Below are 144179 nucleotides of genomic sequence, written 5' to 3' on the forward strand. Positions count from 1 at the left end.
CCTCGTACGCCTCCTGGACTCCGTTTTCGTGCAGACTACTCCTTCTGGTCTGAACAAAATCAATATATATTCTCCCGTAAGGTCTGACCCTTGTATCACGCAGATTTCCTCTGTTTTCGTTTCGAGCCTGTTTCTGTTGCAGATCTAGATCGCTATGACGTCCCCAAAAGCTTCAATGGACAAGATCTTTGAGAAGGTCATCAATCCCTACCTCTCGGGAGTGCTGCAACACCCTCAATCTATCGAGATACGTGAGGGGATGTTGCACATCCGTGATGTTGAGGGCCCCAAGAAGACCGGAAGCGTGGCGACGAGGCTCGAAGCAATGGAGCAACAAGTCTTCAAGTGCCAAGGGATGGTGGAGCGTGGACTCAATGCCAACCACATGATGATCACAGAGTTCACCAGCAAGCACAGGATTGATGCCAATGACATTGGGAAGCACCTCTCCAGGCTCTATGACAGGATTAGTCAACTCCAGGCCCACATCTATGACCTGTAGAACCAAAACTGTGAGTATGAGTATAAATTTAAATCAATACGGTTGGCTACAGATTTGAGGATTCCAAAGACTCATTCATCTTTCCATGATGGAGCACCTATGCCTTGGAAGACGAAGGATCAAGCCCAAGTTGCAACAACTCCACCACCATCACCACCAAAGGAAGACAACTAAGCATGGGTATGGGCAATCCCCTTGGCTTGTGCCAAGCTTGGGGGAGTTGCCCCGGTATCGTATCACCATCACATCTTTTGCCTTTACATTTGTTTTAGTTTGTTCCTTTTCAGTTTTCTCTTTCTCTAGTAGAATAAAAGTCTTAGTGTTTTAGTCTTGAGTATTGCTTTGTGTCACCCCCGATGTATTCGAGCTCGTGAGCCATATAATAAAGAGTGTCTTAGTTGAAGGGCTTTGCCTCTTTCCATGATCAAAAGGGTGAGAAAAGAACAAAAGCATGAAAGATCATGTAATGATATTATGGGAAGTGATGGCTTCACATATAAAAAGAATGATGATTGAAACTTGTTGAGGGTAGACAAACGTAGACCTTGGTCATTGTTGCAATTAATAGGAAGTGATAAAGAAGGAGAGGTTCACATATAAATATATCATCTTTGACACCATCAATGATTGTGAATACTCACTAAACTATTGCATGCCTAGAAGTAGATGTTGGACAAGGAAGACAACATAATGAATTGTGTTTGCTTGGTTCCGAACAATGTTATATGACTAGAGATCCCTTAGCATGTGACGACTGCTTCCACCTCATATTAGCCAAAATTCCCGCACTAAGTAGAGATACTACTTGTGCATCCATAAACCTACAACCCAGTTTTGCCATGAGAGTCCACCATACCTACCTATGGATTGAATAAGATCCCTCAAGTAAGTTGTCATCGGTGCAAGCAATAAAAATTGATCTCTAATATGTATGACCTATTAGTGTGTGGAAAATAAGCTTTGTACAAACATGTGACGAAGAAGACATAAAAGCGACAGACTGCATAATAAAGTTCTTTATCACAGGAGGAAATATAAAGTGATGTTCCTCCGCACTAAGAGGACACGCATCCAAACCTCAAAAGCACATGACAACCTCTGCTTCCCTCTACGAAGGGCCTATCTTGTACCTTTACCTTTTACCCTTGAAAGAGTCATGGTGATCTTCACCAATTCCTTATCTCGCCTTTATCTTGGCTAACGTCATCTGCTTGGGAAAGATCTATATTCATATGTCAACTTGGAAGTAAGTATTCATGAATTATTATTGTTGACATTACCCTTGAGGTAAGCAGTTGGGAGGCGAAACTATAAGCCCCTATCTTCCTCTGTGTCCAGCTGAAACTTTGATCTCATGAGTACCACGTGAGTTGTAGCAATTGTAGAGAACGAAAGGACGATTGAGTATGTGGATTTGCTTTACAAGCTCTTGTTTGACTCTTTCTGATGTTGTGATAAATTGCAATTGCTTCAATGACTAAAGGCTATCGGTTGTTACTTCTCGGTAAGGTTCTTGATCCATGCTTTACTTTGTGAAGGAATTATCACTTTAGCATGAGAGATTATATGTTGGTATTGTTGTTTTGATCATAATCATGATGCTTGCATGTTCGTATCTTGTTTTGTCGACACCTCTCTCCCTAAACATGTGGACATATTTATTGAGCTAGGCTTTCGCTTGAGGACAAGCGAGGTCTACGCTTGGGGGAGTTGATACGTCCATTTTGCATCATGTTTTCATGTTGATATTTATTGCTTCTTGGGCTATTATTTCACTTCACGGTACAATACTTATGCCTTTTCTCTCTTATTTTGCAAGGTTTACATGAAGAGGGAGAATGCCGGCAGCTAGAATTCTGGCCTGAAGTGGAGCAAGTTTGAGATACCTATTGTGCGCAACTCCAAACGCCGTAAAAATCAACGAGGATTTTTTCGGGAATTGTAAAAAATACTGGGCCGAAGAAGTGCCAGAGGAGCGCAACCAGGGGGCACAAGCCTGGTAGGTGCGGCCACCCCCCTCGTCGCGCCTAGGGGGCTTGTGGGCTCCCTGCTGGCCCACTGACCCCCCTCTTCTGCTATATGAAGGGTTTCGTCCGGAAAAAAATCAAGAGGACGCTTTTTCGTGGATTCACCGCCGCCACGAGGCGGAACTTGAGCAGAACCAATCTAGAGCTCCGGCAGGACGATCCTGCCAGGGAACTTCCCTCCCGGAGGGGGAAATCCTCGCCATCGTCATCACCAACACTCCTCTCATCGGAGGGGACTCGTCACCATCAACATCTTCATCAACACCATCTCATCTCCAAACCCTAGTTCATCACTTGTAACCAATCTCCGTCTCGCAACTCCGATTGGTACTTGTAAAGTTGCTAGTACTGTTAATTACTCCTTGTAGTTGATGCTAGTTGGATTACTTGGTGGAAGAGTTTATGTTCAGATCCTTGATGCTACTCATTACCTCTCTGGTCATGAATATGATTATGCTTTGTGAGTAGTTACTTTTGTTCATGAGGACATTGGATAAGTCATGCTAATAGTAGTCATGTGAATTTGGTATTCGTTCGATATTTTGATGTGTTGTATGTTGTTTTTCCTCTAGTGGTGTTATGTGAACATCGACTACATAACACTTCACAATTATTTGGGCCTAGAGGAAGGCATTGGGAAGTAGTAAGTAGATGATGGGTTGCTAGAGTGACAGAAGCTTAAACCCTAGTTTATGCGTTGCTTCGTAAGGGGCTGATTTGGATCCACTAGTTTAATGCTATGGTTAAACTTTGTCTTAATTCTTCTTTCGTAGTTGCGGATGCTTGCGAGAGGGGTTAATCATAAGTGGGATGCTTGTCCAAGTAAGGGCAGTACCCAAGCACCGGTCCACCCACATATGAAACTATCAAAGTAACGAACGCGAATCATATGAACACGATTAAAACTAGCATGACAGAAATTCCCGTGTGTCCTCGAGAGCGTTTTTCTTCCTATAAGACTTTGTCCAGGCTTGTCCCTTGCTACAAAAGGGATTGGGCCACTTTGCTGCACCGTTGCTACTTTTGTTGCTTGTTGCTTGATATGAATCATCTCACCACACAATCACTTGTTACCGATAATTTCAGTGCTTGCAGATTTTACCTTGCTGAAAACCACTTGTCAGATCCTTCTGCTCCTCGTTGGGTTCGACACTCTTACTTACCGAAAGGACTGCAATTGATCCCCTATACTTGTGGGTCATCAGCACGGTGGAAAAATATTTTTTCAGGTCCTGCAATGCCGCTTCATCCTCCCGGGTCCACTGCATGGGCCCTGCCTTCTTGAAGATTTTGAAAATGGGCAAGGCACGCTCAGTGGACTTGGAGATGAATTTGCTCAAAGCGGCAACGCAGCCGGCTAGGCGTCGTATATCCTTGACGCGTTTCGGTGCCTCGATCTGTTTGATGGCCTTGACCTTGTCGAGATTAGCTTCGGTTCCCCGCTGGGATATGAAGAACCCGAGAAGCTTGCCAGATGGGACACCGAAGACGCACTTTTCAGGGTTGAGATTCAGGTTGATTTTGTGTAGGTTGGCGAACATTTCCTCCAGATCTTGTATGAGCGTTGCCCTATCATTGGTTTTGACCACTATGTCATCCATATAGGCTTCCAAGTTTCTATGGAGCTGGGGCTCAAAACAGATCTGGATCACCCTCGCGAACGTGGATCCGACGTTCTTCAACCCGAAAGGCATTCGCACGAAGCAGTATGTGCCGCACGGGGTAATGAACACGATCTTCTCTTCATCTTCCTCGGCCATGAAAATCTGGTGATATCCCTAGTAGGCGTCGAGGAAGGACAACAAATCACAGCTAGCAGTGGAGTCCACAATCTGGTCGATGCGCGGCAAGGGGAAAGGGTCCTTTGGGCAAGCTTTATTGACATCGGTGAAGTCGATACATCGCCGCCACTTCCCATTCGCCTTGCACACCACGACTAGATTGACCAACTATGTAGGATGGATGTCTCCCCTAACTAGGCATGCTGCTTCTAGCATCTTGATCTCCTCGGCAATGAACTCTTGCCGCTCCAGAGCTTGTTTTCTGACCTTTTGCTTGACCGTACACGCGTGAGGGCAGATAACTAGGTGGTGCTCAATCACCTTCCTCGGAACGCCGGGGATATCTGATGGTTGCCAGGCAAACACATCGAGATTCGCCCGCAGGAAGGCGACGAGCGCGTTTTCCTATTTGTTGTCCAGGGTGGAACTTACGGCGAAAGTCCCTTTTGTACCATCCTCCTTGGTGGGCACCTTCTTGGTCTCAGGCGGGGCAGCCTTTGACTTCTTGTCCTTGCCGGCGGAGCTCTCTCGCACTTGGGCTCCGGCAGCGCAGTACTCTGAGGAGGTGTGTTTGCCGAGGCCGGCTTGACAGGCCTCCTTGCCGGTTTTCCCCTTCCTGCTGCCCAGGGCCGAGGCGGCAGGAGTGGGCGCCTTGTCGGCGAACGCCGCGATGGCTTCCCGGTAGAGGCAGTTGGTGCAAACAAACGCGTCCTTCTTGTCGGCGTTGACGTTGATGGCGCCGATGGGACCGGGCATCTTCAATGTATTGTAGGCGTAGTGTGATGCCGCCATGAACTTGGCCAATCGGGGCGCCCGAGGATCCCATTGTAGGCGAATGGGTTGTCAGCGACGTCGAAGACGACCTTCTCAGTCCTGTAGTTCTGGTCGCTGTCGAAGGTTACCGGCAGCGTGTTCTTTCCCTTTGGTTGGATCTTCCCAGGGTTGATCCCCTGAAACGCTCCCGTTTCCTCGAGATACTCGTCTGGGATTTGCAGCCTCCGGATGACGTCAGGGGAGATGAGATTCAGGCCGGACCCGCCATCCACCAACATCTTCGTCACCTTGAGGTTGCAGATTGTTGGCGAAACCAACAATGGCAAGCACACGACCGCAGTAACTCGGTCAGGGTGATCCTCACAGTCGAAGATGATGGGTGTGCTCGACCATTTCACGGGCTTATAGACCCCGACGGAGGGCTGGGCCGCGCTCACTTCTCTCGCCCACTTTTTCAGTTGACGGTGGGAGGAGTGTAGCGACGTGCCTCCGTCAAGGCACATCATATCAATGGCCCTCTGAAACTCATGGTCGCTGGAGTCGTCCTCTGGGGCGCCTTCATCCTCATCTTCCTCCTTGTCTCGCCGTCGTGCATGCGCCTCCCATTTGTTTCGAGCCTTGCCGGGGTATCCTCCGCGGCCACCCTTCTTCCCGCCGGACCCCTCTGCACCGTCCTAGGCCTTCTCCTTGTCACGCCGCTCGTACTCAGCCTTTTGCTTTTCGGCGAGTTCCTCGACTTGGCGGCACTCCTGGAGGTCGTGGCCCTTGGTGCGGTGGACCTTGTAGTACTGTTTACCAGAGTCGTCTGGCTTGTCAGCGGCCGCCAAGGCGTGGCAGGAGTCACACCTGGCAGCACCTTTACCGGGGGTCTCCGCCTTAGCCTTCTTTGCAGCGTCGACATCGCCGAAACTCTCGACGGCAAACACGGCTTTGCTCTTCCTCTTCTTGTTGCACTTCTTCCCCTTCCTTGACACAGGGTCAGCGTCATCGTCTTCGGAGTCGGCTTCTGCACTGGCGCCTTCGACAGGAAGCCTCCTCCCTTCCTCTGCCCACGCGCATTTGTCAGCCAGAGCGTAGAGCTCGGCGATGTTGCGGACCTTGTTCATCGCCAGTTCCTCCTGCATCTTCCTGTTGCGCATGTTCTGGTGGAACGCGCTGATGACGGTGGCTGGGTGGACATCTGGGATGTTGTGCTGAATGCGACTAAATTTCTGGATGTACTTGCACAGAGTTTCTCCCTCCTTCTAGGGGATGATGTGCAAGTCGCTCTCCTAGCGAGGGGCTCGGTGGCCGCCAGTAAAGGCACCGACGAAATCTTGGCACAGGTCCTTCCAAGAAGATATGAAGTTCTTGGGCAGATGCATCAACCACGACCTCATGTTGGGCTTAAGCACCAACGGGAAGTAGTTGGCGAGTATCTTGTTGTCCCAGCCCCCGACAACCTGCACCGTGATGGTGTAGATGCCGAGGAACTCGGACGGGTGTGTCTTGCCGTCGTACTTCTTGGGGATCTCTGACTTGAAAGTACGGGAGCTGGGCCACTGGACTCGTCGGAGCTCGGGGGTGAAGGCCGGGCAACCCACTTCATAAGGCAGGGCGCTGGGGTACCCCGAGGACGGCGCGTCTGCGACAGTCTCAGCTCGCTTGTCTGACTGGCGGCACGTTTCCCGCCGCCGCTCGATGAGAGTCCTAGCATCTTCCTTGCGTCTCTCTCGCAGGACGTGACGCTGGTCGCGGTGGGTGCGCAAGTCGGAGGATCCAGTGGAGTCGTCGGAGACGACGACTTGTTGCCTCCGCCTCGGCGGGGAATGCACCATGGCGGCAGCATCCCCGCCTTCCTCCGCGCGGTCGTGGGCAGGCCTGTTGGAGGGTCGTTTCGATGTCTCCGGCTGCTTTGGGCTGTCTCCGTTGGCGAAGGCGATGAGGCTCTGAATGGTGGCCCTCCATTCCTTCAGCGCTTCCGCCCGCGAGGGGGGAGGCGACACGTGGGTGGAACGCGAGGGGCTCTTGCTCCTCGCAGTGCCATAAAGGGCTCCTCCATGGCCACGCGAGCGCGCGCCGCCCTTCCCTGCCGCGATGCGCATCTGTCTCCCGTGAGTGTCCTGGGTTTGAGGACCAGGGGTTCGCCGTCGCGTTGGCGAAGGATCGCCATCCCAGGGCCATCCATCATAGGTGGCCTGGGAAGGCCGCGGCGTAGGCGTCGTCGCGGGCCCTCCAGTGTCCTTAGAGGTAGGTGCGCTGCGTGTTGGCCGCGCAACTCCGTCCTTGGGCGTTCCGGCGCGTGTGCGGTGGCCGGAACCGCGGACGATCTCGCTCACCCGCGTCTGATTTCCAGAATGTTGTGGGAGTTCCGGGGCTCCACCTTCCTCTCCCGCTCCCGTGCCCCCTCCTGCCTGCGCCGTGGCAGGTGCACTCGGTGCGGGTGTCTCGGCCGTCCTCGCGCTCCTCCTCTTGGGAGCCATGGCGGTGGTGCCGATGAAGAAACCCGGCTGCTGACCACTAGATCAGGTCGACGCGACCCTCTACTCCCCTACCTGGCGCGCCAAAGATGTCGGTGAAAGGATCGACACCTATGGGGGCCTCAACGGTCCCCTATTGTTGGTTCGGCGGGGAGAGGGGTCGCGGCAAGAGCATAACCAATAGTCATGGCCCGACAAGGTCGTTTTTACCCAGGTTCGGGGCACGTTGTGCGTAAAACCCTAATCCTGCATGTGTTTAGTTATTTGTTTTAGTTTACTATAGATTTGTCCCTCTTACGGCCTTTCGATTGGTCAAAAAGCCAAAGGTCCTTTCTACTGAGCCTCGGGCCTCCTTTTATAGGTGAAGGGGTCACCACAATGACTCAGAGGGTGAACGGTGGGTTCATGAGTGGAACAACGACGACCGCCCGCCACAGTGTTACTGCGGTGCATTAAATGCTTTGACAGGTTTCCTGACCTTGTCAGGGGGAGTTGTACACGTACCCACACGTGGCAACTTCGGGGCGTTGCGCTGGCGTGTGGGCGGACATGTGGTCCATGCATAGGCGATGGCGTGTTCGTCGGTGGAGGCGATCACACGACGCGAAGGCGCCCTGGGCCCGCGTCTCTCTTCGGGACTTCTTTCCCTCCCTGACATGGTTACCTTGTTGGGGGCTCTTCTTGTTCCTCTCGGCAGGGAGGTGATGGCCTGCCGAGGCCTTGTCAATCTTCCCGGCAAGGATGGCTTGCCGGGGCTCAGTCCTTCTTCCTTGCTGGGAGGGTCTCGCCTTGGCAGTGTCTATCTTCCCGGCGGGGAGCTCCAGCCGGGGTCTCTTCTTCATTCCCAACAAGCGGGCGCTTGCCGGGGGCTTGTAGTGTGCACTTGGTGGGCTTCCGAGCCTTGCTTCCGCCCTATGCTCTAGCGACGTGCCTTGCTACTGTGGAGGGGGTTGCCGGCATCCGCTCACTAGTCCGGGGCACTTGAGACCCCGGTCTTTAGTGCACCGACAATATTGGATGCACATCCACCACCAAGTCCTTGCTCCCAGTCATATGATTTGTTGCTCCACTATTGAGCAACCATGACACTCCACCGGAAGCAAACTTTTGCAAGAGATCAATTAGGAGTGGGCATAAAAACCAAGAACCGAAGACCGAAGCCGAAATAACCTAGAATCGAAGCTTTAATTGTTTGTTCGGTTAGCAAATGGCAAAACCCAAAATTAGTTCGGTGAATTCGGTCACTGGAGTCCGCTGACCGAATCTCCCGAATGAACCGAAGTATTTTACTACTCTATATAATATTAAGTAAAGCCCATCCAGCTAGGTCGATTAGCCCATCAAACAAGTAGTGCACGTCAACTTTTCTTAGCCTTTTCTTTTCATCACAACCACAAACATATGTAGGCTTTGTTAAAAGAAAAAAAAAGAAACATGTCTTACACCTTCTCGTGGATATACTCGAGGCATCATGGATAGCGACGTCTCCTTGCTCTTTCACGCGACATGTTGTCACCCATCAGCTTTTTTAGTTGCACACTGCCCCGTGAAAGAATGCGCTCGCTGCCTGCTGCCTATCTAAACCTATCTTGCACAGTTGCACTTCTCTGCAATCAAGTCTGGCGAGTGGCGGACCCTTCAAAAAAAAAGTTTGGCGAGCGGTGGTGATTCTACACTGATGTGTATCGGTCCTACTCAGTCAACCCGAGCACCGAACCGAATATCCGGTGCACCGAATCCTCGGTTATCTGTTTTTGAGTTAACCGATCGGGTAGCATATTCTCAAAACCGAAATTAAAAATAACCCAAAGTACCGAACCGAACTCTTCCGGGTAACCGAATGCCTAGGCCTAAGATCAATGCTTGGATTTAGGTACCCATTTTTGAATGGGTCCTTTGATGTTAGAAACAAGGGTCTTAGGAACCCAAATAGCCCACTCAATGTACTCATAATAGGAACCAACAAATTTGGCATAAACATGCCCATCACTAGCACGACATAAACCATAAGAGGGGTTAAAATCACCGACAGTGTCGGTGGAGGTGGTTTTGCCGTTCTTGGCATTGTCACCGCTTCCTTGTTCTTCATCTTCTTATGAGTACTCTCACCCTCTTTGACAAAGATGTCCTTGAGAGGGGAAGATAGCTTGATCTTGTTTTTCTTTTTCTTCTTAGACTTGTGTGCAAACCCAAGTCCTTTTTTCCTGCAACTTCCTTTTGATTACTCAAAAGGTCATTTAGATTCTTCTCGCCTTGGATGCACGTCACGAGGCCCTTTCAAGTTGTTCGTTCAACTTGGAATTCTCCTCCACAAGATGCACATGCTCACAACAAGGGTTAGTCGCACAAGCATTATCAATTAAAACAAAAGGAGGACAAGTAGAAATCTCCTTGGTTAGTTTTACTTGGAGTTGATCATGAGACTCCTTAAGAGAGAAATGAGCACTCTTCAAGACCTTGTGGGCCTTGTCAAGTATGTCAAATTCTTCCTTGAGTCTATCATGGCCAACCCCAAGTGCAACTTTCTCAGATTTAAGCACACTGGTAAGAACACTAGCATGATCAAGATATTTTTTGTAATTTAGCATGATCAATGTTGTGTGACTCCTCAAGAGCCAAACAAAGACCACACTCTTCTTCTAGAGCAATGGATAGTTCTGTTATCTCATCGGCGTAATCACAACCATGTTCTTGCAACTTGGAGATAGTATCCTCATGAGTCTCAATGAGATCATTGGCTTCACCAAGTTGTTCCAAAAGAGCAACAAAGTGCCTTTTGGTTTCACCTTTGATCTTACACAAGAATTTATCAAACTCATTTTCATCAAGCTGCACTACCTCACTATTATGAACACAGTCTAACAAAGAAGGAGAGGTAGTGAGAGTGGTCTTGATGCTGGGGGTTACCTTATTGATACCTTTGGCGATGAGGCACTTGGTAATACGATTCTCGTTGGTGGCGCCGAAGAGAGATACCTTGGGGAAGGAAGTGGCAATGGCCACGGTAGCCATTGCCATCCCCTCACGGCCTGTATCGCCTTCATCATCATCGGAGGTGTACTCTTCATGGGCCACCAAGCCCTTGGATGAGTCTTCTTGGTGAAGGTGTTCTTGCTAGGGAAAGACTTGGATCTGTCCTTGCGAATGAGCTTGCCCCCGTTGTCTTCCCTCTTCTCATAAGGACAATCTGCCACAAAGTGACTCACATTGCCGCAGTTGTAGCATGTCTGTACTTGTTGCTTGTTCTTGGACCCACTTGAGTTATCCTTGGAGAAGTTGGGCCTTGAGTTTCTCTTGTTTCCCCAAAACTGCCTTGAAGCAAGAGCCATATGCTCGTGATAAGCGTATTTTGTGTCTTCGGGGCAACCATCTTCTTACTCTTCTTCTTCATCAACACTAGCCTTGGTTCTTAAGGCAAGGTTGGGTGATGATTTCTTTGACCGGACGCGAGCAAAAGCATTGTCGGCGGTCTATCCATAGCAATGAACTCATCCAACACTTTGCATGAGGTCCAGGAGTGGAAATCTGGTTTTTGCTGAATGATGGAAGACATGGCTTTGTTGAAAGGCATGATGGCCTTGAGAAACTTGCGCTTGATCCAAGTGTCATCCATATATTTGCTCCCATGGTCTTGGAGAGCAACAGCGAGGGCAGTCACCCTTCAATAGAGATCACGGGGGTCATCATCTTCTAGCATCACAAACTCATCGGCCTGATCAAGGACCACTTCAAAGTTAGACCGTTGAATGATTGAGCTCCCCTTGTACAACACCATGATGTGCTCCCAACAATCCTTTGCACGAGTGAAGGGGCGCAGGTGAGGAAGATCTTCTGGAGGAACTGCGAATTGAAGGATGAATAACGCGAAATGATTGTATTGGTTGTCCGCCTCTTCTCTTGGAGTAAGGCTCCTTGGATCATGAGGGTAATAGCCTTCTTCGATGATTCTCCAAAGATTTGTTGAGCTGTGATTCAAATGAGACTTGATGGAAAAAAACCAATTAGCGAAATCACCTTTAACAAGTTTAGGATGAGGACCTAGGTTATTAATATGTGGTGTAGGGACCAGTCCTCCATAGACCAGGGGAGGAGGAACCGAGGCAAAAGCCCCCGTCCCATTCTTGTCATGAGAGGAGGAAGTTCGAGTACCTTTAGCCGTTTCCTTGTCAGAATTGGCCTCCGACTCCAATGAGGTGGGTTTAACCATAAGCAACGGGTCAGAAGAATTCTTCATCCCCTCAAGTAATTCTTTAAGCATGGATTTGACTTCGGTCATCATGGACATCTCGAGTGAAGCCATGGCCTCATTCAAGTCGTCCCGTGTGACCGAAACCAACTCCACGGCCTTGGACCCTTTGGGCCGAACCTCAGCATCGTCAACCATACTCTTTGGGTGGTGAAACCCTTAATAAAGAGATCTGGCTATGATACCAATTGAAAGGATCGATATGGTTGACTAGAGGGGAGAGGGGTGAATAGGAAACTACCATTTTTTAGCTTGTCTTAACAAATTAGCGTTAGCACCAAAAGGTTCTCTATGTGAACAACTAGGTGAGCAACCTATATGATGCTAACCACAAGAATAACAAGTGCAAGCAAGGAATACACCACAACAATAATAAGCATAAAGTAAAGGTAAGAGATAACCGCAAGTGGAACCGGTGGAGACGATGATGTGTTACTGAAGTTCCTTCCCTTTGACAGGAAGTGCGTCTCCGTTGGAGCGGTGTGGAGGCACATTGCTCCCCAAGAAGCCACTAGGGCCACTGTATTCTCCTCACACCCTCACACAATGTGAGATGCCGCGATTCCACTATTGGTACCCTTGAAGGCGGTGACCGGACCTTTACAAACAAGGTTGTGGCTATCTCCACACAAAGCTTGGAGGCTCCCAACAAGACCACGAAGCTTCACCATAATGAGCGTGGCTCCGAGGTGACCTCAACCGTCTAGGGTGCTCAATCAGCCAAGAGTAACAAGATCCGCAAGGGATTAGTCGGCGGAATCAAATATCTCTTGGTGGAAGTGTAGATCAAGGCCCTCTCAAGCAATCCCTAGGAAATCAACAAGTTTGATTGGCTAGGGAGAGAGACTGGGCAAGAATAAGCTTTTGGAGCAACAATGGAGTTTGGGGAGGTGAGAGGTGAGCTTCTCGGGGAAGAAGACACCTATATATATATATAGTGTGTGTGGGGATACAATCCAACCGTTACCCGCCCACCAACTGCACTAGACAAGTGGTACTACCGCTCCTAAGAGCGGTACTGCCGCCCGACAGCTCACCAACCATGGTAGTAAGTAAATACTACCGTGCCTACCACTGTGGGAAAAAAGGATGCGCACAAAGTCCGACGGAGCGGTAGTAAAAAACTACTACCGCCCCGAGGGCGGTCGTACCGCTCATGGAGCGGTAGTAAAAAATTACTACCACCCTTAGAGCGGTACTACCGCTATGCCAGTGGTACTACCGCTTGTCCTTTTGCACATGCATGAAAAACAAGGTTGGAGCTCCGTTGTAGCAAGGGAAAGGTGGTGCACTAGAAATGTGTACGTGATGATTTCACCAAAACCTTTTCGACGCGGACCCCTTCTTAATAGTACGACTGTCCTACGACTCAAATCCACCAAAGAGAAACGTAGAAAGCAACCATCTTCCAAAGACTCCGAGGGGCATCGAATCGTCTTCTGTCTAGTCATGAATTATTTGAAATGCTCAATGTACACGATTAATCCGCACATGCATTGTCATCAATCACTAAAACCTCTTAGGAAGAAATATCCCCAACAGTTGCAAACAGTTATTAAGAAAACACTGTGCGCGATGGCCTAAGACAACACACACAATTTCTCGGGCGAAAACGTGTTGGATCAATGAACAATCACACACGACTTCCTCTTGAAAACTATTTGCGTTAGGCCTCCTTGCACAGACGTTTTCCATATAAAAAGTGTGTGTGATGGACAACCTATGCCACATAGTTTCTTCTACGCATCGTGCGCGCTGCATTCAAGAACGCAAACGATTTTTTTAATATCGTCTACAATGGAAACGTTATCACAAACGATTTGATGGGGAAATTTGTGTGTGATGTACGTGCGAACGGAAACATTTGTGTGAGATTCATCGTGCGGGATGTACATACGGAAAAAGTTTTTTCTTAGATTGACTGTGTGGGATGTACATACAAACGGAAGCGATTGGGTCTGTATAATTGTATGCGATGGCTAGCCCGATCACACACGAACTCATTTTGCGCAGCGTGTGTGACCGGAGGACCTATCCCCGACGGTTTCTGGGTCGTGTGGGAAGGACCCCGCTATTGCCCAGACTCACTAAGCGACGGTTTGAAATGCCGTCATGGAAAGGGGTTAAGAACCATTTGTATAGCACGTCGCTACACGAGTGAAGGGAGGGTCCTCGCCGTGTTGCGCGCGACTCAGAGTCGCGAGAACCAGAGTGGTGGCGGCGACAGCGAGCAGTCGTGGGTGAGGAGAGAGATGAGTCGCGCGAGAGGAGTGGGGTGGGCGCGAGCGGGGGAGAATCGACGGCTAATTCTCTACACACCGCGTCTGCGTTTTATATGCCCGAGCGTGAAATGACGGGAATGCCCTCGACGGGGCACACTGACGACTACAACTATTCATTCCTACAGTGTGAGGGTTTGATCCGACGATCGATGTCCTCTGATTGCTCGATCCGACAATTCTGATCGTATCAACCAAACGAAATGGATGGACGGATCTTCCAAATCGCTGAAAGAGTGCGGTGTCGCGTGTGAATCTTGTTTTAGGATGATTTTACAAACGAGTTGTAGAGATTATATCTCGCCATGGGCAGCCCGTCCCGGACGGCCTGACTAAACCCGACCCAAGAATCCCGGACCAGACCGAGTCTAAACATGCCATCAGGCCGGGCTCGGGCTTGGAATTTTAGCCCAACGGTCGGGCGGGCCGCACACAGGCTTGAAGAATACTGATTTCACGTTGCGATCAGGCCGGGCCGGTCAAGCCGAGTCGAGCTTTTTCGGGCTTAGGCTAGATTTGGGCCCAATATTTAGGCCTGACAGTTGGGCCTGGCCGGGCTCGGGCCTGAGCTTTCAACATCGGGTTTTTCGGCCCGGCCCATCCCGACCCGAAGTATGCCAAGGTATATTAGAGATACTCTTAGGGAAAAGATTACATCCCACCGGCTGATCCGCGCGATCCATCCGCGGTCCGTTCATCCGTTGGATCTTAATCTGATCACGAACCGTTTTCTGAATCTGGATCATTGTTTCAGGAAACGATCATGAAGCTGAGCTCCTCACTTTTCCACCCCGCGCCTTCGCCTTGGCCCCGGCGACCTCGCCCGCCGTCTGCCTGTTACCGCTCAGCTTCGCCGGAGTTGCCGCCGTTGCCATGGCCTTCCCCGCCCCGCTCCCCGCCCTGTCGGCGAGCTCCCGCGACCAGGGGGGCCAGCCGCCTCGCCTCACGCGACCAGGGGGGCCAGCCGCCTCGCCTCACGCGACCAGGGGCCAACCTCCCATCGCCCCACGTCACCGGAGTGCTGCCGCGTCCCAACCCGCTCGCGGCTCCGTCGCAGCCCCTCTCGGCCACGCCGGCGAGCTCCCGCAACCAGGGGGCCAACCGTCTCGCCGTCCGTCGCCCCGCACCGCCGTAGCGCCGCCGCATCCCAGCGCGATGCAAAAGTTTCCTGAAACATGATCTTTGTTGCAGAAAATTCTTCCACAACACACCTACGTTTGCCTAAAGGCGAAGATTTTTTTTTCTGAAACAAGCAATTGTTTCTGAAACTCGACCGTTGCTTAAGTAATTAATGGTCTAAAATTTATTTTTTTGCAACAAACCGATTGTTTCTGCAACTCGAGCGATGGTTTGACGAATTAAGTGCACGACGGGTACGCGCGAACGGTTGTGTAGGTGACGGATGTTCGGTAATATCCATCGGTGGAATGCGTAGCAGCTCCTACACTCTTATCCGTAGAAATCTGCATATCCACTACTGTCGAGCTTGCCACCAACTGCAGCAATGTCTTCGACCACCCCCCCTCCGCCGGCGTCACAGAACCCAGAGGCGCCTCCGGGAGTCGTCCGCCTGCTGCGGAGGCGTCCACCGAGGTCGACTGGACCGCCGCCGTGGGCCAAGCGGCGGCCCTCCGTCTCCGTCGACTACGACCGCGGCCGCCGCACAGTCCGGGTCGAGGTGGACGGCTTAGGTGGCGATGCGCTCCCCGCGCGGCACCGCCTCCGTGTGGAGGGGAGCCGGTGGCAGCGGGACTGGAAGGTGTCACAGGTGGCCGCGCGCGTGCTCGCTCTCCCGCGGGCCGACCCCCATGCCGTCGACGCCGTGCTCAACTGCTGGGCCGGACGCTTCGCTCGCCGAAACTTCCCTCTCCTTATTCGTGTAAGACACCTCTGCAATTTATGTGTTCGACACAATGAGCCTCTCTGGTTCCCACATACCGGCTTTCTATGTGTTCGATGAAGAACTACTGGGCATCCATTTGGGTTTATCATAGGAGTAAAAAAAACAGATGAAAGATTGTTCTGCGACTATTGCAGTCTTGTCTTGCAGCTGTTGGCCATTAGAGTGTCTCGAAAATGTCTAGATGGGAGTGCATGAAGCTGATCGAACTCATTTTCTGTTATGGAAAAAAAATTCTAGTCATCTAGGTGTTTTATAACACCTATGATTACGTGCTTGATTCAAGCATTCAGACCTGGTATTATTTCTAGTCATCTTGCACGTATTAACTAGTTCTAGTAAACCGTGGGAGCATTATTGATTTTAAGGATTCTTGCTTGATCCTTGTAATCATTAGGTTTCTCATGGCATTATTTTTGTTTAATGCTTTTGCCAGTAATTCCAAAATTCGAATTACTTGCTTTATGTACCATCTTACCATCTTTCTGCTTCAATATATACATTGCTATTTACTAGAGAATGTGCTTCTGTACTCCTTATGAGCTTGTACAAGTCACAAGTCAAGACTTCTCATTTTGTTAAAAAACCTCCCACCTTTGTAAATCCACTGACATAAAGTGCTTGCATGGTCTACATCACTTGTAGGAAATGGCTTTTTCTGGGTCCTTGGAACATGCTGTATATGTGTTCTGCTGGATGAAAAACCAGGAGAACTACTGTGCTCGTAATGACATTTATGGTATGATGATACAATTACATGCCAGACACAACCAGGTTGATCAAGCACGTGGCCTGTTCTTTGAGATGCAAGAATGGCGGTATGAAAAATATTAACTTCAGGCATAAGATTTTATTTAACTACCCTCAGTTTTCACCAAAAAGTCAATAAGCCACAATAGTCCTCATGCTATCTGTGTTCATGAGCCTGCATACAGGCTATACAACATATTTGGCCTTGGTTGCCTCTGTTATGGATGCAACTTGATTGTATTGCAAGGCCATGGGGCATATATAGCCTAATGAAGACTCCTAGAGCAATACCAATACTCCTAGACCAATACTAATACTCCTTAACACCCCTCTCAGCGACAAAGCATGTGCAATAGCTTTGCGTTTGAAGAAGGGTAACAATAGAAAAAAATGATAATCCAAAATCCGCATCTTGAGAGTGTCTGGTAGAGGCTAGGGTTCTACCAGGTCTCGGGCGTAGGTTGTAGGGGTGGAAGTGCGGCCGGCGCGGCTGGGGACGCAGGCGCCGTCGCTGCGAGAGAGAGAGAGAGAGGCGGCTAGGGTAGGGCGGCTAGGGTTAGGGTTCCGGCTCCTCTGGGAGCCGGGCAATAGAATTGTCTTATTGCTTAATTCCGAAATAACTGTTTACATCTGTTTATATAATCTCAATAACTTGGACTCTAAGATAACTAAGATAACTTGGACTCTAATATAACTTGGACTCTAAGATAGCTAAGATAACTTGGGCTAAGCCCGTAACTAACCCTGCCCATTGGGCCTCCTCCGTTGGTACGTCGTACCGGTCATAACATCTCTCCCCGCCTTCTCAAACAGCTCGTCCTCGAGCTGAACATCTGGAAACTGCTGGCGGAAATCGTCGAGCTTCTCCCAAGTCGCTTCCTCCTCTGGCAGGCCGGCCCACTGTACCAAGACATGCCGGACGCCGCGGCGCTGCTGCGCTTGCAGCACCTTCGCCACCTGCGCGGGAGCTGGAAGGAGGCGGCCATCCGAAGTAGGAGGAATGGCCGGCGTCGCTACAGGAGGGTCCCCGCGGTAGGCCTTCAGTAAGCCGACATGGAAGACGTCGTGGAGGCGAGAACTAGCCGGCAGCTCCAAGCGGTATGCGAGTGTGCCGACACGCTCCAGCACACGAAAGGGACCGGCGTAGCGAGGTCCCAATTTGCGCTTGGATCGCGGATCCAGAGACTGCGTGGTCCTGTGGAGGAGGCGCAGCCACACCCAATCGCCCACCGCGAACTCCGCCTCGCGATGATGAGCATCGTAGTACTTCCGGGCCAGCTGCTGTGCTTGGAAAAGACGGTGGCGTGCCTCAGCCAGAATGTCGTCGCGGCTGCGGAGTAAGTCGCCCGCCGTCTCGGACTGAGCCGTCCCAGGCTCGTAAGGGAGCATTGCCGGAGGTTGGCGCCCATAGACCACCTCGAAAGGCGTGGTGCGCAGGGCAGAGTGATAGGAGGTGTTGTAGCAGTACTCCGCCCACGCCAACCAGTCCACCCAAGCTCGTGGACGATCACCAGTAACACAACGCAGGTACATGGCGATCACCTTGTTGACCACCTCGGATTAGCCGTCCGTCTGAGGGTGGAACGCCGTGCTCATGCGTAGCTTCACGCCCGCCAGTTGAAAGAGATCCCGCCAGACATGTCCCGTGAACACGGGATCACGATCGCTGACGATGGACGAAGGAAAACCGTGGAGGCGCACGATGCCGACGAAGAAGGCCTGCGCCACAGAGGCGGCTGTATATGGATGACCCAGGGCGATGAAGTGCGCGTACTTAGAGAAGCGGTCAACCACCGTGAGGATGACGGACTTGCCGCCCACCTTGGGAAGGCCCTCGATGAAGTCCATGGAAATATCCGCCCACACCTGGGAGGGTACGTCCAGCGGCTGCAGTAGACCCGCGGGTCGTAGTGTCTCCGTCTTGTTCCGCTGGCACGGTCACGCACGACCGCACCCAGTCACGGACCAGCGCGCCATCACCGGGGATGTAAAAATCAGCACGGAGACGATGGAGAGTCTTCTGCACGCCCTCGTGCCCTGCAGAGTGCGCCAAGGTCAGGACCTGGTGGCGCAGGTCGCCATTGTCGGGCACGAAGATGCGGGGGCCATGGAGGAGCAGCCCCTTGTCCAGGCGCCAGGGTGCTGCCAGCTCGCCGGTGTCAAGGCGCTGGCGCAGGCCCTGCGCGTCCGCGGCCGTTGAAGTTGCTCGGCGAATGTCGTCGATGAAGGCGAAAGATGGCCTGGAGCGGATGCACATGATAGTGCCAGTCGTGGCGACGTCGTCCGCGACATCCTCAGTGTCGTGGTGGGACAAGGCGTCGGCGACCGTGTTGAGACGGCCGGGGCGGTACTCGACGGTGAAGTTGAAGCCGAAGAGCTTGCTGATCCACTGGTGCTGCGGGACGGTGGAGAGGCGCTGGTCTAGCAAGAACTTGAGGCTGTAGTGGTCCGTGCGCACACGGAACGACCGACCCCAAAGATAAGGCCGCCAGTGGCGCATCGCCTGAACCAGCCCAATAAGCTCGCGCTCGTAGGCCGCGAGCCTGTGATGGCGAGCGGCGAAGGGGCGGCTGAAGAAGGCGAGCGGTCCCTCGCCCTGGTGGAGGACGGCGTCGAAGCCGATGCCAGAGGCGTCGCAGTCCACCACGAACGACATATCGAAGTCCGGCATCTGGAGGACGGGTCCCGTCGTGAGCGCCCGCTGGAGAGCCTCGAATGCCGTAGTCGCCTCCTCGTCCCAGGAGAAGGCGTCGCGTCAGTGGCGCGGCGATGAGGCTGAAGTCCCGGATGTACTTCCGGTAGTAGCCGGCGAGGCCCAAGAAGCCGTGGAGCGCCCGCGGTGACCGCGGGGTCGGCCACGCGGCGACGGCGGCGACCTTGTCTTCGTCCATCGCTACCCCGTCCGCCGAGATGACGTGCCCCAGGTACGCGACGGAGGTCGTGCCGAACGAGCACTTCGAGCGCTTGAGGTGAAGACGATGCGCTCGAAGCTCGTTGAAGATGATGGCCACGTGCTGTAGGTGCTCCGCCCAAGATGCACTGTAGATAAGAATGTCATCAAAGAAAACAAGCACAAAGCGGCGCAAGTATGGGCTGAGCACGTCGTTCATCAGGGCCTGGAAGGTCGCCGGCGCGTTGGAGAGGCCGAACGGCATCACCAGGAACTCGAAGTGGCCATGGTGCGTGCGGAACGCCGTCTTCTCGATGTCGTCAGGGTGCATGCGCACCTGATGGTAGCCCGAGCGCAGGTCGAGCTTGGTGAAGAAGCGCGCTCCGTGTAGCTCGTCCAAGAGCTCATCCACGACGGGGATGGGGAACTTGTCCTTGGACGTCAAGGCGTTGAGGGCGCGGTAGTCGATGCAGAAGCGCCATGTGCCATCGGCCTTGCGCACAAGGAGCACCGGGGCGGAGAACGGCGATGTCGAAATCCGGATGATGCCCTGTGCGAGCATGACCGCCACCTGACGCTCGAGCTCGTCTTTCTGCAGCTGAGGGTACCGGTACGGGCGCACGGCGACGGGCGCCGTGTCCGGCAGCAGGTGGATGCGGTGGTCATAGGGCCGCGCGGGAGGGAGACCCTGTGGCTCGTCGAAGATGTCGCTATGCTGCTGTAGGAGGTCGGCCTGGAGGGGACGCGCCTCGTCCAGTGCGGCCGCCATCAACTGGAGCTGCAGAGTCGCGGCGCCGGAGCCGCCGATGTCCGTCCACTGAACGCGACGGCCGCCCTCGCGCCAGAAGATGAGGGACAACACATCGAGGTCCCAAAGGATGGGGCCGAGAGTGGACAGGAAGTCGATGCCGAGGATGAAGTCATAGCAGCCCAGGTCGATGCCGACGCAGTCGATGGAGAACGGCTCGTCGCCGATGAGGACGGGAACCTGCCGCGCCGCGTCCTGGCAAGCAAGGCGGTCCCCGTTGGCGACGGTGACGCTGAACTTCTCCGAGCCCGCCGGTTGGAGTGCGAGGCGGCGCATGGCGTCCCCGGACAGGAAGTTGTGAGTCGAGCCCGTGTCCATGAGCGCGGTGAGACGCTCCCCGTTGATTGTCACCGGAAGCAGCATCGTCTTTGCCGTCTTGATGCCAGCCATGGCATGAAGGGAGACGACGTAGGCGGTCGCATCGACCGGCCCGTAGGTTGTGACGCCGGCCTCGGAGAGTGGTGGTGTCGAGCTCCGCGGTGAGGGCCTCCACTTCCGCGTCGTCGACGGTCTCCAAGTAGAACAGACGGGCGCACGTATGACCCGGCGCATACGGTTCGACGCAGTTGAAGCACATGCCCTTGCGGCGCCGCTCGAGCTGCTCGGCCGACGTCAAGCGCCGGAAGGTGCGTGTCGGCGCGGGAGCAGCAGCAGTAGTGGCCGGCAGGGTGGGGCGTGTCGGGGGTGGCGGCCGCCGGGGCGTGGCGGGGGACGCGTGCCGCGGCCCGGGAACTCCTGCTGCAGGGCGTTGGCGCGCTGCTCGTATGCGCGCGCGTAGTACATGGCCGTCTGCAGGTCCTGGGGGTCGCGCATCTCGACGTCGATGCGGATGTGGTCGGGAACGCCGCCGACGAAGAGCTCGGCGCGTTGGCGAGCCGTGACGTCAGGTGCATGGCAGGCCAACGTCTGGAAGCGGTCGGCGAAGTCCTGCACCGAGGTGGTGAAGGGGAGGCGACCGAGCTCGGCCAGGCGGCTCCCACGTATGGGGGGCCCGAACCGAAGGAGACACAGGTGTCGAGCTCCGCGGTGAGGGCCTCCACTTCCGCGTCGTCGACGGTCTCCAAGTAGAACAGACGGGCGCACGTATGACCCGGCGCATACGGTTCGACGCAGTTGAAGCACATGCCCTTGCGGCGCCGCTCGAGCTGCTCGGCCGACGTCAAGCGCCGGAAGGTGCGTGTCGGCGCGGGGAGCAGCAGCAGTAGTGGCCGGCAGGGTGGGGCGTGTCGGGGTGGCGGCCGCTGGGGCGTGGCGGGGGACGCGTGCCGCGGCCCGGGAACTCCTGCTGCAGGGCGTTGGCGCGCTGCTCGTATGCGCGCGCGTAGTACATGGCCGTCTGCAGGTCCTGGGGGTCGCGCATCTCGACGTCGATGCGGATGTGGTCGGGAACGCCGCCGACGAAGAGCTCGGCGCGTTGGCGAGCCGTGACGTCAGGTGCATGGCAGGCCAACGTCTGGAAGCGGTCGGCGAAGTCCTGCACCGAGGTGGTGAAGGGGAGGCGACCGAGCTCGGCCAGGCGGCTCCCACGTATGGGGGGCCCGAACCGAAGGAGACACAGGTCGCGAAAACGCTCCCATGGAGGCATCCCGCCCTCGTCCTGCTCGAGGGCGTAGGACCACGTCTGTGCGGTGCCACGGAGGTGGTAGGAGGCGATCCATGTGCGGTCGGACGCCATGGTCCGTTGCCCCTTGAAAAACGGATCGCACTGATTGAGCCAGTTCAGGGGGTCGACGGTGCCGTCGTAGGTGGAGAACTCCAGCTTGGTGAAGCGGGGCGGCTGCTGCACGTGTGGCGAGGCCGCGTAGGCGCCCTCGTGGCGACCCTGCGCGGCGGAAGGAGGGTGCTGCGGCACCACGGAGCTCCCGGCGTACGGGTCCGTATACCCGTCGAACTCCCCGAAGGTGGTGGCGGGCGGCTGCAACACCGTCGGCTGGAGTGGCGCCGTCGTGTAGGTCGGCGTGTCGAGCCACGTCGGCAGCGGGGACGGCGACGACGGCCACCTGACTTGGTTGATCGGCAGGCCCTGGGGCGCGACGGTGGCCAGGGGCGGTGGCGCGAAGGGTGCCGCCGGCGGGGGCGGTGGTGGCGGGGTTGCATACGGAGCTTGGAGGAAGGTCCGGAGGTTGGAGACTGCCAGGGTGAGGTCGCGGATCGCCGAGGACATCTCCGCCGGGGAGAGGACGGGACAACTTTGGCCGCCAGGGCCGTAGTACCGGAGGCGGCCGGACCTGAGGTGGCCGGCGGCGGCGATTGGTGCGGCGGCGGCGGCTGCTGCGAGGTGGCGGCGGCGGCGGTGGTGGGACGGTCCGACAAACTCATCGAACCCAAGCTATCTGATACCAAATTGGTAGAGGCTAGGGTTCTACCAGGTCTCGGGCGTAGGTTGTAGGGGTGGAAGTGCGGCCGGCGCGGCTGGGGACGCAGGCGCCAGCGGTTGGGCGCCTTCGCTGCGAGAGAGAGAGAGGCGGCTAGGGTAGGGCGGCTAGGGTTAGGGTTCCGGCTCCTCTGGGAGCCGGGTAATAGAATTGTCTTATTGCTTAATTCCGAAATAACTGTTTACATCTGTTTATATAATCTCAATAACTTGGACTCTAAGATAACTAAGATAACTTGGACTCTAATATAACTTGGACTCTAAGATAGCTAAGATAACTTGGGCTAAGCTCGTAACTAACCCTGCCCATTGGGCCTCCTCCGTTGGTACGTCGTACCGGTCATAACAGTGTCGTTGTAGCTGGAGAGTCTTGAAAGCTTGTCTACTCAAGCCAAAGGGGATAAGAGAAGTTGCCGCATCAGCGGAAGACACCACATCAGCAAAAGATACAAAATAAGTATCAAAAGAACATGGGCCGTTGAAAGAAGATGACACATCAAGAGAATGAAGCGTTGCACACAAAATTGAAGTCCAAGAAAACCGGCGGGCAAGAGAATGGGCTTAGATCGACAACGCAAAAAGAGGCCATAAAAATCATATAGAAAACAAAAAGGACCGAAAAAGCCACAAAAGTTGTATATAAAGGACTAGGACCAGAAAAAGAGGCTGGCATATGAAGGTTTAGTGGACTCAAATGACATGAGAAACAAAAAATATCAACGGATTTGGTGGACGCAACGGAAAATATGGAGAACTAGAAGCTAGGAAGCACATACACCAAACTTATGTCACGTGCTAGGATTTGGACCGGTCCTAAGACCATGATTGTGACATGGTTGGGGTACAGCTCTTACGAGTAAAGGTTGGCCAGCCATGGTGCCAGGGATGAGACGGAGAGAAGGTTGGGGATAAGGATTAGATCTTTACTAGTTTATTCTTCTCTATTTCATAATCCTTATGGGGTATGTGGTGTGCCTTTTATAGGGAAGACTCAACTTGATGCCTAAGAATAGAACCTCTACTTTCCTAACAAACCATATGTTATGTTAATCTTCCTAACTAAACCAATCTCTTTCCTAACTAAATAATTATCTCTAATGGGCTAAGGTATGATATCCACGCCTTTGACAACATAGATGCAAGAGCTATCGTGTATGCAGGAGAGTTTGTGGAGGAGGCCTTGTAGGTTGTTAAGCTTCATGCACTAGCCAACAATCAAAAGTCCGAACGAATAGAAAGGGCTACGGAATCCATATATACACTTCAGCACCCCTGTCACGTGTGATGCGGGAACTCAACACGTGAATAGACTCAGAAGTATGGCTCAAGAGTTCTATACGTGGACACCGAGGGGGGCAACAACAATTTTTGAATAAATTGCTAAAGCCAGGACTTGAACTCAAAGACCTTAGGCTCTGATACCATGTTAAGCTTCACGCACTAGCCAATGCAACCAAAGGTCCGAACTAATAGGAAGGGCTAGGCAATCCCAAGAATTGCGAGTCAACGAGTCGACGAGTAGCCGAGGCTGAGACTCATAGACTAATCGTGGCTAGAGTAGACTATTGCTGGACCTGTTGACATGGTACTGTAGTACTCAACTTGCAGTACTCAACTACTAATACCTAGTATGTAGTATAGAACCTCTATACCTTAATATAAGACGTTTTTGCAGTTCAAATTGAACCGAAAAAATGTCCTATATTACATTAAAGAGGTGTATATATTACAATACAATATGCTATAAAATATTGGTTGATCCAGAGGAGGATCACAACAACAGAGGGGTGGATCCAGGGAAGGTGCAAAACCAGCGAAGGGAGAGCACCGTAGTGCTCTTGGCCACTGCTGGCGGCGGTGGTGGGTGCCAGCGGCATCGACGGTTCAATGGATGGTGGCGGCGGCTTAGTCCCAAGTGAGGCAGCTCGTTGTGGAGCGAGCCTGGAAAGCTAGGGTTGTAATTTTTTCCCTCTGGGCTGAGCGCTGCTCACCTATCCCTCCCAAATTGCGTCGTTCGACTCGAACGCCAAGATTAGTCTGGACTAGCCGATGACTAGTCGCTCCACCACTTGACTCAACGAGCTAGTCAACATGAAGAAGCTATAATATAGGCAAGCCTCTAGGGTGGCCCAATCTTCACGAATTGGAGGTGGATTTGGGGAAGAACACGAAGAACACATGGGAAAACACAAAGGGAATCACACAAATCAACACACATAGATGCAAATAAAGATACACATAGATATATCCATCATCCAAATCATTCAAGGAGTGAGATGGACCAAGATAGTTCTTCCCCAGGTCCTAGAACAAGGAGGGCTCGATGATTCTATGATGGGAATCCTTCTTCACAAGTGGAAGTCTTGATAATCCCTAGGGATTCTTCTCCAATGAAGGCCTTGTGCTCCAATGTAGTATCTCTCTACTTTCTACTTTGCTGACCCTAGAAATGAGGAGGGGGAGGTCTATTTATAGTATAAGCCACCAAATGGTAGGTAGAGAGATACATGGGTCAAAGCCTGCACATGCACACTTTTGGTTGGTTACTTCAGTGAAATAGAAAGTACATCTCTAATTCCTGGCTAACACGAATCATTCAAAAACTACTACTTATTGGGTTGGGCAATCGACACGTGAAATCGATGTCGGACTACATTTCCTTCAATTTATTTTTTTAGGTTTACTTCGGCGGAGCATTCAATCCAGGTGTGGTACCGGATGTCCGGTACACATTGGATGTACGCTGGATTTCTGGTGTACGCCAGATGTCCAGTCGGTGCTAGGGCACCGGATGTCCGTCCGCTGGAGCATGTATTGCCCTCGGCTGCTCCTGATCGTTCCTCTTTATCATCTTTATCAGGCATCGGATGTTCGGTAGTGGGACTGAATGTTCGGTGGCTGTAGCCTCGCTGCAGGTCCACTTGGTGCTCTTCTTCCGTCTTCGATTCAACGCTTCCTTCAAGGATGGTGTAGTCGTTCTTTACGCCTGTAGTCCTCCTCTTCATCCATGAAGCTCCTCTCAAACCTATACGTGCACAATGGAGGCTCAAGTAGTAATGTAGTATACCTACCTTGAAGGGATCAATTGAACAAGTGTAAAGGAGATGATTCACCTTTATATGTATGAAGTAGATGTCATACGGTCATTTGACAAAGTGACTCTTGACATGGTGATGTCTGTAAGATGCTCTGTATCAAGCTAGTCGACAACCAGATTGAGACTACTAGACTAGTCGCACGACTTGACTAGTCGTTAAGACTCATAATCATTAGGCAATCCACATAACACAGGTGAGATACCGGCGAGCAGCAACATGGAATAACAACCAGGAGATGAACATTCAACACCGAAGGAAGGTGCGTGTGGGAGATGGAGTTGACGAAACGACGGAATCACTGGAGAGAATCGACATTGTGAGCTTTTTTTGTTTTTTAGAAGAGCTGAAGCTAAGGAGCACATAAGGTTGCAACATCAAGCAGCTAGCGCACCAGCTAGAGCAGGGAAGAGCCACATGCTGAGCAGACAACCAGTAGCGTGCAAACGACTGCAAGGAAGAGTCAACACGCGAAGCGGCAAGCAGCCATGCAAGCAATGCGCAAGTAGTCAAGGGAGAGCTGCGTGCGAGGCAATAGAGAAGCATGCCTGCATATTGTCCTCCGCCGGAGAGGTGCGTCACTACAAGGGAGGGAGAGGTGCTAGGTGCTGGGAAAATGGTGGCCAGGGCCTGCCGGTGGACGGTGGAGGTCGCTGGAATTCAGGCTGGGGGGTAGCGATGAAGCCGGTTTGAGGCGAAGCAGCCGAGGTGTGGCGACAACATAGAGCCGTTCTCCTGGGGTGGTGGGGTGGCAACTGTTAGGAATATGCAACTTGTATTCCCATGAGGCCATAGGCCGATATATATATACATGTACATGTCTGGACTATATGCAGAAAATCCCTTATACAATGGGGTAAATACAAAGGGGTACATGGCTATATTATATATACTCTAGCACCCCCCCTCAAACTCATGGTGGATGAACAACACTGAGTTTGGAGAGATAGAAGCCATGTTGCACTCTAGTCTGGGCCTTCGTCAGGAAATCCGCCAACTGTAACTCGGAAGACACATACTGAAGAGCAATAACCTGATCCTGCACACCAGCACGCACATAAAAAGCATCAACACCAATGTGCTTGGTGAGCTCATGCTTCACAGCATCGTGCGCAATGCTGATAGCACCTGTACTGTCAGATAAGAGCATAGTAGGTGTAGTGACAGAAACACCAAAATCCTGAAGTAACCACCGTAACCAAGTCACCTTTGCCGTCAAAAGAGACATCGCTCGCAACTCAGCCTCTGCACTCGAACGTGAAACTGCGGTCTGTTTCTTCGTCTTCCAGGCGATGAGAGAACCACCAAGAAAAACACAGAAAGCAGAAAGTGAACGGCGATTTGAAGGATCACTAGGCTACGTAGCATCCGAATAGGCCTGAAGCTGTAAAGAGCTGGAGCGAGGAAAGAATAGACGGTGAGAGATCGTGCCCTGAAGATATCGGAGAACACGAAGGAGATGACTATAGTGAACCGAGGTGGGAGCGGAGACGAACTGACTCAGGATATGAACCGGATAAGAGATATCCGGACGAGTGACAGCTAGATAGACAAGACTGCCAACAAGATGACGACAACGCGTCGGGTCAAGCAGGGGGTCACCATCAGTATCACGAAGGTGTACATTGAGCTCCATGGGAGTCTCAACAATGCGCTCGTCAGTAAGAGCAGCCCGAGCAAGAAGATCCTGGATATACTTTTCCTGGGATATAAAAAAGCCATCAGAGGTAGAAGAGACTTCAATCCCAAGAAAGTAACGAAGAGGTCCAAGATCAGACATAAAAAACTGCTCACTAAGACGGACCTTTACAAACGCAATATACTCAGGGTCATCACCAGTGATGATCATGTCATCAACATAGAGAAGAAGAGTCCGACCACGAGGAGAAAGGTGGACAAATAATGCTGGATCATGAGCACTGGCGGAAAAACCAGCAACAGTTACCACAGAGGCAAAACGCTCAAACCAGGCGCGGGGGGCTTGCTTAAGGCCATAGAGAGAGCGACGAAGACGACATACCATGCCATCAGGAACAGAATACCCAGGTGGTGGCTGCATGTACACCTCCTCATGCAGCTCACCATTAAGAAAGGCATTTTTAATATCAAGCTGAGATACAGACCAGTGGCGTGCAGAGGCCACGACAAGAAGTGTACGAATAGTGTTCATATGGGCCACAGGAGCAAAAGTCTCGTCGTAATCACGATCATGCTCGTGCTGAAAGCCACGAGCCATAAGACGAGCTTTGTAACGCTCAAGAGAACCATCGGAGCGAGTCTTAACCTTGTAGACCCACTTACAAGTGATGGGACGAACACCGAGGGGAAGGGAAACAAGATCCCATGTACCAGTGCGTTCAAGAGCAGCAATCTCCTCTGCCATCGCAAACTGCCATTCAGGATGAACAACAACTTGACGATAGGAAGTCGGCTCAAAGAACAGCAGCACCAGCGGTGGGAAATCCAAGGCGATTAACAGGCGAACGAGAACGCAAGCCATAGGGAGGCTGAGACGAGGATAACGACACATCTGCAGAGGCATCCACATGAAGTGAACGACGAGTGTAACACTGAGGAAAAGATGGAACAATGCAAGGAGGGATCGCCAAGGTAGAATCGGGGGGTGAAGACGAGGAAGTCACCGGAGATGAAGGTGCAGAATCCGATGACATGCTAGGGGAGGAGACCGTGGGAGGTGGTGGTGGCAAATCGGCAAGAGGTGGGGAAGCAGAGGAAGCGGAACGACTAGGCAAAGGCTCGATGGGGGTGGGAGGTGTATCAGGAAAAGTGAGAAAAGAGATATCCTCCACTGGAAAGGTCGAGGAAGATGGGCGTGGGTAGAAGGGACGAGACTCATCAAAAGTCACATCCCGAGAGATACGCATCCGACGACCGATAGGATCCCAACAACGATAGCCCTTATGCTCAACATTGTAGCCTAAGAAGACACACTCAACAGATTGAGCGGTCAGTTTGGTGCGTTCGCGAGGGGCAAGAAGAACATAGCAAACACAACCAAACAAGCGAAGCATCGAATAATCGGGAGAATGATCAAAAAGACGCTCGAAAGGAACACCACCCTGTAGAGCAGCGGAAGGTTGTAGATTGATGAGATAGGTGGAGGTGGAGACGACCTCAGCCCAAAAATGAGGCGGGAGAGAGGCAACAATCATCAATGCACGAGCCGTCTCAGGAAGATGACGATGCTTTCGCTCAGCCACGCCATTCTGAGCGTGAGCACCAGGACAAGAGAACTGAGAAAGAGTCCCTTGCTCAGCAAGAACACCACACAACATCTTAGAAATATATTCGCCAGCAGAGTCAGCACGAAACACACGAATGGGCGAAGAGAGTTGAGTGTGAACCATGGCAGCAAAACGCTTATAAATAGACAACACCTCACTACGAGAAGTCATGAAATAAAGCCATGTGTAACGAGAGAAATCATCTATGAAAATAGTATAATATTTATTGTTAGGAATAAGCAACTTGTATTCCCATGAAGCCATAGGCCGGTATATATACATGTACAGGTGGTGGACTATATGCAGGAAACACCTTATATATTGGGATAAATACAAAGGGGTACATGGCTATAATATATATACTCTAACACCCCCCCTCAAACTCATGGTGGATGAACAACACTGAGTTTGGAGAGAGATAGAAGCCATGCTGCGCTCTAGTCTGGGCCTTCGTCAGAAAATCCGCCAACTGTAACTCGGAAGGCACATACTGAAGAGCAATAACCTAATCCTGCACACCAGCGCGCACATAGAAAGCATCAACAACAATATGCTTGGTGAGCTCATGATTCACAGGATCGCGCGCAATGCTAATAGCACCTGTACTGTCAGATAAGAGCAGAGTCGGTGTAGTGACAGAAACACCAAAATCCTGAAGTAACCACCGTAACCAAGTCACCTCTGCCGTCAAAAGAGCCATCGCTCGCAACTCAGCCTCTGCACTCGAACGGGAAACTGCAAGCTGTTTCTTCATCTTCCAGGCAATGAGAGAACCACCAAGAAAAACACAGTAAGCAGAGAGTGAACGGCGATCGGAAGGATCACTAGCCCAATTATCATCCGAATAGGCCTGAAGCTGTAAAGAACTGGAGCGATGAAAGAATAGACGGTGAGAGATCGTGCCCCGAAGATATCGGAGAACATGAAGGAGATGACTATAGTGAATCGAGGTGGGAGCAGAGACGAACTAACTCAGAATATGAACCGGATAAGAGATATCCGGACGAGTGACAGCTAGATAGACAAGACTGCCAACAAGATGACGATAACGCGTCGGGTCAGGCAGGGGATCACCATCAGTATGACAGAGGTGAATATTGAGCTCCATGGGAGTCTCAAAAGTGCGCTCGTCAGTAAGAGCAGCACGAGCAAGAAGATCCTGGATATACTTTTCCTGGGATATAAAAAAGCCATAAGAGGTAGAAGACACTTCAATCCCAAGAAAGTAACGAAGAGGTCCAAGATCAGACATAAGAAACTGCTCGCTAAGACGACCTTTACAAAGGCAATATACTCGGGGTCATCCCCAGTAATGATCATGTCATCAACATAGAGAAGAAGAGTCCGACCACGAGGAGAAAGGTGAATAAAAAATGCTGGATCATGAGCACTTGCTGAAAAACCAGCGGCAGTCACCACAGAGGCAAAACGCTCAAACCAGGCACGGGGGGCTTGCTTAAGGCCATAGAGAGAGCGACGAAGACGGCATACCATGCCATCAGGAACGGAATACCCAGGTGGTGGCTACATGTACACCTCCTCACGCAGCTCACCATTAAGAAAGGCATTCTTAACATCAAGCTGAGATATAGACCAGTGGCGGGCAGAGGCCACGACAAGAAGTGTACGAAGAGTGGTCATATGGGCCACAGGAGCAAAAGTCTCGTCGTAATCACGACCATGCTCCTGCTGAAAACCACGAGCCACAAGATGAGCTTTATAACGCTCAAGAGAACCATCGGAGCGAGTCTTAACCTTGTAGACCCACTTATAAGTGATGGAACGGACTCCGGGAGGAAGGGAAACAAGATCCCACGTACCAGTGCGTTCAAGAGCAGCAATCTCCTCTGCCATCGCAAACTGCCATTCAGGATGAACAACAGCCTGACGATAAGAAGTGTGTTAGACCTTTCAGCCTGAGCATTGATAGTTGTGGATGACACTAGGAGAGTTGGGACAATTTTCGTTGGTTTATTTCTCACACAATGCCATGCCAACCTGAGGGGTTGGGGATACATATTTATAGGCTGCTAGCCAGCCAAGCATATGCTAAGATGCTAGTCTAAGATGCTACTAAGATGCTAGTCTAAGATGCTATCCTAACTGTCAGTCCTTGATGGTCAAGGATTCTATCCTAACAGCCACAAGGACCATGTGCTGCAGCCCCACAAAGACCATAGTACATAGACTTATCCATCAAAGTGGGCTCAAGAACAACAGCACCAGTGGTGGGAAATCCAAAGCGATCAACAGGCGGACGAGGACGAGAATGCAAGACATAGGTAGGCTGAGACGAGGATGACGACACATCCATAGAGGCATCCACAGGACGTGAACGACGAGTGTAACACTGAGGAAAAGATGGAACAATGCAAGGAGGACTCGCCAATGTAGAATCGGATGGCGGCGACGAAGAAGTCACTGGAGATGAAGGTGCGGAATCTGGTGACATGCTAGGCGAGGAGACTGTGGAAGATGGTGGCGGCAAATCGACAAGAGGTGGAGAAGCAGAGGGAGCGGAACGAATAGGCAAAGGCTTGATGGGGATGATAGGTGTGTCAGGAAAAGTGGGAAAAGAGATATCCTCCACTGAAAAAATCGAGGAAGATGGGCGTGGGTAGAAGGGACGAGACTCATGAGATACGCATCCGGCGACCGATAGGATCCCAACAACGATAGCCCTTATGCTCATCACTATAGCCTAAGAAAACACACTCAACAGACTGAGCGGTCAGTTTGGTGCATTCGCGAGGAGCAAGAACATAGCAAACACAACCAAACAAGCGAAGCATCGAATAATCGGAATAACGATAAAAAAGACGCTCGAAAGGAACACCACCCTGTAGAGCAGCGGAAGGCTGTAGATTGATGAGATAGGTGGAGGTGGAAACAGCCTCAGCCCAAAAATGAGGCGGGAGAGAGGCAGCTATCATCAATGCACGAGCCGTCTCAAGAAGATGACGATGCTTTCGCTCAGCCATGCCATTCTGAGCATGAGCACCAGGACAAGAGAATTGAGAGAGAGTCCCTTGCTCAGCAAGAACACCACGCAACATCTTAGAGATATACTCGCCAGTGGAGTCAGCACGAAACACACGAATGGGTGAAGAGAACTGAGTATGAACCCTGGCAGCAAAACGCTTATAAATAGACAACACCTCACTACGTGAAGTCATGAAATAAAGCCATGTGTAACGAGAGAAGTCATGTATGAAAATAATATAGTATTTATGACCCCCTTTCGAAGCGAAGGGAGCCGGACCCCATACATCAGAATGGACTAAATCAAAAGGATGCTTAGAGACTGACTCACTATGTGAATATGGTAACTGAATCTGCTTGCCAAGACGACAATCCTGACACTCTAAAGAGACATCTCCTGAGACAGACCCCAGAAGACCTCGACGAACTAAAGACGACAAACGAGAACCACACAGATGACCAAGTCGATGATGCCACTGCTGGAAGGAACCAGTAGCGGATGCGACTGAAGCAGAGGAACTGACGATAGTGATGGCAGCGGAAGGAACATGAAGCCAGTCCAACTCCCAAAGACCCTGAGAATCATGGCGGCGAGGGCCAGCCCCAACCAGAGTGTGCGTGCGATGGTCCTGGACAGAACAAGAGTCAACGTCAAGGATGACGCGACAACCAGAATCAGTAAGTTGACCAGCAGAAAACAGACTCATGGTAAGTCAAGGAACATGAGCAACATCACGAACAGAATAAGGAGTGGTAAGATTGCCTCTACTAACAACAGAAAGAGGAGTAGCATCGGCAGTGAGGACATGAACAGGAGAATCAAGCGATCGAAGAGAGGACAGAGTGGAAGAATGAGAAGACATATGAAAGGAAGCTTCAGAGTCCAGTACCTATGGGGATGTACTTGACTGTGTAGAGGGTGGTTGCTCAGTGCGGGAAGCATCAGTCACAGAACCAACAGTACCCGTCGAGGAAGAACCTGAAGCCGCGAGCAGACGCTTAAGTCTCAGAATATCCTGCTCAGTCAAAGCGATGGCTGAAGCTGTCGAGGTAGATGACGAAGTCTCTGAAGATGATGATCGGGCCTGGCGCAGATGTTTCCTCTTTGTGTAGCACTGGGACTCAATATGACCATCATTGTTGCAGTAGCCGCAATGTGGACGGTGGCGACCTGAGCCTCCAGAAGGAGTGGGCAAGAGCGGCGGAGCACTCGTGCGAGAAGGGGTTGGTGCAGTAGGTGGCCTAGAAGGAGCCCGAGCAGCGAGCACAGAAGGAACCTCCAGCAAACCAGCAACACGTAAGCGAGTCTTCTCAGCACGAATCTCAGAAAGCGCCTCCATGAGAGAAATGCGGCCACGAGTAAACAACTGAGCACGCCGGGGCTCAAACTCCTTACGGAGCCGAGACAGGAACTCGTAGACGCGATGAAACTCCAAATTGGCCTGGACAGCCTGGCTCCAGGGGCAAGTACAACAACCAGCACCGCGGAGGCAATCAAGCTGGCGCTAGATAGCAGAATTCTGTGCATAGAAGTCATCAACAGAAGAGTCACCCTGCTGAAGAGCATGCTCCTGACAGACAACAGAGAGGTATAAGGCATCACCAGAGGGCTCATAGCGCTGACGAAGACGGGTCCACATCTCAAAAACAGTAGGATGGCCCAGATACTCAGAAGCAAACTGAGGCACAACACTAGCAGTGAGAACAGCTGCAGCACGAGCATCATCATCAAGCCACTGAGTGTAAACAGACAGAGCACCATGATACACCTGAAGAGCCTCCTCATAAGTCAAAACCTTCTCATCATAAGCACGAATAGCGGCCTCATCAGCAACCTTAGCTGCATCCTTCGCAGCCTGATTAGCATCCGCAGGAAGAGCCGGAGGGATCAGCGGAGTGGGAGCCACAGGAGGAACTGGACGTGGCAGACAACAGACCTCGCCAGAAAGAACACCCCAGAGACGGATGCCACGCATGTGAATGCGCATGAAACCAATGAACTCGGTGTAGTTAGTACCATCGAAGATCACCGGACAGCGAGGGACAGCAACATAGTTCGATGCAGTAGACATTTTCTTTACAGGAACGAACTGACGGGAGTACAAAGCAGATCGAGACCTGAGCAGCAGGGCCGGCGGCGAGATCCAACGGAATAAGGCTGGATCCGGTGGGATCCGGCGAGATCCAGCGTCTGGAGGCGGCGGCGGCTGGGGATGGCGGCGGCTGGAACCAGCAGGACGAGCCGCCCCTGCTTCGATCAAGAAGAGATCAAGCGGGAAGAGAGCGGCGGCGGAAGACTGCGGCTGTGGAAGACGGGATCGATCTCCAGGGCCACGGGAGTCTGGGACGAGGCAGGAGAGACGGGATCGATCTCCAGGGCCACGGGAGTCTGGGACGAGGCAGGCGCTGGCACGAGGAGCCGGCTGCCTGACGGGATCGAGGCAGGCGCTGGCCGCCTGACGGGATCGAGGCAGGAACCAACCAGAGAGGAGAGCGGCGGCGTGGAGCGGATCAACAACACAAGTTGCGGCGTGCAAAAGTTAACTTAGCTCTAATACCAAGTTAGGAATAAGCAACTTGTATTCCCATGAGGCCATAGGCCGGTATATATACTGTACAGGTGGTGGACTATATACAGGAAACCCCTTATATATTGGGATAAATACAAAAGGATACATGGCTATAATATATATACTCTAACATTTATGACCCCCTTTCGAAGCGAAGGGAGCCGGACCCCATACATCAGAATGGACTAAATCAAAAGGACGCTTAGACACTGACTCACTATGCGAATATGGTAACTGAATCTGCTTGCCAAGACGACAACCTTGACATTCTAAAGAGACATCTCCTGAGACAGACCCTAGAAGACCTCGACGAACTAAAGACGACAAACGAGAACCACAAAGATGACCAAGGCGATGATGCCACTGCTGGAAGGAACCAGTAGCGGAGGCAACCGAAGCGGAGGAACTGGCGATAGTGGTGGCAGCGGAAGGAACATGAAGCCAGTCTAACTCCCAAAGACCCTGAGAATCACGGCGGCGAGGGCCAGCCCCAACTAGAGTGTGCGTGCGACGGTCCTGGACAGAACAAGAATCAACGTCAAGGATGACGTGGCAACCAGAATCAACAAGTTGACCAGCAGAAAACAGATTCATGGTAAGTCGAGGAAGATGAGCAACATCAGGGACAAAATAAGGAGTGGTAAGATTGCCTCTAATAACAACAGAAAGGGGAGTACCATCAGCAGTGAGGACATGAACAAGAGAATCAAGCGATCGAAGAGAGGACAGAGTGGAAGAATGAGAAGACATATGAAAAGAAGCTCTAGAGTTCAGAACCCATGGGGATGTACCTGACTGTGTAGTAGGTGGTTGCTCAGTGCGAGAAGCATCAGTCACAGAACCAGCAGTACCCGTTGAGGAAGAACCTGAAGCGACGAGCAGACGCTTAAGCCTCAGAATATCTTGCTCAGTCAAAGCGGTGGCTGAAGATGTCGAGGTAGTAGACGAAGTCCCTGAAGATGATGATCGCGCCTTACGCAGGTGTTTCCTCTTCTGGAAGCACTGGGACTCGACATGGCCATCCAGGTTGCAGTAGCCGATATGTGGACGGGGGCGGCCCGAGCCGCCAGGAGGAGTAGGCAAGAGCGGTGGAGCACTCGCGCGAGAAGGGGTCGATGCAGCATGTGACATAGTGGGAGCTCGAGCAGCTAGCACAGAGGGAACCTCCAGCAAACCAGTGCCACGTAATCGAGTCTCCTCAGCACGAATCTCAGAAAGCGCCTCCATGAGAGAAATACGGCCGCGAGCAAACAACTGAGCACGCCGGGGCTCAAACTCCTTATGGAGCCGAGACAGGAACTCGTAGACGCGATGAAACTCCAAATTGGCCTGAACAACCTGGTAACAGGGGCAAGTACGACAACCAACACTGCGGAGAGAATCAAGCTGGCGCCAGATAGCAGAATTCTGTGCATAGAAGTCATCAACAGTAGAGTCACCCTGCTGAAGAGCATGCTCCTGACGGACTATAGAGAGGTATAAGGCATCACCAGAGGGCTCATAGCGCTGACGAAGACGGGTCCACATCTCAAAGACAGTAGGAAGGCCCAGAAACTCAGAGGCAAACTGAGGCAAAACACTAGCAATGAGAACAACTGCAGCACGAGCATCATTATCAAGCCACTGGGTGTAAACAGACAGAGCACCATGATACGTCCGGTGAGCCTCCTCATAAGCCAAAAACTGCTCATCATAAGCACGATCAACGGCCTCATCAGCAAGCTTAGCCGCATCCTTGGCGGCCTGATTAGCATCCGCAGGAAGAACCGGTGGCATCGGCGGAGTAGGGGCCAAAGGAGGAACCGGACGTGGCGGATAACAGACCTCGCCAGAAAGAACACCCCATAGATGGATGCCACGCATATGAATGCGCATGAAGCCAACGAACTCGGTGTAGTTAGAGCCATCAAAAATCGCTGGGCAACGAGGAACAACAACATAGCCCGATGCAGCAAACATTTTTTTTACAGCTCAAAGGAACGAATCGAACCACACGGGAATCAACAACAGATCAGATCAAGACCACACCAGCAGTAGAAGAACGGAATCACTAGTAGCGGCGGCGGCAAAATCCGGCTGGAGGCGACGGGATCCGGCGGCTGGGAGGACGGGCGGATCGGGGGCAGCTTCGAGACGAGGAGCTGGTGGCGACGCAACGGCTGGAGGCGACGGGATCCGTCGGCTGGGAGGACGGGCAGATCGGGGGCGGCTGGAGTCGACGATATCCGACGTCTGGGAGGACGGGCCGATCGGTGGCGGCTTCGAGACGAGGAGCTGGTGGCGACATGACTGGATCCAGCGGGGGCGGTTGCTCTCCTTATAACGAGAGCCCAAGATCGAGCGCCCCTGACCTCGAGTTCCAGCGGGACTCGGGCACGGGATCGAGCAGATCTTGGGAAGAAGATGCAGCGGAGAAGATTGGATCGGGAAGAGCACGAGTTGCGCGTGCAAAAAAGAACCTAAGCTCTAATACCATGTTAGAAATATGCAACTTGTATTCCCATGAGGCCATAGGCCGATATATATATATACATGTACAGGTGTGGACTATATGCAGAAAACCCCTTATACAATAGGATAAATACAAAGGGGTACATGGCTATATTATATATACTCTAACAGCAACCTCCTGTAACGACAATGATTGATCTGGACGGGGTGGCTTCTGTCGATCTGGATGATCGAGCGTGGGCATATCGATACGGAGATCGATCTCGCCAGCATTGGCGACGACCGGTGCATGATATCGATTGGAAGAGGAGACCGAAAAAGTCGATGAAGAGCGTGAGTTGTGGCACGCGAAAAAATCCCTAAACCCGGGCTCATGATACCATGGCCTAATAAGGACTCCTAGACCAATATTACTCCTTAATAGCTTCGTTGGCTGCTTGCCGAAATTATGAAAAACTTGTCTGTTTTATGAAGTGTATCCACTTAATTTTCTGCTAAAAGCCATATTTTATATTGTTACACATCGCCTTTCTTACCACATATTACTAATGCCTTTACTGGATTGCCAACTTGGCAGTTTGAAAAGCTGTACTATTATTATATGCACCAATATGATTTATCTCCAGTAAAATGTAGGTTAGAGCTGCCTTATAATGGTCTGTGTTGCACCAATGAGATAGAAGTGGGGGCCTCTTCTACATCATCAGTTTTTTTAACAAACTACATCATCAGTTCAGTCTATGATTTTTTTACATAACCAATATTTATAGGTGCAAGCCAGATGCTGATATATACAACTCTTTGATCAATGCTCATGCTCGGGCTGGTCTATGGCGCTGGGCCATCAACATTATGGATGATATGCTTCGTGCTGCTGTCAGTATTGTTCGTTTAGAATAATCATTGTGTTCTAACTGCTTTATTTTCTTGAATATGACTGGTTATATGTGATTTACGTGTTCTAGTTGTTTAGGGTTGTACATTCCAAAGTATGCTATTTAGTTTATTCTCCTTAAAGAAAGTGATAGAGGTATGAGCCAGGGTGGCACTAGCACTGTAGAAGTGTAGATGGATACTGAGTTATGGTATAGAATTCCCTCTAGTCTCCAACAAAGCCATAATTAGTTATCTAAGCGCTCTTATATTTCTTCACGGAGGGAGTACCGCATTAGTTTTGGTTTACAGTCTTATATCTTACAGTATAGACACACTAGCAGAGCAAGTAGGGATCCTACAGTGGGAACAATCATGGGATGGCCGCTCCGCTCCGCGCCCCTAGCCTAGTCGAGCATCCCCGCCGCCGTCCTGCCCGCCGGCTGCCCCCGCCTCCCCTGCGCCATGGCCCCCTCCGACGACGGCCGCGGCGCGCACCGCCACCACCGCGAGGATCGCTGGAAGGATTCAGACAGCTCCTCCTCCGGCATGTGCTCCTACCGCGACGTCGCCCGCACCCCTCCTCCGCCGCCGGCGCGCCAGCTGCAGGCGGCTCCCGCCCCGCCCCTGCGCGCACCCGCATCGACCCGCCTGGGCCCCCGCTCGGAGGTCCACCGTGTGGAGGATGCGGCGACGCCCGCAGCGGACGCTGGCGGTGCCTGGGAGTTGCCGAAGAGCAGGAAACGCCGCAACGTCCGCCGCGCGGGCGCTCCCACGCCGCGGCTCCGCCGCAGCCTCATGCCGGAAGAGTCGGCAGGCCTCTGCTTCCGCTGCCTCGACCCGGGCCACGCCGTCCGCAACTGCACTAACAGGTTGAGGTGCCGGCGCTGCCTTCTCCTCGGCCACGAGTCCAGGAACTGCACGCCTGCGCGTCGGGCCCGTGACCATGCTCTGCTGACGACGTCCGCTCCGCCCCAGCGCCGCGTAACTCCGACGCCCCCCCTTGCCGCAACGCCCGCCGTCGGCCCCTCGGGTCTGGCGCGAGTTCTCATCCCTCGCTCCGTCGAGATCGAGGAGGCTGAGGCGGTGCTGCAGCGCGGGATGGTGGCCACCATCACTGGCTCCAGGCCACCCGTCGCTGCCGACGAGGTCGCAGACGCGCTCTTCAACAACCTCGAGCTGCACCCCGGCGATTTCTCGGTCCACCTCCACCACCCCGAGGATTTCCTCATCATCTACGCCTCGCAGGCAATCAAGGACAGGATCTACGGCGATCACCACATCGAAGGCCCCTCCTTCTCGCTGTCTCTCCGCCCCTGGAGCAAGCTCGCCCACGGCGGCTGCGATAGCCTGGAGCACCGCATCGAGCTCGAGCTCCGCGGCGTCCCGGCGCAGGCTTGGAATCTGAGCACGGTCGAGCGCCTCCTCGGAGACTCATGTTGGGTGGAGCGCCTCCATCCGGAGACACGGTCCAGAGCCGACCTCGCCACCTTCAGGCTCTCAGGGCGCGCCCGTGACCCGACGTCCATCTGTCGCCATGCCGTCCTCGAGATCGTCGAGTGCATCCCGTCGCGCGCCCCCTCCCAGGCGCCTAATGTGCGCACCCTGACGTACCAGGTTTCCATCAGGGTGGTGCGCGAGGAGCTGGTCCGGCCTGCGCCACCACTGGAGATCCACGCTGATGGCCCTGGGGGCTCTGGTGGAGCTCCTCCTCCTGGGCGCAACGATGGTCGCGGCCCAAGCCGTCGCCGTGCCCGCAAGCGCCGCCGCCCCAACGAGCTGGCCGCGCAGACGACGCGACGCTCGACTCCCTGACCTGGTCCGCCGCTGGAGGCTCGCGCCGTTCCGACGGTGTCGCCGTGGATGCCAACTAGCGCTTCGCCGATCACCGCTTCCGTACGGCGCCGCCGCCACCGCCGGTGGAGACCGCTGCCAGCGCGAAGGGGATGTCGCCGTGGCCTGGTCAGGCCGGGGCCCATCGCCATCGTCACCGTCCTAAAAAGGGAAAGGGCGTCTGGCAAAGGAAGGACCGACAGCTTGACGATGCATGGGCCGGGCCCTCCACGGTCCAAGATGCGACCGGGTCGCTTTTGACAGAGACAACTGGCGCCTCCCGATTGCCCACCCGCCCTTCCTCGCCAGGCACGAGGCCTGCCACTCACCAGCCGCGATTGTCGCCTTTCGCGCACGAGCAGGATCCGTCCTGCTCCTCGCCAGGCACGCCCGACGCGTTGACCCCATCGGCCCCAGATCCGAGGCGGGACGATCGCGAGGCGGCCCCAGATTCGCCACACAACGAGATGGTCCCCGATTCGCAGCCCCTGCCGCCTGCGGTGCCCAAGGAGGATGCCCTGTCGGGGCAAAGCGCAACCTCGGCGGCGTCACCTGCTGCCAGCCCGCGCTTGGACCGATCTGCGGTCATGCCAGCCCGATCTTTCGGCTCGGAGCCAGATTCAAATCCCGCTCCCCTTAGGCTGGACCCATCGCAGCTGACACTCGAGACGCCCTCCCCCCTCGGGTTGGGCCTTGGCGGCCTCTCGGCTGGGCTGGGCCCCGACGCCACCATTGAGCCCCGCTCTGAGCTGAGGCCGGCCAGCCCCTACACCGCGGAAACACCCTGCCCCACTGCATGCCACTTCGCCTCGCCGCCCATTACGCTGCGGAGATTGCGCCCGAGAACTTAAACGCGTCCAACCTCCTGGACGCTGGGGGATTTCCTCGCGGCTGCCACTGGCCAGCTTAAAGCTGCCCTGCCGGCCCCTGGGAAGCGCCCTCGTCGCCCCGCCTTATGTTTCTCGCCACGCCGTGGCCGCTCTGCTACTTCGAAGGTTGCGGCCTCGGTGCCACCCACCGCGGAACGGCGGGCTCGTGTGCAGGTCCTGCGCACCCTGGGAATCATCGGCGCCAACCAGACGATCACTGCTGATGCGATGAAGGCCTGTGACGGGGTGTTTGCGACGGAAATCTCGGTTGACGTGCTCGCTGCCATCGCCAAACTGGTTGATCGCGAGCTGCCCGCGAGCACTACCTCGGCTCCTTGCACGCCTGTGCCTGCTGGCTGCCTCGCGGAGGTTTAGCCCGCTGTTGTAATCCGATCGTTGTACTAGTTGCTTTATGGCTTACAACCTCAAGTTTGTGATCTGGAATGTGCGCGGACTGAACACGCGGGCACGACGCCTGGCGATTCGCTCGCTCATTGCTACGGCCGACGCGTCGGTAGTATGCCTGCAGGAAACGAAGATGGAACTTATCGACCCCTCAATAGTCTTGGAGGCCCTGGGCCTCGACTTTGACGACTTCCTGTTCCTGCCCGCGGAGGGCACGCGCGGGGGCATCCTCCTAGCGTGGAAGAGCAGGGTCGTGACTATTTCCGACCCATTGTTCACCACCAATGCCCTCACCGCTAGGGTAGCCACATCCGAGGGCACTCCGTGGTGGATCTCCATAGTATATGGCCCCCAGGATGACGACGGCAAGATCGCGTTCCTCCAGGAGATCCGGGACGTGCGTCGCGACTGCACGGGCCCGTGGATGATCTACGGTGATTTTAAACTGATCCTGCGCGACGAGGACAAAAATAACGAAAACTTGAACCGAAGGATGATGGGCCGCTTCCGGCGCTGCCGTTAACGACCTCGCCCTGAGGGAGGTGTATCTCAACGGCCGTCGGTACACGTGGTCTAACGCGCAATCCCCGCCCACGCTGGTTCGCCTGGACCGGGTCCTCTGCTCGTCGGACTGGGAGGACGTCGTCGGCGAGTGCCACCTGCATTGCCTCGCTTCCGTGGTGTCCGACCACAACCCCCTGCTGCTGGATTGCTCCCCCACGCCCCAGCCCACCGTTGCTTCCGCTTCAAGGAGTTTTAGCTGCTCCTTGACGGGTTCCAGGAGACAGTCGCGCAGGCTTGGGCGTCAGTGGATGATGCCGACCCTTTCCGCCGCCTCCTGCTACGCCTGCAGGCCACCGCCAGGAGACTCACCAGCTGGAGCGTGAAATCGGTTGGCAGCGTCAAGCACAAGCTCGCTCTCTGCAGGGTGCTCATCCTCAGCTTTGATAAAGCTCAGGAGGATCGGACGCTATCGCCGCACGAGGCTTGGTTGCACAGGAGCCTGAAGCTCGCCTTCTTGGGTTTCGCCTCGCTTGAGCGCACCATCGCCCGACAGCGGGCGCGCATCGCCTTGCTTAAGGATGGGGACGCCAACACCGCATTCTTCCACCGGCAATGCTCCTACCGACGGCAAAACAACACGATCTTCAGCCTGTACACGGAGGACCAAATCCTCACCGAGCAGAGCGAGATGGCGGAGGCTGCATTCGGGCACTTCGACGACCTCATTGGCACGGCCCCCGATCGTGAGTGCACGCTCAACCTGGAGCACCTGATCGACCCCGACGAGGACCTCCAGGACCTCGACGCTCCGTTCACGGAGGAGGAGATCTGGGGCATGATCAAGCGCATGCCGGTGCGCAAGGCGCCATGACCGGATGGCTTCACCGCGGAGTTTCTCCGTGCCTGCTGGGGCACCATTAAGCACGACGTCATCGCTGTATTCCACCAGCTGTATCAGCTGAGGGGCAGAGGATTCCACCGCCTCAACCAGGCCATGGTTTCTCTCCTCCCCAAGCGCTCGGATGCTCAAGCGTTTGGCGACTTCCGACCCGTCAGCCTCATCCACCTAGTCGCCAAGGTGTTTGCCAAGACGCTCTCCCTGCGCCTAGTACCGAAGCTGGACAAATTCGTGCTCGTCCGGCAATCGATTCGCCTCCTGCACCAGCTGCGCGCGCCCCGGATCTTGCTCCAACTCGACCTCGCGCGCGCTTTCGACACCATCTCATGGCCTTTCCTGTTCGAGGTGCTCCGTCAATATGGCTTCGGGAGCAGATTCCTGGATTGGCTGGCCATCTTGCTGTCGTCCGCTTGCTCGCGGGTGCTGATCAACGGCGAGCCGGGCCCCCACATTTGGCAGGGCGACCCTTTGTCGCCCCAACTGTTCGTCCTCGCCGTGGACATGCTAGGACGCCTCTTTCGGCGGGCCGCGTCCCTGGGCATCCTGGAGCACCTGCACCCACGCCGCCCCATCCCGGTCATCTCGCTCTACGCGGACGACGTGGTACTGTTTTGCCACCCCTCCCCGAGCAACCTCGCCGCGATCAAGGCGATCCTGGAGTTTTTTGGGCGAGCCACGGGCCTCCATGTCAACTACGGCAAGAGCTTAGCCACCATGCTCAACTGTGCTACGGGTGACACTGCGCTGATCTCGGAGCTCCTTGGGTGCAAGATCACGGACTTGCCGCTCACGTACCTTGGGATCCCCCTCAACATTCGACGGCCCACGAGCGCCCAGCTGCAGCCCCTGGTCGACACGGTTGGCGGCATGCTCCCCAACTGGAAGTCCAGACTCATGAACAAAGCGGGCCGTCTAGCTCTTGTCAGGTCCGTGCTCTGCACCATCCCCATCCACCAAATCCTCGTCTTCGCCCCTCCGAAGAAGACGATCAGGCTCATTGGGAAAATTGAGAGAGGATTCCTATGGGAAGGTCGCGCCGCCGCGAACGGCGGCAGCTGCCACGTCAACTGGCGTCGTATCTGCCAGCCCCTTCCCCTTGGCGGCCTTGGCGTCCAGGACATGGAGCGTGCTGGGCTCGCCCTACGGCTGAGGTGGCTCTGGTTCAGCCGCACTGACGAGGGTCGTGCTTGGCACGGCCTTGACCTCCAGTTCTCCAAGGAGGAGCACCCCCTGTTCTTCGCCTCCACCTCGCTCGCCGTGAAAGATGGCAGAACGGGCAAGTTTTGGGAGGACCGCTGGATCAATGGCCGCTCCGTCTGTGAGATTGCACTGCAACTTTATGCTTGCATCCCCCAAGTGCCGGCGCAAGCAGCGCACCATTGCGGAGGGCCTCCTGAACTATGCATGGACTCGAGACATTCACGGAGACATGGGCATCCACGAAATCGGTCAATACCTGCTGCTGTGGCGCGAAACAGAAGGCGCTGCCCTCAACGACCAGCCAGACCAGCTTATCTGGAGGTGGACCTCGAGCGGCTCTTACTCTGCGCGCAGCGCCTACCTGGCAACCTTCCACGGCTCCGCTAGCTGCGACTCATGGCAACTGACATGGAGGAGTTGGGCTCCGCCGCGCATGAAATTCTTCCTCTGGCTCGTTAGTCTGGACAGGTGCTGGACAGCGGATAGATTGCGCCGCCGCGGCCTGCAACACCACCCGCGCTGCGTCTTGTGTGACCAGGAGCCTGAGACGATGCGCCACCTGCCCCTTCTCGCGACAGGTTTGGCATGAGACGCTCTCCTGGCTTCGGCTGACATGCCGGCCGCCAGGCCAGGAGGCCACGCTGAACGACTGGTGGACGCACGCCAAGCTGGAGACGCCAAAGCCCATGCGCAAGGGGCTGGCCACGATCACTCACCTGACGGCGTGGATGCTCTGGAAGCATCGCAACTCTTGTGTGTTTGACGGCGAGCAGCCTTCCATTGCCCTGCTAACGACTAGGATCAGAGGGGAGGCAGCCCTTTGGGCTAGGGCTGGGGCAGCTGGCCTTGGGGTGGTCATGCCGCTAACCTGGGATGTTCACTAGTTCCTGTTTTTCTTATTTTTCCCCGGTGAGCCTCCTTCTCGGAGGCATGTAATGCTAAACTATCTCCCTTTTCAATGAAATGAAACGCAGAGTCTTTGCGTTTTCTTGAAAAAATATATCTTACAGTATCCATAGTTGACCCTTGACCTACTAGATTAAAACCATCATATCACTATTAATCCACATATATCCTTGGTATTGGCTGTGAATTGTATTGCTATTTAGTTTGGTAATGATGGGTGTTATCTCTATTTTATGTTAGCTACTACCTTGCCAATGCAGTGTTGCCTCATATTCCTTGAATTTCATTACTGGCCGGCTAATATCCCACTTAGAAAACACTTGTATTTTTTCCAGAATTATGGATGTTATGCTTAACTTTCTTCCTGTCCGAGGAAGTAGTAATGTTCCCACCAATCCTTGCCTCTTAGCAATAGGTGTGAACATATCTGCAGTAGTCCCACTAGCAAATAATAAAGAGCTATTACTGAAAGGGGGTCAACATCTCTAAAATCACCATGAATGTACTACCAGGAATAAATTGCAAATCTTGATTTTCTATATAATGCAGTCTCTAGTTTGCTCCGGCAACCACCTTGGCAAAATAACATTTCTGTAAATATTATCAACGCTCAGATACGTGTAACGTTGTTGGTGTCATACTTGTGTTATTAGTTTACTTTCTGTGTTTATCCTGCAGATACCTCCTAGCCGAGCTACATATAATAATGTCGTAAATGCATGTGGTGCTGCTGGTAACTGGAAAAAGGCTTTAGAACTTTGTAAGAAGATGATAAGAAATGGTGTAGGGCCAGACTTGGTTACGCACAATATTGTATTATCTGCTTTCAAGAATGGCTTTCAGTATACGAAAGCCACAGGTTACTTTGAAATGATGAAAGGAGCAAATATTGCCCCTGATACTTTCACTTTAAATATTGTCATCCATTGCCTTGTAAAAGTCGGACAGCACGGAGATGCTGTTGATTTGTTAAACTCGATGAGGGAGAAAAGAGTACAGTGTTCTCCAGATGTTGTTACGTACACTAGCATAATACATTCTTATTATGTTTGTGGGCAAGTGGAAAATTGCAAGGCAGTCTTTGATATGATGGTTGCTGAAGGAGTTAAACCTAATATTGTATCATATAATGCACTTTTGGGTGCTTATGCCTCACATGGGATGCACACTGAGGCCTTCGGAATTTTCAAGTTACTGAAACAAAATGGTCTGCGACCTGATGTAGTTTCCTATACCACTTTACTGAATGCCTATGGTAGGTCAGCACAGCCTGAAAAAGCTAGGGAGGTTTTTAACGAGATGAGGAAGAACTCATGCAAGCCAAACAAAGTCAGTTATAATGCACTAATTGATGCTTATGGATCTGCCGGAATGTTCAAGGAGGCCATTAGCTTACTGCATGAAATGGAGAAGGATGGCATTCCACCAGACGTTGTTTCAATAAGTACTCTGTTGGCTGCCTGTGGCCGCTGCAGGCAAACAACAAAAATTGACACAGTTCTTGAAGCAGCAAAATTTCGAGGGATTGAACTTAATATAGTTGCGTACAACTCGGGCATCGGAAGCTATTTAAGTTTTGGAGATTATGAGAAAGCTTTGAAGTTGTACGCAACAATGATGGCAAGCAATGTGAATCCAGATGCTGTAACTTACAATATACTCATCAGCGGATTGTGTAAATTGGGAAAATATGCAGAATCTCTGAAATTTTTTGAAGACATGGTGGACCTGCGAATTCCTTTAACCAAGGAGGTTTACTCGTCCTTGATTTGTTCATATGTCAAACAGGCAAGTGTGGATTTCATTGTCTGTCTAGTTTTCTCTGGAAAGTTGATATGCTAAAGATGGTTCCCACTCAGGACAAACTAGCTGAAGCGGAATCTACTTTTATTAATATGAAAGCATCTGGCTGCTTCCCTGATGTTCTGACATATACTGCTATGATTCAAGCCTATACTGATCATGGTAAGATCCTCTTAAAAGTCTTAGGTTGAGATAACATTTTTCTAACTGATCATGTATTTCTTATGGATCATAAGGGAGTTGGACGAGTGTGTGGGACCTATTCAAAGAGATGGAAGGAAATGCTATACTGCCAGATGCCATTATATGCTCATCCCTCATGGAAGCATTGAACAAAGGAAATCAATATGGAAGGGTCCTTCAGTTGATGAAATTCATGCACGATCAATGCATTCAATTGAACCAAAAAGCTTATTTTGAAATAATAGCTTCATGCAGCATGTATGTCCATCCACTTTGTTAAGTTGAACAAGCATGAATTGGTAATTAGGCTATTATGACCTGAACAAGGTTACTACGGTAACACCGGTGGTCGTTACACCCACGTCTCATATAGTACTTTACCATTTTAAGTATGTTCATATACTCATATCTTAGATTTTGCGAAGCGACCTGTATGGAAAAAATTGCATGTGAGTCCATAGTTTTTAGTATATTTTGAAAATACTTTCATATTTATATATGTACATATAAACAATATACTAAAATAATAGCAGTACATACTACCTAAAAAGTAGTATATATACTACCGAAATATTCTTATATACTACTCCCTCCATTCATAAATATAAGATGTTTTAACTTTTTTCTGAATCAGATGTATATAAACACATTTTAGTATGTTTCTTCACTCATTTCAGTCCATATGTAGTTCATATTAAAATATCCAAAACATCTTATATTTGTGAACGAAGGAAGTACATACTACTCCTACATACTGTCCAGTTTGACAGATACTACATACTGTAGAAGTGCATGCTCTAGCCAATGCAACCAAAAGACCGATCTGATGGAAGAGACTGGGCAACACATTATACGTCAACACTCCCCCTCACGTGTGGCTCCCTCAGGCCTAAACGTGGACCGAAAGTGGGCTGCAATTTAATTGCAGCCAGCCGGGTCTTGAACTCGAGACCTCTTGACTTTGATACCATGTAGAAGTGCATGCTCTAGCCAATGCAACCAAAAGACCGATCTGATGGAAGAGACTAGACAACACATTATACGTCAACACATACAACATAAAAAATACTTGAGTGAAACTACCACCGGTTTTATGTAAAATATGTAAATATCTGGGGCACCTAGGTGCATGGGCAGCTTGTTCGGGTCCAACCTGTTAATGCATTTGGTTGCAAGTGGCGTGCATCACTCTTGATTTGTTTCCGAATTTGTATGCACGCAAGACTATCTATGTATGAGATAGCATCAAACATGAAACATCTGAAATTGGTTCCTAATTAAATAACACTGTTAGTTATGTTGGATTTCGAACCATTCTTGTCTATTTGAATCCGAGATACCCACATGTACGTGTTACCAATTTAGGACAACACAAAATAACATTTTTTGGTATATACATACCCCAGATACCCACTTGTACGTGTTATTAGACCGCGATACCAACTGGTGGGTATGATACCTAACGAAAATATTTACGTGGTGGTGTTATACCTAATCAAAATATATACACTCGAGGTATTATACCTAATGAAAATATACACATCCTGAGGTACCCACGTGTACATGTTTATAACTCAGTTGAATGTGCAGACCCTCCTATTACAAATAGTTCCTTCTCTATTCGTAATGGCTATCATGTACCTTCCATCTATGAAACATGGAAAGAAATACGAGACAATTATTCACGAAGAATTGATTTCTGATTTTCTCTCCTATTATGTCTGTCGACATGGAACGTTGCCATGCATGGTTTTTTTATTTGCTGCTAAAGAAGCATTTGAACAAGTGATGGCGACACTAATGACTTTCCAGTTAAAATAGGATTGTACCAATGGTCAACTTTGAGCCCTTATCTTTTTTGCTTTGGTGATGGATGAGGTCAAAAGGGATATACAAGGAGATATCCCATGGTGTATGCTCTTTGTGGATGATGTGGTGCTAGTCGACGATAGTCGAGCGAGGGTTAATAGAAAGTTAGAGATTTGGAGATGAACTTTAGAATATAATTTTTTTAGGCCTGGTAGATCTAAAACTGAGTACACGGGGTGCGGTTTCAATACTACTACGCATGAGGAAGAGAAAGTTAGCCATGATGGGCAAGTGGTACCTCATAAGGACACCTTTCGATATTTGGGGTCAATGTTGTAGAAGGATGGTGATATTGATGAAGATGTGCGCCATCGAATCAAAGCTGGATGGATGAAGTGGCTCCAAGCTTCCGGCATTCCAAGTGATAAGAGAGTGCCACAAAAGCTAAAGGCAGGTTCTATAGGACGGCGATTTGATTTTCGATGTTGTATGGCGTTGAATGCTGGCCAACTAAAGGGTGACATGTAGCAGAGATGCGCATATTGAGATGGATATATGACCACACAAGAAAGGATCGGGTCTGGAATGATGACATACGTATAGAGTTGGGGTGGCACCGATGGAAGAGAAACTTGTTCAACATCGTCTGAGATGGTTTGGGCATATACAAGCAAGCCCTCTGAAGCGCTAGTACGTAGCAAATGATTAAGGTGTGCTGATAATGTCAAGAGAGGTTGTGGTAGACCAAACTTGACATGGAAGGAGTCCGTAAAGAGAGATCCGAAGGACTAGGATATCAAGAAAGATTTAGCCATGGATAGGGGTGCATCGAAGTTAGCTATCCACGTGCCAGAACCATGAGTTGGTTTTGGTTTCTTATGGATTTCAAGTCTAGCCTACCCCAACTTGTTTCAGACTGGAAGGCTTTGTTGTTGTTGTTGTTGTAAAGAAGTGTTGACATACATGATGTGCAGGGCCATATGCCCATGAGTATGGTATCCAAATAGCGATCATGTCATTATTATTTTGAAATTAGCAGTTTGCAATGGAATAGTCAGTTAACAAACATACCCATTACAACAATGTGCATCTAAATTCAATCAAGTGGTGGAAAGGCAAGGAACCTTGGTATATATATAAGGGTTTATATCATTTATGCTACTAGTTGTGTCCCACTACTCACTTTTGCCATTGAAAGTTATAACTGCTCAAAAATGCCATCATTCTTTGACATGCTTGCTCAAAATGCCATCGCTCCGTTGGATGTTTGCTCAAAAGTGCCATTAGACAACCTTATTGTCAGGTCAAACTGGTTGACCATGTTACATGACCAAATTACCCCTAGACCCACATGTCTGATCTCTATATCTGACAATGATAAGTGTGGGCCCCACTTGTCAGGAGTAAGCAACTGAATAATTTTAAATGAAAATAAAAACGTTGTTGCGGATCAATTGAGACCCACACTTTCTTGTAGTGAAATAGGGGGAGAGCTGACATGTTAGTAATGTGTATTTTGTTTATTATAACATGGTAAACGGGGTTTGATCTAACAGTAATGGTGTCTGGTGACATTTTTGAGCATGCGCTTAATGGAGCGATGTCATTTTTGAGCAGTTGCAATTTCTAATGGCAAAACTGAGTAGTGCGACGCAACTGGTGGCATAAATGATAAATACCCTATATTTAATGTCTATCATATAGGAGTGTGTATATGCATAGTATGTAGTATAAAGGAATATTTGGGTGGTATATATATACTACTCCCTTTGTCCCAAAATAAGTATCTCAAGTTTGGTATAACTTTGTACTAAAGTTAGTACAAAGCTGAGACACTTATTTTTGGGATGGAGGGAGCACTCTCGCTCCTCATACACCATATAGGTAAACCGATTAAAGCTCTTAATTATTTTGACATACTTCGCTAATAACTACTAGATACCTAAGTGAATTTTATGATTTTTTTTGCATAGTCCATATATTTTACGTAGTTTACATATAACGCCTTTTTTGTACGTAAAACTGTTATATTGCAAAAATTAGGGACCTAAGTGGTAATTTTTTGGACTACTTGTATTGGGGTATCTTACAGTGGTTACCAAGGTATATTTAGAATGATAAAGATCTATAATAGATGCATATATGAGGTGCATTGAATGTGGGAGTACATACTCCCGGGAGTACATAATATTAGTTATATCTTATATTACTAGACTTTTAGATTACCATCTCTATTTATCAAATTATCGGTCGAGTCACTTGCAACTAGCTCTGCTGTCTTCTGAGGCAACCATGCCAAATATGCACACCATGGTTAATAAATAGAAACATAATAAAGTTGAATATTCATTGGGATAGCGGCATAGAGCTTTCTTGTGGTTGAGATGCCATCTGGTTTGTGTTTGTTCAGTTCTTATAATAGCTGCATAGAACCACCCTTGATGTATTGAATAGGTCAATGTTCATTTGTGTCGTTTGGTTACTTATCATCGACATTTTGTTTCCCCATAACAGGCTACGGGACTGGAAAACTGCAAGTGAAATAATTGAACATTTGGATTCCTCTCTGCCATCCATTTCTGTTGGGAAGCTAAACTATCTTCTAAATTTTCTTGGAAAATGTGGGAAGACAGAGAGTATGATGAAGGTACAATTGGTCTCTGTAACATAGCTTTCATAGCAGAACCTATTTTTGTTATTTCCAACTTGTATGCAATTGATGTAGACTTCAGCATTATCTGTTTTCGTTACTGGACCATCAATCTGTTTTGTTGTTCTGTATATGAAGCGGAAGTTCTACCAACCAGTTCACCCGAAAAGCCTAAGCTTAGAGCGATAGTCAGACATTATACTCAAACACCCCCCCTCGTGTATGAACTGGGTTTGGAGATATGACGTGCACATAGGAAGCAGAGGCAGATCACAATTATTTATTGCATGAACTGGGTTTTGAACCCAAAATCTCTTGGATTCAAATTGTATGTGCTTGACCATTTTATCCATCAGCTCAAGCTTAGAGAGGGTTAGATATGATACCTTAACATGTTTGTCATTGCTAGTTATGCTATAGACACTTAGCAATATTTTTTCCAAAATGCACCATCACTTAATGTTTTTATCCTTACCATGATCAATTTAGACAGAAGGCTCCTCATTTAAAAAGAATGGACTGCTTGTGCATAGTGGCTTGCTGGATCCATATATCTATTTTTCCCCTTGAAGTCTATTGTGTTTGGTTTGAGCCCAAGACAACGTTGTAAAAAATTTGGCGAGCCAATATTTTGGCTAAGGTTTGTTTTCACCAATGTTCACAAGAACAATGAACTAGAGGGCATGCCAAATTTTTGGCAACCATTGAGGAAAAGAGCCAAAATTGTTTTCATGACCAAAAGTTAGTATGGTTGATTTTGGTCATTAACCAAACATACCCTAAATTGTTTTCTTGAATTTCGAGGCCCAAGTGCGAATATACATAGATTAGTTACATACCCCCCCCCCCCCCCCCCCCCCCCCCTTTTTCCAAATTATTTGAAGTTCTAGTTTTGTCCTAAAGCAAACTTCTCTATATTATTATTTGACCACGTCTATAGAAAAATATAAAGACTCGGCTTGGGTTGAAGATTACAGACTTATTAGTTTCATTCATAGCTTTTCTAAGATCTTGGCTAGGGTACTAGCAAACAGATTGGCGCTGCATATGTATATTTCTGATATTCTCGGCCTGAAGAAGCTGGTTTTATGGTTAAGAATGCTAGCTTCTTGACCAGTTTCAAAACCATCAAACCACCGTCTTTTCTTTCATGAAAATATCTTGATATTCGAGTGTCGGTGCACTAAAGACTGGGGTCTCTAGTGTCCAGACTTGTGCACGGGCGCGAAGAGCCCCTGACGGTAGGGCGCGGCGGAATCCAGACAAGAAGCAACCCCCAAGGCATTCAAGGCCCCGGCAAGCCTGCCTTGTCGGGAAGACAACCAAGGCCACGTCCGTCTGATGGACGTGATGAACGCACCTAGCGCAAGCCCCCGGCGAGCCTCCCTCGCCGGGAAGACAGCCGAAGCCCCCAGCAAGCTTCCTTGCCGGGACGAAGCACCAGCTTGCCGGGATGACGTGGCAAGGCACTAGAGGGCGACCGCCCTTGCCACAGTGCCACCGCCCCCCGAGTTCCAGCGCATTCCGCATGCGCCAGCGGGGCATCCAGGTGTTGAAACACCTAGACACATGTCTTCACCAGCACTTAGCTGACATGGACAAGACGTGCATTTAATGCACCTGACAGCGGTAGATAGATAAGCGCCGCTGTAGGTTCACTGTAACATCTCGTGAATCTACCATCGAGCACTGTAGGTGACCCCTTTGCCTATAAAAGGAGGCCCTTAGCTCATTCACAAGGGGTTAGACTCTCTGGAGATTGGGCAAGAAGACGGTTATCATCACTGTAACGAACAACGAAAGAACGCTGAATACGATTAGACGAACATGACGTAGGGTTTTACGCGTAAGCGGCCCGAACCTGGGTAAAAAGGCTTGCCGGGTGTTGATCGTTAGGTCTGCTCTTGACATTGCTTTTCCCCTCCCTACGATCACAAGGGTATCACGTTGATCCCCATAGGTGTCGACCTAGCATCGCCGACATCGAGGAACCCATGTAATCTCATATCTAAACACTGGACTTGTGAGGAAATAGTTTCAATACAGGTGCTTAGATTATTGGATGTGTTTTCCAGTTTATGTTTTACCTTCAGTCCTTGTAAAGATGGGCCTAAGATATTTAATTTTCTCTAATGCAGCTGTTTTACAAGATGGTGAGTTCATGCTCTACTGTAGGCCTTTCTACTTATAAGGTTCTGCTGAGAAATCTCTTAGCAGTTGGAAAATGGAGAAAGTATGTTGAGGTAAAGATGGGTATTCACTAGTATCTGTATCACTTATGATTTGTTAGCCCGAATTATTTGCTGTGTAGCTTAGCCAGACTGAGAGGAGCAGAGTAGCAGAGGAAGAGTAGCTCGATAAAATGCAGTGCAAACTAGCACGCACACTAGTGAAGCGCACTTGCTCTATTGGACACACACCGATACAAGTAGCTCATGGTGGTACTAGTACTTAAGCTATAGAAGCTAGATGGTTTTGCGCTGGATGGATTGATTTACAACGGGAGGAGTTCTCCTTATATAGCACTTACAAACTGACTTGAGCTAGGATATTTACTAGCTGTGAGGTAAGCTGTCAGGATCAAGCTACTTACTTGAGCTAAAAACGCACCGGCAACCAATTTCAGAGGCGGAGAATAGGTAGAATAGGGTTTCTATTGCCTGGATCTTGAAGAAAATGGATAAAGCACGCCACAGGCGGCTAGGGTTTGTACCCACACAATTCTTACATGCCTCTATGGGCTGGTGTGAGGGGCATTTATAAGCCAGCTCACTCAAAAAGCAGAGAAAGGAAAGGAAAGAAGATAGTGCGCTTGTCTGAAAGTGAACAGCGATGCGGGAGTAGCTCCGAGCCGTCGGATGCTCGATCAGCGGTGTAGCTGGCTTCACTTATCGAACCGTTATCTTTTCATCTCAGCCGTTCACTGGTAGATCCACCTCCCCTGATACAACCGGCACGCAGGAACAGGGGATGGATCCTGACAATTCCCCCCTGTTAAGCTGCAGCTTGACCCCGAGCTGCAAATGCAGGGAAAACCTTCTGGATAAATGATGCATCCTCCCAAGTGGCTTCCTCCACTGGCATGTTAACCCATTTGATTAACCATCTAACCACAGGAACACTGATGTCACCCTGGACCCTTGGAACCAGCTTCCTTTCCAACAGAGTTTCAGGCTCTATCTTGATCAGACCATCAGGACCAACTAGGGGCAGATCCTTGAAGGCACTACTGCTGGTCCCACATGCTTCTTTAACTGGCTCACATGAAATGTGGGATGTAGTTTACAACCCTCAGGCAACAACAACTTGTATGCATGGAACCCAACCTTCTGCAAAATTCTGAAGGGTCCATAAAACTTGGAATGCAGTTTTAAATTCCTATGGATGCTCAGAGATGTGTGCCTATAAGGCTGTAGTTTCAAATAAACCATGTCACCAATCTCAAATTCCCTTTCTTTCCTCTTCTTGTCAGCAAACCATTTCATTCTTGCTTGGGCCTTGATCAAATTTTGTTTGATTACTTCCAAAGCTAGCTCTCTATTTTGCAGTAAATTCTCTGAATCAACAGATATAGTGTCAGGTAAGGCAGACTCAGCTACCATAGGAGGAGGAAATCCATACAAGGCCTGAAATGGTGTCATTTGCAGTGAAGTGTGGAAACTTGTATTATACCACCACTCAGCTAATGCTAGCCACAGGTTGTGTCATTTACTGGCTGTTGAAAACACATGCACCTCAAATAGTTTTCCAGACACTGATTTGCTCTTTCAGTCTGCCCATCAGATTGTGGATGATAGCTGGTACTCATGTGCAATTTGATTTTCAGAGACTTGAATAGTTGCTGCCACAGGTTGCTAGTGAATATCCTGTCCCTATCAGTAACAATCACCACTGGCATGCCATGTAGTTTGAACACTGTTTCAGAAAAAGCTCTAGCCACAGATTCTACTGAAATAGGATGCTTCATTGCTATGAAATGGGCATATTTTGTAAACCTGTCCACCACAACCAAAATGAGATCCTTGTTTTCAGACAGGGGTAGTCCCTCCACAAAGTCCATGCTCACATGTGCCCAGGCAAAATCAGGTACAGGTAGGGGCTCTAACAACCCTGGATAAGGGCAATGCTCTGCTTTATTAATCTGGCACACAGGGCATGCTTTCACAAATGCAGTAACATCTTGCTTCAACCCAGGCTAGTGGAACACCAACTTTACTCTCTGATAAGTAGCTCTTTCTCTAGAGTGACCCCCTAATTCTGAGCTGTGGAATGTTTTCAACAGCTCCTGCCTTAAAGTAGTTGTACTCCCCACTACTACTCTATTTTTGAACCTGAGGATACCATTCTTATAAGAGTATGCATTAGCAGGGCTCTTATCCACAGAACTCTGAGCAATCCACTCTTCAACCCTCTCATCTTGACTGTAGCTCTTAGCCACTTCCAGTATCCAGGTAGGAGTAGTGCTACTAGCAACCAACATGGAAGCTAAGTATTTAACTCTGTATAAGGCATCAGCTGCCTTGTTCTCCTTGCCCTTCTTATACTCAATGGTGAAGTTGTATCCGAGTAACTTGAGCAATAGCTTATGTTGAATCCCTTCAGTCAGTTTCTGTTCCTGAATATATTTGAGGCTCTCCTGATCTGTTCTGATGTTCAGGAAGAGCCAGAGGGATCGGCGGAGTGGGAGCCACAGGAGGAACCGGACGTGGCGGACATCAGACCTCGCCAGAAAGAACACCCCATAGGCGGATGCCACGCATGTGAATGCGCATGAAGCCAATGAACTCGGTGTAGTTAGTGCCATCAAAGATCACCAGACAACGAGGAACAGCAACGTAGCCGGATGCAACAGGCATTTTTTTTTTGGAACTCAGTCAGCAAACCGCGTCCGCGTCTGACAGCAGGATTGGAGCGGACTCGATCTGGCGAGATGGGGCGTCAGATTTGGTTGCAGCGGACTCGATCTGGCTGTAGCGGACTCGATCCCTCTGCAAGACTGGCTGTAGCGGACTCAATCCCTCTGCCATATGCGAGCTGGAGCGACTACTCGTGGTAGACAGCCTCGAGCTGGAGCGACGCCGGCGACCTCGAAGCGGAACCGGGCGAAGCGGGACGGGAGACCAAAGCTGGCGGCGCACAGCAGCGGGAAGGGACGGCGGCGTCCAGATCGATCCCCTGCTTTGCTCTCCTCCTTCGTTCCTTCAGGGTCGAGGCAGGTGGAGTCGGCCTCCAGATCGAGGCAACGGCGAGGGCGAGGTATCCAGCAGCCAGTCGGATCGGGAGAGGAACGAGAGCTAGCGGCCAGGGAGAAACCGGATAGGGAGCGAGATCCAGCGGCGTTGGACAGGCGGCGGCGGGTGGGGCAGGCTGGACACGCGGCTGCAGCACGAGCACGACGCGGGAGGAAGCATCGGCGAGAGGGGCTGCAGCGAGAGCGTCGGGTTCGAGGAAAAAGCACGAGTTGCGCGTGCGAAAAAAGAACCTAGGGCTCTAATACCATGTTAGGAAAGCAACTTATGTTTATTGAAGGCCCAAGGGGCATATATATATTGCACAAGACTTGAGGTGCAAGGAAAGTAAACATAGACTAATAAGGACTCCTAGACTAATACTAATAGACTAATAAGGACTCCTAGACTAATACTAATACTTCCTAACAGTTGTCACTGTATAACCCATCGTAAGACAGGGGTGACACCCACAACCTCTCCCTCAACCCTGTCGGAGGGGCTTGATGTCGATGATCCTCATCCTATTGTGCAACTCCTGAAACCGGACGCGGCCAAGAGCCTTTGTCAGGATGCCCGCCTTCTGCTCACCAGTCCAGATGAACTCCATGACCACTGTTCCCTTCTCGACGCAGTCACGTATGAAGTGGTAGCGGAGATCGATGTGTTTGCTACGGCTGTGGAGCATTGGGTTCTTGCAGAGGGAAATCGCCGACTTGTTGACGACGAAGAAGAGCGCCGGGGCGGTGTCTTGGTTCAACGTCTTGTCGAGAAGGGGAGCCAGCCATATTCCTTGACATGCCGCTGTAGCTGCCGCGATGTACTCCGCCTCCTACGAAGAAGTGGTGACAACCTTTTATCTCACTGATTGCCAGCTGATGGGACTGCTGCCGTGGAAGAACAACACGTCAGAGGTGGTCTTCCTGGAGTCCTTGTCACCAACGTGTTCGAAGTCGCTGTAGCCGACCAGGTTATCGCCGTCGCCACGATGATATACACAACCATGTGTGGTCGTGCTCGCGATGTACAGGAGCAGGTGCTTGACCACTGCGAGACGATCGCTAGCGCGAGCCAACATGAACCTGCTCAGGAACCCGACGATGAACGAGATGTCCGACCGGATATGCACGAGATACCTCAGGCTGCGGATGATGCTCCGATAGAAAGTAGCGTCCATCGGCTTCTCTTTGCTCTCCTTGCTGAGCTTGCACCGTGATTCCATCGGTAGTGCACGACGTGGCAGTCCGCCATGCCTGTTCGCTCAAGCATCTTGGTGGCATAGCCGCCCGAGTGAAAGTCGTGTGACAACGATCCTGGTTCACCTCTAGCCGAGGTAGTACCGGAGCGGCCCGAGGTAGTTCATGCTAAAGACCACTTCATTTTCTCCTTGAAGCAGAGCACCTCACAGTATGCTCGGCACCAGCGATGACAAGGTCGTCGATGTAGATGCCGACGATGAGCAGTGTGTCCCCTGTTCCACGAGCGTACACGCCGTGAAGCCGAGTGAGGCCAAGCTTGCGTGCAGCTTGGCGTTCCACGCCCTCGGTGCTTGCTGAAGACCGTACAGGGCCTTGTGTAGCTTGTACACGCCCTGCTCGCATCCTTTGGCGATGAAGCCAGGTGGCTGGGACACGTAGACCTTCGCCTGGAGGTCGCCATTGAGGAATGCTGACTTGACGTCCATGTGGCGAACTTCCTAGCCTCGATGTGTCGCCAGGGCAAGGATCAGTCACATGGACTCGAGCCTTGCCACGGGTGCGAAGACTTCCTCGAAGTCCACCCTTGCGTGTTGTACATACCCTTTTGCGACGAGTGGGGCTTGTGCTTGACGATGCGCGTCCTTCTTTACCTTGAACACTCACTTGAGCCCAATAGCTCGATGTGCGTAGCATGCAACTTGATGAGTGTCCAGGTAGCGTTGTCGTCGATCGATGACAGCTCGTCCAGCATCGCGCGACGCCAACAATGCTCACGCTCTGCTTCAACGAACGTGGTTGTGATACGGGGTTGCCCAATCTTCACGGAGGATCTGCTTGATGAACGAATCAACGTCACTTGAAGGCTATGAAGGAAATCCTCGATCCTAGCTAACAACGCCGTCGGCTAAAGGATAACTAGTGCAACCCGACGAGACCGAAGCAAGCTACTACATAAGCAACAACCAGCAACATGTATTCGTCCAACCATACTTTTAGTTTCCAATCCACGCAACCACGCACGAAGTTGCAAGCACGAACTGGTCACCGCCTCAACGACTACTGTTCTAAAATCACAAAGTGAGTTTAACCCCTCACAAGGCAAGATTACAAGAGCTGAGGAAGTTGTTAAGCTTCATGCACTAGCCAACGCAACCAAAAGTCCGAACTGATGGAAAGGGTTAGTGCAATCCACATATACTGTAACACCCCCTCTCATGTGTGACAGGGAAGACAAGTCAACACGTGCAACCGGAAGAGAGCGACGGCGCGCGAAACTCACGTATGACTCAAGAGACCTCTACATGGACACAAAGGGGGGCTACCAACAATTTTTAATAAATTGCGAAAACCAGGACTTGAACTCAAGACCTTAGCTCTGATACCATGTTAAGCTTCATGCACTAGCAAACGCAACCAAAAGTCCGAACTGATAAAAAGGGCTAGTGCAATCTTACTGTAACAGAAGTGAACTCTCAAACAAGATTAAAAGAGTTGTGGCTGAATTGGATGATGGGGTAATCATTCCAATTAGGAAGTTAAGCTCGTTGCTTTTTATTTTACCAGAACTGGAGCCAGGCTTTATCCATTTATTCACTAGACCCAGAAAATCGTAGTTCTGGATTCCATTCAAAAGTCCAAAAGAGGGGCTCAAAGCCATGCTAACCAGCTGGGCAAGGGAGCAAACACATGGAGCCTCGCGCAACAATTAATCTCTGGACAACTTACATTGGAACTCTCATATCCTTTGACTCAGGACTCCAAGTGATGCAGCGTTTGATTTTCCAGAAAGTAGATTTAATATGCTGTCCATTTTTTACTCCCACACATGCTGGTTACTCTATATTTCTGTGGCATGGTGTAGCAAATTCTGGGACGAATTCTGGAACTGCGCATGCAACAATAGATTATTGGGATGGCTTGCTATTCTTCTCTGAGATGGAACTAGTTCGCCTTGTTACCAAAACATGAAACTTGTTCTCTTCAAACTTGTTGTATGGGCTTCAGAACTTGATGCTTCATGAGCTGAACTTGTTTCTTCCTATGCTAAAAGTTGTTGGTTGCCCTCAACATTGTACCTGAGTAAAATCAGCACACGAGATTTAGGCAGTATAAAGTGTTCATGCACAATTGAATAATGATCAGCTAGGATCGCATTCACCTCTTGTTCTATTTGTTTGGCATGGCTCCTTGTCATGGGAGCCAAATGGGTCTCTTTTTTGTAAAAGCTTCATTTGATAGCATAGATTTATGATGAGAAGATAATAAACAAGGTGAACCTGGGATGTCCTCATCATCTCCCCACCCCCACCCCCCCTTAAAAAGGACTCGTCCTCAACTCTTGACCCTCTTGATCAAAGCATGGAGACAATTTAACAACGTTGAATGTCGGACTCACAACATAGTCTTTGGGAAGCTCAATCTTGTTGTTAGAGTTGTGTCGAATATTCTTGTACAAGGTAGGTTACAGTTGGACTCTGAGTAGTATTGTGTTTAGACAGGATATGGAGTCGTGTCCTGATAGGACACTTGTATCCTAGGCCTCTCATATATAGCGGGGGTAGACACACGATGTAACCTATGCCAACATAATAGCACAAGTACGCGGGGAGCCGGCGGCGTGTGCCGGCACCCGGTCGGCCGGGGTGAGGTATTGTGACGGTGTCACGGGGAGGAGCGCCCGTAGTCAGGCCCCGGGGATGTAGCCATATCGGTGAACCTCGTTAACAAATCTCGGTGTCGTGCTCGTGTGATTGCTTGGTCCTCGGATGATCGACGGAGTGCCTCGGATTTATTCTAACACTTGTAAGCATTGTCATTGATCTTGGTCAAAACTTTGAATGGTCCATCTCCACGAAGCATTAGCTTGGATTTGCGCTTCTTTGGAAACTGATCTTTGCACAAATGTATCCAAACCAGATCTCCAGGCGCAAAAAGTCACCTTGCGGTTTTTGTTTGTCTTAGCTGCATAGTACTTGGACTTCTTTTCTATCTCTTCTCTCGTCTTCTCATGAATCTTCTTTGTTAGGAAGTATTAGTATTAGTCTAGGAGTCCTTATTAGTCTATGTTTACTTTCCTTTCACCTCAAGTCTTGTGTAATATATATATGCCCCTTGGGCCTTCAATAAACATAAGTTGCTTTCCTAACACGGTATTAGAGCTTAGGTTAATTTTTTAGCACGCGCAACTCGTGCAGATCCAATTTCGCGATGCCGCCATCGTCCTCTGGCCGTCTCGCGCTGCCCTCCCCGATCGATCTCCAACCGGGCCTCCCCGATCGATCTCCAACTGGGCCTCCCCGCTCGATCTCCTCCCGTCCTGGGAGCGCCGGCTCGCGTCCCCGCTCTTCCGTGGCGCACGCGGCTGCCCCTCGCCGGATGTCGGGGATCTTCGTCCCCTCGGTCGGGTTCCGCGAGTTCGACGGGCCAGACGACGCCGTGCCGTCCTCGACGCTCGCCTTCGCCCCGGCCTCGGAGGAGGCCGCCGCACGCCTCCGCCTCGGTGCTCCTCATCCCAGGCCATCCGCCGCTGCCGTCTGCGTCAGATCGCACCATGAGACCAGCCGTCAGCCGCCGCCTCATCCCGCTGGATCCGTTTTGGCCTCCAGCCGCCGCCAGTTCCTCGGATCCAGATCAAGGCGCCACCCTGCAGCGGATCGATTCCCAGGGTGCTGCTCTCGTTCCCTGCCGGCTGGACGGTTGCCTTCCGCCAAGACGCGCAAGACGTGCCTCCTGCCTTCAGCCAACAGGGGCATAACACACGACTGCCGGCCTGCTTGCTGGGACGTGGTTCTAGCCATCCGGTCAAAGTTGTGTTGACTAGATTGATTCAGCAAAAGAAAAAAAAAATGTGCTATATGGTGCCAGTGTGCTGCTACGTGTTGTTGGCGTGCTACTACCTACTGCTCGCATGTGTAGCCTATGCCTAGCACGTGGCTGCTGCCCTCCACCCAAGTGTGTGCTTGCTGCTGTCGTTGCTACGTCCTCATGTGCCGGGTGCTCCAGTTTGGTTGTTTCCTCCTTTGTCCGGTGTTGCATGCTCATGCACCTTGTCTGGTGTTGCATGCTCTTCTCGCTAGTTGTTTTCTAGTTTTCTATTTTTTCCGCTGCGTCCACCAAATTCGTTGATATTTTGTGTTTTCTCATGCCATGGAGTCCACCATATATTTGTCCGTCGGCCTTTCTCCGGTCCTGATCCTTTCTATGCAACTTTTGTGGCCTACTTGTCCTTGTTGTTTTCTATAGGATTTTCTGGACTTCTTTTGCATTGTTGATCTACGTCCATCGTGCCTTATCCGCCGAGCTTCTTTCGCCGACGGGACAACCCATCTTCTCTTGATACTTATCTTGTATCTTCAAGTGATGCGGTGTTTACCTCTGATGTGCCATCTTTTCGTTCTCTCCTTCGGCGACTCGACAAGTTTTGAAGACTCTTCATGCTACGACGACACTCTCAAGACGCGGATTTGGATTATCATTGTTTTTTAGTATTACACTTCTTCAAATGCAATGCTATTGCATACCCTTTGCCTTTAAGGGGGGGGGGGGGGGTGTTAGGAAGTATTAGTATTAGTCTAGGAGTCCTTATTAGTCTATGTTTACTTTCCTTGCACCTCAAGTCTTGTGTAATATATATATGCCCCTTGAGCCTTCAATAAACATAAGTTGCTTTCCTAACATTCTTCACATATGGAGCATGCTTAGAAGCCTCCATGTTACATCTCTCTTGCAATGCAAGTGGCAGCAAGTCGATTGGTGCAAGTGGTTTGAATCTATATACCACCTCAAATGGGCACATGCTTGTGGTAGAGTGAACTGCTCTATTGTAAGCAAACTCCACGTGCGGCAAACATTCTTCCCACTCTTTCAAATTCTTCTTGATCATTGTCCGCAACAAGGATGAGATTCTGCGGGTCACCACCTCTGTTTGTCCATCAATTTGTGGATTGTTGTTGAAAACAATAACTTGGTTCCCAACTTTGCCCACAATGTTTTCCAAAAGTATCTCATGAACTTCACATCACGATCTGAAACAATGGTCCTCGGCATTCCATGCAAGCGAACAACTTCCCTGAAAAACAAATCAGCAACATGTGAAGCATCGTCGTTCTTGTGGCACGGAATGAAATGTGGCATTTTTGAGAATCTATCAACCACAACAAAAACTGAATCCCCCCCCTCTTAGTCCTATGTAGTTCTAAAACAAAATCCATGCTAATATCCTCCCAAGGAGCATTTAGAATAGGTAGGGGAGTATACGAGCATAAATTTCTCTACTTCCTTCCTCATATCTGGCCAACAAAAATGATCAGTCAACAACTCATATGTCTTCTCACGACCAAAGTGTCCCATTAATCCACCTGCATGTGATTCCTACAACAAGGGCCTAACCGAGGAATCTGGTAGACATAGCTTGTTAGCCCTAAAAAGGAACCCATCATGCACATGGTATTTATCCCAACCTTTCTCATCTTCACATTTTGCATATGGTTTTGAAAATATATGACCAGTGCAGTAAAATTCTTTTAAGCTCTCAAGTCTTGGTACCTTCACTTTTAATTGTGTCAAAAGAACATGCCTACGGGACAAAGCATCAACAACCATGTTTTCCTTTCTTGTACAGTACTTCACAACATATGGGAAAGTTTCAGTGAATTCTATTCATTTGGCATGTCTGATTCAGTTTAGCTTGGCTTTTCAAATGTTTCAAACCTTCATTATCAGAATGTACAGTAAATTCATTAGACCATATAAGTAGTGTTGCCATGTTTCAAGGACTCTAACCAAAGCATACAACTCTTTATCATAAACATAATAATTCAGTTGTGCAGGACTCAGCTTCTCACGAAAATATGCTATTGGTTTTCGTTCTTGCATTAACACACCACCGATGCCTATTCTACTAGCATCACATTCTATCTCAAAAGTTTTATTGAAATCAGGTAAAATCAGCAAAGGGGCTTTAACTAATTGTTTCTTAAGCTCAAGAAATGCTTCTTCTTGTGGTGCGCCCCATTTAAAAGAAATTTCTTTCTCTGTCAATTCATTCAGAGGTGCACCAATTGTACTAAAATCTTTCACAAACCTCCTGTAGAAACCAGCAAGGCCATGAAAACTTCTCACCTGGCTTACTTTCACCGGCGTTAGTCAATTCTTGATTGCTTCCATCTTAGATTCATCCACTTTAATTCCCTGTCCCGAAACAACATAATCAAGAAAAACAACCTTGTTTGTGCAAAAGGAGCATCTCTGAACCGTTAGAGCATCTCCAACCGCGCCCCCGACAGGCCCCTAGGGTGCCTTTTTTAGCACCGACTCCGAAAAAAAGTCCCAGCCGCGCCCCCGATCCTCGTTTTTGGCCGCTTTGGGCCGAAATTACAACCGGCAAACCCGAGCAGAACCCAGCGCCCCGGGGGTCACCCGGGGGCACCGGTTGAAGCGAAAAGGCGCGTGGGCCCGCGTTGTCGGCGACACCCGCCGATTTTCCCACCGTTTTTCCCTTTCCCTCCATTTTCCTATTACCTACCCTCTTCTCCCCCACCACTCCTGCCATTCCGCCAAGATCCGCCTGCCATGCAGCCGAAGAAGTATGCGCCCCTCGCCAAGCCACCGATTCCGCCAGCCAAAGCGGAGGAAGCCGAGGGCGCCGATGGCAAGGCCCCCGGGCTTGACGAATGCCCAGTGGGAGGCCGACGTTGATTGCCGAGAGGCGGTCACCGCCTATCGGCAGAATAGGCTCAACATGAAGAGAGCCAGGGACGCGGCAGCAGAGCAGGAGTAGGCGCCTCGAGCGGCGGGGATGGCGAACCTTCCGCATCATCATCAACAGGCCGACCAGTACCCGCAAGGCGTGTGGGGGGGAGCCAGCAGAGCGTCGTGTCGCGGGCCAACTTCTCGCTTCTATTGTGGGGGTATGCGCCCTCGGCTGAGTACATCGACGGCGACGCTCTTGGTGGTTTCAACCCCAACATCACCTTCCCACATGGATTGGCGCCGCGCATGCCCCCAGCCTTCAACCTCGACCCGCGCACGCCATCCCCCGTGTTCACCTTCGGCCTCAGCACCCAGTACAACTACTCGCCGCCGGCGTATTCTGTCTCGCATACGCCCACTCTGCGCCGTGGGGCCCTACCCTTCGCGCATGGCTCGGCACCACTGTTCAGCAACACCGACGCCGATATGGACGAGATCATCACCAATGGCTCAGTCGCCGTCGCTTTGTCCCCCGGGTTTCGCACGCAAGATGAAATGCTGGACACCGTGTCGACATAGAGGAAGCCGAGTGCGACGATGCCAAGGAGGAGGAAGAACAGGCGGAGGTGGAGCCGCCGACCAAAGGAAGAAAGAAGAAGCGGCCGGCCAACGCCAGGCCGGGCGAGCCTCGCGTCAAGTGGACGCCAAAGGAAGACGAGTGCCTCGACGAAGCATGGAAGACCGCCAGCCTCGACCGATCACCGACGCGAATCAGAACTCCACCACCTACTGGAGAAGGAGCAAGACGACGTTCGACGAGCGGAAGTTGGTCGACCCCAACTTCGCCGGCATCCACATGGATCGCAACGAGAAGGCCATGGCGAACCATTGGGCGGCCATCCAACAGGCTGCAACAAGTGGCATGGGATTCAAGAAGAGGTCATGACTCGCCCAGAAAGCGGTGCCAACTTCGAGCGTGAGGTATGCCCATCGCTCGCCGGCCCAGCTTCGCGGTGTACTTTGCCGACACTTGTTCTTCGTCTGTGCAGATGGTTCGCATGTTCGAGATGTTTCGTTGGGACAACAATGATCAAGACTTCAACTTCCTTCACGTGTTCACCCGAATCGAGTCGTGCGAGAAATGGACAGAATGCCGGCTCGCTCTCGCCAAGGCCAAGGACGACGTCTACAACCCGGACGCGCTTGCCCCCGGCAGAAGGGCATCTCGATGGCACCAAAAAGCCAAGACGGCAAGGGACGTGGCACCTGCTATCGAACGGCTACAATCGTTGATAGAGCAGTGCATCGCCGACGCCAAGAGCAATGCCACTAAGAGGGAGGAGAAATCGGATGCGAGGTGGTCGGCGTTGATGAAGAAACAGGACGCCAAGCTCGACCTTCTCAGGACCAACGTCGCTGCGAAGAAGAGGAACACCGACCTGGCGTTCCTGATGGGCGCAGACATGTCGACGATGGACGAGCAGGTGAAAGCGTGGTACCTGGTGGAGCGTGGCCTCATCTTGAACCAGATGTCGGGACCGGCGGCGACCGCTGCCACGACGCCGAGCACTGCGCCCACGACGCCGAGCACTGCGCCCACGACGCCGAGCACTGAAGCTGTGCCCACAACGCCGTCGACACGCCGACCTCCACCAGCCCTACGGCCGAGGAGCCTGCCGTTTGAGTTCTACGTCTATGGTTCCTACCCTTTTGATCGCCGGACTTTGGCTATGTTCAATCGCCGACCCTGTGGCATGATGATCGCCGAACTATTCTCGTTTTTTGTAGCGGGAAAGAAAACTTTGAATTTCTTGTGCGTTGGGGCCGAAGCCTGGGGGTGCGGCTGGAAACTTGATCCCTCCCAGGCCGAAAAAAGCACCGGCGCAAACGCCCAACGCACTTCGCCGGGTGCGCCGGGGGGCCAAACGGCTGGAGATGGTCTTAGCATATAGTTTTTGGAAATTTTGTTTTTGCCACTCTAGTTTTTGCCAATTTTCCTTATGCCATTCTCGATTTTGACATTTCATTTTTGCCACTCTTAGTTTTTGGCAGTTATCACAATTGCCATCCCGTGGCAAAAGCTAGATACTTGGCGGCAATTTTCCTTATGCCGCAGTTGATATTATAACCCTAAAGCACTTCAAAAGAAGTATCCGCTGGTCTATCTCCCTTGCACGTCATAGAACATCAATTTGACCTTATTCCAGGAGCATCACTTCCAAATCGACCTTCCTACCACACCAATCCTGAAGAAACAAAGGAGATACAAAGGCAGGTACAAGAACTTCTAGAGAAAGGTTATGTGTGTGAAACCTTAAGTTCTGAGTGAGCTACTCATAACATTACCCATAAGTTGCTGCAATCTCTTGACAATTTGTCTTGCTTCTCTTCAATTGGATCAAGGTTGTTTCTGAACTCCTGGCGTAGATGATCACGTAATGCATTAAAGTGAAACCGTGTGACGGGCTGACTGAGATGCCCATTTCCTTCAACATCATACTCGTTTTCATCATCTGCCATGGTTAGTTTTGCAAAAGCCTTAGTACTAGAGGCATATATGTGGGTAACAGCTCAAGCTCACCTCACTTACCAACCAAAGCTCATGTAACTTCCAAGTGAGAGCAGGATCGTGCTCAACCGTGGTGCCAGTGGTTGGTATACAAGGAGTCATAATATACAAGTCAAGGGTTGCACATGCGGGGCTGTTTGGTGGAGCTTGGGTGGGGTGCAGCAAAAGATACACTAATCTGCAATCTAGATATTGTTGAACCAAGTAATCATCCACACAAGATTCTAATGCCTTAGTTATTGAATGAGATATAAGTGAAGACCATGCAACTCACACCAAGGAGTCAGATTTGCTGCAAGCAAGGATTGAAGACTTTGCGCACTTGACACGCTTCAACACACAATACAAACAGGAATTTCTCAAGATATAAGTGAAGAACAGTCGCAAATTACTCTCTTTTGCTTCTTGCAAACACTTAGTTTGGGCAGATTTTATTTCTCTTTTTTTGCCTCCTTTTTTTTTGCTTTTTTTGACAAACTCTCAGCAAGGGACTTTGAATGTGGACACCCACTTTGGGGAACTCGCAAAAATTATAATGGATGAGCTCAACAACAAGAAAATGCAGCTGAAATTTTGGCAGCAAACACACACAAACTGATCTGATTTTTCTGGGTGAAAAACAAGGTGGGAATCAGATCTAACAAGGATGGATGGAAAGGGCATGGAGTGGGATTTTTAGAATGCCCGATAACACTCAAAAAGGATTCCGAATGACAAAGATGCACACGATTTGGTGGAGGATGCAGATCTGAAATCCATGCACGAAAATGAACACAAACATACAAGAATGGATGGGGGAAAACTCAGCAACTTAAAACAAAGATCTGATGGCAAAAAGTCAAAAACTTGATAGAACTCACTAAATAACAGATTAAAGGCTGCAAAGGGGCTAGGTAAAGTTTTTTTTTGTGGGGCTATTTTCTGGACTTTAGGATGAACAAGAACACGAACTAAACTAGGGATACAAGATCCTACCGTGTGACCCGAAGCTCTGATGCCAAGATGATACACGGGGTTGCCCGATCTTTATGGAGGATCTGCTCGAAGAACGAATCAATGCCACCTGAAGGGTACGAAGGAACCCTCGATCCCAACCAACAACACTGTTGGGTAAAGGATAACTAGTGCAACTTTTTTTTTCTTTTTTGAGAAAACGCAAGAGATTTTGTGTTTCATTGCATTGAAAAGAGAGAGTAGTTACAATCCTCCCAGGTGGCAATTACAGGTTCTGAAACAGGAAAAATCAGTGAACATCCCATGTTTAGGGGGTGATAGCTCTAAGCCCTAGAGCACCAACGCTTGTCTAGAGAGCGGCCTCGTCTTTAATCTTCGTAAGTAGGTTGTCCACCGATGGTTGTCCTTCATTGAAGACGCATTCGTTGCGCTGTTTCCATAATATCCATGGGACGGGGAGGGTCATTGTGCCCAGGCCTTTGTGCATGGGCGTTGGGACAGATTGCCTTGCTGATTGCCACTAGTCGAGTAGTGAGGGCTCGCTGTCTGGTGAGGCACATGGGATCCGCAGCTAGCGCAACGCTTCATGCTGGATCTGTCTGGCGAAGAGACATGCAAGGATGAGGTGGTGCATGGTCTCAGGTGCCTCGTCGCAAAGGGGGCATCACACGTGATGCTGCAGCCCTCGGCGGGCAAGCCGGTGTACGGTCCAGCATCGGTCGAGGTGGGCAAGCCAATGAAAGAAGCGGACATGCCCAGTTTTCCCAAGCGAGCTTCCAAGCGGGGCAAGTAGTGGAACCGACGAAGGTGGCGGCGTATGCAGATTTGGCGGAGTAGACGCCGTTTGTGCTCCATCTCCATGTGAGGTGATCCGGCTTAGCAGAGAGGGTTGTGCCGTCGATCATGTGCCAAAGCCGGAGGTGTTGCCCGATTTCGTGGATGCCCACCGTGCCCTGGATGTCTTGCGCCCAGCGGTTCGCGTTTAGCCCCTCCGTGACCGTCCTGATCTTGGGCCGACGCTTGGGGATGGACGTGTATAGGAGCGGGGTGATCTCACATATGGTGTGTCCGCCGGTCCATCGATCCTCCCAGAAAAGGGCCTCCCTGCCTGTTGGCCCAATGGAAACCAGGGTACCACGACCCGTCTGCCCCCGCCCAGGTGGCGACATTTGGGCCAGCCCTCGTCAAGATGGCTTGGCCACGACCGCTCCGAAAGAAGCTGCCTCACCGCTAGGCTAGGCCTAGCCCGGGCCACCAAGCGCCAGATTGCCTCGCGAGGCCGCTCCACGAGACCCGACGTACGGTACCAGCCGCAGGGCTTCGCGCCAATCACGTGGGTGGCACACCCGCGCAGACAAGGACGACAGAGGCCGTCTCAGAAGGCACGTACATGCAGGATTTCCTCTTTGGTGATTAAAGTGCAGCGCCCGTTGCCTCCCCAAAGGCAGGTTCCCAAAGCTTGCCATTCCGGTGAAAGAAGACCACGCTGACACGGCCCGCCAGGACGGAGGTCATCACTCATCACCGAGCCCACATGCGCGTCACGACGACCACTTTATCTGCCGGAGACCGCCTTTTGTTAGGATTAACCTGTGCGCATGCCCCTCTTTGAATTGCCGCCCTATGGCCACCCTTTCCCGCTCATATTTTCGGGGAAGAGGACCAAGGCACGATAAGAGGGGCAGGGCCACTTTCCATGTAAGGGTATCGAGCCATTCTCTCCCCCACACCTCATGTACATCGAGCACAACTCTCCATTACAGAGCAATCCAACACAGGCAGGAGTAGGGTATTACACCGCACGGTGGCTCAAACCTAGATAGCTTGCACGTCTCCTTCGTGCCCGGTGAGATTGAGTGAGCTCGTTGCCGGCATCGCCATGGTTGTCGTCGTGTTGCAAGTGTTAAGCTTCATGCACCAACCAACGCAACCAAAAGTTCGAACTGATGGAAAGGGCTAGTGCAATCCACATACACTATAACACCCCCTCTCACGTGTGACGGGAAAGACAAGTCAACACGTGCAATCGGTAGGGAGCGACGGCGCGCGAAACTCAAGTATGACTCAAGAGTTCTCTATGTGAACACAAAGGGGGGCTGCCAGCAATTTTTTAAATAATTTGCGAAAGTCAGGACTTGAACTCAAGAACTTAGCTCTGATACCATGTTAAGCTTCATACGCTAACCAATGCAACCAAAAGTCCGAACTGGTGGAAAGGGCTAGTGCAATCCACATACACTATAACAGCAGGTTGCCAAGCCAAGTGTTAGACCGTATTATGTACAGGTCATGTATACTTGTGTGTATCCTAGATTGTAGGATCCGTAACCGCTACCCAGGCCTGCGTGCCTACTCCTATGGGCCCACTCTGTACATATTGTACTTGTAACCGATGCATAATCATCAAGGGTAAATCAATCTATCTTGGTATCAGATACCGTGTGTTTCCATGGTTGGACCCCCGTCTTTCGCCGCCGCCGGTGCCTCGAGCTCAGCCACCTCGCCAGGCTCCCTCTCCTCCTCGTCGGCGCCCCCGTCGACTCCTCCACGGCCCCCTCCATTGCTACAGCCCCGACGTTCTCCTTCGGCACCAACCCCTCCCTCTTCAACGGCTCCTCCGCCGCCTCCGGTACTCAGTTTGCCCCCCTGTTCACCGCCGGTGCAACCTCCTACCCGGCGCCTCCCACCCCTACCCCTAACCCTTCCATTTTTCATGATCACATCACAAACCACATCAAGTTCCTTCTCAATCCCACCGAACACAACTACCACAAGTGGAAAACCTTCTTCCTTATGGTGCTTCTCCGCTACGGCGTGACCTACCTCATCGAGCATCCCCTACCACCCAACGCGACCCCCCAATACCTTGAGCTGGATGCCCACATCGTCTTGTGGATCTATGCCATCCTCTCCGACACCATGTGCAACCATGTCGTCGGCGCCACCACCACCTTCGCGCTCTGGCACAAGATCAAGGACTATTTCCTCGCCAATCGTGCCGCCCGCTTCATGATCCTCAACCGCCAATACCGCAACCTCAAGCAGGGCGATCTCTCGGTCTCCAAGTACGCGCGCCGCATGAAGCTCCTCACCGACGACCTCGTCAACATCGACCACGCCGTCACTGAGACGGACCTTACCACTCAATACCTCCACGGCCTCGACAAGCGACTCGATACCATTCGAGTCGTCCTCGGCGACTAGTCTCTGCCCTTTGACATGGTTCTGTCTCGCGTCGTCCTGGCCGACGAGTACCAGGCCCAGCGCGCGACTGAGGAGAGCGCTCTGCCTTTGCCTTGCCCGGCCTCACCTCGTCGGGTGGCAGCTCCAGCACGGGCGGCTGTCCCTCCGGCGATCGCGGCGATCGCTCCGCCGACCACCCCACCAACCGCCTCGAGGGCGCACCTCCCCCACCGCCCCACTCCTTCGGTCGTGGTCGCGGTGACCGCGGTGGTGACGGCGGTGATCGCGGTCACGGGCGTGGCCGCGGGCGCAACGACAACTAGAGCCGTGGCCAGCCGCCGCACGCTCCCTTTTCTCGTTCACGGGCTACTTTGTGCCCTACGGGATGGCGCTCCCGTCTCCTCGCTCCGGCTGGATCCCTCCCAACGCTGCCGGCGTCCTCGGGCCGCGTCCTGTCTCTCACGCTCATGCCTACCTCACCTACCATCCGCCTGCGCCGTTCACCCCGTACTACACGCCGCCCCAGCCGTCGTGGAACCACATCGCCATGCTCAACGCCGCGTACAGCAACGGTGGCTACCCCACCGCGCCCGCGCCCGCGCCCGATTGGTACCTTGACAGTGGTGCTTCTTCACACGTCACTGGCAACCCAGGTACCCTGACCTCGTCTAGTTCTCCATTAAAGCATCTACCATCTAGCATACTTGTTGGCAATGGGCAACACCTCCCCATCACCGCCTCCGGCCCCACCACTCTCTCTCCCCACAACTTTCGTCTCAGAGACATTCTTGTCTCACCACACGTCGTCACTAGCCTCATTTTCGTTCATCGTTTTATTAAAGATAATTCTTGTTCCATTGAATTTTACCCCTGTGGCTTTCTTGTGAAGGATCTTCGTACTCGGAAGGCACTCATGATCTCCGTTAGCAATGGCGATCTTTACCCCTTCATCGGCAAACATCCGGCTCCGGCGTCCGCTCTCTTCAACGTTTCCACCTCGGACTTATGGCATCGTCGTCTCGGCCATCCCAGCGCCCATACCCTCTCCACCCTCGGCCATGATTTTCTTACTCATTGTAATAAGGCAGCTCACTCACCATGTATCGCATGCCAACTAGGCCGCCAGCCTTGTCTCCCTTTCTCCCCTTCATTTAGCAAAACATATGCACCGTTTGATTTAATTCATTGCGATTTGTGGACCTCCCCCGTTGTAAGCTTCTCTGACTATCAATATTATTTAGTTGTTTTGGATGACTTTACCCATTACTCATGGACGTTCCCCCTTCGAAACAAATCGGACACCTCCCAAACCCTGCAGCGCTTTTTTTCGTTTGTCCACACCCAATTCAACGTCATCATCAAATCCATGCAGTGCGATAACGGCAGTGAGTTCATCAACAACTCCCCGCGCCACTTCTTCTCCATGAACGGCGTCGCCTACCATTTTTCCTGCCCCCACACCTCCCCCCCAAAATGGCAAGGCTGAGCGCCTCACACGCACCACCAATGACATAGTTCACACACTGCTCCAACAAGCCTCTCTTCCACTCCCGTTTTGGGTCGAAGCCTTACACACAACCACCTATCTCCTAAACCGCCGTCCCTCTCGTGCCATTCATCCCCACACACCACATTTTCTCCTGTACGACACTTACCCCACTTATGATCACTTGCGTGTGTCTGGCTGCCTTTGCTTCCCAAACATCTCCGCAATCATGCCTCACAAACTCTCCCCACGCTCCACTCGCCGCGTCTTCCTTGGCTACCCCCTCGAACACAAGGGGTATTGCTGCTTTAACCTTACGTCTCGTCGTGTCATCGTGTCGCGTCATGTTCTCTTTGATGAACATTTCTTCCCCTATACACCACCCACACAACCGCCATAACCAGCTACGTCCACAAAGGATCCCATGCAACGGCTCCCCTCGGATCTCTTGCCTTACCCGCCCCCATCCGATCCCTCGAATTGTCTGCCCCGCCCGTCGCTTCCGCCAGCCTCCTCGCCCCCCGGGCCCCTACCCCCACTACGTCGACCAATTCCACACGTCTCTCTCCCAACGGCTCGCACGACTCCCGCCCCGCATCTACCTCGCCTGCCGCACCCACTTCGCACGGCTCCGCCCAATCCAGCTCGGCCTTGCCCACCGTGTCCGCCGCGCCTGCCACACACCCACCTCGCGATCCCCCACGGTCGGCTCCATCTCATCCGCTGCTAGGCCCACGGAATTCACCCCGCTTTCCGAGCCGTCCACTTCCAGCCGCCACCTCTGCCTCACCATGCACTCCCGGTAGAACCCCCACGTAACTCCCACCGCATGACCACCCGAGCTAAGCGTTGCTACTGCATGCCCAAACGTTTATTCCTCGCCTCTTCCACCATCCCTCCCCTATCACCGATCCTTGCCACCTACAGATCAGCCCTCAAAGACCCAAATTGGCTTCAAGCTATGCGTGATGAATATTTTGCTTTAATGAACAACTCTACTTGGTCTTTGGTGCCTAAACCTGCGGGCGTGAACATTGTCACGGGCAAATGGATCTTCCACCACAAATTCAATGCGGACGGCTCTCTCGCTCGTTACAAGGCTCGTTACGTGGTACGTGGTTTTACACAGCAAGAAGGTGTCGATTATGGAGAAACTTTCAGTTCCGTGGTCAAGCCATCAACGATCCGCGTTGTTCTCAGTCTTGCCACATCTCAGTCTTGGCCAATCCATCAACTGGACGTGAAGAATGCTTTCCTTTACGGTGCGCTCAATGAGACCCTCTACTGCACTCAGCCCGCTGGATTTGTGGATCACGCTCGCCCTGATCATGTCTGTTTGCTTCACAAGTCTCTATACGGCCTCAAACAAGCACCCCGCCAATGGTTTCTCCGCTTTCAGCAGTTCTTGCTCTCTCGGGTTCTCGTCCTCTCGGAGTGATTCATCTCTCTTCATCCTCCATCGTGGTACGTCCATCGCCTATCTCCTTGCGTATGTCGATGATATCATCCTCACCGCCAATTCCATTCATACACTCACCACCATTATCGCCTCCCTCAAGTCCGAGTTCTCGATGTCTGATTTAGGTGATCTTCATCACTTCTTAGGCATCAACGTTACACCCAACTCCTCGGGCCTCTTCCTATGCCAACAACGATACACCCTCGAGATTCTCGACCGTGCCAAAATGTTAAACTGCAAACCTGTCTCCACACCCATCGACACCAGCTCCAAACTCTCCGCCATCGACGGCCACCTTCTCTCCAACTTTACCGTATTATGTACAAGTCATGTATACTTGTGTATATCCTAGATTGTAGGATCTGTAACCGCTGCCCAGGCCTGCCTGCCTACTCCTATGTGCTCACTCTATATATATTGTACTTGTAACCGATGCATAATCATCAAGGGTAAATCAATCTATCTCCAAGTCCCCCAGTGTTCGAATCCTAGTTCTTGGAGGAGTTTCTTGGGCGTAGGTCCCAGACTCCGACATTTGGCGCGCCAGGTAGGGGGACTTGCCGTCTTTGCACCTTCGACCTCGACGTCAACATCGACATGGACGTCGCCGCCGCTCGCCGAGAGCGCGGCGCACGTCGAGCTGCCGCCCGGGTCCACGCGCTGCCCGCTGCCCGCAGTGCCTTGGGCAGCGCCCTCGCGCCGCCACCAAGCCCGTTGGAGAGTAGGCGACCTCCTCCGTCTACCCGTCTGTGGACAAGAAGGCGCTTGGCTGCTCCATCGCTGCCTCCTCGCTCGCAAGTCGCAGCCCCCCGCCCCGAATGTCGCGCTGCTCATGGCGCAGGGGCTGCTGTGCCGTCGCCCCGCCAGGGACAGCCACGACGCCTCGCTCGAGCGCGTCACCGAGCTCGTCTCCGCCGCACGTGATGGTCGGGCGCCCCCTCGCTCCTCGCCCGCTCCACCTCCGTGCGCCGAGCGACCCGGACGCACCGCTTCTCCTCTGGGCCGCTGCGCAGCCGGGTGGTGCTGCGCGGCGTGCACCTCAGAGCTAACCCATGGTTCGTCCGTGTTAGGCGGCGTTGGCAGCCGCCGGCGAATCGTCCGCCGCGTCCATCGCGACGCTGCCGCGGTTGGGCGTGGCGGCCGCGTGGCTCCAACCAGGGGCGTTGTCACCAGTGGGGGCTCCCAAGAGCCTCGTAGGGTGGCCTGTATCCTTGGGGAGGGGGGGGGGGGGCAGACCCCTCCGTCCAGCCACCACCTCAAGCGTTCTCGCGACGGCCCTGCCGGCGCCAGAGTCCGCCGGCCGCCTCAAGTGGTCCGAGTCCCTTGTTGCCTTCGACGCTAGCGACCACCCCAAGTCCACTAGGGCTGTGGGCATTGTCCGTCTGTTGTGCACTCCCACCATCAGCGGTGTGGCCGTCGCCAAGACGCTCATCGACGGCGGCGCGGGCCTCAATGTGCTCTCGGTGGAGACTTTCGAGACGCTCCAGGTGCCCTAGGAGCGCCTGGCGCCCACCAGGCCCTTCTTGGGTGTCACCCGCGGCTCCACTCTCCCCCTGGGGCAGCCGGATGGCTTCCCGTGCCTCCTTGGCGCTTGCCTTCGCCATGAGCATGCCGTGCATCTCCAACGGTGTGATGCGCATGAGCGCCGCCACGGCTTTCCTGTCCTCCTTTCTCTCGACCATGGGGTCGTCCATGGGAACCTCGAGGCTTGCTGCATGGAGGTTGCACTCCATGATCATCGTTCACTCGCTGTAGTTCGAGCGTGTGAGCATCGGGAATGTGATCGGCATGCTACCGCTGCCTGCGGTCTCATGCCCGATCTCCCTAACCACAACCTCACCGCTATCACCGTGCCTGGACCGGCTGCGCCCTCACTGCTCCTGCGGAGGCGGCAAATGCGAGCCATCCTGTGATGGCTGACCACTTGAGGTGGTGCGCTGCTGCTCTCTTTATACACCGGCCATGGCTACCGGAACCTGGGGCTCTTAAGCCAATAGTTAGCCCGAATTATTTGCTGTATAGCTTAGCCAGACTAAGAGGAGCAGAGCAGCAGAGGAAGAGTAGCTCGATAAAATGCACTGCAAACTAGCAAGCATACTAGCGAAGCACACTTGCTATATTGGACACACATAGATACAAGTAGCTCACGATGGTACTAGTACTTAAGCTATAGAAGCTAGATGGTTTTGCGCTGGATGGATTGATTTACAACGGGAGGAGTGCTCCTTATATAGCACTTACAAACCGACTTGAGATAGGATATTTACTAGCTGTGAGGTAAGCACTTGTGTCGCAGCATTATTACTTTAGTAAGTTACCTTGCTTTATCTACTACTTTAACTAGTAAAGGCATGCACCGCTGCAGCTCCGTACCTGCCTATTGCATGCTAACAGCTGCCGCTGTAGCCCATCTGAAGACAGGGGTGACGCCCGCATGATTGCATATTTGCATGGACATCTATATCTGGTACATTCAATTTGCACAACTGTGCTCTGCCAACATGATGGTGTACTGCAGATACACATTTATCTTGTAACAATTTCACATTTTTACCTCAGAAAAAAGCCTCGCATTTTTTTCTTCTGTTTTGACCTGTATTATGTGGTACTCCCTCCGTCCGGAAATACTTGTCGTAGGAATGGATGTATCTAGATGTATTTTAATTCTAGATACATCCATTTGTATCCATTTTTGTGACAAGTAATTCCGGACGGAGGGAGTACTTGTAAGCTTCTGGGATCATAGGACTTGTGGCAAAGCAAGTGATTTGACATTACATTGAAAGTTTGGTTTGAGTTACTTCTTACATGAGCAAAGCTCTAATGTCAGCAAAAAATGCTGGTAGTGGACGGGTATTTGAGTCTCCATTATATAAAACAAAAAACAAGACTCATGGTTGTTTATGGGCATGAAACTTGACTCCTTTGTTTTCTGGAATATGTAGGTTTTGCAGTGGATGGAGGATGCTGGAGTCCGTCCAACATTATATATGTATCAAAATGTTCTTCCATATATTTGGAGGGACAATAGCATGGATTATGTCACTCTCATGCAGCAAAAAATAAGTATGGTACTTCTTACTTTAACTTCAGCAGAAGTACTATTTTATCATGCAAGAACATGTTTCAATATTTCTGTTTTCCCCTTGCCATTAGTGACCTAGTCAAATCTAGAAAATATCTTGTTTGGTGCTTGTGATTGTTGACATTTACATGGTTTTATCCTTTTCCAGGAAGGTGTCATATTTTTCAACAGTTTTTCTACAGCGAGCATTTTTTGATATTTTGGTCAATAAAGTGTCGAAGTATCCTATGTTTGTTAATGTATAGTTGTGAGAGGAAAGACATAACTACATCAAGTAATCCAGATATTCAGAAAACATAAAACAGTGTGGCATTTAGATAGCGAACTGAACCATCTATGCTGCCTATTCGAGGCATAGCCTTCCATCATCTCATGTACTCTTTTATTGAGAAAAGGCAAAAGCTTCTGTCTTGCATATATAGAAAAAGAGAGTTGTGTACGAGCCCAAGAGCCAAGAGGGCCACACCCACAAGTAGAATACAACACACCTGCAAGCTAGGTGCCACCGGAAGCATCACCACAAAACCCAATGCTCCCGCCTTCACCCATAGTTGGGCCCCAGCTTTGACAGTGTCACAGGCTAGCGATACTGGGTTTGCACAGCCTTGAAAATGGCTGCGTGCGATGCTCCAAAGTTCACTAGACCATGATCATGATCACCGTGGCGGTGCCCTGCCCTTACGGCTGCTGGGAGGGAGGTGATGGCTGTTGCCACCAATCTGCAAAAGACTGGCCTATTGCCACTAATCTCGTGTATTCTTTCAGTGTCTACTATGAGTTTACCTTACGCTGCCAATACTCTGAAAGATGTGGCATTTGAATAATTTGGTCAGAAGAAAATTTGCAGTCCTCAGGGTTTAAGAAACCAGCAGGCAGCCATAATACCCACTTCATATGGAATCATAGCTGTTGAAAGAGGCATAAATCAAACGCGCCCATTGTCCGACGGACGACCCAAACGGACAAAAAACCGGACAAAAACACTGTCCGTTCGGGTCGTCCCGTTGGAGTTGCCCTAATACGTTCAATCTGGTGAGTGAAATACAGTTGGTGGTGTTAGGGCCCAGGGATGCCTCATCATATAGGAAGTCGGCCCCGCCCCCCAGGTCGGTTATGCCTTGGGCTAGTTAATAGTATAGACAACTGCTGTCTATAAGCCATCTTATAGTCCATCTTATAGCTAGCTTGTACAATAGTTGGCTATAAAAGAGTACTACTTTTATCATATATGTCCCACCTTTCATTCTCACAAAGCATCTAGGAGCACGTGCTGGAGCTAGCTCTTCACGAAGAGCCCGCTCCCCTTCTCTCTCCTCTTCTCTCTCATCCAACTCAGCAAAAATATAGTATTTTAATCCCTACAGCCTGCAGACTGTACCTTATTGTACTTGCTCTTATGTCTACTTGTGTGTGGTTGTCTGTGTGCTACTATTATGTCTGTTCGTTAGATTTTGGTTTAATCTTTGTGCATTAAAGTGATTTAATCTATGTTTCTAACTGTTGTTGTGCTTATGACCGTGTGTACTCGTAACCTCACCGCATGTCTTGCACGTAATCAAATAACAGCTAGTTGCATCTGGTGAGCAAAGACATGCAATCAAACGCCGTCTATTTTTTCTGTCATGCAGCTTAGATCTTGGTGGGCAACGAAACGCAGTGCAGAACATAGTTTACTGCCTGCATTTGCTTAGCCAGGCTGAACCAGGCCACAAATGCAGGAGGCCTAAGATCCACGCATGAAATCAAACGCGCCCATTACTTCTATGAAAGTGACTTTATCTGACCTGTGATCCTTGCTTCATACTCCCTCCGTCCTAAAATAAATGTTTCAAGCTTAATACAACTTTATACTAAAGTTAGTACAAAGTTGAGACATTTATTTTGGGACAGAGGGAGTACATCCTCCGTCCTGAATTATTTTTCTAGATACTGTCATATCTAAAATGTGTCTAGATATATGTCCGTATCTAAACAAATTTAAGACGAGTAATTCGGGACGGAGGTAATATGTTACTCCCTCCATTTCATAATATAGTGCGCTAGGTTTTTCGAGATTTAAGTTTGATCATAAATTTAACTAATGCGGGCGACTGTGGCGAAAGTAAAAATTATATCATTGAAAACTTCTCTGAATACAAATTCAATGGTATAATTTTTGTTCCAGCCGTAGTTGCCCACGTTCAATGGTATAATTTTTGTTTCCGCCGTAGTTGCCCACCTTGGTTAAATTTAGGGTCAAACTTAAAGCTTGAAATGCACGGGCGAACTATATTATGCAATGGAGTGAATACTTGTATCACTGTCCAAAAATATGTTATTTGTAGCACAAAATGACCTGAACTCGAGTGTCTGTTTCTCCAAGTACATATTCTAGCATTGCACTTTTTTAAATCTGAATGACCAATTTGAGCTTGCTCACACCAGATGCCTCGAGAGAGAAGATAACATGAGCTTTAAACGTGTATATGCATGTCTTTTTGGTGTGAAACAATTCAATCGCTAAATATGGTGGATGACACACTGCTGAGTTTGTTTTCTAAGTTGTGCAACAATGGATACTCCCTCTGGAAAGATTGGCAAGGTAACCTAACAATTCGTAGCCCCAAAGTAATGATTTTGTCTAACTGATACTAACATTATCGTTGTTTCTTTGTAGATCAAGGTAAGATCTAAATATAGTCCAGCGAGTGCTTGAAGAAGGATACAATAATTATATCAAAGGTTTTATTAGTCAAATGCTCAATGCTGTAAGACGAGGGAAAATAGACCGTTGATGCTGCATGTCCTCAAATACACCGTAGAACTGTAGTCGCGGGAGAAATATGTTTTTGAATAGAAGTACGGACTACAATCCATTTTCCCGACAACGACATTATAGATTAGAACGTGACTGACTTCTGAATGGTCGCTTAATAACAATAGACCCGAATGATCCTCCTCATCTCCTTCCTACGAAATAAGTCACACGTAGTGTCGGTGTACTAAAATATAGGGGTTTTAGTATCAGACTTGTACACAGGCAGTCACGGCCTTCGGACTGGCAAGACCCTATCGGTCAACATCAACCTTCAAGCAATCAAAAACAAGCTCCCGTTAAGCCACCTTGCCGGGAAGAGGAAAATCTAACAGCAACCATGCTCGGCAGGACCCATTCAGATCTTCGTCGCTCCATCTCATTAGGCTCATTAGGCTGATTATCAGTGAGGTGTTGAGCGGGCAAGCGGTTAGGTGGGTCTAGCTAGGGGCACACAATCATTTTTATGACATCCGTCCCGTGGTATGTCAAGCAAATAGAAGGTAGTTGGGCGAATGACACTGTCAAGCAAATAGAAGGTAGTTGGGCGAATGACACAGAAGAAGCAATTCTTGCGGGACGCTTACGGTGCATTTAATGCGCCTGTCTCTCTTCGTTAGATTTTTAGGTATTTTTCATTGTTGCTTCTGTTAGTAGTTTTGACTGTTAGTTTGTGGACTATTCAACCACGAAAAGATCATTTAGCCACTGTGGTAACCCTTTAGACTATAAAAGGAGGTCCATGACTACGTTTATAAGGCTGACACTGTTCATTCCATACACATAGTTGCTGCCCTCGAGCATTCCTGCGAAGCGAGCCCAACTGTATTGTGATCACCATATAATCCACCAAAACATATGATGTATAGTTTTATGCTTCCGGTCGAACGAATCAAACCTCTCTAAACCCCGTGCATGCAACTGTTGGTGATGCTCTTTGTGTGTTCGTAGTTTTCGCAGTGCATGCAACCGTTGGTGATGCTCTTTGTGTGTTCGTAGTTTTCGCAGTGCATGCAACTGTTGGTGATGCTCTTTCTGTGTTCGTAGTTTTTGCAGAACCGTAGCAAAAAGGACCTTGTCGGTCCCATAGATCATCACACCCGTGCCAAAGATGTTGGGATACGATGATCGGCGGGATCGACAAGGTCCCTTTGCAACGGTTCTATGGGGACTACAGGCGCACAAAGAGCATCACCGACAGCTGTGTGCACGAGGATTTGTACATGGTCGGGCCGCTCGGAAGCGTAAAGTCGGATGTCATGTGTTTTGGTGAATTATGTGGATGATCACAGTATAAGTGTGCTCGCCTGGCAAGGATGCTCGAGGGTAGCAGCTACGTCCAAGGGGTTAGTGGCGTTAGTGGCTAAATTAGTCTTTTTATGAGATAATAGTTCTAACTGTCAAAACTACTGATAGAAGCAACAGTGTGAAATACATAAATCTGACAGATAGACATGCACATTAAATGTGTCGCAAGGTAGCGCGCTGACGACGTTCCTCATCAAGAATTGCCTCTCCTTCTGTGTCGTTTCTCCAACTACCTTTTATTTGCTTGACATGTTGCGGGATGGGTGTCATTAAAGTGGCTGCATGCCCCTGACTAGACCCACCTAACTGCCTGCTCATTGGACACCTCATTGACACTGACAATTAGCCTGATGAGGTGGAGCGGCGGAGATCTGGAGGGGTCCTACCGAGCGTGTTGCTATCAGGTTTTCCTCCTTTCGACAAGGTGGCTTGCCGGGGCCTTGTTTCTGGTCTTTGCTCGTTGGCATGGTCTTGTCGATTCGAAGGTTGCGCGTTTCTGGTCTTTGCTCGTTGGCATGGTCTTGTCGATTCGAAGTTCGCGACTGCCTGTGTATAAGTCTGGGTACTAAAGCCTTCATATTTTAGTACACCGATATTACGTAAAAGAGACCAAACGGGGTGAAATTGAGGTTCATTTGCCGGGAGGAAGGACGACAAGTGTTGGTAGAGAAACATGGAGGGATATGTGGCTCCCACATTGTGTTGCAGGCACTTGTCGAAAAGCGTTCCGACAAGGTTTCTATTGGTCGACCGCCCTTCAAGATGCCTTGGCGGTGGTGACAACATGTGAAGCATGTCAATACCACGCCAAGCAAACACATCAACTCACACAAGCCCTTCAAACCATGCCACTATCTTGTCCATTCTTAGTCTGGAGGCTCGACATAGTGGGGCCCTTCCCTCATGCTACCGGGGGCTTCAAGTTCTTGTTCATTACAATTGACAAGTTCACGAAGTGGATGGAGGTGGAGCTAGTGAAAAAGGTAACGACGCTAGCAACAATCAAGTTTTTGAGAGGAATATTTTGTCGTTTCGATGTACCCAACAGGGTCATCATCGACAACGACACACAGTTCCCCAGTAGCACCTTCATGCAATATTGTCGAGACGTCGGCGCCAAGCTCTGTTTCATGTCGGAGTACGGCGATCTATGGGACCAGCAAGGTCCCTTTTGCTACGGTTCTACGGGGACTACGAGCGCACAAAGAGCATCACAGACAGCTACGTGCATGTGGGTTTAGACAGGTTTGACCTGCTTGAAGGAGTAAAAGCCTATGTCTTGTGTTTTTGTGGATTACACGGATGATCACAGTACAGGTGGGATCGCCTAACAAGGATGCTCGAGGGCAGCAACTACGCATGTGGAATGAACATGAGTGTTGACCCTTCTAAAGGTAGCCATGGACCTCCTTTTATAGTCCAAGGGGTTACCAAAGTGGCTAAATCAGTTTCTTTCGTGGGAGAATAGTTCACAAGCTAACTGCCAAAACTACTGATAGAAGCAATAATGGAAAATACCTAACTCTGACGGACATAGATAGACGCATTAAATGCGTCGTGAGGTGGTGCATCGACGACGTTCCCCGACAAGAATTGCCTCTTCTTATGTGTCGTTCGCCCAGCTACCTTCTATTTGCTTCACACGCCGCGGGATGGGTGTCGCTAAAGTGGTTGCATGCCCCTGATTAGATCCACCTAACCACATGCCCGCTCGACACCTCACTGATGCTGACAATTAGCCTAGTGAGGTAGAGCGAGGGAGTTCTGGAGGGTTCCTGCCGAGCGTGGTTCGTGTCAGGTTTTCCTCCTCCCCGCAGGGTGGCTTGCCGAGGCCTTGTTCTGGTCTTCGTCGTTGTCGTTCGAAGGTTGGCGTTGGCTGACAAGGTCTTGCCATTCCGGAGGCCGCGACTACCTGTGTACAAGTGTGGGTACTAAAGCCCCCATATTTTAGTACACCGATAGTAGCCCTTGGGCCTGGGCCACACATGCGTTCGCGACGTTTGTTGGGCTAGGCCGAAAAACGTGGACAGGAACACGGGGCCGCAATTCCCTGCGGTTATGACGATTCTTACCGTTTTCCCACGACACACATTTACTACAGGTCATGAGAATGGTGGAGCGAGGCGGTTGTTTTGAGGAGTCACGCCAGAAAAGCCACATGTCATTGGCGGAGAAGGGGGGTCGTGACAGTGAACGACCGCGTTAGACAACGATCAGTCAACCCCTAGGTCCCTTCGAGGGAAGGGAGAAAACGACGGGGTGGCGCTCGTTCACTTCTCGCCACTAAGTTCTATCTTCTCCTCGTGTGTCTTTTGTCACACTTCTAACGCCGCGTGTCACATGCACGGTCTTGTATTGGGTTGGAAGGGCGGTCGCTAGAACTGAGTGTGCGCCCGCCTCGGGTTACGAGGAGCCAACCCCTTCCCCTCGCCCTATAAATATGGGGGTTGATGGAGGGGGCGCTGCTCACTCACGTCCCTCTTGCTAATACATTGACCAACACCCTCTTCTTTTCCTTGCCATTTTCTTCATCACGTCGCCCTTGGGATGGCGAGGGGTCGTGGCGTGCTCGTGGGTCCCGTACCCGAGGGAGGGGCACCCCCAGAGCCTGATGCGAATTGTAGTGATGGCGGCGGGGGTTGACTCCAGTTCCCGCCGAAGGACGACATCCAGGGTTCGAGGAAGGGCGGCTCCAGCGAACCGCGATGGTTGCGGCGGCGTGCCTCTTCCGCAACCTCATGCAGGGATCCATGCGGGGGAGGAAACACACGAGTTCGTCCAGACGCTGCCCTGTCGGTACCAGAGCTGGCTGCGTCTCCCTGACCCCTTCACCCGGGCTATGGAGGACACTCGACTCCAAGGACTCTGGCTCCAGGCGGACGACTGCTGCAACGGGCCCGTCTGGGTGGCCGTCGCGCTCACCCCTGGGAGCGCTATGTTCCTGACGCGGGGGTGGAAGTCATTCGCCTGTTCCCAGGGGCTCGGCCCCGGGCACCTCCTCCACTTCATGTTCGACGACGCCGCCACTCTCACCGTGTAGTTCTTCGGGGCGTCCCGTGTTTGCCTGGAGTGCTCCGCGGAGAGTTCTAGCGGCAGCGACTTCGACTCCTCCAGTGACGACGATGGCAGCATCTTTGACATCAAGCACGAGGACTCCGATTAGCTGCGCTTGGTGCTCAAGCTAGGACCCCGAAGATGGGGCGATTCACGCGGGAACGAGGCTCCAGTTGTGGGATTTCGTTTCCGGGTTAGTCGCCACATCGTAGTGGTAGATGTCCTTTTGCGTTTAGACTATGCCCAATGTAATCCCGCGAGGATCACAGAAAGAAGACATCGAGTGCTACCGTGTTAAGTGTTTTAAATTTTTGTTGTGTCTTGATGAAAGTCTGCACTTTCTCTCTCTTTGTCCTTTCCTGTCGCGAACCCACACTCGTGTACCTTATTCGTTACGTATTTCGGGAATGCTTGCCGACGTGTTGCCGATAGAATCGCCTTGCCATCCTTTCCACGATTGCTTGGACTGTTTAGCTAAGACACCCAAGCACACAACAATTTTGACAAGGCCCCTATGCGCTGCTTGCCTGCGCATGTATTCACCGTGGGCGGGATCAAGTCCTTAGTATCCCAACAGTGGAACACGACATCTTGCATTGTGCGAGGGTGGGAGGAGATTACGGTGCCCCTAATGGCTTCTTGGGGGAGCATTGTGCCTTCACACCGCTCCAAACGGAGATTAACATCCACAAGGGTATGAACTTCGGGATACAATGTCGTCTCCGTGTTCCTCGGTTATCTCTTATCAGAGCCCTTTACTTATGCACTTTACTTTGTGATAGCTATATTGTTTCTTGTTATATATCTTGATATCACCTACTTCCTCTGTTCCTCTTGTTGGGGAGAACTAGACTAGTTCTCTCTAACAACAAGTATTGTGGTATGGAGGGATTAGTTGTTTATTTTGGTTAGCGTAAGTTGTTGGTTTACGTAGGTGAGCCTAGTTGTTTTAGGTTTTGTGCTTGACTAATTAAACTTTAGTTTTATTCCGTATTTGTTTAAGCCTAAATTGTAATTATTTTAAAGCGCCTATTCACCCCCCTCTAGGCAACATTCATGTCCTTTCACCCTCCGCGTGCAGGTCTCTTCACACGAGTGCTAACCGGGTTGCGTGAAATTTTTGAGAAATTTTTACTTAGCCTTTTCTTTCGGTGTTCCCTTGCCGCAAGGTGGTTGTCGTCGCGTTTGTAGGTGTCCTTGTCGTCACCCTCTCCCATAAGACTTGCATGCGGGGTATTCCTTTCCCTTTTGAGAAAAAGAAAAAAGAAAGAAGAGAAAATCTAGGAGGCTAAGAACCTTGGCGGTCCTGTATCCACCTTGGATAGGTGACGAGCACAACAGTTTATGCAAAAATACATAACATAAATATGTATTTTGACAAAAAGTTGGGAAATACTTAGATGTATTTATCATTCATAGGGTCATCACCTGGCTTTGTACAAAGGATTACATGCTTTGATGCGAGACTTATACAAAAGTGGTTGTCGGGAGGACCAACAACTGCGCCTCACGGATAGAACTTGCGAAGATGCTCGATATTCCATGAGTTCTGCACCGGGGTGCCATATTCGGTCTCCAGGCGGACAACGCCGACCTGGTGACTTGTACTACCCGGTAAGGGCCTTCCCACTTCGGCATCAACTTGTTAGATCCCTTCGCGAATTGAATTCGTCGAAGAACAAGGTCGCCTTCCTCAACGCTCCTGGCGCACACTTTGCGGCTATGATAGCGGCACAAGGCCTGTTGGTATCGAGCGACACACAGTGCGGCCTGGAGTCGATCTTCCTCGAGGAGCATGGCATCGTCTTGCCGTACCCGCTCTTGCTGGTCCTCGTCAAAGGTCCGCACTCGAGGTGACCCGTATGTGAGTTTCTTGGGGAGCATAGTGTGTGCTCGTAGACGAGGGAGAAGGGTGTGTCGTTCTGATTGACTAGAGAACTATCGCGAGATCGTCAACCTAGTGTGTTTCATGCTTGTGCAGCTTGTCGAAAGTTCTCGTCTTGAGACCATGCAACACTTCAGCGTTTTCCCTCTCTACTTGGCCGTTGGTCCTTGGGTGAGCAACCGACGCGAAACAGAGCTTGGCGTCGACGTCTCACCAATATTGCATGAAGGTGTTGCTGGTGAATTGTGTGCCGTTGTCGGTGATGACCCCATTGGGTACACCGAAACGGCAAACTATTCCTTTGAGAAATTTGATTGCTGCTAGCGCCATTACCTTTCTCATTGGCTCCACCTCAATCCACTCCGTAAACTTGTCGATTGCAACGAACAAGAACTCAAAGCCCCCGTTAGCATGGGGAAGGGCCCGACTATGTTGAGCCCCCAGACCGAGAATGCCTAGGGGAGCGGTATCGGTTGAAGGGCTTGTGCGGGTTGATGTATTTTCTCTGCGTGGTATTGGCATGTTTCACATGTTGTCACCACCGCGAAGGCGTCTTGGAGGGTGGCCGTCCAATGGAAACCTTGTCGGAACGCTTTTTCGACAAGGGCCCGTGACCTGATGTGGGAGCCACATATCCCTTCATGTATCTCTCCCAACAATCGCCGTCCTTCCTCCCGGAAGATGCAGCTCAATTTCACCCTGTTTGGTCTCCTATACAGAACGTTGTCCATGAACATGTACGTACTCGAGTGCCGGGCTATTCTTTTGCCTTGTTCTTGATCTTCGGGGAGGTCTTCAGTTTGGAGGAATCAGACGATCTGCTGTGCCCATGTCGGAGCCAGGGGCTCGACGACAAGGACTAAAGGCGTTTCTTCTGTTGTGGGAGCACATTCTTCTACGACAAGGGTTGTTGGGCCCGCCGGAGCCTGTTGCTCACTGGCAGGTGTTCTGTCATCCCCGACAACTTTCTTGGCGGCCACTAGTGGCTGTGCCAGGGAATAGTCGCCGGAGTTGACCTTCCTTTTCTTGGATCATCGATCTGATGCTGCGACGGATGTCTGAGTAAGTCGGAGTACAAAAGTGCGTGGTTCCACAGACGACTTATGAGTTGCTCATTTTGACAAGTCATCGGCAATGTCATTCTGTGCACGAGGGACGTGCTCCATTTGTAGTCCGTCAAAACGCTCCTCCAACTTCCTCACTTCATCGACGTACGCTTCCATAAGAGGATTCTGGTAATCTTTGTTCACTTGGCACACAACCAGCCGAGGGTCCTCTTGGACTATTAATTTCTTTATACCGAGGTTAGCTACTATTCATAGTCTGGCAAGCAATCCTTCATACTCAGGTGTGATGTTGGTTGACGTCTCCCGTGGAAAGTGGATATGGATCACGCACTTGAGGTCCTCTTCGATGGGTGCGGTAAGCAGCACACCGACACCGGAGCCTTGCAGCAAAAAAGCCTTGGCAAAGTACATGATCCATTCTCGAAGCTCCTCCTTGCCGTGAATGGTTGTTTCTGGGATCTCTTCATCTCACATCTCCATCCATTCAACAATGAATTCTGTGAGGCCTATGCTCTGTATGGTCTTTGTGCTCTCAAATCTTAGATCAAAGCTAGCTAGTTCCACTGACCATTCAACAATCCTGCTTGTTGCCTTTGGGTTTATAAGGATGCACTTCAGCGGGAAGCGGGTGACGACGATGATGTGGTGTGCTCGGAAGTAGTGGCACAGCTTCCGGGAGGCCATGAGGAGGCTGAAGAGTAGTTTCTGTATCCCAGAGTACCTTGATCTAGCCCCCCTGCAAGAGAGAGCTGACAAAGTTGAAAGCACATAAACTCTCTTGGTGGTTTTGATAATTCATGACAACATACGTTGTCTCTTGGACTAACTCTTTTACCTACTATATTTCAGGTATAGTCCACAAAGAGCATTGGCCGAAGGATTGTGAGGAGAAGCCCCTTGATGCAAGGGAAGGAATAGGATTGGCTCAAGCTTCAAGCAAGAGGACTCTGCATTTTACATTTGTGAGAATCACTTTTGAGTCCGTAGGAAAGCCAATACTATGAAAAGGGATGAGATATTATGATGAATTGGTTGCTCAAGTGCTTAGAGATAGCCACCAAAAATATTCAGTCATTCTCCCACAAATATTTGTGTCCCAAGCCAAATCAGCAAAATCGGTGCCACCAACTTTTCCCACTGGGCCCTATGGACTTTTCAAGTGACAGATCCTTTGCCAAATCCTAATCTCTCGGTACCACCAAGTTTCACATCGTTGTCACCGAAAAGCATGTGACCATCTTTCTGTTGAGCAGATTTCAAGAAGCGGAATTTCTGAGTTTGAAATCGGTCTCACTGAGATTCGGAAACTGCCCTAGGTCATCGTATCGGTACCACCGAGATCTATATATCAGTCTCACGCATAATTCAGAAGTTGTCACATTTGGTGCAACTCGGTACCACCGAGATTCATTTCGGTGTCACCGAGTTGGACAATAATGTTGTAACGGTTGGATTTTGGGGGATGCCTATATATACATCTCCACCTCCTCTCATTCGCATAAGAAGCACTCCGAACACACACCCACTTACCAAATCCATATTTCCAAGAGAGAACCACCTACTCATGTGTTAAGATCAAGAGATTTCAATCCAACCATTTGAAACTTGATCTCTAGCCTGCCCAAGTTGCTTTCAACAAAATCAATCTCTCCTACCAATGCCAAATCTATGAGAGAGTGATTGAGTGTTGAGGAGACTATCTTTTGAAGCACAAGAGCAAGGAGTTCATCGATCTACCGCACCTGTTATCTTTTGGAGGGTGGTGCCTCCTAGATTGGTTAGTTGTTGCTTGGGAGCCTCCTACTTCGTGTTGTGGAGTTGAATCAAGAAGTTTGTACGGGTAAGAAGATCGCCTATTTCGTGAAGATCTACCGTGAGTGAGGCTAGTCCTATGTGGACGTAAGCCATGGTGGAATAGACAACGCCGCTTCTTCGTGACCGCTTGTGGGTGGAGCCCTCCGTGGACTCTCGCAACCATTACCCTCCGTGGTTAAAGTCTTCACTAAAGTGGACGTACCATAGCACCACATATCTGAATCACGCAAAAAATCGCCGTGTTCATCTTTGCGTTTGATCTTCCTAAACACTACTCCTTACTTGTATGTGCAATGTCTTACTTTCCACTGCCATATTTGTTGAATAGCATGTGTAGGGTGCACTAGACTTGTTAGAATTGCTAAAATCTGCCAACCATTAAAATTAGGAAAATGCTAGGATTTTAATTTATGTAATTAGTCTATTCACCCACCCTCTAGACACCCCTTATATCGATCCAACAATTGGTACCATAGCTTTGGTCTCCATAGCCTTGCTTTAAACACCATTGGATGAAGATGGATGTGCCTAGTTTGAGGAATATTAGTTGTAGAGTGCCTATTCTCAATGGAGAGCATTAGACAATGGAAAGATGAAATGCTTGATATATTTGATGAATTCCATTTGCGCAAGTATGTTGAATATCCCTATGTGCCTCCCATTGATCCCTTACATCCTTCTCATGATGAAGAACTTGTTATGTTGGTAACCTTATAACTGTAAATCTCATCATTAGAGGACTGCCAAGAAATGTGCTTAATCAAATGCAGAACTTCGAGTGTACTCATACTTTGTGGGAAAACTTAGAGAAAAGATATCCAAACTACTCCCTAAAACATCTTGATATCAATTTTCATAAATGCATTGCCTTTCATAAAATGAAGCAAATGATCCTAATTTTGATAAATGTCTATTTGAGTTTCGTGACCTCATGCGTGCTAAAGGAGATGTCATTACCATTAACAATGTCATTGTTGAAGCCATTCACATGCACAAACATGAGCATTGTCATTGTCATAATTTTGATGAAATCTTTGCTTCTTATGACGAGGATATTCCGTGTGACGATGACAATGTGGAACATGGCTACTACGATGAAGATGAGGAGTTTGACATCGAGTATGAGAAGACCACGAGGAACCTTATTCTTATGGAGAACCTTAGAGACTACATTGCCGAAGGAAAAGAGTGGATACTTGACAATAGATGCACTAATCACATGATCGGAGATATAGACATGTTCCATGAGATCACACCAAACCGCGGACCTGGAAGGTATGTGACTTTTGGAGACAACTCCAAGGTAAGGTACTTGGTCTTGGTAAGGTGGCCATATCTCATGACAGTTCCATTCAAAATGTCATGCTTGTTGCATCCCTTGGCTACAATCTTCTTTCCGTATCTAGACTAGCACACTTTGGTTTCAATGTGCTATTTACGAAAGTGGATTGCCAAGTGTTTTGTAGCGACACTCATAACATGGTCTTTACTGGTTTCCATAGAGGTGATCTATACATTGTCGATTTCACTAAAAAATCCAAACCCAGTACATGTCTTATTGCAAAATCTTCTAAAGGTTGGTTATGGCATAGAAGGTTAGGACATGTTGGTATGCGCAACCTTGACAACCCTATCAAACGTGATCATATTCTTGGTGTTAAAGGTGTTATCTTTGACAAAGATAGACTTTGTAGTGCTTGTCAAGCAAGAAAACAAGTCGGTGGAAGTCATCCCGTGAAGAACATCATGACAACAAGAAGGGCACTCGAGCTTCTTCACATGGATCTCTTTGGTCCCAATGCTTACAAGGGCTTCGGTGAAAATTCTTATGGTTTAGTCATTGTTGATGATTTTTTCAGATTTACGAGGGTATTTTTTCTTGATGATAAGTCGCAGGTACATAAGATCTTCAAGAACTTCGCTTGAAAAGACCAAAATCAATTTGAAGTGAAGATCAAGAAAGTTCGGAGCGACAACGAAAGATAGTTCAAGAACACAAATGTGGATACCTTTCTTGACGAACAAGGTATCTCACATGAGTTCCCGGCGACGTACACACCTCAACCAAATGGAGTTGTTGAGAGGAAGAACCGAACTCTCATAGAGCTGGCCAGAATGATGCTTGACGAATACAAGACGCCAATACACTTTTGGGCAGAAGCCGTGGAAACATCTTGTCACGCCATAAACCGACTCTAATTACACAAGCTTGTCGGTAAAACGACATATGAGCTACTCATCGGTAACAAACCCCAAGTTGGATACTTTCGAGTATTCATCTCTAAGTGCTACATTCTTGATAAGCATCATCGCTATAAATTTGCTCCTAAATCTCATGAAGGTTTTCCTACTTAGTTACGAATCAAACTCTCACACTTACCGTGTCTACAACAGCTTCGCATAAAAACTTGAAGAGACGGTAGATGTGAAGTTTGACTAACGATTGATACGTCTCCATCGTATCTATAATTTTTGATTGTTTCATGCAAATATTCTATAACTTTCATATACTTTTGGTAACTTTTTATACTATTTTTTGGGACTAACATATTGATCCAGCGCCTAGTGCCAGTTCCTGTTTGTTGCATATCTTTTGTTTCGCAGATTATCCATACCAAACGAAGTCCAAACGCTATAAAAAACCAACAGAGATTTTTTTGGAATATTTATGATTTTTGGGAAGAAAAATCTACGCGAAATGATGCCCGAGGAGGTCACAAGCCCAGGAGGCGCGCCCCCTAGGCCGCGGCTGACAGGCTTGTGACCAATCCCTAAGGTGGTTGGTGCCCTTTTTGCGACGCAAGAAAGATAATATCCGAAAGAAAATCGTGTTAAAATTTCAACCCAGTCAGAGTTACAGATCTTCGGGAATTTAAGAAACGGTGGAAGACAGAATCTGGGAGCGCAGAAACAGAAGGACACAGAGAGAGATCCAATCTCGGAGGGGCACCCGCCCCTCCGCCGCCATGGAGACCATGGACTAGAGGGGAAACCCTTCTCCCATCTAGGGAGGAGGTCAAGAAGAAGAAGAAGAAGGGGGGCTCTCTCCCCCTCTCCCCCGGCGGCGCCGGAACGTCGCCTCGGACATCATCGTGTGACGGCGATCTGCACCAACACCTCCGTCATCTTCACCAACACCTCCATCACCTTCCCCCATCTATATTCAGCGGTCCACTCTCCCGCAACCCGCTGCACCCTCTACTTGAACATGGTGCTTTATGCTTCATACTATTATCCAATGATGTGTTGCCATCCTATGATGTCTGGGTAGATTTACGTTGTCCTATCGGCGATTGATGAATTGCTATGATTGGTTTAATTTGCTTGTGGTTATGTTGCTGTCCTTTGGTGCCCATCATATGAGCGCGCGCGTGGGTCACACCATAGGGTTAGTAGTATGTTGATAGGACTATGTATTGGAGGGCAAGGGTGACAGAAGCTTCAGCTTAGCATAGAAATTGTATGCATATGGGATTGAAGGGGGACCAATATATCTTATTGCTATGGTTGGGTTTTACCTTAATGAACGTTAGTAGTTGCGGATGCTTGCTAATAGTTCCAATCATAAGTGCATAGGATTCCAAGTAAGGGATGCCATGCTTGCAGTGGCCTCTCCCACATAAAACGTGCTATCGGTCTAGTAACGTAGTCAATTGCTTAGGGACAATTCCGCAACTCCTACCACCACTTTTCCACACTCGTTAAACTAACGTAATTCTAACCAGCCCCTAGTTTTTATTTATGTGTTCTTTCTTTTATTGCAAACCTTTCCTATAACTCCTACAAAGTACTTCTAGTTTCATACTTTTTCTAGGTAAAACGAACGTAAAGTGCGTGTAGAGTTGTATCGGTGGTCGATAGAACTTGAGGGAATATTTGTCCTACCTTTAGCTCCTTGTTGGGTTCGACACTCTTACTTATCGAGAAAGGCTACAATTGATCCCCTATACTTGTGGGTTATCAAGACCTTTTTCTAGCGCCATTGTCGGGGAGCAATAGCGTGGGGTGAATATTCTCGTGTGTGCTTGTTTGCTTTATCACTAAGTATATTTATTTGCTGTTCTAAGTTGTTCTCTATCTTTAATTATGGATATGGAACACGAAATACCAAAAAAATTAGGTGTACGTGCTACTCATGGAGACGGAGAACCTCCTAAAACCCTCGTTGCTCGTTATGTGGAAAATATTATGCACTTCTTCAATAATCCTGAGAAAACCCCATTAAATTATATAATGCCTCGTTGCTCGTTATGTGGAAAATATTATGCACTTCTTCAATAATCATGAGAAAACCCCATTAAGTTATATAATGGGATACACGTTGGATCAACATGAATACTTTAGGGATTATCGCTTGACTCAAAAAGGAAAACTATTATGGGATCAAATTCATATGTTGAAATTGTATGCTTGGGAGCTACGCTCGATATATGATATTACTTGTTGCTTTAGGATGAAGGCTCAACACCTTCCATTTTCCTGTAAATTTAATGCTAATGAAACCTTGGCTTCTTATGCTAATGGTATATATGATTACTATGATGTGGAACAAATAGAAGAGTTTGTTGCTTTTATGTGTGCTTAAGAAATTGAAGCTCTGTTTAAAAGGTGTGATGATAATGAGATGCTGCTTACCGATCTGAAAATTTGGTTATGCTTTGTTATTGTTATACTAATTATGAATATAATGCCCATATTGATCGATTAATGGAGAAATTCTACGCTGTCCAAGAAGAGACTAATATTTTGCAGGAAACTATGGAAGAAGAAAATGCTGAAACTGTGAGCTCATTAGATGAAAAAGATGTCGAGGAGAGCGAAGAACAAAAGGAGGAAGAGCGGCCTAGCTACCCGTGCCCACCTTCTAATGAGAGTAACTCTTCAACTCATACATTGTTTAATTTCCCTTCGTCCTTACCGAAGGATGAATGCTATGTTGATTGCTATGATCCCTTGGATTCGCTTGAAATATCCCTTTTTGTTGAACTTGATGCTTGCTATGCTTGTGGCCATGATGCCAATATGAATGATGCTTATGAAGATGAAATTGCTATAGTTCCTTATGTTAAACATGAAATTGTTGCTATCGCACACACTTATGATAATCCTTTTATCTTTTTGAACTCTCCCAACTACACTATATCGGAGAAGTTTGCTCTTATTAGGGATTACATAGATGGGTTGCCTTCTACTATCACACATGATGATTTTGATGAATATAATATGCATGTGCTTGCTCCTCCTACTTGCAATTATTATGAGAGAGGGACTACATCTCCACCTCTCTATGTTTCCAATACGATAAAATTGCAAGAAATTGGTTATGCTATGTATTGGCCTTTACTTGATGTGCATGAATTGTTCTTTTATGACATGCCAATGCATAGGAAGATAGTTAGACTTCGTCATTGCATGGTATATGTTACCTTGTGCTCACTACTAAATTACAAATCATTTTTAATTAAAATTGGCTTTGATATACCTTGGGATCCGGGTGGATCCATTACTTGAGCACTTTATGCCTAGCTTAATGGCTTTAAAGAAAGCGTTGCCTGGGAGACAACCTGAAAGTTTTAGAGAGTCATTTATTTCTGTTGAGTGTTTTTATTTAGTTTAAAAACAAAAAAAATATAGAGGGGAACTTAAAACTTTTTCAAAAAGAGAAGCGATTGAAAGGTGATGCATTGCGGAAGTGAGGGTCGACCTTGAACACTTGTGTTCATGCTCATGGAAACAATGTAGATTTTTTTATGGAAGTTTCTCGCAGAAATAATTAACCCCTTGTACAATTCCATTATATTATAAAAATAATGTGCCAAGTAAAGCCTTTATGATTAGTTTGGGTGATAGCTGTTTAATCATGCTGAAAAAGACAGAAACTTTATGCTCACGAAATTATTTTAAATTCCTATCCAGAAAGAGATTTTGAGTTGATTCCTTTTGCTTCTGATTGATATGCAAATTGCCCTAAGTTTCAGAATTTTTCAGAATTTTGGGAGTATCAGAAGTATTGTATAAGGTCAGATTACTACAGACTGTTCTGTTTTTGACATATTCTGTTTTCTATGCATTGTTCTCTTATTTTGATGAATCTATGGGTAGTACCGGGGGGTATGAACCATGGTGAAGTTGGATTACAGTAGATATAATGCTAATATGAATTTGAAATGAGTTCACAACAGTACTTAAAGTGGTGATTTTCTTTATTATACTAACGGATCTCACGAAGGTTTTGTTGAGTTTTGTGTGATTGAAGTTTTCAAGATTTGGGTAAGACCACGATGGATGAAGGAATAAGGAGAGGCAAGAGCCTAAGCTTGGGGATGCCCAAGGTACCCCAAGGTAATATTCAAGGAAGACTCAAGCGTCTAGGCTTGGGGATGCCCCGGAAGGCATCCCCTCTTTCGTCTACAATCTATCGGTAATTTTACTCGGAGCTATATTTTTATTCGTCACATGATATGTGCAAATGCTTGGAGCGTCTTTTTTGTTTATTTTTTCTTTTTATTTTATGCACCATGGTGGTATGAGATAGTCCTTGATTGATTTATAGAATGCTCTTTGCACCTCACTTATATCTTTTGAGTATGGCTTTATAGAATGCTTCATGTGCTTCACTTATATCATTTGAAGTTTGGATTGCTTGTTTCCCTACACATAGAAAACCGCCATTTGTAGAATGCTCTTTTGCTTCACTTATATTTGTTAGAGCGGGGCATATCTTTTGCAGAAAGAATTAAACTCTCATGCTTCACTTATAGCTATTTAGAGAGTTAACAGGAGTTGGTCATTCACATAGTTAGTCAGAAAATCCTACATAAAACTTGTAGATCACTGAATATGATATGTTTGATTCCTTGCAATAGTTTTGCGACATGAAGATGTGATATTAGAGTCATGCTAGTGAGTAATTGTGTATTCGTAGAAATACTTGTGTTAAGGTTTGTGATTCCCGTAGCATGGACGTATGGTGAACCGTTATGTGACGAGGTCGGAGCATGATTTCTTTTTTGATTGTCATCCTTTGTGTGGAAGTCGGGATCGCGCGATGGTTAACTCCTACCAACCCTTCCCCTAGGAGCATGCGTGTAGTACCTTGTTTCGATGACTAATAGACTTTTGCAATAAGTATGTGAGTTCTAATGTTGAGTCCATGGATTATACGCACTCTCACCCTTCCACCATTGCTAGCCTCTCTAGTACCGCGCAACTTTCGCCGGTGCATTACACCCACCATATACCCTTCCTCAAAACAGCCACCATACCTACCTATGATGGCATTTCCATAGCCATTCCGAGATATATTGCCATGCAACTTCCATCGTTTCGTTTATTATGACACATGCCATCATTGTTATATTGCTTTGCATGATCTTAAGATAGCTAGCATGATGTTTTCATGGCTTGTCCGTTTTTTGATGTCATTGCTACGCTAGATCATTGCACATCCCGGTACACCGCCGGAGGCATTCATATAGAGTCATATTTTGTCCTAATTATCGAGTTGTAAGTAATAAAAGTGTGATGATCATCATTATTAGAGCATTGTCCCATGTGAGGAAGTAATAAAAGAGGCCAATGAAGACCAAATAAAAACAAAGAGGCTAAAGAAGCCCACCAAAAAAAATGAGAGAAAAGAGAGAAGGGACAATGCTACTATCCTTTAGCACACTTGTGCTTCAAAGTAGCACCATGATCTTCATGATAGAGAGTCTCCTATGTTGTCACTTTCATATACTAGTGGGAAATTTTCATTATAGAACTTGGCTTGTATATTCCAATGATGGGCATCCTCAATTTCCCTAGGTCTTCGTGAGCAAGCGAGTTGGATACACACCCACTTAGTTTCTTTTTGATCTTTCACAAACTTATAGCTCTTGTGCATCTCTTGCATGGAAATCCCTACTCACTCACATTGATATCTATTGATGGGCATCTCCATAGCCCGTTGATATGCCTAGTTGATGTGATACTATCTCCTCCTTTTTGTCTTCTCCACGACCACCATATTCTATTCCACCTATAGTGCTATGTCCATGGCTCATGCTCATGTATTGGTGAAAGTTTAAAAAGTTTGAGAACACTAAAGTATGAAAACAATTTCTTGGCTAAAACCGGGGTTGTGCATGATTTAAATACGTTGTGTGGGGAAGATGGAGCATAGCCAGACTATATGATTTTGTAGGGATAACTTTCTTTGGCCATGATATTTTGAGAAGACATGATTACTTTGTTAGTATGCTTGAAATATTATTGTCTTTATGTCAAATGATAGACTATTGCTTCGAATAACTCGTGTTTTAGTATTCATGCCATGATTAGATTGTACGATCAAGATTATGCAAGGTAGCATTCCACATCAAAAATTATCTTTTTTTATCATTTACCTACTCGAGGACGAGCATGAATTAAGCTTGGGGATGCTGATACGTCTCCATCATATCTATAATTTTTGATTGTTTCATGCCAATATTCTACAACTTTCATATACTTTTGGCAACTTTTTATACTCTTTCTGGGACTAACATATTGATCGAGTGCCCAGTGCCAGTTCCTGTTTGTTGCATGTTTTTTGTTTCACAGATCATCCATACCAAACGAAGTCCAAACGCGATAAAAAACCTATGGAGATTTTTTTGGAATATTTATGATTTTTGGGAATAAGAATCTACGCGAAACGATGCCCGAGGAGGTCACAAGCCGAGGAGGCGCGCCCCCTAGGTCGCAGTTGGCAGGCTTGTGACCAATCCCTAAGGCAGTTGGTGCCCTTCTTTCGCCACAAGAAAGATAATATTCGGAAGAAAATCGTGTTAGACGTTCAGCCCAATCGGAGTTAGGGATCTCCGGGAATTTAAGAAACCGTGGAAGGAAAAATCTGGGAGCGCAGACTCAGAAGGACACACAGAGAGAGATCCAATCTCGGAGGGGCTCCCGCCCCTCCGCCGCCATGGAGACCATGGACCAGAGGGGAAACCATTCTCCCATCTAGGGAGGAGGTCAAGAAAGAAGAAGAAGAAGGGGGGCTCTCTCCCCCTCTCTCCCGGCGGCGCCGGAACGCCGCCTGAGATATCATGTGGTGACGACGATCTACACCAACACCTCCGTCATCTTCACCAACACCTCCATCACCTTCCCCCATCTATATTCAGCAGTCCACTCTCCCGCATCCCGCTGTATCCTCTACTTGAACATGGTGCTTTATGCTTCATATTATTATCCAATGATGTGTTGCCATCCTATGATGTCTGAGTAGATTTACGTTGTCCTATCGGTGATTGATGAATTGCTATGATTGGTTTAATTTTCTTGTGGTTATGTTGCTGTCCTTTGGTGCCCATCATATGAGCGCGCGCGTGGATCACACCATAGGGTTAGTAGTATGTTGATAGGACTATGTATGGGAGGGCAAGGGTGACAGAAGGTTCAGCCTAGCATAGAAATTGATGCATATGGGATTGAAGGGGGACCAATATATCTTATTGCTATGGTTGGGTTTTACCTTAATGAACGTTAGTAGTTGCGGATGCTTGCTAATAGTTCCAATCATAAGTGCATTGAATTCCAAGTAAAGGATGCCATGCTAGCAGTGGCCTCTCCCACATAAAACTTGCTATCGGTCAAGTAACATAGTCAATTGCTTAGGGACAATTCTGCAACTCCTACCACCACTTTTCCACACTCGTTAAACTAACGTAATTCTAACCAGCCCCTAGTTTTTATTTTCTTGCAAACCTTTCCTATCACTCCTACAAATTACTTCTAGTTTCATAGTTGTTCTAGGTAAAGCGAACGTAAAGTGTGGTAGAGTTGTATCGATGGTCGATAGAACTTGAGGGAATATTTGTCCTACCTTTAACTCCTCATTGGGTTCGACACTCTTACTTATCGAGAAAGGCTACAATTGATCCCCTATACTTGTGGGTTATCAACGATTCACAAATCAAACAATTGCCAAATGATCTAGGAGATAAGGAACCTTCAAAAGCCATCCAAGATCTACATATAGGCAAGATTCGTCACATGGAGGTGAAGGAAAGTACTTCATCAACTCAAGTGGAAGCTCCTACTTTGCATCAAGGCAAACCATAAAACGACATGGAGGCATCCACAAGCGGTATGAAGAAGAGGAAGAAGGACATCGTGAGGATCAACCTTAACCTTCCTCACCACCACCTCAAGGAGATGACACCGTCAACGACAACGAACAAGAAAATGATGATGAGGAAGCTCCACCATCCAACAAGAAGACGCTGTCACGAGTTCGAGAAAAAGTGGACAAAGATCATCCGCCGAATCAAATCTTCGATGACTTACAAACCAGGAGATTGACTCGCTCTAAATCTCTTTTAGCTAACTTTTATGAGCATTACTCATTTATCTCTAGCATTGAGTCTATGAAGGTTGAAGAAGCCCTTCAAGACTCGGATTGGGTGAATGCCATGCACAAAGAGCTACACAACTTCGAGAGTAATGAAGTGTGCACACTTATTGAAAAGCCCAAGGGCGAGCACAACATCATCGGTACAAAATGGGTGTTTCGGGACAAGCAAGATGAAGATGGTCAAGTTATACGCAACAAGGCGCGTATCGTAGCCCAAGGATATACGTAAGTCGAAGTTATGGACTATGGTTAAACCTATGCCCCCGTTGCTAGACTTGAAGCCATTCACATTCTTCTCGCTTATGCCAATCACCATGATATTACTCTTTACCAAATGGATATAAAAATTGATTTATGAATATTAAAATTGAGGAGGAGTTTTATGTCTAACAACCTCCCGTCTTTGTGAACCCTAAGAAACCTAATCATGTTTACAAACTTCGTAAAGCTTTATATGGTCTTAAACAAGTTCCTAGAGCTTGGCACAAATGCCTAACGAAGTTTCTCGTTGAAAAGGGTTTTGAGATTGGTAAAATTGATGCGAACTTATTCACTAAAAGAGTTAATGGTGAACTATTTGTGTGCCAAATATATGTGGATGATATTATCTTTGGTTCTACTAACCCACATTTTAGTGAGAAATTTGGAAGGTTGATGTGAGAGAAATATGAGATGTCTATGATGTGTGAGCTGAAATTCTTCCTTGGATTGCAAATCAAACAATGGAGAGAAGGTACATTTATCTCTCAAACCAAGTACACCAAGGACTTAATCAGGAAGTTCAACATGCAAGAGTGCAAAGGTATGAGAACCCCCATGCCTACTAGTGGACATGTTGACCTCACTAAGGAGGACAAACCGATTGATCAAAAGGTTTATCGATCAATGATTGGTTTGTAGCTATATCTATGTGCCTCCCGTCCGGATATCATGTTGAGTGTTTGCATGTGTGCCCGATATCAAGCGACACTTAAAGAGTGTCATCTAAAGGCTATGAAAAGAATTGTGAGATACTTGATAAATATGCCAAACTTTGGCATATGGTATCCCAAGGGATCTTCTTTCAATCTTGTTGGCTATTCCGACTCGAACTATGCCGGAGACAAGGTTGATGGAAAATCCACCTCAGGTACATGTTAATTTCTTGGGAGATCTCTTGTGTCTTGGTCATCCAAGAAACAAAACTCGGTATCTTGGCCACTATGTATCTACCGCACATCCGGGTGCCACCATCCGGGCCTTCTCGTAGGGAGACGAGAGTGGATCCATAGTGGTGTACTGATTTGGTGAATATGTGGACTCGTGTGCGCTACCCCACCTCAAAGAAAGTGTTCGTGGTCCTAGTACAGGTTAGCCAAGAGTCAAACCTGGCTTGCTTCCATTGAACTCCACAACCCCTTCATTGATATTGATGCATATGTAGATAGTTTTGAGGTAAGTCTTGTCGAGTACCTTTGTACTCACGATTTCTTAATTTATGTTTTTGCAGAGGAGACGGTTTCTACATGATGAGTTTGACATTGATCAGAATAGCTTGGTAATCCCAGACAGAGGTCTGGCTCCTTTGGTAGGTTCGTTTAATATTTTCAGGATCCCCCAGCCACTTCTAATAGATGTTTGTACCCAGACATGTTTTGCTTCCGCTAGATGCTTGTATGACTTGAGTGTTGGGTCATGTGACCCCTGTTCGTAACATCATACTATGTTGAATCTTATGAGTCTAATAAATGCTTGAGTCGTAGAGTTATGTTGTGATGTCTTGTTGTATCTACACATATGATCCATATTGTGTGTATGTTTTTGAAATGCATTGTATGTGTGGGATTCGACACCTAGTTGTATGCCTTTAGTAGCCTTCTTTATGTGGAAATGCCTCTTTGTGTTTCCACCGAGCCTCGGTAGCTTGCTACTGCCCCGGACACATTGATTGACCGGCATGTATCCATCTTTGCTGCCGTGTCTGTCCCTTCGGGGAAATGCCATGCGGTGTAATGGATTCCATGTAGCTTGCTATGACTCGTCTACACACGCCGATGACCGCCACCTGCATTGTTGGGTTATGTATGCCTGTGCCTGTATGGTTGTGCCACCTGAGGTCTATAACTAGTCATGTCGATCCGGGTTCTCTAACATATGATTGCTAACGACACATTCATATACGTGAGCCAAAAGGCGCAAACAGTCCAGGCCAAGGTAAGGTGGTAGCCGTGGAGTTTACCATGCGTGAGACGCAAAGTGATGTGATGTGTTACATGCTGGATTCGTATGGCTTAGGATCAGGGTCCCGACAGCGTTGGTATCAGAGCTTGACTGCTTGTAGGATAGTCAAGCCAAAGTGGGCGATGTTGAGTCTAGCAACTCTTTAGTTATATAAGGGAATTTATTATGGAAGGGAACGTAAGATTCTTTTACTCCTTTCCTCGTGTCATTCCAATTCGGAGTCACCCTCTTCTTTATTCTACAGGGTTTAAGAAACTAGGCTTTCTCATCTATCCATCAGGTTGACGGGTTACTATGTTGAAGACTTATATGAAAGTTGTTTCCTTCCAGGATCAGTGTCTCCATAAGAATTTACTTGATATGTTGTCAGTTTCATGCAGGTTGCCTCATATTTCATGCCGTACAGTCGTTATGCTGTCCGAGTTATCCAAGGGATATAAAATCTGATGCAATTGCAAACTCCTTCCTCCTATTCTCAATGTATTTTTGGCCAGACAAAGCACACCAATTATTGTGTTAAGGTACTCTATTACCTTGACGTATCTGTTGGAAGTATTTTGAAACTGTGTTATCTCAAAAGACCACCCATCAGTCTAGTTGTGTTTTGTGTTTCCAGTGTGATAATTCTGGCCATCGTCATCAAAAGCATCCTGTACTTAGTGAGTAGGTATTCCATTTCTGGGTTATTGGACCCAAGAATCATTCTGCTCACTTCCGTTGATAGTATTTGCTCGTTCCTTTAGGATGTTAGTAAATTTTCTCTATCCTTCAAGGTTGGTGGTATATCATTCTTCCAATACCATGAACTATCATCACAGAAGTTCTTCATGAACTAAATGATCATAATAAGAGTGCTCTTGATGAGTTCTCTATTCCATATTGTGAATCTGCCTATTCCTCCTTTTTGCATGGGTTATCCGGAAGCATTATGTTCAAATCGTTGAACATGCTAATCTATGCATCCACAACTCAGAAAAATAATGTGCTCTTGAGTTGTCCCTCTCCAATTGCATTCTGACCTTCAACTACGAGTGGATACTCAAGAGTAGTTTTACATTCGTGTCATCGATGCCTATTATTCTTGTGGTCTGTCAAGCCATTCTATTTCATAATGACTGGGAGAAGCAAACGCCAGTATGTCATGTAGTTCTAGGATTGAGTCAAAGCAGTTGTATTCCGCAGATCAAATTCCAATCCAGCTTTTTCTCTGTTCTACCCTGGAGTATTACCCTCTTATGTCAAGAATGATGTGAGAATTGCACCATCTCTTACGAACTCTTGATGTAGTGATACTTCTCGCCATCATTATTCATTCCTCGGTCCCCGTGTTGGTTGTAACCGGAATATCGACAAGTGAACCATGATGTGTGAAATCAATACTCCTAGCAACCCCGTTGCTTGGAAGTTAATGGACAATAATTTCATTCTTAGTGTGTTGATTATTGAATCACCATTCTAAAGATTGATCCTGCCACCTAGTCCATTTCTCTAGGTGCACTCTTTGATCATTGAGTTTGGATTGTGTCAATCCTACGCTCTTTTGATTATATCATCTTGCCCTGTAAAGCAAGATTGTTCCTGAGCTTAATAGCATATCGATGGCTCGCGATTTTCCGAATATCTTCTCAGAAGTATTACCAGGTTACCCCTAACCGTTATGTTGAGTTCGTGATCAAGTTCTTTTTCCTATAAGCCAACCCTTTCTCCAAGGATTCGTGTTGGGTACCCTGGAACTAGTTTGTAAAGCTAAACAACAACTTGGAGAGTTGGAAGATAAAAGGTTTGCCTGACTTACTTCATTCCAAAGGGATGTCTTTTGTGCCGTGTGAGTCTTGAAGAAACATGATATATTCATTGGTTGATCCTTGTGATCAATTCGTTGCACCTATCGTCCTGTCCAATTTTTGATTTGAGTCCGGGCTATCGTAAAATCAGAACCAGAACCAAAGATCTTCTTAATGTTGTCTTACTCGTAGTTGTTTTCCTCGAGCATACACCATTATATCTTTTGGTCTCACCAATGCTACCACATTGTTCACATAGTAGTGGAATTTCCTCTATGTATGGAAACCTCGAGGAACTGTTGTTGAGCCCATCGACAACATATTTATCCTTTCCATGTCTATGTTGAATATTAAAGCTAGTGTTGGAAATTTTGGTAGGCATTACCTTCATGTTAACCATGAAGTGTATGCCTTGATGAAAGAAGTGAATTTCTCTCCGTTCACGTGCAATTGATGCAAGTTGTTGCCGTGAATTCGAGAAAAGTTATTTTGTTTTCTTCGGAATCATCCAAGTCAGTCATGCACGTGCGACGTATTCTATGGTTTGAGAGATTAGCTACCTCCATACCATATGTATCTCCTAGCAACCCAAGCCACTAATTGATTTGTTCAAGTAAAACAAGTTAAGTGTTATTCCCGAAGGGCCCATACGGACTTGCACATGGCTTCGTTATCCGCAATGATGGTTCCCAGCCAGAACTAGGTAGTGTTTTATTGTAAGACTTCTACGTGATCATGCTTGTCTTGGGAGTGTGTTCACATGTGCCTTGCAATCCATCTCATGTATTGGAGTTGGCTTCCGTAGTCCATCTCCCGAGAATCTCGCAACGTTATCTCGTCAAATTGTGTTGCAAACTTTCCTTTTCACACATGCTGAGTCTGAAATACCCTATCACCAACCAGATCTGAATCCCAAGCAAATATGCTGGTTGGAACGATTTCCAAGAATTATAATGTTGGTCCCTCTGTAACCCGGTAAAGTGTTGGTGGCAAACACAACCAGCGGGAAGATCTGGTATTATAATATCTTTTTTCGACAACCTTAGCCATTACCCCATGAGCACTTCATATGACTTCTTCTAAAAGTTGTTTCTCATGGGCCCCCTTTGAGCACCCGAAGTCCGACCTTTACTTGATGTTCTAGATACTGTCGGATTTCGGGCTCCGCAAAACCCTTACGATTCGAACACAGGGGCATGTACGAAGATCTCTCCTGGGCTCACCTCGCCTAACTCGCTACTCGCTGTGGATTGCAAAGAACTCAATCGATTTTGAGGAAGACACAGAACACTTCAGTTTACCTAGGTTCGGGCCGCCGGGAAGCGTAATACCCTACTCCTGCTTTGGTGGATTGCCTCTCTTGGAGGTTGGTGGATGAAGTAGTACAGTGATCGAGGGCCTTCGGAGGCTAGAGGCCTTTGTGTGGCGTGGGTATGTGGACGAATGAATCTCCCCAGGTCAATCCGATTGCCCCCCTGTGCGAAGTAACCTATCCTCTATATATAATGGCGGCCCCGGTCCTCTTGCCTTATCGCAAGGGCGGGAAGGGATTCCACAACGGCCAATCTTTGAAGGGGAACAGGGGAACATGATCCCCTGCCCCAAAGGTGGTCTTCGCGTGCAAAAGTGGCTGTCAGCGCAGCAGGGATGGGTCCATGGGTGACGTCCGTCGTGCCGACGGGCGGCGATGGCCTTGTTGCACCAGAATGAAACCTTTGGGAGATGACTTCGGCACCCGCGTACGTCCTTCCCTCCTTTGCACGAAAGGGGAAACTACACCGTCCTGCAATTTGCTGCTCACTTGTCCTGTCTCCGCGTCATCCTTGGCTCCTGAGGCGAGGTCTTGTCTTGGAGTCCCCGCCGCTCCGGAGGGGCCCTAAGGAAGCCCCCTGCGGGTCTTGATGTTCTTCCTCCTCGCGAGGCTCGGTCCCTCGCGAGGGCCTTGCCTTGAGTGGTGCCCGGCCCGTTGGTTTTGGTCGATGAAGTGGGCCAGCCCTGGGCCGCAGGCAGGCAGGTCTGGGTACCCCCATTCCCAGAACGCCGACAGTATCCCCCGGCCCCAAGGCGCACCTGGGTTGGCTTCTCGGCGAAGCCTTGAGGAAGGCATGAAGTGTTGCGTGCCCTCATTTCTTGCAGGCCAGGCGCAACACGTGTCCAGCCGTCATGCGGCGACGCTCTCACTCCTCGAGGCGTCCGGGGCACACCAGGCCACGACGACACGATCTCCAAGAACCGCAAATGCCATCATTGTTCCCATTGAATGGAACCAGTGCGGCCTGACCCCACCCAACGGCCCTCACAGACGTGACCGCTCGGTTGACAGGTGAAGCGACGTGGGCGGCAACGCTCCCGTCGGCCCACCTCGCGGCCCTCGAGTGGCGCGTGACGCTCGCGCTCCCACGACGGTTGGTGGCCGTAGATCGCCTATAAATCTACCTCGCCTCTGGCGCGGGGGAGGCGCTGCGATCTTGAGATCCCTCTCTGCTCCCTTGCTCCATTGAGAAAAACCTCTCCTCCCCTTCACTTCTTCGTCTTCCATGGTGTTCCCAGGAGGTGATTCCGGCCGGGGAAAACGCGCGGCTTTGCTCGCGCCCTCGTCAGCCCCCGGGAGCAGTGGTGGGGGACCCTCAGGGTCGCCGCGCGTCCGACGCCACTGGACTCTGGCCGATGAGTAAGTTCATCGCTTGTATTCCCTTTCCTTGTTGTCTCGTCAGCTTCTTGGTAGTTGATCTTCCCTTTTCTTTAGTGCGCATGCCGCCAAGAAGCCCAAGCTTGGTGAGCTTTGGGATGAGGTGGAAGGGCTGCGGGCCCTGCTCGAGAGTGCCGAGGTCGCCCTCCAGGCCGCCCGCCAGGGCAAAGCGGAGGCCAAGGAGGAGCTGGTGTCGCTGCAAAGGCAGGTCCAGGAGGCGGCCGACGCCGTTCAATCCTCCCAGGACGAAGCGTCGTACGCCCGGATGCTGGCATCCCATCGAGTCATGCAGTTCGAGGGCATCGCCGGCGGGGCAGTGTGCGCGACACGCCGATTCATGGGGGATGCCCTGGCGCTGGCGAATGTGAGAAGCGACGGGGGCTACCTCGACTTCTTCCAGAAGGTGGTGGAGACGCTGGAGGTCGACGTCTCCCGCGTGGAGGAGCACAACGCGTCCGACGCACGCGAGCTTCTGGGCCTTGCCTTGACGCTCGTCTTCTCCAACCTGGCGCCGCCTCGTCCCGGAGCTCGATCTCCAGTGCGTCGTCGAGCCGGTGCCTGCTGAGTCCCGGCGACTTCTCCGGGACGAAGTCCGCCCGCGCATGGACGCCCTCGTGGAGCGGTACGTCGAAATGCCCGTCTCCAGCAAGGAGGAGGGCTCCGACGCTGAGCCCGTCGGCGCGAAGGGCGGCGCCAGCGACCCCTCCCCCTAGGTGTCTCCTCGCTTCTGTTCTCCCGTCCCTCTAATAGCGAACCATGAACTTTGCCCTGGTGGGTGTTAAACTTTTGCACGCTACCTTCGCCGTTCTCCCTTTTCCCCTCGCTCTTGAATCGGCGGCTTGCTTGCTGGTAGTCGTTGCGGCTCGGCTTCCTTGCACAGGGCTCGTCGATGACCTAGTCGTTGCTCCGGGGCAACGACAGCCAGGGCCCTCAGGAGGTCCTATCCTCCCGAGGCATCGTTTGTGCTGCTGCACGCTTGGTCGGTGGCCTCGTTCTTTGCCGCAGTTTAGTCCTTAGGCCCTGAATTTTCTCGTTAGTGCGCTTGGTTTTAACTCATGGTTAGTTTGACGCGAAACCAGATGGCCCTTGTATGGGCATGCGGGGTACTTAGCTCGTGGGTTTGCGCCGTCCCTTCCGTAACTCCTCCTGAGTAGCTCTTGCTTTGTAGATGGGATGGGGCGGGGACCCTTTCGGCACTCTGTGTCTGCACATCCCGATCCTGCATATTTCCCTTCCGCCGTGAGGCGCAACCCGTTACCAAGGTTGTTCCTCACGGGGAAAAGCCCCGACGCCCTGGGTGTCGACAAGGGCGACACCTGGGTGGCCGAGTGGCTTTGCGACCAGTAAGGCCCGTGAGGAGTGCTGCTTAGGAGCCCCCCTTGACACTCAAGCCGCTCTACGCCGACAGGCCCCAGTTATGACCGTAAGGCTCCTGAGGCTCTATGCTCAGGAGTCCCCTTTGGCGCTCGAGCGATTCCTCTTCCCGTTCGTTTGGTCATCGCCTCAGGACGCATTGAGGCCTCCTCAGACTCTATGTAGTGATATCGTGCTTCGATCCGGATCACCGAGCGGGGGTTGATCGCCAAAAATGTTTGCCCCTGGGACGACAAGTCCTTGCTTTCGCTCCTTGGCCCAAAGGCGCGGTGCATCGCATTCGGCTCCTCAGAAAATGTCATCCAGGAAAGAGACTTCAAAACCGGCGAAACGACATAGTGCAAGAGGAAGTCCCCCCCCTTTTGTTTTTCAAACATCAACTCTTAAAATTGACAGATTTAAGTCCTAAAGAGGATAATTCGAAATCTAGGAAGAAGCAAGCAAACGCCGCGTCCGACACCTAGGCTGACATAGTCATTGGTGGACTGAGTTGATTGCCTCTGTCTTCTCCCCAACCGGGAGCGTAGGGCTTCCACTAGGCGTGGGATGGAACCCTTCCGCGTCCTCGGGGGCTCCTGGGCGTATACAACCTCAGCTCGTTATCACGTGAGAGTGTCACGGTGGGGGTGTATATGGGAGGTCGGGAGGACGCTTTGGCCTTGCGAGTGTCCCTACCCCCGAGGCATAGGCGCCTAATTCCGGAAGTCATTGGTGGACTGTGTTGATTGCCTCCGTCTATACCCAGCGCGGAGCATAGGTCTTCCACTAGGCGTGGGGTGGACCCCTTCCGCGTCGTCGGGGAGCCCTGGGCTTATACATCCTCGGCTTGTTATTACGTGAGAGTGTCACATGATGAAGTAGGTTCCGAAAGGATTGAAGGACGATGCAGAGGTGCCACGAGTTGGTGCAGGCCCCGTGGGGATTGTAGGGCGAACGCGAAGGCGCTCCGGCTCCATGATGTTCCCTCCTTCTCGTGAGTCCGGTTGAGGGCTTTTCTACTGCTCCATGACGACAGGTCCCAGTCCCGCACATTTCCCTGCCGTCGTGAGGAGCATCACAAGGCAAGACCCCGACACCCCCTGATATCGACCGAATGTGCCTGGACGGCACCAGGGTGGTCAAGTGGCTTCGTGACCGGTAAGGCTCCTGAGGCGCGATGCTCAGGAGCCCCCTTTGACGTTCGAGCGACTCTGCGTTGCCAAGACCCGGTCCCGCACATTTCCCAACCATTGTTGCTTGCGACCGAATGAACGATCTCAGCTATGGGGTCAAGCCCTGCCACCCTAATTACAACCAAATGTCCGTGGACGATATCAAGGGTGGGAGGTGGCCTTATGACCGGTAAGGCTCCTGAAGGTCGATGCTCAGGAGCCCCCCTTTGACGCTCAAGCGGCCCCCATTTCATACTGTTGATTGTGGCCCTGGGGAGCCGCGGGGCCTCCCCAGTTCCCGCGACGGGGCAACGCACACCGTCCGGAGCCCCCGAGCGGGGTGGGGGGAGGGTAGATCACCCAAAGATGCAAGCAAGGCAAGGTGTCTGATCGCTGAGTGGATGGCACATAAGTTACGGAAGCACGTGTAAATGATATGATGGGCAGAGACGTGCCCTGATCAAGTACATGCGGCCAGCAGGCGCTCCCCTAGAGGACTGAACCAAAAAATTACCTTGCATAGCTTCTTCGCGCTAGAGGGGCGCCTCGTGAGGCCCGACCGTTGGAGATCACACCAGCACCATAGTCGCCTCGGGTGACCGGCACCACTTCTGTCTCGTTGCTTTCTCGGACTCGTCCTCCCGAGGTCGGGGATCCGGTCCTCCGCAATTCCTCCGCGGGGGCGGTGGCTGGCGTCATGCCCCGTGGCTTGGGGGCGCCTCCCTACCCGCGCCTCTTGGACCCAGTGCTCCGCCGTCGGGAGCCCTAGGGTGCGGCTCAAGGGGGACCCCCAGGGTGTTCCTTTCTCCCGGGGAGGGCCGACGTCTGGGGTCGACGCGTGAGGCTCTTCCTCGTCAGGAGGGTCAAGTGGCGTTACATAATACGGTACGTAAGGCTCCGCGTAGGCATTCGATCAACCTCCAAAGCCGTTCAACAGCGCGACGGTGGCGGTCCCTCTCTGCGGCTGGGGGAGGTCCCCCCGGCTGCGTTTCTCAGAGTTCTTCCTGCAATGGGCCTCAGCACGAAGTCTCTTGTTCCTATTGCCGCTTTTGGGTGGCCCTGGCATTGCTCGGTGCACACTACTCCCTTGGTACCCTGGCGTGTCTCCATCATCGTGGTTCGCCCGCGCAGGCGCCTCCGTCGCTCACTGTTGTCTGCGCCTGAGGGAGCGCTCCTGTGTGGCTGCCCCGGGTTGTCGGGGGCCCACCCGGTCTTGGTGATGCACGACGGTGTGTGCATCGAACGTCCTGCCGTTCTCATCACGACTCTGGTGGTTGCCGGCACGTTGCGCCTCGAGGCCGGCCGCCGGAATTTGGAGGAGGAGGAGGGCAGCATGCGACAGATCTCTCTTGGCCCCGTCTAGCGCCGGAGGGCCCCCGCCGCTTGCAAGCCCGAGGGCCGGCAGGGGGTGCGAGCCCCCAATGCCTGGTGCCTGCGGCCCTGAAGAAGAGTGGGATCGGATGGCCTTCTGGGCGATGGTGATCAGCTCCATGATGTGGTCCGCCCAGGCGTCGAAGCCCCTTTGCGCTGGTCGCTGGTGGAGCATCTCACTCGCCATCTGCAGCGCGTCCTGTGCGCTAAGGTCCCCAGGTTGATGTGGCACGTCATAGGTGTCGGGGGCATCTCCCAGCCGCCTTGCGTCTAGGTGGCGCTGGTGGTTTCAGCGGTGGAGACGATGTTGATGATCTGGTACGAGCCGCCTGGTACCATAACACGGGTACAGGTGCTTCCGGCCGCTGCCGTATGATAGTTGGAAGCCAGCTCGACGAGGCTCGAACAAGCTTGTTGGGCACTGGCCATCAGAGCCGCGGGGCTTAGGGAAGATGAAGCGCGGAGAAGACCCTGACACGCCCCCTACCTGGCGCGTCAAATGTTGGATTTCGGCCTCCGCAAAACCCTTAAGATTCGAACACACGGGTGTGTACGAAGATCTCTCCCGGGCTCACCTCGCCTAACTCGCTACTCACTGTGGATGGCAAAGAACTCACTCGATGGTGAGGATGACACAAAACACGGCAGTTTACCCAGGTTCGGGCCACTGGGAAGCGTAATACCCTACTCCTGCTTTGGTGGATTGCTTCTCGTGGAGGTTGGTGGATGAACTAGTACAATGATCGAGGGCCTCCGAAGGCTAGAGGCCTTTGTGTGGCGTGGGTATGTGGACGAATGAATCTCCCCAGGTCGATTCGATCGCCCCCGTGTGCGAAGTAACCTATCTTCTATATATATTGGTGGCCCCGGTCTTCTTCCCTTATCGCAAGGGCGGGAAGGGATCCCACAAAGGCCAATCTTTGAAGGGGAACATCGGAACATGCTCCCCTTCCCCAAAGGTGGTCTTCGCGTGCAAAAGTGGCTGTCAGCGCTTCACGGGCGGGTCCAGGGGTGACGTCCCTCCTGCCGGCGAGCGGTGATGGCGTTGTTGCACCAGAATGGAAACCATTGGGAGATGCCTTCGGCACCCGCGTACGTCCTTCCCTCCTTTGCACGAAGGGGAAATTGCACCGTCCTGCAATCCGCTACTCGCGTGTCCTTTCTCCGCGTCATCCTTGGCTCCTGAGGCGGGGTCTTGCCTCGGAGTCTCCGCCACTCTGGAGGGCCCTGAGGAGGCCCCCTGCGGGTCTTGAAGCTATTCCTCCTCCGGAGGCTCGGTCCCTTGCGAGGGCCTTGTCTTGAGTGGTGCCGGGTCCGTTGGTTTTGGTCGATGAAGTGGGCCAGCCATGGGCCACAGGCAGGCAGGTCTGGGTACCCCCATTCCCAAAATGCTGACATATACCAAGAAGTTGAGTTACCATATTACATCGAGGAGAACATTAGAAGCAGAGTGCTAAATGTCTCTCGGTTAATCATCCAGATTCTGTTCCCTTGACATACCTAAGGTGAAATCTGAGAAAGTGTTGTTTTCCTTTGCATTTGCATCCTCCACCATTATTCATCATCGTAGTATGATGTGATGCTTGGATATTGGCATGGATGTTGGTAAAACCCTGATGAATACGAACATGCTCAAGTTATTGAGAGAAAGCCCAGACACTAGGTTATATCCTCGGTATTAATTGGAATGTGCCCTCCATTGTCGAGCACATCTATAACTCTAGTTTCCTTATCAAACTGAGTATGCTATTTGTTCAAATTCCTGCAATGATCATTTGTTAATTACTTACCCTAGTATGAAGAGTTTCAATGATCTTTGTATCAAAAGTAATTATTTTTGCCACTTAAGGGAATAACTCTACGAGTCACCTTCCCAAGGTGCCCCGTTATGGTATAAAGGGCAATTTCATTCCTCGGTACTTTGAAACCTCGTCACCTTCTGTTCTAGCGTGGAATTGTTGTCTACCAAATTAAACATTCGTCCTATGCCTTATTTCCTTATTCCCGTCATGTGTTTTGTGTCTCATCGCAAGGGAAGTTCCTACGTCCCATTCTATCAGTTGATCATGAGTTGTTCGATCTTCATGAAGATCGATTCCCATAGAGATTTCTATTTCCTTTTGTCGTGATGCTTAGGTGAAGACCTCAAAGATAAGGATGTCATGATCAACATGATGCAATGAATCAACATCTTTGAGAAGGGCAAGTGGATCGGGAAGATTGTAATTCTTTGGTGTCCCCTCTGTTCTCTTACCCTATGCGTGAATCTCGAGATGAGATTCTTATTTTGTGGGGTTGAGTTGTCACAACCCTAGATTATTGCTTGTAGCTAGTTGAATTAGTGAGCATTCATGCTTGCATTTAAATTCATTTGGAATTGAAATGAGGAATGATCAAGCCTGAGAATAAAATATCTGTTAAATAGGGAATATAAACATTGTCTCAATGAGATCCAAGAAAAGGTTCCTCTTGTTTTAAGAAAATGTTGGCATGAGGTAAAATTCAAACCAATATTTTTGGAATCACAACAACATTTTATTTTGGGGTTTTGAGTTAATCTAACAACTATTTTCCATGGATTTATATTTATTATAAAAAATATAAGTCCATTAATTCTGAAACATTTTGTGCTGCTATGGTTAAATCCATTCAAACCACCTGCAAATTATCAGAAAATTATAAAATGGTTTGGCGTATTTTTAAAGCCAAAACAAATGATAGAAAAAAAAACAGGGAAAAACAAACCTGCACCTACCTGGCCTGTAGCCGGCCCACTAGGCAGCCCAGTCCAGCCAACGCAGCGCTTGGTACAACCTTCTGCCAGAAGGCGAGGCAGGTTCGTGGAGCACGCACGGCAGAGCCGAGCTACCTCCTGCTTGCCCTGAGCCACATAAACGCTGGGGATGAGATCCCCAGAGCCGTCAGGATCGAGCTTACCCATCCATTCCCCCTTCCCGCTCTCTCGCCTCTCTTGGTCGTGGCCGATCGCCATCATCGCCGCCACTCGCAGCCCCCGCGGTCACGGGCCACCTCCGACCTAGCTAACGCGTCCCAGAGCCCCCCCCCCCCGTGCTACTCCCATCTCCTCATCAAAGGAATCGACGCCGGAGGCCCTCTACTGTCGCCGTAGACAGCGTTGTTGCCCGAGCTCCGGCCGCCGTAGAAGAGGACGCCACCGTCGATTCAGGTCATCCCTAGCGAGACCAACCGCTCCATTCGACACGTGAGATCGCTAGCTTTGCGTAGATGCTTTCGGCCGCCCAAATGGTCATCGTCGGAGGAGTTCCGACTACCTCCACTGTGTCTGGTGCCGCCGGCGTCTCAAAGCTAGCGAAGCCGGTCCATTTGACCAATGTTTGACCTTCCCGGGTCAATTACAGGTGGGGCCTAGCCCCTGGTCAAATTTGTTTAACCACCAAAATTAATCAAATAGGTTAATTAACCATATGACACAATGTGAGTGGGCCTAGACCCCAAATTAGTAATAAAATGTTAAATTAAGCTCTGTTTAGTGCCTGTGTCGATGACACATGGGACTCACATGTCAGGGTTGACCCTGGCGAGCTCTGTTGACCCGCTGACGTCACAATGACCTCCTATTGATGCAATAACTAATTTATGAATTTCAGGAAATGATTAAAACTTCTAAAATTCATAGTAAATAATTTGTAGCTAAGATGAAGAGAAGTTATATATGGAAAATGATCAGAAAAATACAAGGAATCCGTTTATGCCATGTTCATGTATGTTTGAATAAGTTAACATCACCAAGTAGGGAAAGTGATGGTTAGGACAATTCGATAAATAATGTTTGAGTTGGAATTTAATATATAATTGATTTCCACTTCACTTAATGTGACTATCTATTGCACTAGGTCAATTCAATGTTTGAACATGCCATATCATACCTCATGTTTGTTGCATTGCATTGTATGTGCTCCTCTTTTCTTTTGTCAGTTTTGTTCCTCCTCGGTATACGATGGTTCTGATTTTATGATCGTTGACACTGATGAAGAGAAATGCTATCTTCAGAACTGTCTGGCAAGCAATCCCCCTTGAACATACCGATATAAACCCACTCTCTCGCTCCCGCTCTCTTTTACTGCACTAGGACAATAACAATTCAATTGCTACATGTCTCGGTAGTTGAACCCATTCCTCTACATGACCTATTTTTTTCCACAGTAAATAGTTGAAACCATTTGGCATTAGTAGCAACTGCTTGAGCCTTATTCTGGACGATGAATCAGAATTGTTGTGTTCATGTCCTACTTTGTGCGACTAAATTGTGTGAATCCGATTTTGGTAAAGGTAGTGATGAGAGGCCATGTAGGAGTACATGGCGGGTTGTCTCACTTGGACTGTCCTTAAGAACTGAGTTTTTTGTATGTTATCCAATAAAAGGTACTACCACACATTGGGCTCCGGTAACTTGAACCCTCTTGTTTTATTAATCACCTAGATCTCTGTCTAGGAGTTGCAACTAGTTTTTGGTGTTCGTGGGAAAAGTATTGGTGGTCGTGTTTGGCTCTGCCCGACGGGGTAGGCTTTACTGCGGTAGATACACAGTGGCACGATGTAGTAAGTGGCACCCGGATGGTGGGCTTGTGGAACCTTGCACACATTGTTTGAGGCCCTTAAGGAAACTTCGGCTGGACTTCCTTGCGGGTTCAGTCTCAAATAGGCGATAAACTAGGACTAGGGTCTTGTGTGTTTGACAGTCATTGCCGATACCCACGCTAGTGCTTCCGCTTGAAGGTTGCCGTGATGCATGACGTGCATATGGTGATAAGTGGTGAGAGTGTGTGTGAAAAAGTATACCCATGCAGGGTGAATTAATCTGTTCGCATAGCCGTGCCCTCGGATATGGACTACTTGGAAACATTATGTGGTAAATAGACAACTTGAAATGGATACAATAAAACATGCAAGATAAGTGTGAGTGCCATGGATGGCCTTCTCATAGGGAGATGAGAGTGGATCCATAGTGGTGTTTTTATTTGGTGAATGTCGGGGATATTACCCTGCTGTATAACCCACCCTATGGGGTCGGGTCATGATTATGGCGGCTTAAGATTGTACTCAAGATGGGCCTAGACGTACAAGATCAAAGGTGCAAGGTGGCCTGTTCCTATAAGTCGTGTGGCGACTCTCTACTATGAAGGTGGCGGATCAAGGCCCATGAGTTAGAAGATAGGTAGAAGATAACCTTTCTTGAAAAGCAAGGCGAGTTAGAGATGTTCCGGGTTACGAATCATAGCACAACCCGGTCTCTTGTAAAACCCAGGGTCTTGACCTGTATATAAAGGCAAGCCTCTGAGGCTTATAGGTTAAGTTACAATTTATTGAGACAGAGGTCACGCGATCCGCACTGTTGTAATCGATTTCACCATCAATACACACAAAGCATGACGTAGGCTTTTACCTCCATCAGAGGGGCCGAACGTGGGTAAAGTCGTCTCTTGTTCCCGATCAACCGCTTTGAGTTGCCACATAGTTGTGATGGCCTCATCACTAAGTCCTTTCATGAGGACATCTGCCATGACAAAAACACGACACTTGGTGCCTATCGTGGGGCCTGCGCATGTTGGAGTTGAGTTATCAAAGGGACCCCTTCGAGGGTTTGAGAGCTACGCGGTTGGTCTGATGACTAAGAGCCGTCGTGGAAAGCGCTACATCCACAATTCGAGCTGGGGTCCCGAGGCCGATTCATTCGAGTATGGCTACCGGGTCCCCTTCGGTAAGATTCACGTCTTCATCGATAAAATCGGCGCGTCCATCCCCGAGCCGGACATATGTACCGACGTCGTCGAGCCGGTTCGGCTCACTCAACCCATCGAGTGTCAAATCGGGCGGCTGATGACAAGTTGGTGTATATACTTCTCGCCCCTCGTTGGTTACCCAAGTGGAAGGTGGAGATGTAGTCAGCAGCAAATTTCCCCTTACATGGAGACTGTAAGGTTTATCGAACCAGGAGGACTCCTAGGCTCAACAAGTAGGTGTCTTCCACCCTGGCGCTAGCAGAAGACGTGGACCCGCACACACAACAAATAAATTTGCTCCAAACGAGTACAGAGAGGTTGTCAATCTGTCCGGCCTTGTAGTTTGCAAAGGATCAAAACACAAGCGGGAAGGTAATATTGATTGCAACGAAAAGGTAAATGCAAGTGGCAAATGATGGTGATATGGACCAGAGTCACATGATGTTCACTAGTGATGTCTCTCTCCCAAAAGATGATAAACAATTATGCTAGGGTAAACAAATCACAGTTGGGCAATTGACAGAATTATGATCGCACCGCAATGCTAATTATGCTCCTTGATAGTTAGAGGTTCAATAGTAATGGGCAGTATGCCAAGACAAGTAGATCGTTTATTCATCAACACCTACTTACTAATCATCCACCTTGAGATATCTATCCAGAACATCTCTCCGGTATTAAGTTGCGAGCCCCACCCAAGGTGTAAACTCAAAGCAACGGACAACTGCATTAACGAACTATGCGTAAGGTAAACAATCCTTGCAACCGTGGTCACAAGCATCATTGTTTTCTCCCTGGTGGCAACAAGCACATCCCCTAGTCTCATATTTCTGTCACTCAAGCTATACATCGAGGGGCCCGAACCAACAATCATGCATAACGCTCCCTCTTGGAGTTACGATCTACTACTTGGCCAAAGCATTAAAAAGCAATGGAGAACATGCAAGAATCAGTAAGGAAAATAATATAAAAGGATAATCAAATATATAACTCATAACAATTTGAACATAATCTCATAATCCATCGGATCCCAACAAACTGAGCATAGAAATAGCAACAGAATTACATAGATGCCTTGATCATGTAGGGCAGCTCAAAAGGACTAACCATTGAAGCACAAGATTGGAGACAAGACATCACATAGCTACTGGTCATGGACTCATGGTCCAAGGAGGACTACTCATGACACGTCCGAGAAGCATCCATGGCGGTGGAGAAGGTCCAGGAGGTCAATCCTCCCTCCGGCAAGGTGCCGGGAAGAGGTCTCCTGACACTCCCGATCTGAGAAGCGCTGCGGTGGCGGAACGATGAATAAATTCGCGATACCAGAAAGTCTGCGAGGTTTCCTCCCGGGACTCTAAATATAGGCCAAAGGAGGGCACCGGAGGAGGTGGGACCCACCCAGGCGACCTCCTAGCGCGGCCTAGGGGCTGGCCGCGCCAGCAGGCCGCCTAGGAGGCCCCTGCCCCCCTCTGTCCCTCCTTCGGTGATGTGGAAGCTTCTGTTTCGTTGTCTTTTTATATATTTTTTATGGATATTTCGGGCTCCGGAAAATTGGGTAAAAGCCCGTGCAAAATAGTCATCAGCAGATAGAAACTGGCACTTGGTGCACTGAGTTAGTAGGTTAGTCCAAATATGTGTAAAATGATATAAAAGTGTAGCAAAACATATAACAATGTCACCCAAAAGATCATGGAACAAGCAGAAATTATAGATACGTTTGGGACGTATCAACACCCCCAAGCTTAATTTCTGCTCGTCCTCGAGTAGATAAATGATAACACAATAATTTATGTGGTGACATGCTAACGCACATATAAGAACTTCAAAGTAAAACAAGTGAGATATGCAATCCAAGTCAAGACAATAACAAGCAAGAGTCTATATCTAGTATTGAATTTAGCAAATAAGAACATAAAGGTGCAAGAGCTCTCGCTGTCCGTGACTCGAATATCTCCAAATGGTGTTTGCATGCAAGAAGTAGGAGATGGGTTCGGAGATAAAATATTTTTTTTAATTGAGAACTCAATCTACTAAACCCCACACTTAGTCTTATTTTGACTCATCCCCAGACCACTTGTCAGGCATAAGTCAAAATGATCCTCTCCCTTTCGATTTTAAGCACTCATGCAATGAATGAGAGTAAGCAAGATATGTTGGCACTTACGATGGCAAATAGAATAATGATGGGGAAGGAAGACAAAAAGGTGTGAAAGGCTCACCTCAGTGAGGACAACCATAGGCGAGAGAAAGCCAAATGATAGATATGATGTGAGGAGTAGGGATAGCGATGTAACAGATGCACATATGAGCTAAGGTAAGCTCTCTAATGGAACTAGTGGGGGTGCATCCAACTTGTTTGCTCATGAATACCTAGAGCTCATTTGAGGAGGCTCATCATTGGAATATGCAAACCAAGTTCTATAGTGTAAGGGTCCCCACATAGTTATGCATGAATGATAATTTCTATGTAGTACTAATATAGTAATGGAGTACGAGTGTGGATCTTTCTAAAGGAATAGTAGTGTTTCCCCCTTCTCTCTTTTTATTTCTTTTTTTCTCCTTTTCTTTTTCTCTTTCTCTTTTTATTTTTTGTGGCCTCTTCAGCTCTTTCTTTTTATCTCTCATTTGTCCTCTTTGGGATCTTTTGTTTTGTCCACTTTGGGATCTTTTCCTCACTTAAGGGCAACACTCTATGTTTTACATGAATAGAAATAAAAATCATCACACTTTATAAGAAGTACTCAACATAAAGACAAGTGAAAACTATCATGATGTATGCAAATGTATGCCTCTGCCAGTGTAGGAGGATATGCAATGGTACTAACGCGTCATGTAGCAGTAATGAGGGCAAGGCCCAACTAGCATGCGGCTATATGATCAAGCAAAAGCACGTATGACATGAAGATCAAGTCATGAGATGGTGGATTTTGCATGACAATGTATCTCGGAAAGGCTATGGAAATGCCTTAATAGGTAGGCCTGTTTCGAGGAAAGATATAATGAGGCTTATGCATGACAGGGCATATCATGTCATGGGTTTGGATGCACCGGCGGAGTTTGCACCAACTCTCAATGTGAGAAAGGGCAATGCATGGTATAGAAGAGGCTAGCAAAATATGGATGGTGGAAGTGCCAACAATCGAATACTCACATTAGTCCGAAGAACTCATACACTTATTATCGGTAACTCTCTATCTAGTTAGGAGGTTCACAAAGAGACAAGTACCCCGAGGAGGAGTGTTTGGGGGTTTGGTTATCCTTGCGCATCCTCAACTCATGGTAATGTGAGGGTACTCTATATATTCCAACCCCTCAGAAGGTTAGCGATCAATTTAGTAGCTAGAGTTCTCAACTAATTTTTAGTTTTTGAAAAACACACGGATTTCCCAAAATACGACACCTATCACTAATAGGCTCAATCTCTTGGCACAAATAGTCCAAACATTACTCAAATCAATACCTCAAAACTATTGCAGGTTACTACTATACTTAAATAGCAATCTCAATTACCTACTCATGCAAGACACACAACTCAGTGCAACAAGACAACTCTCTAAACAAGATAAGAATGATAACTCAAGAGAGTTCCAAAATCAACCTAAATAATAGCTCTGAGAAAGATAAGCATGAAAACTAAGAGCTAAGCATGCCAGTAGCTACGAGAAGATGAAGAACACGCAAAAAGGATAAGCATGAAAAGCTATGTTGTCTTCTATAGTGGAATGGAGTGTGTCTCTCTCTCAAACAAGGTAGGCTAGGTTCCGACTTGTTATGAACAGCAAGCAAAACTAAAACAAACTAAAAAGTAAATAGCGTGATGCTCCAAGCATAACACATATCATATGAAGTGATAAAAATATAGCATGGAGATGGACGAACTGATGATTGTTGATAGAGAAGGGGATGCACAGGGGCATCCCCAAGCTTAGACGCTTGAGTCTCCTTTGAATATTTTTTTGGGTGCATGGGGGCATGCCCAGGCTTGAGTGCTTGACACTCCTGTATCTTCTTTCATCATCTCTCCCATTGCATACTTGAAAACTCCCTTCATACAAAACTCATCATAAGCTGATTAGAGTGGTTAGTTCCCTTAATAGAATAATTCAATACCTACTGGAAATAAAGATTTTCATGAAAATCTACTGCTTCTCATGATTGCCAAAAGTTTTTTGCATATAAAAAACAAGCTTAGGATTCGCAAAACAATGAAAACGCAAAACATGGCAGAAGCTGTGAAAACCAGAACAACAGGTAGTAAATAATTTATTCGCGACACTTATGCAACTCAAATAAAAAAACTCAGAACACATTCCAGAAAGGCAGTTATATATATCATGCTATAAAAAAAGTTCAGATCAAAAAGATGATCTGGTGATTTTTGGTGATTTTTTCCGTCAAGCACACATAATATGTTTCTGGACAGCATGTCACAACTTTTGAACTTTCTTGCAATCGGAGGCTATAACTTGGCACAAAGCTTAAAAATAAAGATACAATGATGTTGCTATAGTAGTAACACACATCAAGACCACTAAAACAGAAAGTAAAAACAAATTGGGTTGCCTCCCATCAAGCGCTTTCCTTTATGACTTTGAGCTAGGCACAATGCAAGAAGATCAAGTATTATCAACTCCAAAAGAATAACTTGCCCGAGTAACAGACTCATAAAGTAACTTAATCTTCTTTCTAGGGAAGTGTTCCATTTCCTTTTTAAGAGTAAATTGGAGTTTAATAATTCCCTCTTTCATGTCAATGATAGCACCAACGGTGCAGAGAAAAGGACGTCCCAAAATAATTGGATATGAAGGATCACATTCAATGTCCATAATAAGAAAATCAACGGGCACATAATTATCATTGACAATAATAAGAACATTCATAAATTCTCCCTAAAGGTTTCTTTATGGAAGAATCAACAAGACGAACACCAAAATAACATGGATCAAAAGGTTTCCAATCAAGCATATCATACATTCTTTTGGGCATAACGGAGGCACTAGCTCGAACATCACACAAAGCAAAGCAAGAGATATTATTCAATTTTATTTTGACCATAGGATCTCAACCATATTCTAGTTTTCTAGGAATAGAAGTCTCTAGCTTGAGCTTCTCCTCCCTATCTTTGATAAGAGCATTGGTAATATGCTCAGTGAAGGCAATGTTGAGTGTACTAGTGTGGGGGTCTTTAGCCATTCTTTGCAAAAAAGTGATGACTTCGGAGTGACTACAATTGTCAAAATCAAGATTACTACCATTAATTAAAGTGGTAGTAATGTCATCTAAGCTCATTCTTTTGGTAGTCTCTAAATTCATAGGACCTTCTTGTCCTATAGTTGAGGTATTAGCATCACCATTAATAGGTCCATTGGGAGTAGGAGTGGGATGTGTGCTAAAGTTTTGAGGTCCTCAACAACTTGTATAGTAGCAATGGTAGTGTGTGTAGGAAGGCTCTTAATTCTCTCTTCATCTTCTTTTTCCCTAGCCCATCTCTCTTCAAGTTTGGCTAGCATTCTTATGTTCTCATTAATTTGGACTTGGATAGCACTCATGGGTGTGGTGTTCCTTTCCTCAAGTGGGGAAGTTCTAATTTTAAGCATCTCTACATCATGAGCTATGTTGTCCACCTTCAAAGAGAGACTATCTATTTTTTCTAGTTTCTCTTCTACACTCTTGTTGAAGGCTTTTTGAGAAGTGATAAAATATTTAAGCATGCTCTCTAATTCAGAAGTGGAGTTTTTGGTGCTAGGATAATTGTTGTTGTTCCCATAGTTGTTGGATGGGAACGGTCTAGGATTGCTACCAAAATTACTCCTATAGGCATTGTTATTGAAGTTGTTCCTATAAATAAAACTAACATCCACTTGCTCTCTTTCTTGAGCAACCAAAGAATTTAAATGAACATCATGAGGATCAATAGGAGCTTGCTTAGTAAGTAGAGTCATGATCATGTCAACCTTATCATTAAGGGAGGAGATCTCCTCAACAGAGTTTACCTTCCTACCTGTTGGAGCTCTCTCGGTGTGCCATTGAGAATAATTTGTTATCATCTCATCCAATAGTTTTTTGGCAGCACCAAGTGTAGTTGACATAAAGGTTCCTCCCACAGTCAAGTCTAACAGATTCCGCGAGGTAAAGTTCAATCCTGCATAAAAAGTTTGGATAACCATCCAAGTAGTCAAACCATGAGTAGGGCAATTCATAACAAGATATTTCATATGTTCCCAAGCTTGAGCAACATGTTCATTATCCAATTGTCTAAAATTCATAATGTTACTCCTCAATTGGATAATCTTAGCAGGCAGGTAATACTTCCCAATAAAAGCATCTTTGCACTTATCCCAAGAATCTTTGCTATTCCTAGGCAAAGATTGAAGCCTCACTTTAGCTCCTCCTCTCAAGGACAAAGGAAAAAGCTTAAGTTTAACAATATCACCATCTAATTCTTTATATTATTGCATATCACATAGCTCAACAATATTGTTCAAGTGCAAGGCAGCATCATCTCCAGCACCGGAGAATTGATCTTTCATAACTAGGTTCAGCAAAGCAGGTTTAATCTCATAGGATGTGGCCTCAGTGGCGGGAGCAGCAATAGGAGTGCAGATAAAGTCATTGTTGTTGTGACTAGTGAAGTCACACAACTTGGTGTTCTCAGTGGAACCCATAGCAGCGACAACAAGCAAGAACAAAGCAACTATTTTTTTGTGGTTTTCGGTATAAGACTCTAAAGCAAAAACTAAAAAGCAAACTAACAAGACTAAAAAGAAAAGGTAAAAGATAGTGTGGAACTCCCCTATCTTGAAGACTGGAGTCCCCGACAACGGCGCCAGAAATTTACTTGATGACAAGTTGATGTATATACTTCTCGCCCCTCGTTGGTTACCCCAAGTGGAAGGTGGAGATGTAGTCAGCAACAAATTTCCCTTACACAGAGACTGTAAGGTTTATCGAACTAGGAGGACTCCTAGGCTCAACAAGTAGGTGTCTTCCACCCTGGCGCTAGCAGAATACATGGAATTGCACACACAACAAATAACTTTGCTCCCAACGAGTATAGAGAGGTTGTCAATCTCTCCGGCCTTGTACTTTGCAAAGGATCAAACACACAAGCGGGGAGGTAATAGTGATTGCAACGGAAAGGTAAATGAAAGCGATAAATGATGGAGGTGTAAACAACGATGGTGATATGGACCGGAGTCACATGATGTTCACTAGTGATGTCTCTCTCCCAAAAGATGATAAACAACTATGCTAGGGTAAACAAATCACTGTTGGGCAATTGACAGAATTATGATCGCACCGCAATGCTAATTATGCTCCTTGATAGTTAGAGGTTCAATAGTAATGGGCAGTACGCCAAGACAAGTAGACCGTTTATTCATCGGCATCTACTTACTAATCATCCACCTTGAGATATCTATCCACAACTCTCTCTGGTATTAAGTTGCGAGCCCCACCCAAAGTGTAAACTCAAAGCAACGGACAACTGCATTAAATAATTATGCGTAAGGTAAACAATCCTAGCAACCGTGGTCGCAAGCACTGTTGTTTTCTCCCTGGTGGCAAGAACCATATCCCCTAGTCTCATGTTTCTGTCACCCAAGCTAGACATCGAGGGGCCCGAACCCACAATCATGCATAACGCTCCCTCTTGGAGTTATGACCTACTACTTGCCCAAAGCAATAAAAAGCAACGGAGAACATGCAAGAATCACAAAGGAATATAATATAAAAGGATAATCAAATATATAACTCATAACAATCTGAATATAATCTCATAACCCATCGGATCCCAACAAACCGAGCATAGCAATAGCAAGAGAATTACATAGATGCCTTGATCATGTAGGGCATCTCACAAGGACTAACCATTGAAGCACAAGATTGGAGAAAATACATCACATAACTACTAGATGGACTCATGGTCCAAGGAGGACTACTCACGACACGTCCGGGAAACGTCCATGGCGGTGCAGAAGCTCCCGGAGGTCAATACTCCCTCCGGCAGGGTGCCCAGAAGAGGTCTCCTGACGCTCCCGATGTCGGAAGCACTGCTACGGCGGAATGATGAAGAAATTCGCGATTCCAGAAAGTCTGCAAGGGTTTCCTCTAGGGACTCTAAATATAGGCCAAAGGAGGGCACCGAAGGAGGTGGGACCCACCCAGGCGTCCTCCTGGAGCAGCCTAGGGCCTGGCCATGCCAGCAGGCCGCGTGGGAGGCTCCTCGCCCTTGTTCGGTGATCCGGAAGTTTCTGTTTCGCTGATTTTTTATATATTTTTTCTGGATTTTTTCGGGTTTCGGAAAATTGGGTAAAAGCCCTTGAAAAATAGACATCAACAGACAGAAACTAACACTGGGTGCACTGAGTTAGTAGGTCAGTTCAAATATGTGTAAAATGATATAAAAGTGTAGCAAAACATATAACAATGTTACCCAAAAGATCATTGAACAAGCAGAAATTATAGATACGTTTCGGACATATCAGCGGCGTCGCATCTTCATCAGCTTAATGCAAGGGGTCAGCCACCCGGATGAGCCGGCGGCTAGCGGAGATACCCGTGTTAACTCTGATGGCGAGTTGTCCATGGGAGACACGTAGTCGATCTGCCCTTTCTATGTTGGAGGGCTTGGGGGTTCCCTGAGGCGGCAATCTCCAAAGGACCGCAAGAGCCGCCTTGCCAGGTCACCATCTACATGGCAGGGGCCACGCCGGCTCACGATCTGCCAGGAGCAGACGCCACCAATGGAGCCAGCGGGTCTGGCAAGACACCAACTCAAGCCATTACGGATTTGATGGGGGAGATGGCCAAACTCGTGATGACCCCGGTTACCGCTGAGAATCAGGTGAATATCAACATAGAGCTAACGAAGTTTCGTGAGGAGATGTCCAAGGAACAGCTGGAGATTAACATCAAAAACACCCGGATGGCGGAACTCAGTCTCGAATCAATGATGAGTCGGAGCGTTTGAAGGCTGAGGCTTGGCAGCTGGAGCATCGTTGAAACGCCTTCGATGCGGTACACCAGAGGAGACATCAGAGTCGCCTTTTGTCCAATCTTGACCTGGCTCGCTTGTTTGATAGCCCACACACGCCGGCCGTGGAGCGGGACCCCCCTGACAGACATACTTACACGTTGAGCCGGCTCAGCCTCCACCTGCCCAACCACCAACTCAGTGGTTCCGGACGCCGCATGGCCACTTCTCCAACCCTGTCGATAACATGCTTGCTGCCAAATGTATCCAGGAGTCTCTCCCCATCCACGGAAACACCCCGGTCGAGGTGGAGGCAAGGAACACCGTCGAGATGCTAAAGACTGTTGTGGTTCAACAGGCGCAATTCTCTTATAGCCGCGATCTGTTGCACTCCATGCTGCATGCCAGGCACACCAAGAGTTGCCATGAGGAGTCTCTAGTGGTTTCCAGCAGCGTTCGTTGACAGCAGCCTCAAGTCAACCAGCCCGGACACCCGATGTCGAATGCCCAGGCGCTTGTAAACGCGGCCCGTGCCTCTCGTCAGTCGAAAGCAGATGCGGCAGCGGCGCTGGCGGCTCAGGTGGTTCCGACTTACACCCAGCCAGTGCCAGCGCATGACGAGTCGGGTGGTAGGCCCGTAGGATTCCCCTATTTGTCTTTTGCTCTTCACAAGGAGCGCATACCGAAATATTTCAAAGGTCCTCACAAGGTGCCCAACTATACAACAGATCTTGATGCTAGTGATGCAGTGTGTGCCAAATATCTCGTGATGATGTTGGAAGGGCCGGCTCGAACATGGTTGAAAAACCTACTGCCCAATTCTATCAACACTTGGGCGGAGTTGAAGGAGCGGTTTATAAAAAAATCCGACGAACCTGCAAACGCCTAGTGACGATTGTGGATCTGCAGCATTGCGTTCAACGCAATGATGAGTCGGCTCACTACTAGACATGCTTGGTTGCGGAAATCATCCATTCGTTAGACGAAATTACATCGGCTCAAGCCGTGCTGATCTTGGAGAAGAATTGCCATTTTCAACCTTTAGTCTTAAAGCTTTCCCGCCTGAAGCGAAAGGTGCAATATATGGGCAAGTTGATGGACACCCTCACCAGATACGCCAAGTCAGATGGCACGAAGGATGCCAGCTCAGATGAGGACAAAGCCAATGAGAGTAAAAAAGGAGATGGTACCAAGGGCCATTATCAAAACCCTGGGCGCAATGGTAACCAGGGAGGTTAAGGAAAGACAAAGCAGCAATACGGCGGGTCAGATTTTGTTGCTAACACCAATACTGGGTTCAGAAATCAGTGTCGGAATACCAGTCCAGTTCGAGGCTTCAGTTGGAGAAAACCGCATAATTACGAGGAGATGCTCAAGGCACCTTTCCCTAAGCATAGCACCCCAGATACCCCGTCTACTCATTCTTGGGAAAATTGTTATGTGATGCAGGAATTTTGTCTCCAGGCCTCTAGGGATAACCAAGGGGGTGATGGCGGTGGACACCCGGGTTAGCTTGGTCTTGGCGGGTCTTATGGGGGCTCATCTGGCGGGTTCCCTAGATCCGGCTCTCGTGGGCAGGGCGGCTCAAACAACGGGAATGGACAACATTCTGGCCAAAATAACCAGCGACATAATAACCAGGGCGGGTTCCAGAGCAACCCTAAGAAATTGAGCAATGGTTAGTAACACGTTTTCACCACCAACACTTGCAGGCGACATAAGAAAGTCAAGCAGAGGGCGATCTATATGGCTGAACCTCTAGTTCCTAGACATCTCAATTGGTTAGAGCAGCCCATCACTTGGAGTAGGGACGATCACCCACCTCGGCTCGATAATCCCGGTGACTTAGCATTGGTGGTGGCGCCTAAGGTTGGAGGATACACCCTCTCGTATGTTCTCATGGATGGAGGAAGCATCATTAATATCCTATATTATGACACCTTCCGGCGAATGAATTTCTCCGGGGATGTCCGGATGCCTTCGACGACGGTCTTTCATGGTATAGTCCCAGGCAAGTCGGCATACTCAGTCGGGCGGATCAAATTCTATGTCGCTTTCGGTGACGAGTCCAATTATAGAAGTGAGGCTCTGATGTTTGAGGTGGACAAAATCAAGAGTCCCTACCATGCCTTTCTTGGATGGCCGACTTACGCCCACTTCATGGTCCAACCTTGCTATGTTTATCTCAAGATCAAAATGTCGGGTCTCAAGGGTATCATCACAGTTAACGGGAATCGAAAAATAGCTCAGGAGTGCGAGGAAGGAGACGCTGCATATGCTGAATCGGCGTGCGCCACAGAAGAGTTGAAGTTCCACAAGGCCAATGTTGACCCGGCCGACATGAGTCCTCTCAAGAACCCTACTATCGATGCTAAGCTGCCGCTCAAGTTCAAGCCGACGGACGATACCAAGCAAGTCGACTTCACCCTGGGCGACTCTTCTAAGCAATACACTATTGGGACCAGCTTGGATCCCAAATAGGAAAGCGTGCTCATCGAATTCATCTGTCAGAATCAGGACATCTTCTCATGGAAACCGTCTGACATGCCCAGAGTGCCGAGAGAATTCCCTGAACACCACCTTAATGTGGATCCAAATATGAAACCATTTCGACAATACCTTCGTCGTTTTAACGAGGAGAGACACAATGCTATTGGGGAAGAAGTCGCTTGGCTCCTAGCTGCCGGGTTCATCATTGAAGTTTTTCATCCTGAATGGTTGGCTAACAAAGTCTTAGTTCTAAAGAAGAATGGCACCTTCCGCATGTGTATCGATTACACCGATCTCAACAAAGCTTGTCCGAAGGATCCATTTGGTCTCCTGTGTATCGATCAAATCATTGACTCTACGGCTGGTTGTGAGCGCTTATGCTTTCTGGATGCATACTCAGGTTACCACCAGATCAAGATGGCCAAGGAGAATCAGGAAAAGTCGGCTTTCATAACCCCTTTCAGGGCTTTTTGCTATGTCTCTATGCCCTTTGGACTTAAGAGTGCGGGGGCGACTTATCAACGCTGCATCCAGAACTGTTTGCACAGTCAGATCGGGTGCAATGGTCACGCCTATGTTGATGACATCGTGATGAAGTCTCAGAAGAAAGAAACGCTCTTGGAGGATCTCAAGGAGACATTTTATAATCTTCGAGTGTACCAGATGAAGCTTAACCAAACCAAGTGTGTTTTTGGTGTTCCTGCACGCAAGCTACTAGCTTTTCTGGTGTCCGAGCGAGCCATTGAAGCTAACCTATATAAGATCAAGGCAATCACTTCTCTTGGTACGCCGACCAATATCAATCAGGTCCTGCACATGGCGGGTCGTATCGCGGCATTGAGCTAGTTCGTAAGTCACCTTGGTGAGAAGGCAATCCCTCTTTATCAACTGCTCAAGAAGACAGATACTTTCGTTTGGACGGACGCGGCCAATGAAGCTTTCGAAGCACTAATAAAACAGTTGGCTGAGCCGCCCATTTTGGCTGCCCGGACCGACAAAGAGCCCATGCTCCTCTACATCACTGCCAATTCTAAGGCAGTAAGAGTTTCTCTTGTAGTTGAGCGCAAGGAAGAAGGTAAAGAATAGTCGGTTCAGCGGCCAGTGTATTTTGTTAGTGAAGTGAGAACCTTGTCCAACCAGCGGTATCCACATTGGCAAAAGATGGTGTTTGGGATTTTATGGCAAGACGGAAGCTGAAGAATTACTTCCAGGAGCATCCAATCACTGTGGGTAGTTTACCCCAATTGGGGACATCATACTGAACTGAGAGGCTACATGTCGTATTGCTAAGTGGGGCAATTGAACTTGGTCCCCATCATGTGAAGTACATGCCTCGTACAACCATCAAGACCCGAGCGCTAGTGGATTTCATCAATGATTGGACTGATCTTCAGCTCCCAGAGGATAGGCCACACAACACGTACTAGACTATACATTATGATGGCTCCATGCAATTGGAAGGCTGGGGGGCTGGCGTAGTGTTATCTTCTCCAAGGGATGACAAGTTCTGTTATGTTCTACGACTCATGTTCCCTTGTACCAACAATGGGGCTGAGTATGAGGCTCTCTTACATGGGCTCAGGATAGCTAAGGAGATGAAACTTAGTCGGGTCAGGTGCTTGGGCAACTCAGACTTGGTGGCTCAACAGGTGTCTGGAACTTGGGATTTGAAGGACCCCTTAATGGCGGCTTACAAACGGACACTCTGTGATGTGGCAAGTCACTTTCACGGCTATCAGGTTGATCACATCAATTGATGACACAATGAGGTGGCTGATGCATTGTCATGACTCGGATCTCAATGCAAGCTGGTTCCCCCTAATGTGTTCATGGATGTCCTCCACAACCCCTCGGTCAAGTTACCGACTGAGAAAGATATAGCCATCCCTGACCTGGAACTGCTGTCGTTGGTGGCTCTCCGAGCGACCCCTGATTGGATGGTGACATACTTTGCTTATCTCGCTCGAGGGGAGCTCTCGGCTGAAGAACTTGTCGCTCGCTAGATAATACGATGATGCAAAACCATGGTTATTCATCAGGGCGAGTTGTACAAGAGAAGTGTTAGAAGTGTTTTTCAACGCTGTGTTTCACCTGAGGAAGGACGAGAGATCCTCAACGAGATTCTTAGCCACCATGCCGGTTCACGATCCATTGCCTCAAAAGCTTTTCGACATGGGTTCTATCGGTTGACGGCTCATTCAGACGCGGAGGATATAGTGCGCAAGTGTGATGGATGTCAAAAATTTGGCCGTCAGGTTCATGTGCCGGCTCAATAATTATGTAGGATCCCAATCACTTGTCCTATTGCAGTCTGGGGGCTTGATATGGTTGGCCCATTCAAGATGTCTTTCGACAAAAAGACTCATCTACTGGTGGCGGTTGACAAGTTTACAAATAGGGTTGAGGCGGAGCCTGTCCGCAATTGTGAAGCAGAGACAACAGTCAAGTTTCTAAAGAAGCTGAATTTTCGGTTTGGTTATCCTCACAGTATTATCACTAATAATGGCACCAATTTATCAAAAGGCGCCATGAAGCAGTTTTGCGAGCAGGAGCATATCCGGCTTGATGTGTCCGCTGTAGTACATCCACAGTCCAATGGACAGGCCGAGCGAACTAATCAAGAAATTTTGTGTGGGATCAAGCTCCGACTCATGGTTCCCTTGCAGCGTACTCCGTGTTGTTGGGTTGAGGAGCTCCCCGTAGTGCCTTGGAGCAACAGGGCGACACCAAATAGATCCACTGGTTACACACCCTTTTCCTAGTTTTTGGAGCTGAGGCAGTTTTACCAACTGATATACGGCATGATTCTCCTCGAGTCGCCGCTTATGTTGAAGCAGACAACAAGCAGGAACGTCAGGATTCCTTGGACGTCTTAGAGGAAGAGCGTGATTTGGCAGCAGCATGATCAGCTATATATCAACACGACCTACATCGCTATCAACACCGTAGGGTTAAGAGTCGGACCTTTCAAGATGATGACTTAGTGCTTCGATTGATTCACGATCATAAATGCATGCACAAGCTGTCACCACCATGGGAAGGTCCTTTCGTGGTCAGAAAAAGTCTTCATAATGGCTCATACTATCTAATAGACATTCGTCCATATAAGCCAACTTCGGAGGAGGAGACAACCCAGCCGTGGACCATTGCTCACCTTCGGCCTTACTATACTTAGAGCCATTGGCTCCTTATTCATGTACATAGGAACCAATTGTGGTCAGGAGAATCAAGCCGGCTTATCTAGGGGCTATTATACCCCAGATTGTTTGGCAATAATAACATTATCTTCTTCAATCTGATGCTTGGCTTTTCCCTGATCATGGTTCACTTGGGGGCTTCCAGTTCACCGAGTTTAGCTTTCTCACCCTCTTTGTCTACGAAAAATTACCGCTTTACAATGGTTATACCAGACTGTATGTTTATTCCACTCCCCTTATTGGCCCCGTGTACTCTTGGCGAGTTAATCCATTGTGGACCCTGAACTTGTCAAGGTTAAAACATTGAGGTGTCGTGTGAGAGTCGGCATATGGGAAATGGAGAAACCATGGGTTCATGAAACCCGCTACACTGAAGCTTGAGTTGAGCCAGATCAGCTAGTCTAAATCGTAAAGGGTTATTGCAAAAATCCATCTTAGGGCATGAATAGAGCTTCGCAAACTCGTCTCTCTACCGTGTCTTACTGAGCTGGCTTATTCAAAATAAATTGATGACATAATATGGTGTTACCTTTTCGAGGGAAGGATTCAGTATTTTATACTAGCTCTTGAAGAGTATTCGGGTTATGGAGCCATTAACTTACGGTGGGAAGATAAATTACAAGTGGAAAATTTCACACAGGTGGCTTATAATGACTCACCCGTATTAACTTCAACAAGAACATCGATGCAAAAGGCACAATTGAGCCATTTCCAGCAGCCATTATCAAATTCAGCGGTGATACAAAAAAGCTCCAGCATGCACGAAGGCATGACGCAAGATAGCAATCTTTACATCTAAAGGTATTACAAGGCTACATGGAGCCCAAGTTTTTCGATAATCAATACACTAACGCGGTTGATAGTTCATCTGGGCTAGACGCTTCTGGGTTAGTCTTGGCAAGACTTCTTGTTGAAGACGCTTCCAGGTTATCGTGCACCGAGCCTTCCGGGTCCTGGACTTGGAGGTTGCCCATATCCCAGTTGCAATTTATTAAAGTGTGGAATTCAGCTTCTTCATTCAAGATGGGGGACGGTCAACATCGGAGGCAAAAAGATGCTTACAGTGCTGAGGAGTTAGATCCACTCGTTCAAATGTGGGTGGCCACACACGCGTGTTGTTTTCATCATAAGCCGCCTGATATGTCCTCAGATTAGCACCTTCAGTCACTTGACTAGCCGTTAGGCGAGCCGCCTTCATGCAATGTGCGTAATCTTCCTGGGTAAATGCTGACCCATCATCTTTATATTCTGGAAACCCGCCAGCTATCTCCTCCGGGTTAAGTTGTGGTGCGTAAGCCAGAGCCCAACTAAGAGCAGTGATTGCACCTCTACGTGAAGCTGATCTCTTCAACTCTTCAATTTTTTTGGGCATGGTTGAGAGGCGCCTCAGCATGTCACTAATAAACTTCACCGAGTATTTGTCTCCCATCACAACCTTGATGGTGAATAAACCTCCAGCATAGAGTTGCTCCATTAAAGTATACAAAGCTTTCAGCTTTAGTACACAGTTGTCTTAAAGGTTCAGAGATCGAGGGCCTGCAAATAATTCAAGAATATAAGTCGCCCGACGGGTCATTTTTTCTACAAAGATTGATAGATCAAAGGCTTGCAAACAATGCTTACCAAAAACAGTCGTGGTCATCTTGGAGATATATCGTTTGAGACCAGTTAGCTCTTTGGTAACCAGCTTCAGCTGACTCTCGTTGTCTTCAGCATGTTTAATCAAGGCGGCTCTATCAGTTCTGGTAGCTTCTTTATATGTTGCGAACTCAGCTTGGATTTTTCATTTTCTTCCAAGGAGATTCGAATTATCTCCTCAGCTTGAGCTCTCGCGTCTTGTTGCTGTGCCAAACTTTTCCTCATGCCGCCTAAATCTGCATCGGCCTGGTTCAAAGTTTCCTATACAATAAAGTGAACATGTGGATATTAGTCAAAGTGTGAGCCGCCAACATGGTGTATACACGATTGTTTGAGACTGCAAAGAAGATTGTTATCAAGTCTCAAGAAGATTGCAAGAAATATTCTTGACACTTGGGGGCTAATGCATGTTAGTTTTTATACCGTATATACTACGTGAGGACCCGACTCATCTTCAAGAAGATGACTCGGCCCTTGGGGGCTACATGTCGAAATCTCACAAATAAGTATGATGAAGACCCGACTCATCTTCAAGAAGATGACTCGACCCTTGGGGGCTACATGTTGCTTCTTCACAATTTTATCAAGACCCAACTCAACTTCAAGAAGCTGACTCGTCCCTTGGGGGCTACATGTTGCTTCTTCCCAATTTTATTTCATCAAGACCTAACTCATCTTCAAGAAGATGACCCGGCCCTTGGGGGCTACTTAAGGACATATGGAGTACATGATTGAGTTCAGCATACCTCATATCTTTTCTTCATCATACCAACTAGGATGGCCTCCATATCTCGGCTGGTCGAGAGGCGACTTCGATATCCAGAGTGCAGTTCTTCATAACTAAGTTTTTCAATATTGGGGCGCTCAAGCTTAGCTTTCTCTTTCTCTAGTCCAGGCGCTACACCTTTAGCAGTGTGCTTGGCCAACACAGTGGAGACATGTGTTGTATAACATGTCACCATGATGACAACCATTTCCTCGTCACACGTAGCGTCTTTGATTCTTTTCGGAGGACTAGGCAGGTTAGGATTGGCCTTCAGACTTGTCTCCATGGCCGTTCCATCATCACTCACCGGCTCAACATGAATATCAGCAAGATCATCAATGGCGCCTTGATGAGTTTCAGGAAGCTCAACACGTGTGTCAACCGGCTCAACATGAGTCCAGGGAATGGTAAATTCCAGTTCCTCCTGTTGAGGTGCACCTGGATTATATGATGACCCACCAGCTTTCCTCTTTTTGGCTTTAGCCTTAGCCCTGAAGAGTAGGAGCTAAGACATATATAACGGATTAAAAGTACTAGACACAAAAGGAAAAGTTACGCTAGAAGGAAAACAAGAGGTGGCAGCTTTGACGCAGATGAGCCGCCCGATGAAGGTGGCGATTCCTGATAATTTGAGTCAAAAGATTTAAGAGGCTGTTGAATGAGGCTAGCTTTAAAAGAAAGGGATGTGTTATTAGGTACCTATTTTCTTCGTTTACGAGTGGAGGATTTCTCAGGTAAATCCGTCGCAAGATCACCCGAAGAGCTTTGGGTCTGGCGCCTTGGGCAAATAAAGTCTTCTTCAAAAGGAAATCGGGAGCCAAATAAGCTTCCGGTGAGACAAAGGAATTTACCTAACGACCCGCCTTGGTGGCCTTGGAAACGAGAGATGTGTCTGAAGAGATTGAAACTACCTCAATATCTTCGTCTTGGCTATCAGCGTCATCATCCTGACACTGAAGAAGTGATTGGTAAGCATAGGTTAAAAACAGGGTGAAGATAAAGGTTTACCTCAGATTGGTCATCAATGGTTTGTGACTCGCCCATGACTGACAACTCTTCAACAACTGCCTTGTTTTTCTGTTTTTCAGGGTGGCTTCGGCTTTCTTGGCAGCCACCTTTTGTTGTCTCCGTTTCCAGAAGGGTGAGTTCTTGTGCAAAATTATTGACAAGGAAAAGATAGTTTTAAAGCAATATACAAATGCATAAACAAGGGAGGAGATGTTAAAGATTATCTACCTCGGCAGCCGGGTTTTGCGTATAGATCGGCTTCAGTCCAATTTTATCGCAGGTTTCTTTGGGTTCACCCAACAACCTCTATACAGCTTTGTTGACTTTATCGGAATCTAGCATGATGTCATTGAAGCGTTGCACATTGTTCAAGTCGCCATCATACTCGCACGTTAAAGCGCCACGGTGACTTAGGGGCATGCTCCGTCAATCTACCCAACACCGGTTCAGATCAACCCTGGTCAATCCAGTGGACTTCAAGGCTGTGAGTTTTGGTCATACAGAGGCAAGAGTGGCATGTTCTTCTAAAGTTAGTGAGTCGGGCAGTTCAAAATCCATTGGAAGGAGCTCTGCTTTAAAACCTGGTAGGGGGTTCTCCTTGATAGGTGCAGTGTTCTGAAAGTAAAACCAAGTTTTCCCCCAACCTTTGGGGTGACTAGGCAAGGTGGTAGGAGGAAAACCACGATCTCTTCGCATATGGATTGTCACCCCGCCAAGTTCCAAGCAGGGTCCATCAACAAATTCTGTTTGACGGTTGAGGTAAAAGAATTGCCTTAATAAAAGGACTGTGGGTTTCATTCCCATGTACACGTCATAAAAAATTTGGAATTGGCACAAGTTGCTTATGAAGTTAGGACCCAGGTCTTGAGGGTGGAGATTGTAAAATTTTAGAGCATCTCGGAAGAATTTTGACCCGGGAGGAGTAAAACCTCGCTCAAGGTGATCACTGAAAAGTATTACTTATCCTTCACCTGGTTGTGGGTGTTCTTCCCCAATGGTGGCTCGCCAACCAATCTTCTCTTTTGATGACAACGCCCCTAAAGTCACGTAGTGCTGGAGTACGGCTTCAGAGGTTTCGGAAGCCTGCTAGTTGCATGAAACATGTTTTGACATGGTGGTGGATTCATGAGAAAAGGAGCTGTAGAAGCATACTTTGCGGGTTATTCAAATGATAAACACATTATTGACGAGCAAGGTGCTCTAGAAGGAACTAGTTTGGGCAATTCTAGTTTACAGTGATAGAGCAATCTACAATATTCAAGACGACTTAACGTGAGTCGCCACCTAAAGGATATGTGACCTATAGAAGCAGACGAGTTACAATCATATCAAAGAAGTTGGCATAAAGTAAAAGGCGGCTTACAAATGGAAAATTATTTGAGGTTTTCTACCAAGTGTGGGACAAACATGTTTCTACCGAAGTGTCTAAAAATACGGATCTACAAATGATTCAGAAAGGGGAATATTCATTAACCCTAAAAGATAGTGAGGTATAGAAGCAATAGTAATTTTACTTGCAGATCTCACAACGCATCTAGGAAGTATTATACATGAAACAGGGTCACTACATCTGCCGTTATATGTGAGTGGAAGAGGTTCATTGGAGAATCTAATAGGTCGGCAATGGTGATGAACACAAGAAGAACTCCGACGAACTCTTTAACTGTGATCGATTAACAGACAGATCTGAGGAAAAGAAAGGGACTTACCCGATGATATTGACGGTGGCGGAGAACATCCACTGTGCTGAGGTGAAGCCGCGCGATGTGGCGGTCCTGGATGTGGTCGGCCGATGATGGAAGAACAGCGACGGCGGCGCGGTGAAAAATTTGAGCTCAAGCAAGAAGAAGGAGTGGGGGAGCAAGGTAAAAATGAAAGGGTCCCTCGCGAGTATTTAAAGGCCAGGAGCCGAAGTGTAAACGGAAGGCACGGGAATCAAGGAGGCGCAGTAAATTTCGAAACTAGGGGCGCCTTGATTTTCGGGTAAAACGGATAAGTACAAAGAGCAATTACGATGACATTATTGGGTCCCTAACATTCTGGGGCGAGTGACATCATTGGTGAATAGAGCAATGATTCATAAAGATATTTGAAGTTTCACGAAGCCGACATTTCTACCTCCGGGGGGGGGGGGGACAAGACATGAATTACACACAAGCCGCCAAGATTAAGGTAAAGGATATTGACATGAATAAATTCAAGTCAATTTGGGGCCTAATGTTGGGGATATTACCCCGATGTATAACCCGCCCTATGGGGCCGGGTCATGATTATGGCGGCTTAAGATTGTACTCAAGATGGGCCTAGACGTATAAGATCAAAGGTGCAATGCGGCCTATTCCTGTAAGTCACGTGGTGGCTCTCTACTACGAAGGTGGCGGGTCAAGGCCCATGAGGTAGAATATAGGCAGAAGATAACCTTGCTTGAAAGACAAAGCGAGTTAGACATGTCCCGGGTTATGAATCATACCACAACCCGGTCTCTTGTAAAACCTAGGGTCTTGGCCTGTATATAAAGGCAAGCCCCTGAGGGTTATAGGTAAGTTACAATCTATTGAGAGCGAGGTCACGCGAATCCGCACCCTTGTAATCGATTTCACCATCAATACACACAAAGCAGGACATAGGCTTTTACCTCCATCGGAGGGGACAAACCTGGGTAAAATCGTCTCTCGTTCCCGACTAACCCCTTTGAGTTGCCACATAGTTGCGATGGCCTCATTACTAAATCCTTTCACGAGGACATCTTCCATGACAAAACATCGACAGTGAATATGTGGACTCGTGTGTGCTACCCCACCTCAAAGAAAGTGTTCGTGGTCGTACTATAGGTTAGCCGAGAGTCAAAGCTGGCTTGCTGCAATTAAACTCCACAACCCCTTCATTGATACTCATGCATATGTAGATAGTTCTCATGTAAGTCTTGCTGACTACCTTTGTACTCACAGTTGCTTAATTTATGATTTTGTAGAGGAGACCTTAGTCTCATTAAAGGTTTCTAAATGATGAGTTCGACATTGATCGGAATAGATTGGGAATCCCAGATAGAGGTGTGGCTCCTTTGGTAGGGTCGTTGTATATTTTCAAGATCCCCCAGCCACTTTTGATAGATGTGTGTACCCAGACATGTTGTGCTTCCGCTAGATTCTAGTATGACTTGAGTGTTGGGTCATGTAATCCCTGTTTGGAAAATCATACTATGTTGACTCTTATGAGTCTTTGTAAAATCCGCTAGATTCTAGTATGACTTGATACTATGTTTGCTCGAGTCATAGAGTGATGTTGTGAGGCCATGTTGTATCTACACATATCGTGCACATTTTTTGCATGTTTTGAAATGCATTGTATGTGTGGGATTGAACACCTAGTTGTATGCCTTTAGTAGTCTTCTTTATGGGGAAACACCTCTTTGTGTTTCCACAGAGCCCTGGTAGCATGCTACTACTCCGGACACATTGATTGACCAGCATGTATCCTTCTTTGCTGTTGTGTCCGTCCCTTCAGGGAAATATCATATGGTATAATGGAGTCCATGTAGCTTGCTACGACTCGTCTACACACGTTGATGACCGACACTTGCATTGATGGATTATGTATACATGTCCCTATACGGTTGTGCCACTTGGGATCTATAACTAGTTATGTCGACCTGGATTCTCTGGCATATGATTGCTAGCGACACATTGATATACGTGAGCCAAAATACGCAAACAGCTCCGACCAAGGTAAGGTGGCAACCATGGAGTTTATCGTGCGTGAGGCCGGAAGTGATGCAATGTCTTACATGTTGAATTCGTAAAACTTAGGATCGGGGTCACAACAGCGCAGCAAGCCCACAGCTTCCTCACGCTGCCTTTCCTTCATGGATTGCAGAGGCGACCCCACTGGCAGAGACCAAGACATCGATTTCCGCTTCCTCCATCTCGTCTCTCTTTCTCACGATAAAACCTTCCGCCAGCGCTGCACATGGCCACCTTGGCTAGGCGCACCGTCGCGGCCTCCTATAAAGCCAAGGAAAGCCCTAGGGTTTTTATCTCCTCCCTCTCTTCCTCCTCCACCGCTGCCAGCACGTAAGAGCCACCTCCAAAATCGTCGCCCGCCATGGCCAGAGAGAGAGAGTAAGCTCCTCTCCGACATGAACCTCGCCGTCGCATCCTTCCTCGTGGACGAGCACATAACCTCGTCGACCCCATCAACCTCATCGTCCTTGCATGCGCTGCTAGGACCCCAATCCCGTTGTGTCTGCATCATTGACGCTCGGTGCTTCATCGAGCAGGACGCCATCAAGAACCACAACTCCTCGCTGCTGTTCAGCAAAAAACCAAGCCAGATGCGCACGTCAGTAGGTAGCTAGGTAACCTCCGTCCCCTTCCTGTCATTTATCACCGTTGATAGATCCCCATAGGCCGCGTTGTGCCCTTGCTGTAGCCGTGTTCTGTGTGAACTGGGCACAACTCTGAAGATTAATCTTCAGATAGGTTGAGTTAGCATTGGGGGCTCCAGATCCGAGTATTGCCCTGCCCAGCATTTGCGGCCGCTACGTGCTCGTCGTGTAGTCACACTACACCCTCCGCATGCTCGCACATGCTATCCCAGAGTGCTTTCGCCTCGTCGTGCAATGACTCGAGTCGTACCGAAGCGTGATCTCGAACCCCTAGCTTAGGCTCTCCTCACCACGTGATGAGGATGGGAATGGAACCCCCGTAGGACCCGCACGGTCGCCGCAGCTGCAGGTACCCTGGCATGTCGTCGTTGCTCGCCGGCGATGACCTCTTCTTCTCTGACTACAGGAAGAATAAAGTGAGAAGTTGTCAATTGTTATCTAGGCGAGAACCCATCCTAATTTAGTAGACAATGCCGTAACACAGTGGTAGCGCATCCCCTCTGCAATCCAGGAGGTCATTGGTTCGACCACCCCCCCCCCCCCCCCCCCCGCGACTCCTTCTAATTTTTGTTTCAATTGTTGCTTAGAGCTGACAGTGGGCCCTAGACCCACGTGTCATACGGCTAGGGGGCTTGTGTCACTACGAGTGGGACCCTTGGTGATTTTTATTTTTTTGCTTTGTTTGTTTTAGGTTAAACCTGTTTTAGAATATGCCATTTAAGGAAAATTCTTATTCTGGAAATATCCACTTTGGGCATATGCCAAATTTGGCATATACTAGGTTATACCTAGTTAATTGCATTTTTGATTGTAGTTTGTGGATGATATTTCTACAAGAACAGATGCTTGTGATATACTCCCTCCGTCCAAAATTTTTTGTCTTAGAATTATCTATATATGAATGTATCTAGTCACATTTTAGTATTTTGGTACATTCATTTCTAGAAAAACCTAAGACAAGAATTTTGGGACGGAGGGAGTATGAATTTGGTGTATAAAAATACAAGGAATACAATGGTGGAATTAGTTTTATTTATTGAGAAAGTTGATGTGCATTTTATTTTATAACATGTTGCCATTTGTTAATTTCATGTGTAGCATTCCTTGCACCCTTTGTCAAGACTGTCAACATCAAAGTTGTAGTGTGTTCGCTGTACTAGGCCCTGGTATTTTTATTTGCCATTAAAACCTTGAATATTTGTGGCTTTCTTGCTGTGAACACGTCATCTCAATGTTGTTGATTTGCTATGTTGAAGTATGACTAAGTCTGAAACTAATTCAAGTAGCTGTGTTTCCATGATGATTGCTAAGAATCTACAAGTTCTCTATGATGTCACAATTGTGTGAATTAAAGAGCATATTGCCCTCTATTAAATTATACCATTACTTGGCAAAATAGGTTTAGCATCTTAGCTATTATTCCTGTCAAACATGCCATGTTGATGTAAATTGCTGTGAATTCACCATGTGAAAATTGGCTAAGTCTGAGAATCAGCTTATATCAGCATGCCATCTTTGGTGGATGCTATTGTTGATTTTGTGCAGTATTAGCTTATGATAGTTGGTATTAATTGTAGTATTTGTTGCCCTATATCACCCTGTTAAATTTTATGCCATGGAAGTTACTGTAGCGTAGAGTTTTATTGCTGTCAACATGCCATCATCATAAATCTTCTTGTGTAAAACTGGTATTTTCACTAAGTCCTAGTCTGTTATAATGTTTGCCATGTTAAGAGCTTGATTGCCATTGATCCATGACACTACCATGTTTTTTGTTGTTAGGGATTGTTGTAATCTTTGTTGACTTTGTATTTACGTATTGGTTGAGCTTGATAGGTGGCGTAGCTGTTAGTTTTGATAAGGGCAAAGTCACATGTTATTTTTTTGGTCAGATTGCTTATTGGATTATTTTGTGCTTTGTGAGAGTTGTACCACGTTGTTTTGCATGAACTTTAGGTATACTTCACCTAGAATTTAGTGCCCAATCCAGTGGCATACTTGGGATTCCAAAGAAGCCCATAGCCTCTCTCAATTCTGATTTTATCATGGTTGCCTTTCGTACCTTGTCATGAGAGTTCCGAGAGATCCATAACTCCGTTTGCGACATTCTATATACGCATTTGTATTGTTTTCTCGTTATGCATCCATTTTTTTCCATGTTCATGCATGTCAAAATAATTAATCTCGAGGTCCTGTCCAGAATGATAATAACTAAATAATTGCATGAGAAGGATGACTAGTGTAGCATTGCCATGCTTCATTCACATCATATTCATGCATCATATTGTTCGAGCATTGTGCCATGGATGTGTGTTCATTGGATGTTGTATTTTATTGTGGGTAGTGTCGGGTGCTGAGTACGAGTACGAGGATTCTATTGAGAACGTTCCTGAAGATCACGAGTTTTATCCCTGAGAAGAAGTGACAGACAAGATGATCGTTGACCTTGATATCGTTTCTAATTTTGTTATACTTAGTTGTCTCGTTTCCATCATTAATTATTGCTGCCTACCACCTGAATATCAAGCCTCCCAAAATTCGATGATATATAAGTCTCTAACCCCTCCACATCCTAGCAAACATTGATTGGCAAAGTTAGCGATTGCTCAACCATTCTTATAGCGTTGATAGTTGCAGGTGCAGGTTAATCCATGTGTTGCCATGGATATTTTGGAATATCATCTTACTATTGCTATTTAAATAAATGCACCTATATACTTGGTAAAAGGCAGAAGGCTTGGCCTTTTGCTCGGTGTTTTTTCTTCTTTTTCCGCCCTAGTTCTGGTTAACTGTGTTATGTTCCATATAGAGCGCTCCTAACATGCTTGGGGTTGTTATGGGGACACCCTTCATAAATGGTTTTGGCTTAAAACTTGTGTGGCAAGTATATTTCAGAAAAGTTCAAAAGATGGTTTGGTTAAAGGCTTATGTGGAGATGCCCCTTGATGCAAGAAAGGAATAACATTGGCTCAAGCTTCAAGCTAGAAGACTCTTCATTTTATATTTGTGAGAAATCACTTTTGAGTCCATAGGAAAGCCAATACTATTAATAAAGGGTGAGGTAGTAAAATGAACTGATTGCTCAAGTGCTCAAACTTAGCCACCAAAATACTCAGTCATTTTTACCACATAACCATTTTGTCCAATTCCACATACTCAAATTCGGTGTCACCAACTTTCATATTTCGGATCCACCGAGTTTGGCCTCATATAGAAACCTTCGCCATTCCCACCAAATCGGTGCAACCGAATCCATATCGGTGCTACCACATTCAGGGTGACCGACTTTATGTTGCCTCGGTACACAAAATCGGAATTTCCGAGTTTCAGTATCGGTACCACCAAGTTTGGTCATCTGACTGTTAGCCACCTTTTCAGTGCCACCGAGTTGTGTATATCAATCCCACTGAGATTCAAATGTTAATGCCTTTTGTGTTAATCGGTACCACCGAGTTTATGACTTTGGTGTCACGAGTTTGCCACTTTAGGTGTAATGGTTGGATTTTGTGTGCTGCCTATATATGCACATTCACCCACCTCTCACTCATGGGAGAAGCACTCAGAACACACACTTCATTGGCAGATCCATTTTCTGAGAGAGAACCACCTACTCATGTGTTGAGACCAAGATATTCCAATCCAATCATTTGAAACTTGATCTCTAGCCTCCCCAAACTGCTATCCACCAAATTAATCTCTGCTACCCATGCCTATTCCGTGAGAGAGTGATTTTGTGTTGAGGAGACTATCTTTGGAAGCACAAGAGCAAGGAGTTCATTGATCTACCACATCTATTACCTTTTGGAGGGTGGTGCCTCCTAGATTGGTTAGGTGTCGCTTGGGAGCCTCCTTCTTCGTGTTGTGGAGTTGAAGCAAGATGTTTGTAAGGGCAAGGAGATCGCCTACTTCGTGAAGATCTACCATGAGTAAGGCTAGTCCTTCGTGGGCACAAGCCATGGTGGAATAGACAAGGCCGCTCCTTCATGGACCACTTGTGGGTGGAGCCCTCCGTGGACTCTCGCAACCGTTACCCTCCGTGGGTTGAAGTCTCCACTAACATGGACGTACGATAGCGCCACCTATCGGAACCTTGCCAAAAATCGCTGTGTCAACCTCGTGCATTTGATCTCCATACCTTACTCGTTTACTTTACCCTTGCATGTTTTACATTCCGTTGATATACTCTTAGAACTGCATGTATAGGGTGTACTTGACTTGCCATAACTACCAAAATTGCCCCTCAACTAAAAGTGGGAAAAGGCAAAAAAATATCTTGTCAAGTAGTCTAATCACCCCCCTCTAGACATACTTTCGATCCTACAAGTGGTATCAGAGCTTTGGTTTCCATTACATTGGTTTCACAAACTAGGAGAGTATGTTATCTAGTGAGGGAAATTATCACCGTAGAGGTCCATATTTTTATGGCACTAATTTTGCTAGTTGGAAATATAAGATCAAAATGCATATTCTTGGCTTTAATCCTCATGTTTGGGCTGTTATTCGTGTTGGTGTGCAACATAACTTCTTTGGAGAAGGGCATGAACTGGATCGTGATGCAACAACTGATGAACTGAAGATGTTGCAACTCAATGCTCAAGCCTGCGACATCATCTTCAACTGTCTATGCCTTGAAGAACTCAACAAAATCGACCGCCTTGAGAATGCAAAAGAAATTTGGGATACTTTGATCGATATGCACGAAGGTACTGATTCTGTCAGAGAATCTAAGTTGGATGTGCTTCAAAGTCAGTTTGACAAGTTCAAGATGAAGGATAGTGAAGGTGCGCTGAAATGTACTCTAGACTAGCTCTCATAACCAATGAGATTGCCGACTTAGGAAGCGAAGAGATGACCGACAAATTCATCATCAAGAAGATACTTAGAGATCTTGATGGAAAGTATGACACCGTGTGCACATTGAGACAAATGATGCCAAACTACAAAGATCTCAAGCCAACTGAAGTCATTGGTAAGATTGTTGCTCATGATATGTCACTCAAGGGCAAAGATGAGCTGCACAACAAGTCAAGCGGTGCTTACAAAGCTTCATGTCATGCTCCCGCTACTTCAAAAGACAATCTCGTCACTGATGAAGAGATAAGCCTCATGGTTAGAAAATTCAACAAGTTCTACAAGAGTAGAGGCAGAGAAGCTCAAGCTAAAAACATGATGAGAAGCGTTCGTCCAGTCGTGACCGAAACTGCTACAATTGTGGGAAGCTCGTACACTAATCCAGTGAGTGCTCGGCTCCCTACAAACGAAGAGAAGAGTCACCTCGAAGACGAAGCTCAAGAGATGAGTCACCTCGGAGAGAGAGAAGGAGTAGATAAGATTGTTATGAAGGATGACACTCACGGAGAGGCAAGGAATCGGAGAATAAGGACAAAAACACCAAGAGTAGCTCAACAAGAACACATCAAGCTCATGTTGGTGAACGGGTTTGTGCCTTCGAGTCTGACAACCATTCTGAGAGAAGCTAGCACTCCAACTCTGACTATAGTCAAGATGAAGGTGTTGCCGGCATTGCACTTGTTTCGTCCAACTCCTACGAGGGGTACGTTAACTCCTTCATGGCTAAAGGCCCCAAGGCATCAGACCCCCGATTGCAATGAAAATGAACTTGCCAATTAGCATGCTAGTCAAGAGAAATCAAGTGATGATGATAAGAAAGAAACTGAACGACTAACTCAAGAATTAAAAACTCTTAAGTTAGACCATGAGACTACTCTAGAAGATCATAGAGAGCATGCAAGAACTCATGAGAAGCTACGCTTCGAGAAGATCAATTTGGAGCAAGCGCATGAGTTCCTAAAAGCTATTAATGATGATCTTCAACAGAAGAGTTCTTCTTATCTAGTGAAACAATTACTCTTGTCTAATTTTTTCCCACAAGTTAAACCTGAGAACTAGTAACAAAGGCAAGAAAATTTCTTCATCTAGTAACAACAATGCTAAAGCTAAATCCAATAATGTGGTTGCTAGTAGATCTCTTGGTTCCACTAATGATTCTCTTAGCCAAGTTACACTTGAGCAAGAAAACAATTTATTGAAAGGAATTATAGAGAGAGGTGTCTTCAAGAGTCTTGTCAGAAGTAAGCAATTTGATGAAATTGTGTGCAAGCAAGGAGGACATCTGAAGAAACAA

General features: G+C 48.7%; 1 protein-coding gene across 5 annotated transcripts; it reads left to right on the forward strand.

Annotated features, from left to right (window-relative positions):
- The first annotated feature begins 15471 nt into the window (after nt 1-15471).
- LOC123426169 (pentatricopeptide repeat-containing protein At2g41720) lies at nt 15472-80471 on the forward strand. 5 transcript variants are annotated; one of them, XR_006622071.1, is made up of 11 exons: nt 15481-15947; nt 16614-16786; nt 37904-38009; nt 45300-46409; nt 46481-46586; nt 46661-46865; nt 50931-51063; nt 53205-53309; nt 76780-76900; nt 79344-79500; nt 79576-80471. XR_006622071.1 is itself a non-coding variant. In XM_045109945.1 (10 exons), the coding sequence occupies exons 1-10, from the start codon at nt 15573-15575 to the stop codon at nt 77217-77219; spliced, it is 2496 nt and encodes an 831-aa protein (XP_044965880.1). In that variant the 5' UTR covers nt 15475-15572; the 3' UTR covers nt 77220-77336. The 5 variants fall into 5 exon arrangements, 4 of the variants coding, with proteins under 4 accessions (XP_044965878.1, XP_044965880.1, XP_044965879.1 ...); XM_045109945.1 differs by lacking the exons at nt 79344-79500; nt 79576-80471 and adding an exon at nt 77068-77336 and having other exon boundaries at nt 15475-15947; nt 53205-53219; XM_045109944.1 differs by lacking the exons at nt 79344-79500; nt 79576-80471 and adding an exon at nt 77068-77336 and having other exon boundaries at nt 15478-15947.
- The last annotated feature ends 63708 nt before the right edge of the window (nt 80472-144179 follow it).

Source organism: Hordeum vulgare, chromosome 2H, assembly GCF_904849725.1.
Source record: "Hordeum vulgare subsp. vulgare chromosome 2H, MorexV3_pseudomolecules_assembly, whole genome shotgun sequence".
NCBI lineage: Eukaryota > Viridiplantae > Streptophyta > Magnoliopsida > Poales > Poaceae > Hordeum > Hordeum vulgare.

Bases quoted from the DNA above. Each gene is read 5' to 3' on its own strand.
- LOC123426169 (XM_045109943.1), top strand. From the start codon at position 15,573: ATGTCTTCGACCACCCCCCCTCCGCCGGCGTCACAGAACCCAGAGGCG. The intron at 46,410-46,480 runs GCAAGTGTGGAT...GTTCCCACTCAG, and splicing joins TTTGTTCATATGTCAAACAG to GACAAACTAGCTGAAGCGGA. The intron at 53,310-71,778 runs GTAAAGATGGGT...TTTCTTGTGAAG, and splicing joins AATGGAGAAAGTATGTTGAG to GATCTTCGTACTCGGAAGGC.